The sequence below is a fragment of the Alexandromys fortis genome, unplaced genomic scaffold, assembly GCF_014885135.2.
Source record: "Alexandromys fortis isolate MF-2015 unplaced genomic scaffold, M_Fortis_MF-2015_v1.1 scaffold_5, whole genome shotgun sequence".
NCBI classification, from domain to species: Eukaryota; Metazoa; Chordata; class Mammalia; order Rodentia; family Cricetidae; genus Alexandromys; species Alexandromys fortis.
Window position 1 is genome coordinate 10,578,042 of NW_026067924.1, and position 144,179 is coordinate 10,722,220.

At 41.5% G+C, this 144,179-nt stretch overlaps 1 protein-coding gene across 5 annotated transcripts; it reads right to left on the minus strand.

Annotated features, from left to right (window-relative positions):
* Positions 1–59,904: 59,904 nt before the first annotated feature.
* On the minus strand, positions 59,905–112,257 carry LOC126501581 (type-1 angiotensin II receptor A). 5 transcript variants are annotated; one of them, XM_050142330.1, is made up of 4 exons: positions 112,087–112,255; positions 103,652–103,735; positions 96,071–96,204; positions 59,905–66,067 (listed from the first exon to the last, which is right to left on the minus strand). In XM_050142330.1, exon 4 carries the CDS (start codon positions 66,018–66,020, stop codon positions 64,941–64,943), a length of 1,080 nt encoding a protein of 359 aa, XP_049998287.1. In that variant the 5' UTR covers positions 66,021–66,067; positions 96,071–96,204; positions 103,652–103,735; positions 112,087–112,255; the 3' UTR covers positions 59,905–64,940. The 5 variants fall into 5 exon arrangements, 4 of the variants coding, with proteins under 4 accessions (XP_049998287.1, XP_049998286.1, XP_049998284.1 ...); XM_050142329.1 differs by lacking the exon at positions 96,071–96,204 and adding an exon at positions 108,507–108,614; XM_050142327.1 differs by lacking the exon at positions 96,071–96,204.
* Between the last annotated feature and the right edge of the window lie 31,922 nt (positions 112,258–144,179).

Below are 144,179 nucleotides of genomic sequence, written 5' to 3' on the forward strand. Positions count from 1 at the left end.
ATAAGTCAGATTGCCTGGTGTTGTGACCTCTGGGGCTTCAGGCTGTGGTGGATGAGTTGATTTCCAGGAAAGTGCTTGGATTTCCTGTAATCTTGGGCTTGTTTTATACTCCTTTTTTTTTTTTATTTGAGGGGAGGGGTCCTTCAGGGATGCTGTGTGTGTGTGTGTGTGTGTGTGTGTGTGTTCACTCTCAGGAGTCTTTCCTAAACGCTTTGTGTCTTATTTGAGACAGTGTCTCTCACTAAACCTGAATCTGGCTGACTGGACTAGATGGGCTGTGGGGGTGGGGGGGGCAGGGTTCTGCCTGCCTACGCCCACCTCTACCAACACTGGGGTTATAAACACACTTGGCTACACTTCCTTTTATGGAGGTGCTAAAGACCCACACTCAGGTTGTCTCTCCAACACAGACAGCACAGTGTCGGCTTAGCCATCTACCTGGTCCAGCCAGGGGAGTTGAAAGCAGGACTCTCAGACTCACTTCTATCTGATTATTGCGGGGATCACTAACTTGGTACAATGTAGACTCCTGGTGTCAGTAAAGTATTTAGCGAAAGCTCTGCGTTGACTTCTTTCTTTATAAGCTAATAGGTGGCATGGTGATAGGTCGAGGCAACGCCTCGCTAACTTTGGACATAAGTCAATGTAGCCTAAGGGGAGTAGGTTAGTGGATCACTTTCAGGATTTTACACCATGGATGGTATATGGGGTATTGAGTAATGGTTTTATTTCTGTTGCTTTGGCAAAAACTCTCCACCAAAAGAAATTTCGGGAGAAGCGGTTAATTTCATTTCAAAGTTCCAGGTTACAGTGCATTGTCTCGGGAAAGTCAAGAACTCTAGCCAACTACTCACATCATTTCCATAAACAAGATCAGATAGAAATGATTGCATAAATGCTTTCTGCTCAGCTAGCTGTCTCTATGCTTATACCGTTCAGGGCCAGACTTGGAAATGGCTGCCTGGAAATACAGACTTCAGCCTGGGTCTTCCCACATCAATTAAGGCAATCAGGAGACTCCTCCATAGACAGGTGCACAGGTAGTCCTCCATAGACGTGTGTACAGGTAGTCCTCCATAGACATGTGTACAGGTAGTCTTTCACTGAAGGAAGCCAGAACAGGAACTCAAACAGGGCAGGGACCTGGAGACAGTAGCTGATGCAGAGGCCATGGAGGGGTGCTGCTTACTGGCTTGCTCCACAAGACTTGTTCACTCTGCTTTCTTATAGAATCCAGGATCACCACCCAAGGGATGGCCCTACCCACAGTGGACTGAGCGTTCCTGCACCAATCACTAGTTAAGAAAATGTTCTACAGGCTAGGCCAAAGACCCATCTTTTAGAAGCATTTTCTCAATTGAGGCTTCCTACTCTTAGAATATGGTTTGTGTCAAGTTAGCCAGCTAGCCAGCACACACAGATTGGAGGGAGATCCTTTCAATTTGTCTAATGTGACATGGAATTAAGATTAATAACTATAGGACTTCAAGTGACGCAATGCAAGGGCTCATCTGCAGTAGTGACCTCTGCCCTTCTTCCCAGGCTGCTGGATCCAACAGGCAAAACTAATTACATGAATCATTAGTGTACGCCTTTGACGGGAGTTTTCTTCCTAAATTTCAGGATTGACTGCTCCACTCCCTTCATGGAAATCATCTGGGTGCAGCATGATCTTTTGTCTCAGATTCTCTCCCAGCCTGTAAGAAGTAAGTCTATGGAAATGCTGAGTTCTAGACTAACCCTCTGCAAAAAGTCAGAACTTAATGTCTGCTGGAGCTGAAACATTCAGCGCATTTTGTGTGTGCCAATGATAACGGACACAGAGCAGTCTGGTCTTGAACTCATAGAATACAGCCTGCCTCTCCCTCCTGAATGCTGGCATTAAAGGCATTCACCCCCATCCCCAGGCTTGTTGTTTCTTGGTATTCTACTCACAACTTTCAAGGAAGGAAATCTGTTAAATGTCTTCCTGAATGTAAAGATGAAAGTTGAACGTTTAGGCAGCTCATCAGCAAGTTTGCCTCTTTTGTGGCTATTATTAATTACTTTCTTTTCCACATACCCTTACAATGTTTTGTTTTTAGCTGTGCATGTTGTTTATTTATTTTTGTATTGTGGTTGAATATTTGTGGATTTCTTCTTTTGATTGGGATTGCAAGATCCTTCCTAAACTGTGTCTTACCCCTTTTCACTTGTTGAGCCCCAGGTACTGAGTCGCTTTTGATATTGTCACAATATCAGATGCTTAGAGCTGCTGCACTAGGGTTGAGGATTCCTGGAAGAGAGGTCAGCATCTGAATAAAGATCGGGTGATTCAGGGCTGGAAAGATGGCTTAGCAGGTAAGAGCACTGGCTGCTCTTCCAAATGACTCAGGCTTGATTCCCAGCACCCACATGACCTTTCACAAGTATCTGAGGCTCCAGTTCCAGGGAATCCAATGGCCTCTTGTGCTCTCCAAGGGCACCAGGCATGATATTACATAGACGTGAATGCAAGCAAAACACCCTTGTATGTAAGACAAGTCATAATAAAATTAAAAGTATCTAGTAGCTGCAATAAGAAACAGTTTTTTTTTAAAGAACTAATTATTCTGCCCACCCCTTTAATATGGTTTAGGGTGAGCCCACCTCCTGGGAGTGGTCGCTTAGCCAAAGTGATCCAACCAGTCCAACTGGAATGTTAGATTCCTACCCAGACCGGAGAGAAACTGTATTCTCTTGGCAAATAGGTTTTTAGTCTCAAACGATTATTATCTAATGGTGTCTTCATAGGGTGTCTTGATTGTTCAAGTCAAGGTCTCATGTTGAAGTCCAGACTGGCTTTGGACTCCTGATACCTGCCTCGGTGTCTGCAGTGCTGGGATTATGGGCATGAGTGGCTACACTCACTCACATTCTTCTGTGTTCCGCATTACAGGTGGATTTAAGTCTGGAAGGCAGTGACCGGCACTGCCAGGTTCTTAGCCTCTTTGCAGTGAATTATACAAAGATAGTTGCATAGGTAACTGCAGAAAAAATAGCTTATTAAAACTGAAATACAGGCCGGGCAGTGGTGGTGCACACCCTTAATCCCAGCACTCCGGAGACAGAGGCAGGTGAATCCCTGTGAGTTTGTGGCTAGCCTGGTCTACAAGAGCTAGTTCCAGGACAGCTAGGTTTGTAACACAGGGAAACCCTGTCTTGAAAAAAACAAAATAAACAAAAAACAATCCTGAAATACAGACCAGCTAGAAACTGTGCCAGACCTTGCCTGTGACCTGGCTCCAAGAACGCAAAGGGTGTGTGTATGTATGTGTCAGGGGTTATATGACCCTTTATGGGTCATTTTCATACTACCCGCCTCTCGCAAGCTTGTATAACAGCTTTTTGGAGTCTGCTCCCTAGGCTGAATGAAGTCCAGGAGGCTAAGGGCTTCCAATATTTCCACTGCAGCCTTCTGTATGCTAATGTCGGCCTTCACCCTATTCCCTATTCAGCTTCAACCAGGGCCCGCAACACCAGTAAATCATGTCATTTGCTGATTTTTCGTGGCTTTTTTCCCTAAATTATCCTAACCCACATGTGTGCTCCAAACACACATTTGTCCTGCTACAGAGTCTTCCAGAATCTGACCTCATTGCTCCTCGTTCTGTTGCTATTTGTTTATTTTCACCTCCATAGTGACCTCGCCTTTGGATTTAGCCCTTTTGAAAGTCTCCCAGCCCCACCCCTTGCAATCTATCAGTGCTGATTTGGGATTTTCCTTCACTTCCCTCAATTCTCTCTCAGTTGCATTGAAAAAAAAAAAACTTTGCTCCTGAGAGAAATTGCTTTTCACATAGCTGGAAAGTTTAGCAATCGTTCTGGCTTCACAGGCTAACTTAGCAATGTCTCTTAAGCCTGAGTTTCTTTCTCTTTCTGGTGAGCCCTTTCACATCAGGATGGCCACTAACAGGAAGTTTTGCGTACCAAAAGATTCATTACTCATTTTGAAAGATAATAATATTTGTGAATTGCTGAGATTTCCTGGAAAGTCTGCAGAGACTGATGGATGGATTACAGCTGCAATGGTGTGGGAGGGTTGGAATGCTGCAGATGGATCCAGAGCCTACCTTGTCTTGGACTAGTCAGTAACCATGCCTTGCCGACCTTCATGTCAAAACTAATATCCTTGTGTTAGGATTCAGGCATTATGCTGGCCTCTGTCACCTGGCAGGATGCACCTAGGCAGTACCCTGGCCAGCCCAGGGCCTATGGTTGCTACATCACTATGTATGTACGCAGGTGCAAAAGGGCCCCTTTTTTTTTAAAAAAAAAATACCAACAAACAAACATATTTTGTATTAATTTTTATTGAGCTCTACATTCTTCTCTGCTCCCCTCCCTGCCTCTCCCTTCTTCTTCTACCCTCTCCCATGGTCCCCATGCTCCCATTTTCAGGAGATCTTGTCTTTTTCTACTTCCCATGTAGATTAGATCCATGTATGTCTCTCTTAGGTCCTCATTGTTGTCTAGGTTCTCTGGGATTGTCATTTGTAGGCTGGTTTTCTTTGCTTTATGTTTAAAAACCACTTATGAGTGAGTACATGTGATAATTGTCTGTCTGGGTCTGGGTTATCTCACTCAATTTGATGTTTTAGATCTATTCACTTGTTTGCAAATTCAAAATGTCATTATTTTTTCTGCTGTGTAGTACTCCATTGTGTAAATGTACCACATTTTCCTTATCCATTATTTGGTAGAGGGGCTTTTAGGTTGTTTCCAGGTTCTGGCTATAACAAACAATGCTGCTATGAACATATCTGAGTACATGTCCCTGTGGCACAATTGAGAATCTTCTGGATGTATACCCAAAAGTGGTATTGCTGGGTCTTGGGGAAGATTGTTTCCTAATTTTCTGAGAAATTGCCATACTGATATCCAAAGGGGTTGTACCAGCTTGCACTTCCAACAGCAATGAAGGAGTGTTCCCTTTACCCCACAACCTTTCCAGCATAAGTTGTCATTAGTATTTTTGATCTTGGCCATTCTTACAGAGTTGTTTTTGTAAGATGGAATCTCAGAGTTGTTTTTGATTTGCATTTCTCTGATGACTAAGGATGTTGAACATTTCCTTAAGTATCCTTCAGCCATTTTAGATTCCTCTGTTGAGAGTTCTCTGTTTAGGTCTGTACTCCATTTTTTATTGCATTATTTGTTCTTTTGATGATCAATTTCTTGAGTTTTTTGTATATTTTGGAGATCAGACCTCTGTCTGATGTGAGGTTGGTGAAGATCTTTTCCCATTCTGTAGGTTGCCATTTTGCCTTGTTGACTGTGTCCTTTGCTTTACAGAAGATTTTCAGTTTTAGGAGGTCCCATTTATTAATTGTTTCTTGTTGAAATAGGAGCGGCGGCGGGGCTGCGTCCCCAACACCCGGGCTGCTTGTCTAGCTCATGCCCGAAATAACAACACACAAACTGTATTCATTTAAGAACTGCTTGGCCCCTGAACTCTAGCCCTTACAGGCTAATTCTTGCACCTGGACTAGCCCATTTCTAATGATGTGTGTAAGCACCCCAAGGTGCGCTTACCGGGAAGAGTCTAGCCTCCGTCCATCATGGTGTCTCTGCTCCAGAGTGCAGAGCTGTTGAGTCTCCGGGAGCAGAGCAGAGTCTGACCTCACTTCCTCTTCTGCCCAGAATTCTATTCTGTTTACTCCTCCCATCTATGTTCTAAGCTATGAGGCCAAGCAGTTGGTTTATTATAATTAACCAATGACCTTCCTCCATCAGTTTCTCTCAGTGTCTGTGCTACTAGGGTCATATTTAGGAAGTGGTCTCCTGTGCCAATGCATTCAAGTGTACTTCCCACTTTCTCTTCTATGAGGTTCAGTGTGGCTGGCTTTGTGTTGATGTCTTTGATCCATTTGGACTTGAGTGCAAAAGGTCCCTTTAAGAGACAAACTCCATTCACTCCTGCTCTCTCTTTTCCAGCTGCTCTTCTGAAGAGTCAGGCTGGTCTTTGCCTCTCCTTAGTCTTCCTCTTTCTCTCTATATTTCTCTTTCCCTCCCTCACTCCATTTATCTCAATGAAACTCCCACATAGGCTCTACCTGCATGACATTTCTGTCCTTCACCCACCATGGGCTCTCAGCTGCCACATGGCCCCTTGGCCTGCCAATATCTCTCGCACCATTTTACAACACTGTAACTAAAAAAAAAATATTTGGACTCTATTAAGGTAATAGGTGATTAACTTCCACCAATATAAAAGCTGAGAATATCATCATAAAGCATTTGGGGCCTATAGGAGAAATTCTCCCATCTTTCCTTGTGTTTGTAATCATCTCTGATGTACCCACTAATATATTTTAAAGTTATCTTGATTTGTAACTTTCTTTACTACTATAAAACCTCATGAAGCTGCTTCCTTGTGGGAACATGGGACTTGGGGTAAACCAAATCCAGTTCTCAGGCCTTCGTCACTCAAATGGTTGAGAATAAGACCTTTACCACAGTTTAAAGCCAAATTTGAAGCAAGCTTTAATTAAATACTGGCCAGGTTCATACCAAGGTTCCTGGGAAATGGACCCAAATCACGGTTTGCAGCAACTTAAGAAGGAAAACCCCATAATTCATTGCATTTCCCATCAGGTCCATTCAGGAGCAAGCAGGCATCTTGATGGCCCTCCAGCCTGTGACCCTCCCGCCCACGTGTGATCAAGCACAGCTGGTGCAGATAGGTCAAACAAACTCCTTTAGGGAGTGGAAAATGCGGCTTGTTATTTCCCATAAGCAATGGTCTTGAGTGTTTCAGGATCTATCTGTCCTTGGTGTTTTTGTTACCTGGATCTCTTAGGCATAGTAATTGAAGCTTAAAATATAGCTTTGACTCTCACAGTAGTACTCAGCGAATGTTTAATTTTTATTAATTCAGAGAAAGCCACTCTGACAACTTGGAGAGATACAAGTACTTTGTAGACACATTCGTGTCTACCAGATATTGAATAGAAAAACCTTGTGTAAAATTATTCCTCCGTGGGCAGTGAGATGGCTCCGTGGGTAAGGGTGTGTGCTGCCAAGTCTGGCATCCAGAGTTTGGTTCCTGGAGCCCATGTGCTGCAAGAAGAGAACTGACTCCTGCAAGCTGTCCTCTGACTTCTGACATTTTAGGTGAATGTCATATCTACGTGCGTGCATGTAAGGAGAGGCAAGAATGCATTTGTGCAGCCAGGTCTCTCTTTTCATCTTTATGTGGGTTTGGGGGAGTCATACTCAAGTTATCAGGCTTGCAAAGGAAGTGCCTTGGTTGATGTGTTCTGCCTTTTGAGACAATATTCCTGTATTTCAAGTTGGCCTCAAGTAGCTATGCAACCAAAGATGACACTGGACTCCTCATCCTCCTGCCGGTTTTCCAAGCCCTGAGATTGTAGGTCTGTGTCACCATGCCTGTGGCATCACGCCTGTCTTAATCTGTCTTTGGTTACAGAACTTCATCTCACTCAGGAAACGGGGAGGAAATATTCTTCTCTCCCCACAGGATCAGCTTCTCTCAGTTCCCAGTTATGACTACGATAGAGCAATTTATTTGGATTCTATGTAATAGAGAAGGGCAGTATGTAAATGAGGGGTTATTTCAGAAAAGACTTGTGCTGTCCTTGTTTGCATTTAGTTACGATAACTAATTGCTCCAGTCTGTTGTGCTCTTAGCTTTTTTTCTTAACTGAACTATTGAATCTGTGAGGAAAAATATAATTTGATAGATAAAATAAGTTCATGGCCCAATATTCCTTCAGCTAAGTTAAAAACAACCTGAACAGAACATGTTATATGGCTGCACTTATTGTCTGTTAACTTTATGTAATTGTATTTAATATTCAAAACAACTAAATTATTGTATATATAAAGAAGAAATCTAATAAACATTTTCTTGGCTTGTTTTTTTTTTCTCTGACATCTGCTAATACTGGTGTGTGTGTGTGTGTGTGTGTGTGTGTGTGTGTGTGTGTGTAAGATAATCATTATCATGAGTGGGCAAAGTCTACATATCTCTGGTAGGAATGGTATTTGTTACTGAATCGCAGGAGGATAGTTTGGAAAGCTGGAGGATGTACAAAACTACTTCATCCCATAAATCTTCCCACCTGAGTCATCAGTTTGAGTTTTCTCACTGGAACAGAGAAAACATCTTTAATCATACAAATATTTGAAAACTGCAAGTTTGTCTTTATTTGGTATTTGGAAGATAATTAAAATGGACATGTTGTGATTGATTAATATATGAATAATAGGTTAGTCAAAAGATAGATGGTTTTTGTCCTGTCTTTATATCAACACTCCATCAACAGGAATTAAGAAAACAGTGTACCTAAGCTACAGCTCCCACACAAAGGCAATTAGCTAGCATAAAAGAGTGTGAGCTAAGGTGAACTGATACCAAATAAATCCACCTGATTCTTTCCCTGCATTCATCATTGGTGATTGTCATAAGTCATTTTTATTATTTTGTTCTTTGATTTGTATTAGATCTGGGTGTTTGAATGAGAAATGTCTCCTATAGGCTCAGGTGTTTGAACAATTGGTTTCCAGTTGGGGATGCTATTTGGGGAAGTTTAGGTAGTGTGACCTCACTGGAGTAAGTATGTCACTGGAGGTCGGTTTTGACATTAAAAACTTCTTGCCACTTCCAGTTTGTACTCTTTCTCGTGCTCATGGAAGAGAAGTGAGGTGTCAGCTTCCTGCCTGTATTTTCAGGCCTGCTGCCTGCTGCCATGTCTCCCCACTACTGTGGTCTCGTATCCCTCTGGAACAGTAAGTATAAATAATCCCTTCCATTTTATGTTGCCCTAGGCAGTGTTTAATCACAGCAGCAGAAAGCAACTAATATACCAGGTGATGGATTTGGAAGGCTGATCCCAAGCACACAGGTAAGACAGCTGATACTGTCATTTAGTAATCTGGTTCTCATCACCAAATTGATCATTTTCTTCACACTCCTAAGAGCCTAAGTCATCGCGACTCTCATGATTGTTTTTTCCATTAAGCTATATGACCATCAAGTCATTTTGTAGACTAGTCTTGTGGTGACCATACTGGCTGACACAAAGAGATTGACCTTAGATTCTCCTGGAGGAGCAATGTTATTCAGCAGGACGGTCAGTATAGTCAACACTAGGACTTGGGGTTCTAGCTCTTGTGAAGAAAATATGTTGAAAAGTTTCACCAGACATATAAATATTAAAAGGTTTGTGTTGCATTCTTATGTGTACTGTTCAGTTTCTGTCAACTTGACACAAGCGTAGGCACACTCAGGAAGAAGGAATCTCAAGTGAAAAACTGTTGGCATGAAACTGATCTATGGCCATGTCCTATGGAGGATTCTCCTGATAGCTCATTAATATAGGAGGACTTAGCCCACAGTGAGCAGTGCCGTCCTTGGCAGGTGGACCTGGGGTGTGGAAGAAAGGTATCCACGCAGGGCTGGGAAGCAGCTGGGAAGCAGCATGCCTTCTGCTTCAAGCTGCTACCTTGAGTTCCTGCCTTGACTTCTCTTGATGAGAGACCATAAAGTGGAAGATGAAGTAACCTCACCCCAAGTTGGTTGGGGGCAGTGTTTCAACACAGTAACAACTAGCAAAGGAGGACAGAAATTGGTACCATACAAATGAAGTGTTGCCGTGACAGATCTGACCATGTTGTTTGGGGAGGATTGGGTAAATGTTTGGAACTTTGGATTGGAAAAAGAATTGTGTTCTCAGAACTTTAGTGGGCTTTTCTGTGGGCATTTGGAAGATTAAAAAGTGTGTGTGTGTGTGGTGTGTGTGTGTGTGTGAGAGAGAGAGAGAGAGAGAGAGGGGGGGGAGGAAGAGAGAGAGAAAGAGAGGCAATGGAAGCCTGACTTGTGAAGATACAGAGGGTAGTTGGAGGACCCCTCAAAGACTCTATTGGCTGTTTATATTATATGTTTTAATTAAGAAACTGTAAAACTAAACCTTTGCTTTACTGAAATAATGGATTTTGATCAGTTGGCGCTTAAAAGTTACCTGTGATTAATAAAAGCATTTGAAGGTGAAAACTTTTGGAAAGTATTTCCTCGGGGTCAGCACACAAAAACTGTGGTCCAGAGAGACTCAAAAGTTCATTTCAAGCTGGCAATGAATTTGGTAATGTGTATGACACTCCAACACAGTACTTGTTTTCAAACCATGGACAGAAACAAAGACTTGGCACCATATGGTAGTGTTGGAGTCCCTGGAGTCCCCTGGTGAGATGAGGAAGCCATTGGTGAAAGTGTTGCTTCAGTTTCAGTAGAGAAGCACACAGCCCCATGATTAGTGGAAATACTAGAGCCTGGAGATGACATTTGAGGATAACAGTCAGTATGCCCTGGAGGCAGCATGCACCTATTCGACAAGCTGTGTGTATGCTGTGAATGGCAGAGTTAGAGAAATGGGGCAATCAAGTCCTTTGGCACCCAGAAGTCCATGAGTGAGCCCCAGATGTCAAACATTGAGCTAGTTTACACTTTTGTGGGCTTTTTGTTTATTTGTTTTGTTCCTGGGTTTTTTGTTTATTTATTTTGGGTTTTTGTTTTGTTTGGTTTTTGGTGGGGTTTTTTGCTGTTATTGTTTGTTATGGGTTTTTTTTTGGTGGGTTGTTATTGTTCCAATTGTAATTATACCTTGTTCTATTTTTTTTTTTAAAAAGAAAGTTTATTTTGGATTTTACATGAGCCCAGTTAAGTGACTTTGGATTTTTTTAAGAAAGAGAACTTAAGCCTGGAGGTAGTGACTCATGCCTTTAATATAAGCATTCTGGTGGAAGAGATGGGCAGATTTCTGTGCATTTGAAGACAGCCTGGACTACAGAGTAAGTTCCAGGACAGGCTTCAAAGGTACAGAGAAAACCTGTCTTGGAGAGAGAAACAGAGAGAGAGAGAGAGAGAGAGAGAGAGAGAGAGAGAGAGAGAGAGAGAGAGAGAATTTGTTCTTTTAATCTTTTAACTCCTTGAGATTTTTAAAAGACTGTAGAAGTTTTAAAAGTTTTTCTGTACTTTATAGTGTGATATGAACATGGGGTCTTGGGGACAAAAATAGGAATGGTTATGGTTTAACAGTAGAACGTTTATGTCAGGTTGACAAGTGATGGATTGGGCTGGTTGGTTTGGGTCAACATAGCACAGACCTAGAGTCACCTGGGAAGAGAGAATATCTGTTGAGGAACTGCCTTCATCAGATTGACCTACTCACTGTGGGGCATTTTCTTGATGTGGAAGAGCCTATCCCAGTGTGGGTGGTGGCATCTCTGGGAAGGTGGGAAAAGGCTGTAGAGAACAGTAACTGAGCTGGGCAGTGGTGACTCAGGCCCTTAATTCCAGCAATCAGGAGGCCTAGGAGGACTGATCTCTGTGGGATCGAGCCTGGTCCACCGACTGAGTTCCAAGACAGCTGTAACTGTTACACAGAGAAGCCCTATCTACCCTGTCAGAAAAAAAAGAAAAAGAAAAAAAGAAAAGATGGTAGCTGTGGTAGCTGATGGAGTCAGAGAAAGCAAGCAAGTTAGCTCTGCTACTCTATGGTTTCTACCTCAAGTGCCTGTCTTCACTTCCTGTCTTGGTGCCCCTCTGCCCCTCTGCCCCTCATTTATGAATGATAGCTTTTAAGATGAACTAAACTCGTTCCCTCACGTTGATTTCATACAGTGCTTTATCACAGCAACAGAAGGCAAACTAGGACACCTTGCTCCAAAATAAATCTTTCCAAAATACGCGGCGAATTAAATTGTTGAATTAACATCTTGTCTGGGGCTGAAAAGCTAAACATTACCTTTTACATCACCCAAAACACAACGATAGGGAGCTTGCTTCACAATTAGTGACCAAATTCTACGTGTCACTCCTCCGCACCGGCTGACTCAGAAACAAGTCTGTGAGACGGGGTATCAGCAGGAGTTACTTAGCAACTGCAGAAGCAGTCTTAAGACATGTTCCTTTTAGAACACCGTGGTCCAGAACTTCAGTGATGCTAATCACATATACTCCGCACCACACAACAGAAGAACACACAAGGAAAGGTGAACACTCAAGCGAAAATATAAATATAAATTCTTAGGGAAGGTGTAGACTAAAAGCTGAAACATGACCTCTCTAGTTACAAATTAGAGCAACAAAGCCGAAGCCAAATTCCTCCTTTTGATGGTATCTGGTGTTGCTCTCCTGCCATGTGTAGTGAAATCACACACAATGTCATCCAATACAGGCTGTTAGCTACTGACAAGAGCCACTTACTCAGAGGCTAGCGTCGTTGTGGATGGGGCCTGACGTTCATTCTCTAGATGGATGGTTCTGCATCAGGTTACATGATAAACCTCCTCGAAGCATGGGTTTGTGTTTCCTAACAGCATTAGACAAACATTCAGAGTGGTAACACAAGGATAAATCAAATAGTAAATTAAATTTAGGTATGCCATCTGCTGCCTTTAATGACAGTCCACGGGACACTGGCTGGGCACGAATGTACAAACCATTTTCTTTTATTGCTGGGCTTATGGCAAATGTTAGCCGAATGCTCATTCGTGGTGCCCTTCTTCTGGGGGAAAATAGAATTCAACCAAAGTCTATCTTTCAGTTGTGAGGGTTTTGCTTTAATAAAAATAATCCACAGCAGAAGAAAAGCCAGCCTGTCCTCATTTCTCCAAGTTCAATATCTCTACCGTTAACGTCTCCAGGTGTTAAAATTTCATCCACAGAGGGGTAAATTGGTTAATGTGTAATGTAAGCAGAAATATAAAAGGCCGTGTTAGCCTTATATGATTTGTTTTTATCTCCATCTGATAAAATATCTCCTGACAAACACTGGTTAAGCCTCTTGCAACTTTTTCAAAGGATGATCTTGATTTCTTCTAAGAGTAACTCTTAAAGTCAAGTCTTTTCTTCACAGTGGGTTCTTAAAGAAATTATGTTTTCAGGGGCTGAGAAGATGGCTCAGTGGTAAGAACACTGCAGAGGACCTAAGTTCAGTTGCCAGTACCCATAGCCAGCAATTAACAGTCTTTCTTAACTTCAGCTCCAGGGCATCTGGCACCTTCTGGCTTCTGCAGGCCTTCACACACACATCCACAAACCCACACAGACATCAACATATACAAAATGAAACATAAATCAGTCTTGAGCTGGAAAGAGATTGCTCAGTGGTTAAGGACATGGTCTGCTCTCCCAGAAAACAGGATGGGGAGGTCTGTTCCCCACATCCACATGGTGGTCCACAACCATCTGTAACTCCAGGTCCAGGGGATCTGATACCTTCTGGCTTCCATAGGCACCTACACACATGGCAGACACACATAAATGAAATAAAAACTTATAAAGAGATTATGTTTTGCACGTAGTTGTGAGAATTTTTCTTCCCTGCTTACTTTTAACTTACAGAAGATAATTATATGTATGTGTGGGTATATGTTTTTATGGTATACAACAAGATATTTTGATAGAAGTACTTTGCAAAATGACTAAAGTTATTTAATCTATGCATTATGTCAAGTAGTGTTTCTTTGTGGTGAGAAATGCCTTATATTAGAAATATTTATGTATAAACTATACTGTTAACTTCCTGGTTGCCACCACAATATCCCCTAATGCTATTGAATTTATTCTTCCTGCCTAACTGAAACACTGTCTCAGTTGATACTCATTTTAAAATAGCAGATAGCAATAAATATCATAAGAAAATGTCAAGATCTGTATTTTTGTAATGTTTGTTTTGGGGAGGAACAATAGCTCCATTCATATTCAAGTATGAGTTTTCAAAAATAATACAATTTGGTGCTATCATTTGTATTTTGGTCTTGATGCCAACCTCGTTCTTCAGCATTTGCTCCCATGCAGTGGTTACCAGGGGTGCTAGACTGCTTCCAAGGAATTTTGTAGGTTTTTAGTCCGCAGTATAAACTCAGTTCTCTATTTCTAAGACTAATAAAAGTTTTAATGGTATATGCATCCAACAGATGGGCAGAGGGCTGTCATGGAAGCAGGCAGTTGCAATCAGCCTCCTGTTGTTTATATGAGGTTCTTACTACAGTCAGTAAAAGGTCATTTTCACACACGATTTAGTTCAGCATATAACAGGCTGTAAGGAGTAGCTACTCTGTGTCTAATAGGCATAAGGGTAAAAAGTGTACTGTGATAGCAAATTCAATGTGACAGCTTAGCCAGGGGAAATTCAGGAGTGAGCCACAAACTGTGGACAAAGGTGGGGTTTCAGAAGCAGAGCGAAGGGCGGAGCTGAAGGTACCAGCAACATCTGTAGCAGAAATGTAGATTTAAAAAAAAATCCCCATATCTGTTTGTCTCTTGCTGCTTTTCATTCCTAGCCACCGTCTCATTGACCTGAGACACTGTACCCATTTTATAAAATAATTTGTTTGTTCATGTTTCATCTTAGCACTTTGTCTTCAAAGGTCATCAACTAAAATATTCACAAAATGGCTACTATAGGAACATTTTTGAAAATGCCAGAAATAGCTGGGTTATATAGTTCTTTCTGGCCTTTAGAGTTGGGTACACGGGTAAAGTCCTGAGATACAGAAGAGGGATGCCCTTCGTTCCCCTTGGTCACAGAGCAGGGCACTGTGTGCAATGCTGATGAGGTGGAAAGGGGCCTCAGAAGTAACAGAAGAGTAGAGCAGGCTCCTGAAAAAGGTAGGAGCAAAAGCTGGAAGTTTACACTTCCCTGCGCTCACTAAATGAACTGTTGGTGATTTACATATAGTCACGTACACACATTTGGAGACTTGCACATACAATGAGCTAGCAGTGTTTTGACATGCAATATTGCATGCGATGCTGGGGACTCTGAATGGGGTTGGACCAGATACATAGCAAAGTTCACACTCGGATTCTTTTTACTGGTACATTCCCAAGGCAAGAGCTGCTACTCTATGCACTACGAATATGTAACAAATTCCCCTGTGGGACAATGGTCTTTTGTCTTGTCACTTGTATTATTTTTAATAAAATGCTGATTGGCCAGTAGTCAGGCAGGAAGTATAGGTGGAGCCACCACGCAGGAAGTAACGACAGAGCGATGAGAACAGGAGAATTCTGGGAAGAGGAAAGGTCATTTTGCAGTCATCACCCAGACAGAGAGGAAGCAAGATGAGAATGCCTCACTGATGAAAGGTACCAAGCCACATGGCTAATGTAGACAGGAATGATGGGCTAATTTTAGATGTAAGAATTAGTTAATAAGAAGCCTAAGCTAATAGGCCAACCAGTTTATAATTAATGTAGACCTCTGTGTGTTTCTTTGGGACTGAATGGCTGTGTGACCGGGCAAGATAGAAATTCTCCTCCCTTCCATGTAACGTGTACGCTGTCACCTTCTCCCACTCCACCAACCCCTAGAGTTTTCTAGGTCTTTCCCTTGGTTGTTACTTCTGAAAACTTACCATTTCTTTTTGGCCGTGCTGTAAAACTGGAATTCAAAGACTTCTCTTGGGAATAACTTATTCCCTCGACTTCTCCCAGGCACATATAAAATGTGCACATCAGTAAACCTCGGTTTTCCTTGTTTATATCTTGTCCAAATTGTCTGTCTCAACAAAGACGCTGTAAGATTAGTCTTCCTTCTAGGTTTAATTTAATTTAATTGCTCTAATATTTTTGATTAAGGACTGACTTTGTCTTTCTAAATTCCACAGTTACTCACACAGACCAGGAATTTTTATATATCTATGACCCAGACCATGCTCTGTCAACTGCTCAAAACACTGTTATCAAGTCCAGTCAGTGAAATCCTTCATTACTTGAATGTCAAATACATTGTTGTTGTTTTGCTTCTATAGAAAAGCAATTCACAGATTCAATTCACTCTCCATCAAAATTCCAACACAGTTCATAGATCTTGAAAGGGCCATCTTCAGCTTCATATGGAAATACACAAATAGAGGATTGCTGAAGCAATAATTATTATTAAATAGTATTATTATCCTGAATAAGAATAAAAGAACTGTTGGGGGATCACTATCCCTAATTCCAAATTTCTCTGCTGAACTATGATAATAAAAACAGTATGGTATTGCCACACAAAAAAATGACACATCAATTAATAGGATTGGATTGAAGATCAAGGCATAAATTCACACACTATGGGCATCCAAGTTTTGATTAAAAAATAACCAGAAAAACACAGTAGAGAAAAGAAAGTATTTTCAGCAAATAGTGCTGGTCAAACTGTATGGTTTCTGCTGTGTGACATTTTGATCATGTTCTGACAAATGAAGCTTGCTCAGAGTCAGAGGGCAGGGTTAGCCACTAATAGGCCAAAATTACCCAGAGAGGTTTTGGATCACTGAGGACAGATAGGACAGGAAATAGAAAGGCAGGACTGAGAGGGATCTGGTTCTCTGTTTGAAGGAAGGAACGGAGCAGGTAGGGAGGGCTGGTAGCTTCTCTGTTTCTCTGGATCGTTCAGGCTCTTACCCCAATATCTGACTCCTAAATCCTTATTGGTAAAGAAAATTAGAATAATGCTTCAGGCTTCATGTATAAGAATCCACACAGATCCATACCACCCTGCCCAAAATTCAACCACAAATGGATCAATGAAGTCAACATAAAACCAGATACACTAAATCTAATAGAAAAGAAGGTGGGGAACAGCCTTGAACTCATTGGCACAGGAAAAAAAAAACCTTTCTGAACAGAACACTGTTATCACAGTTACTAAGATCAGCAAATAATAAATGGGACCTCATGAAACTGAGAGGCTTCTGCATGGCAAAGAACACCATCATTCAGACAAAACGACAGTCTTAAAAATAAGAAAAGATTTTTACAAACCCCACATCTGATAAAGCACTAATATTCAAAATATATAAAACACTCAAGAAACCAAATTTTTAGAAAACAAATAATCCAGTTTAAACATGGGGTATAGATCTAAACAGAATTCTCAAAAGAGAAAACTCAAATGGCAGAGAAACAATTGAGGAAATGTTCAACATCCTTAGACAACAGGGACGTGCAAATAAAAACTATAAGATTTCATCTAATTCCTGTCAGAATAGCCAAGACCAATAAAACAAGTGATCGTTCATGCTGGTAAGGTCGTGGATGGAGTGAAAGGAACACTCCCCCATTGCTGGTGGGAGTTCAAAGCTGTGCAGCCACCATGGAAATCAGTGTGGCGGTTCCTCACAAAGATGGGAATCAATCTACCTCGAGATCCAGCTATACCACTTCAGCATGTACCCAAAGGATGCTTCATCCAAGCATAGAAACATTTGCTCAATTATGTTCATTGCTGCTCTATTTCTAATAGCCAGAAACTGGAAAAAGACTAGATGTTCCCCAATAGATAAAAAAAAAATATGGCACATTTACACCTGGAGTATTACCTACCCATTTTTTTTTAGAAAATGAAATTTACAGGTAAATAAGCTTAGGGAAGTCTGCAGTAGAGGAGGCAGAAAGAGTTTAAGAGCCACAGGTGATGGAGGACACCAAGAAAATAAGAACCTCTAAATCAAAATGATTAAAGCTTGTATGAACCACAAAGACTGAGGCAGCACGCACAGGCCTTGCGTGGGTTGCACCAGGTCCTCTGTGTATATATTACAGCTTCCAGTTTCATGTTTTTATGGCTTCCTCTACCCTAGGACCATCCCATCTGTCTAGACATAGCAAAAAGGAAACAGTCGCATTCGCCTAGATAACGAGCATTGGCACGTCTATCATACAGAATCGATTTTAAATTGTGACTCCTCTGTCTTAAAACACAAAGCACATTGACTTAGCTAAAAGTTTTCCAAAACAAAATTTAAAGTAATGATCTCTTTAGAAAGTAGAAATGCCTAAAGATCGACCTTTGCATTCATTCCATTCAAATTTAACATCTATAAAGCTTTGTGCTGATGTAATAATTTCATTAGTTTCTCCTCTCCCTGCTCTTTTCTCTTTTGATCTTTTCACGTATTCATTTCCCATTAATTATAAAACTGAAATGAAAAGGAAGTGAATTTTCTAGTCACTTCCCATGTTAATTTCTCCTAAGTGCACTATGGTGATGTTTAATTTGTATCTAGGGCTAACACCCTGTCACACATTTGCTTATGCCTCCAGATAGAAGCAATTAGCTAGGCCAGCCAAACCCTCCACCTGGCCTCCATCAGTACACGCAAGAGCATGGGAGGAAACAGGAAACTGGGTATTCTCTGAGGTCTGATTGGGATTCAAAGCCTCTGCTTTCCCCAGTAGGGTAGTGAGAAGGTACTTAAACCCCATTACCTCTGATTCTAGCAGAACATGTACGTTTTGATGTTTGACTAGCAAGCAGATACCTTTCAATGTAAAAGCCTTTACACCGACAAACAAGCACTCTAAAGTGGCATTGGTTGGAACCAGAACTCGAAGCTTTGTTAAATAATAAGAGAAAAGTCTAGAAAGAAACCAAATTAATCTTGAAGCAAGCCAACTTGTCTTGTGGATATTCATTACATTTTGGAAAATGAGCTGTATGGACAGCAAAACTTCCTGTGGGAATGGTTCACAGTGCTGGCTTGAAGTATTTACACTCTTGATCCCTGGGGCCAAAGTCCTCAAGGCTGTGATCTCAAATAGCTTCATTGACATAAACATGAACTTCACACATGCCGAGCTGAGAATTCTTGGGAATGATGTTCTAAGACCTGAGCTCCATTACTAGTGATTTCTCCTCTTAGCGTTGGGATTCCAAAGACATTACACATTTCAAATTTTCATTATTTCTTTTGATTCCAGTGAAGAAATGAACTTATAACAATGGTTCTCAACCTGGGGATCATGACTCCTTTGTAGATCACATAACAGATATCTTATATATCAAATATTTACATTATGATTCATAACTAGCAAAATCGCAGGAATGAAATAGCAATAAAATAATTGTATGTTTGAGGGTCATCACCACATAAGGAACTGTATTAAAGGCACAGCATCAGGAAGGTTGAGAAGCACTAACTTAGAAGAATAAGAATATTAATGACTATTTTTAAGACTCCCTCTTGGAGGGAGAACAAGATCCTTTACTAGTCAGAGAAATTGAGTGTCCAGTAGCCATTCTTTCTGGCACACATGTTTTTCCTAAGAAATTCACCACTAGGCCAGGCATTTGGTGGTACACACCTTTAATCCCAGTAATTGGAAGATAGAGGCAGGTGGATCTCTGTGAGTTCGAGGCCAGCCTAGTCTCAAAGCTAGTTCCAGGCCAGCCAGGGCTACACAGAGAAACCCTGTCTCAAAAAAAAAAAAAAAAAGAAAGAAAGAAAAGGACAAAGGAAAAGCCCTGCTGCTGAGTCACAAGATGTCCCTCCATTTGGGCACAATCAGAATGGCCTTGGTCATTTCAACACTGACCTGTCCTATAGAGTCGTTAATTCATTAAATTTCATCTAACAGAGCATAACATTGTCCTTAGCTGATTTCTAAATGTATTCTCCTCATTCTCTCTTTCCTCCTTTCCTGTAGATGTGAGATCAGATTTTAATAAACCCAGAAGTGTATGCATTTGATAATCCCTGGGCTAAAAGTCCTTACAGGCCAGTTTCTCACCAATGCTTGCACAGAAAGTTTATGATTTACTTTAATTTTGGTGTGTGTGTGTGTGTGTGTGTGAGAGAGAGAGAGAGAGAGAGAGAGAGAGAGAGAGAGAGAGAGAGAGAGAGATCATGCATGCTGTGCACACGTGAAGTGAGAGGAAGACTTTTGGGAGCCAGCTTTCTCCTTCCACCAAGTGTCCCAGGGATCAGGTCGCCATACTTGTAGAGCAAGGGCTTTTACCTATGGAACCATTTCACTGGTCCCTAAATTAATTTTTAATGCCATTATTCTTGGTTGGATTAATGACTATTTTTAAGACTCTGCATATCTTCTTTGATTCCTTTACTTGGCATCTGAGTTCAAAACTTGGAGAAGAGTTTCTGAAGAAAATGAAATTCTTATTCCTTTAAATGGTGCAGAACTTCAGTGACTTGATAATCACATCGAAAGTAGGTTTCCTCTTTCTGTTCTAAGTGGATGTTTACAAGGGATAGCTTGATGACCATGTGCTCAGCTGTTCCACACTTCAGGGATGGAGATCAAAAAACTTTCCCCCTTACATTGTATTCTGGGCATTTAGTAATTGTGAGTCCATGTTGATTAATTTAACATATTATAATGTATGAAAGTTAATAAACAGTAAAACTTCAAGGTACTCCTATGGCCTACAAACTTTTACTCATTCTCCAAGGAATTTCTCCATCAGGAAAGATGGCTCCACACATATTTGTTTGCCTAATTATGATATATTTCCTTTAAGTGATTCACACACAATAACTGGCCAAAAAAAATTCTGCTTAACAGGCTCCTGGAGCAATTCATTAGCTGCTAAAGACACTGTGAGTGGAATTGGAGCTGCAGCTCAGTGCAGATGGCCACAAAAGTGAGTTGATTTATCAAAGTAAATTATCTTGGCAGTTTCCACTCTGGAAAACACAATTAGGATCTGGTATTGTGCATACAGAAAGAGCAAAGCAATGTTGGCTCATTTTTCCAGGATCAGTATGGAGTTACACCATGGATGGATAGAAAATCCAAGAAATATCCAGCATAAAAATAGCCACGCATTTAAATAATCCATAAGTGTACTAAGACATTTCATGCTTTCTCTTTCTCCTCTGAAAAATAATGAGTTCAATGCTTCTTAAACCTGAACCTTATCCTTAATTACAAAACGCAGTCCAGTCTCGGTAGTAAAATAGCGCATGTAGCATGTCAAGCAAATGAAGTTAAGGCTAACTTTGTAAAATGCCCCCATCAGTAAAACAGAGCATGGCTCTGAGGCTGCACAGCATTGTACATTGGGAAAACCCTCCATCGATCCAGGCATGTCATCCTTATTTATATATAACCATCTATCATAGCCCTGTCCACAAGCATAAATTCAAAACCTCTATGTTGGTTTAACCATCCCTTCTGCCTTAGGAACCATGGCTTGAATCCTTTGGCCTAGTAGCTACCTCTATGCATATGCCTGCCAGATACACAGATTACAGCAATAAGTGGCCATCTGTGTTCTGCAGCCATTCAAACCAGCTCCAAATCTTCCCGGCCTCCCTTTCCAAACTCTCAGCAGGCTATTTATCCTCAGGTGCTGGGAGGGAGTCAAAGATGCCAAGAAGTCCAGGTCGCACACAAAGAAGCTGAGATCCCTGACTCCATGAAAGCAGCCTGTGTAGAAGGGTGATTTGTTTGTTTTCTTTCGTGCAGAAAGAAACCGCAATACTTCAGACGTATTTTCACAGCACCTGCCTTGTTTTGCTTAGGAGGAACCCGGTTCCTGGGCCAGTGCTGTTTGCTGCTGTCGTTCTACTCTTAAAGTCCAGAGCAGACTTCTGCTTTCCTTTGCCAAGAATGCTCAGCTGAACGTATTAGCTGTTTCCAACATTTCCTCATTCTGGAAATTTTATGGTTCGCCTGTAGCACTGTGGGTGCCAGGTCTGTCCTCCAGGGACCAAGTAGGGGCCATAGTAGAAAGTCAATGAACTCTATCGCATGCAAGGAACAACATGGTCTCAGGGTTACGGGAAGCCCCAAGCCCCACAGTGAAAAACATCTTGGCTTAGATGCTAAATACAGCAGTTGAGGGACTGTCCTTAACTTGTGCTTAGAAGACAGTGTGACTGAAAAATATTTTGAAGGTGGGAATCAGTTCAGAAGCTTGGGGTCAACCCTGGAACTCGTTCCACTCTAGTTCGATGAACTTCACAGAGCGGCCAAATTTTTATGCTCAGCGTGTTCCCGAAGAGGGTAAAGGTAACTGGATCAGATAGAAAACTGACGACGAGCTGCTTGGTAGCTATTACAGCCTCTCCCATGTGCAGAAGAAAGGGTGCTTCAAGAACTGAATAGAAGGACCAAGGCCGGGCTTGATACCATGGCTGACCCCCAGAGAGAATCTAGGTTTCAAGCCTTTGCCTTGCCCATGCGCTCCTGTGGGAGGTGGGACTGGTGATTACTGAACAATAATGACCTCCCTTGGAGTCCTTCAGACTGGGCGCTTAGGAACTTCCAGCATCCAGCATCTGCCCCACAGTCTCTTCAGTCCGTGAGCCGTTCTCACGGTTAATAGAGTCCTCTACCCAAGACTCCCACCCAATTACCTCTCCCTAGGGGGTGTTTTCTCCTTGCTTATTCTCACCAGTAGTGCCCTTTGGATGGAGAATGGCCAGGATGACAGACACACATGACTTAGGATGAAAGAATGCTGAGCTTGGAGCCAAGTCCCCGGTGCACCTACATGGTCCTGGAGCCATTTAGCTTTGCTCAGAGATCACGTATGTGACATTCAGAAAAATCAAACAGTGTCTGTCACCCATGTTAGGACTCCATTAGTCTTTGTAAACGTAAAGGTTACTATATTATCATCAGCATGATATAAATATAAACAACATGATAGCAGTGAATATCTAAGGCTCTGTGGGAAAAACTTACAGTGATCTTGACAGTGGAGTTTCATCTTTCTGTGGATTAGCATCCAAACTGCAAAGCAGCAAGGCATGGTGGCTCATGCCTTTGACCCAGCACTTGGAAGGCTGAGGCAGAAAGATCTCTGAGTTCCAGGTCAGCCAGGACTGTGTGAGGAGACCCTGTCTCAAACAGATGAACAAACTTTGCAAAGTAGCTATGGCAGGTGTTGCTCCCTTTCCACACCTGGGGGCTGCGACTAGGAAGAGAGATTATACAACATTTTGTCAACCCCAGGCCTCCAGATTTATCCTTGGTCACCTGCTCGGGCTTAAATGCCAGCACAAGACCTTCAAATGCAGTTCCTATTGAAAATGGAAAACTTCATCCCTACGAAGTTAAGGTTCACAGGAAAGCTGGGATTTGTAGGGTGGCTATAAGATTTACCAGTGTAGAGAGCAAGGGCTTTTTACTGTGGTTGAGACAAGATGATGAACACACCATGTGTGTCCCCTTTCAGCTGCTGACTGACCTATTCAGATATTTTAAAGGTTTTTGTAATTAATCAATCAACTAATTATTTTTGTACTCATTTGCTCTTCGGTATATGCTTACTGCTTACTCTCACCCATAGCCTGTCTTAACTTTCTCCCTGTCTATCTCAATCCCTACTTTCCTACAAACACCCTTTTCACATTCCTGGCTCTATGTGTATTGCTCTGTGACTCAGTTTAACCAGGGTCATCTGTGGAGCCATGGGTTTGCGGCTATCTACTGGAGCTTGGTGAGTTCAGCAGGAGATACACACCTGAAGACAATGACTCTCCTTTCCCCATAATCTATCAGAAGCCAGTACTCCAGGACTAAGGAGTAGGGCCTTTCTCCCAATCTGCAACTAATTGTTGACAGGGCTGCTTTATGCAAGCCCCGTGCCAATAGCCACAGCCTCTGTGATTTCAAGATTATAATTGCTGTCTCATGTCTTCAAGATGGTGATGCACAGCCTGTCTGCCTATTCCAGCTCTTACCTTCTGCATTCCCACCAACAGTAAGTAAGACTCCCTTCTACGCCAACATTTGTTGTTATTTATATTCTTGATGATGGCCATTCTGGCTCAAGTAAGATGAAATTTTAAAGTAGTTTTATTCTGCATTTTCACTGAGAGATAAAGGTGTTTATTCTTTTTAAAAATTCTTTTTAAAAGAATTTTGTTGATTAATACGAAATATATTTCCTGAGCTTTGTTTAATAAGTATTATTCTAAAAGACTTAATTTGAAAACATAAAGATTAAAATAGTAATATCCAAGTTAGAAGATGTGTATCCAAATGCCTTTCTATCACTCCTAAGGTATAAAGTGAGGCACAATTGACTCAGAGCAGTGCCTAAATCTGTAGTTAAAGCAGCACACAGAGAGCGATAAAACCAGAGACCTCCCTAGATTATTGCTTTCCGTCGTTCTTGTGTACCCAAACTTGTCCTTGTGAGGAACAATGGATGTTCTCCTGCCAGCCTTGTTAACATTATCTAGAATGGGTGACTCTGGACAGCAAATAGCCCTTGTTTCAATGGACAGTATTGGGTCTACACAGTGATTGGGAATTAGATATTGTGAAAACAGATGCATCATGAAGATCTTTGGACAGTTTGAATACAATCACTCCGTAAAATTCTGATGCCATACTTCCTAGAAGTAGAAAAGCAATCGTAACTTTAGCACAAACGTATAAAATACCCAGGATAGCATAAGAACACCACATATGAGGTCAATGCTTTATGGGCATTGTAACATGTACAGCCTACAACTGGAACTAAGCAGCTTGCAGGAAAATGAATCTGAGTTTGGAAATGCATGCAGTTAAGTCTTTAGGGATTTTAGGCAGGTACCAAAAATGTACCTCGGCTTACACATGACCTCTTCCTCAAATCGTGCTGGGAAACCTGGTTATCCACATGTACAGAAAGAATCTTGATTCTATCTGGATTGTTGAAGCATATCTTTAGTCCCAGCACTCTTGAGGCAGGCACACAGGAAGAGGCAGAGGAAGAAGCAGAAGAAAAAGCAGAGGTAGACAGGTCTTTTTGAGTTCAAGGCTAACTTTATCTGCATAGTTAGTCCCAGGACATGCAGGGCAATGGAGAGACACCCTGTCTCAAAAAACTAAAAGTAAGTTAATAAATCTATTAATTCTGTTTCCTATGAGTCACCCTCTAAATAGTTAGTGCCAAATGCTGTGGAGGACAAAGTGCAACGAACTCTGAAACTAATAGACCACGAGTAGAACAAAGAGTTGAAAGTTTGAACACTTCTTAAAGAGCTTACTAGCCATTTATTTCTTCCCTTGAGAACTCTGCTTACTTCCAAAGTCTATTTTTATATTGGGCTGCTTGTTTTCTTGATATTCGAGTTTTCTGAGTTCTTTGTATATACCGGGTATTAATCTTCTGTTACATATATTACTGGAACAGTTCTTTTTCCCCTGTTCTGTGAGCTCAGTATAACTCCATTTGTGTTTTGCTGTGCTGTACAAAACCTATTTAGGTTCATGAAATCTCATATGTACACTGTCTTAGCATTTTATTGCTCTGAGGAGACACCATGACCACGGCAACTCTTATAAAGGAAAACATTTAATTGGGGCTGGCTTACAGTTCAGAAGTTTAGTCCATTATTGTATGGCAAAAGGCATGGCCACATGCAGGCAGACGCAGTGCTGGAGAGCTGCATCTTTCTACGCAGGCAGCAGGAAGAGGCTGAGGTACACTAGACCTACCTTGAGCTTCTGAGATCTCAAAGCCACCCCCACGTGACACACCCCCTCTAACAATTCCACACCTACTCCAACAAGGTCACGTCTCCCAGTAGTGCCAGACTCTATGGGCCTAATTTAATTCAATTTACTTATTTATTTTATTTATTTATTTATTTATTTATTTAATTCATTTTAATTCAAGCTCCCAAATACACTGTTGCTACTATTCACCATACTCCCAGGGTCTATTCTCAAACTCTCTGACTGTGCCTCAGTTCTTTTTCCAATGTCTAATTTTGTCATCCTTTTCCAAAGTCAGGTACCTGTAGTGATATAGACTTATGCTTCATTTGTTGTTTCATTTGTCATTCAGTTCCAGGAAATTTTATTTTCTTCTTAATTACTTTTATGACTCATTAACTGTTCAACAGTATGTTGGTTAATCTGCAGAACTTTCTTTTGCTGTTGATATCTGGCATTATTCCGTTGCGGTCAGGTCAAATAGAGAATTGCTCTCAGTTTTCTTATAGTCTTGGGTCCTTCCTTGCTTCATAACATGTGGTCTATTTTGGAGAAAGTTCTATGAGCTGCTAAGAAGAATGTGAATTTTTAGTGTTTGAATTAAATGTTCTGTAAATGTCTGCTAAATGAACCTGACATATTATTTAACTCCAACATTTCTCTGCTTTTTCCAGATGACCTGTCTATTATGAGTGTGGAGTAGGGCAATCACCCACGGATGCTATGCTGAGTTCAATCTGTGGCTTCAACTCTAGCTGTATTTGTTTGTGAAGTTGGGTGTAATACATTTGAAATTGAAATATTCTCTTCTTTTTCACTGAAATAGTATTAAGTGATCCTCTTTATTATCTTCTGATAAGTTTGGGGTTTAAGTCATTTCTTTTTTTGGCCAGGTATTTGAATAACCATACCAATGCCTTCTCAGAATTTCCTTTTCTGTTCTTTTATCCTGAGATGGTATCTCTCTTTGAGGTGTGTTCCTTGGAGGTTCCAGAAATTCTTCTTTATCTTCTCAGCCCACAGTTTATAGATTGGGTGCTTTCACTGTGTCCCTCTGTTAATGAGTTTTAAATGTTTTTATTTTTAGTTTTGTTTATTGACCACCCAGTTTCTCTGCCTTGTATTCAAGCCCTAATATTCTGTCGTCTGTGCGATACATTCTGTGGTGAGGGTTTCCACTGGGCATTTTTATTAGACTTATTGAGTTTTTCATTTCCTGATACATTTGTTTGGCTTTTCCTCAGTACTTTAATCTCTTCATTGAATTTGGTTCTCATTTCCTGAATTGCCCTTATTGTTTTAGTCTCCCTTGTATTCCTTGGAATCCATCTGTCTATTCCTCACCTCTCTACGTCCATTCACTGTTTGTGTCCTCTTTGAATCCTTCGAACTTGTTTGCCATGCTTATCATTGTTCTTTTGAATCCTGTGGATTGAACCGCATCTAAGTTGTTCTCCCTGGGGACCTTTACTATGGGACTGGTGCTTTGGAGAAGAAACATGTGGAAACTCTTATTGAGCACATGAGAATCACATTGCTGCTCTTTTCTGAAGGGACCTGCGCATCTGAAGTCAGGAGTCAGGATGTGGGTTATCTTTGAATATGGGTTTTTAATTCACTGAACTGGGATCCCAAGCTGAGTCAGCAGGCTGGCCAATTTGAAGAAATCTTGAGGTGAACAGAGAAGATTAGGTCTCCTGCCTGGTTTAGGGTATAGTGATCATATGAAATGGCTGAAACTCATGGATTCAGGGACTGAGGGGACTGGGAGAGGAGGGAAATACAGGGGCAAGGTCTCTTACTGAGTAGAGGCCAGTGCCACAAAATAACCTTGTAAAGTGGTTGGAACACAGGAGTCTTGGAGTTAAGCAGCCTGGGGTAGGAGATATTCAAGGGAGCTAGAGTCTCTTGTCAGATCTGCAGTGGCTGAGTGAAATAGACTTTGTATATGGATTTTGTCTTAGTGGGGAGGCCTAGGAGGCATCAAAATGTACTTTTTTAGTATATGGCCTTCCTCTAGCTTCAGGTTGCTCTTTAATTCACTATGTAGATCAGACCAACCTTCAGTTCATGACCTTCCTGCTCAACCTCCCTAATGCTGAGATTACAGGTATGTAACACCATAGCCTGGGGCTTTATTTTTAAAGAAGAAAACACACATGATGTAAGCTATAAGACAGCTTCAGTGAGCCTCTCCTGTGTATAAAGACACTGACAATCAACCTCATGAGGTTGGTGTAATGTGCAGCTGTAACTTAAAAATTACTAGCAGTACTTAAAATGGATAAAGATGTCATTTCCCATTTTATTGCATGTTCTATGAACCCTTAGAAGCTCAATGTATAAAAGAAAAAAGTTAGCTGCAGTGACAAAGGAGAAAGGCTGTTCAGTACTGGGTGACATAGGAGGGGGACACCAAAACCCTTCTGCTTTGAGAGAAAGCAGGAGCAAGTTTTTCTGCACATGGCTTCATTAGGGGGAGATGACCTCCTGGAGATGTGGCAGTTGTGGGACAAAACTAGGGGAGTTATGAAACAGAGAGTTAACAGAAAGATCAACATTTGCAAAGACAACATCGAGCAGGAAGAAGGCTGTTATGCTATGGAGGCAGGTGGGCAATAGTGCGGTCAGAGCATAGCCCAACGGGTAAAACATAGCAAAGAGCGGTATTTGAAAGATGTGGTTAAAATCTCTTAAATAAAAAAAAAATACTTGTGAAGCAAACCCTTAATTTATGTGTTAGTGAACTAGGAATATTTTATGACTATGTATTAGTCAGTTTTTTTTTCTCTGTAATAAAACAGCATGACCCAAAGAGATTGAGTGAAGAGTTTATTTTGGCCCGTGGGTCCAGAGGGACAGTCAGCAATGATGAGGGTGGCGTGGCAGCAGGCAGACAAAGCAAGGAGCCGAGAGACCAAATCTCCGTCCACACACAGGAAGCAGAAAGAGTAAATCCCAAAGTAGAGAGAGACTGTACACTCTCAAAGCCCTCCTCAATGGGATTGCTGGGTCTTGAGAAAGGTTGGTCTCCTGAGTAAATTGGGAGCATGGGGACCATGGGAAGGAGTTGAAGGGGAGGACAGAAGAAGGGAATAGAGCAGAGAAAAAATGTATAGCTCAATAAAATCAATAAAAATAAAAATAAAAAAGAGTAAATGACTGATGCATGTCTGAAATAGTCACATGTACTGTTCTTCCAAACAGTATGTTCTCCTGCCTTTACATCAGGAAATCAGTTTTGGCATGACTGTCATCTAGTCAGGCTTTAAGTCTGATCAGTTGTCTCAATAACATCTTTTATAGAAAGGGATCATTGAGAAAAATCGTTCATGACATGTAGCTATGTAGCTATGTCTCTTTGTCTCCTTTCAACTTCTATGTTGAAATTCACTGCTGTTGGAAGTGATACCATTGGATTGTACTAGGCAGCAAGTGGGGTCGATTTGTTCCATTGTGGTCACCACAGACAGTGGTGATTCACTTGATATCTGTCAAGGTTTTCTACTGTCAAGTTACTCCTTATCCTGTTGTAATTAGAAAGGACTTATAAAAGGTCCCCATTCTTTATTAAATATTACCCAGCTAGCTATAGTAACAATTAATGTTTCATGGCTGGGTCTGTAATATTTATGCCAGTCAATTCGTGATTCTTTAATTGTTTCATCCCATCTGTATTTACTCACTGGCAATGGTACATTGCAAGGAAAAGTTTTCTTTACACTTATATACTCACTTATGAATTTACATCAGCACAAAGTCATAAGTTCCCACTTGATCTGATAGATGTAGTCACTGTTCCAATTATTTACTTCAGTGCTCACTTGTCCCTCGTTTGGCTAGACATCTCCTTATATGAGTGAAATGCTCCCACTGTTTTTGAGTGCTTTTCTTTCCCAGATGTGTTCTAAGTTGATGTTATGCTTTCCCTCCCTCAGCCTTGGCAGCACCCTTGTCCCAAGAAAAGTTTCCCTTTTTAGTGAAGACCATTTACGGTTCTGGAATTTTTAGGGTAAACACTTGACCTCCAGAAGACTCTAATTGACTGCTCTTCCCTCCATTATGCCCATTAAAAAGACAAATAACAGTGAGAAAGGGGATTTATTTAATATGTTAGAAAGAACAAATAAAGGCCAAGTGATGCCCAGATCTCTCTTGAGTACTGATATAAGGTGTAGGTTTACGAAAAAGACAAAATGTATGCATAACAAAGAGTCCGGGTCAGATTGGCACCCAGCCCATCGCTGTGTCCACTACTATCTATCTTGTCTGTCCTACAGCATGATTCCACAAATTCTCAAGATTGCATGAAGACTCTTCCTGGGAGGCAAGTTCCTCCTCTGGCTTGAACCAGGATTTAGCCTTTCCCCTTCCTCCACCATGGGATTCCTGGGGGAAACTCATCTGTGGGGATCCATTTCCTTTTCTAATTGTGTAATAGGACATCATGGCCAAGACAACTTATAGAAGAAAGATTTTATTGAGGGCTTATGGTTTCAGAAGACTGGAGTCCATGACCACAGTGTTCAGGAGCGCAGCAGCAGCAGGCAGCAGGCCTGCTCCCAGTGGCACACCTTCTCCAACAAGTCCACATCACCTAATCTTTCCCAAACAGTTTCAGCAACTGGGAACCAAATATTCAGATATATCAGCCTTCAGGGTCAATTCCCTTTCAAACACTGCAGGGTCTGTTGTTTCAGTAGTTAGATAAACCCAAGGGAAGGATACAGTATTCTCTCTTTAGAGTAGCTCCTCTCTTGCTAGGGCAGTTGCAAGATATTACAAAATACTGAGAGTCAAGTCTTGGATCTAGAACTACCATAGCTCCTAGGCCTACCTAACTATCTGTCTGTCTGTCTGTCTATCCATCCATTTATCCATCGATCATTTATTTTCTACATATTTACTGTTTCTATATTTATTTCAAAATCTGCTTCTATTGACACCAATGGATTTCACTGATGACTCCAATTCCAACATCCTTCTGTTTGCTGCTCTTTTCTCCAGCAGAGGGGAACCTGGTAGGTTGGCTGCACCATCAATCTTAGCTTTGCATATCCTGGAAGCTGTCATTGATGCTACAGATTTCACTCCTTAGCCTTGAAGAGCCACACATTTTATTCAGCCTTACCTAAAGGCTTTCAAACTGAAAGAGGTAAGTACGTTTTATTTTTTATTTTATTTTATTTTATTTTATTTTATTTTATTTTATTTTATTTTATTTTATGTTTTTGCTTTTTCGAGACAGAGTTTCTCTGTGGTTTTGGAGCCTGTCCTGGAACTAGCTCTTGTAGACCAGGCTGGCCTGGAACTCACAGAGATCCGCCTGCCTCTGCCTCCCAAGTGCTGGGATTAAAGGTGTGTGCCACCACCACCCAGCGGTAAATCCGTTTTAAAATTGCGTTGATGACAAAATTTTATTTCCTTAAATCTCTCTTTCCTTGATACTGCATTTCTAGTTCCTTCCTCTCCATCTTGAACTATTTAAAACTTTCATATCTGTTGTTACATTTCCTTTGCTCTACTTTTCTGACGATCCTGTTAGATGACCTAGTCACTCTGCTTCAGCGTGACTCATTTCTACACAAGGGCTTAGAATTTTTTCCTGAGTAATTTTTCAGTGAGGCTTGTTTACCATGGACGAGCCAGTATCCTGGGTTTGGAATTGTCCCTGAGGAGTCGTTCCTAGGGAATGACTTTGTATTGGCCTTTTCCAAGGGTTTTGAGCTTTACTGATTTAGACAAACGAGTCCACTAATTTCTTATGTTAGAATTTCCACACCCAAAGAAAATATCTTTATGTCCCTGAGTGACAGGGGACCTTAAATATTAAGCTTTGGTACAAATTATTTTATTTCCAATATTTACCTTATGTTCACAGCCAACATATTCCCGTGCTGCCCAACACAGCTCATAGATTAGAATGAGAAGCCCTCCGTGTAGATCTTTAATGAACTCAGTTTATTTCTGATTTTCTTGGGTGTGACATTTACCCATCTCCTAACTTCTTACCCTTAAGCTTCCAGCTTCCAAACCCTTAGTCTATACTGATTCTAATAGGCCTGTTAAAAGGAAGATCTTTTAATTCATTTTCTCAAGACTTTTAGGTTTCCTTATGTTTCTGGAACCTGAGAATTTCCCTGATTAGTTTTGCATTTGGCTATAAATTTATTATTTTTTATTTATTATTATTATTATTATTATTTTGGTTTTTCGAGACAGGGTTTCTCTGTGGTTTTGGAGCCTGTCCTGGAACTAGCTCTTGTAGACCAGGCTGGTCTCGAACTCACAGAGATCCGCCTGCCTCTGCCTCCCAAGTGCTGGGATTAAAGGCGTGCGCCACCACCGCCCGGCTTATTTTTTATTTTTAAATTATATTTCCTTAAACAATTTAGTTTTAATAAGGGAAATTTGTATTGTTTCTCATGATGAAAATGTAGGTAACTTAAATGTTTTTATACTTGAATGTTGAGATAAATTCACACATAGCTAATAGGAAATAATTTGCAACTGTCATATCGTGTGGCTGAAATATATGAAATAAGATGGCTGGAGTATAATAAAGAAGAAGGAGACATACTAATAATAGACTATTAGGTTTGAAAGCATGAAGCCTAATTATAGGATGCTGTGGAAAAAAATCAAAAATGTATACAGAAGTGTGAGTGTGTTAGATATTAAGAATTCTTCTCTTTGATTTGTAGATTTTTTTATTGAGTTGATTTACGTTCTATAGAGATATAAGAAAATGAACTTTGATAGACATTCCTGTATCATAGAAATCCTCAAATAATAATAGTGCCAATGGGGGTTTATATCTCCAGGAACTGAGGAAACCCAATCAATTAAAATTGTGGTTCGAGAATAACCAACTTTTGACTTTTTTTTTTTTTTTTTTTTGATTTCTTTGACAGATTTTACTGGCCAGCAGGAAAAGAAGCTCTCCAGGGAATCCCGTAAACACCTCGTCTGCCTTCATATAAGTTTCCCATTTATTTTAATCCCTAAATATAGTTATATTTCATACTTCATTTTAAAAAGTTTTCTCTATAGATTTGATTTTTCAGTACACTCAGTTTTCTCTATAGATTTGATTTTTTTTTCTCCAGTATACTCAGTCATGCACTGAGATCATCTCTTTGTAGGTATTGTGTTTGGCACTCCTAGAACAAGGTTATCTAACCCATTCTTGACTTCAGACAATACCAGTGAGCTGCTTAAGGGATGTAAACTCTAGAAGTTTGAAATACATGGTTGTCTTATTTCCTCTCCTGCGTCCATCCATTGTTCTATTTTCTTTTTTTTTTTGTTTTTTTTTCTTTCTTTCTTTATTAAATATTTCTGTCTCTTCCCCACCTCCGCCTCCCCTTTCCCTCCCCCTCCCCCAATCCATTCCCCCTCCCTCGTCAGCCCAAAGAGCAATCAGGGCTCTCCGTCCCGTGGGAAGTCCAAGGAAAACCCTCCTCCGTCCAGGTCTCGTAAGGTGAGCATCCAAACATCCTAGGCTCCCACAAAGCCACTACATGCAGTAGGATCAAAAACCCATTGCCATTGTTCTTGATGTCTCAGTAGTCCTCATTGTCCGCTATGTTCAGTGAGACCGGTTTTAACCCAGGCTTTTTCAGACCCAGGTCAGCTGGCCTTGGTGAGTTCCCGATAGAGCATCTCCATTGTCTCAGTGTGTGGGTGCACCCCTCGCGGTCCTGAGTTCCTTGCTCATGTTCGCTCTCCTTCTGCTCCTGATTTGGACCTTGAGATTTCAGTCCGGTGCTCCAATGTGGGTCTCTGTCTCTGTCTCCTTTCATCGCCTGATGAAGGTTAATATTCAGGAGGATGCCTATATGTTTTTCTTTGGGTTCTCCTTCTTCTTTAGCTTCTCTAAGAACCCGAATTGTAGGCTCAATGTCCTTTATTTATGGCTAGAAACCAAATATGAGTGAGAACATCCCATGTTCCTCTTTTTGGGTCTGGCTTACCTCACTCAGGATAGTGTTTTCTATTTCCATCCATTTGCCTGCAAACTTCAAGAAGTCCTTGTTTTTTACTGCTGAGTAGTACTCTAATATGTATATATTCCATACTTTCTTCATCCATTCTTCAATTGAAGGGCATCTAGGTTGTTTCCAGGTTCCAACTTTTGACTTTTAACTTTTGTATTGGTTTCCTCACATTAAATGAAAGAAATACAGACTGGTCAAGTACTAGACAACTCCATATGCTCCCACCTTCGCTAGACTGCAAAAGTAAAACCAGTTTCTATGAGGCTGAATTGGGAAGGGCTCCTCTGTTCATAAGACTGAATCAAATATTCTAATAAGGGAGAGAGTAATTTGACTTCAGACCTGTTACAAGCAACCTCAAAGGGATTTTAACAACTGAATTTTGATATTAGTAAGAAATTAAGTCAAAATAAAAATTTTGAAAACACTTAGGCAAGTTTTTGTTTTTTGATGCTTTTCTGTTTTTATTTTCAATTTTATTATTATTTTTTGCTTTGTTTTGTATTGTTGAGAAAGAGTCTCTCTACATAGCTCTTACTGTCCTAGAGCTCACTAAGTAGACCAGGCTGGCATCAAACTCACAGAGATCTGTTTACCTCTGCCCTCCTGAGGGCTGGGGTTAAGGGTGTGTACTGACATGCCCTAAGTTAAATTTTTATTCTTATTGTAATGCAAAAGTTATCAGTACCTGAATTAACGTGTGTGTGTGTGTGTGTGTAGTAACCAATTTAAAAAAAGAAAACATTTAAATTCTGTTTGTATGTTGGACATCATACTGATAAATGTCTGTATCCCAGCTGTTCTGGAAGTTGAGACAAGAGGAGCACAAGTTGAAGGCCTCCCTGGGCTACATGTCAAGTTAAAGGCTAGCCTAGGCATTTTAGGGAGACCTTGATCAAATGGAAAAGTGGTGAGGCTGGCATAGAACTGGTGGAACACTTCCCTAGCTTTATGAGACCTAGATTCAATCCCTAAGCCCCCAAAGTAAAGAGGTCTGTATAACTGAGAGCTAAAGAGCTGTGTTTAATCTGAGAGAACACAGGGGGAAGGGGGGGGGACAATTCTGAGAGATACCCTTTATGAAAAGAAACACATCAAGACGTGTGTGTGTGTGTGTGTGTTTGCAGTTATGTGTGTGATGCACTCTCAAATGTGTGTGCAAGTAAGCACCCAAGCACACTGGCACAGAGCCAAAGGAGGACCCTGGTTTGCACCTTTTACCGCTCTCTGCCTCCTTATTCCTAACTGAGCTTAGAGCTAGACTGGCTGCCTACAAGCCCTGCTGATCCTCTGTCTTGAACCCCACAGCGCTGGGGCTAAGGCGTGTGCTTGGTTGCACCTGGCTTCTGTGTGCATTCTGAGAACTGATCTGGGGTCCTCACGCTTGTGTGGCAAGAGTTCTTATTGAGCATCTGCCTGGTGCCAGTTCCTTTCTTGTGCATGAATCCAGAAGCAGATTTTATAAGCCACTCAAACTCCTAGCACTTCACTATCACTTGAGCACCCGGTCAGTTTGTTTGCCTATTTAACTGTTAAGCCTGCCATCTTCCCAGAAAGTGTTCACGACTACAGCTGATGCTTCTTATATTGAGTTCTTCTAAATTGACTGCACTTCTCGAAGGATTTGCAACAGTAAGTTCAATGATTTTCTGCTCCTTTCAAGTTATCCGTGTCCACACTCTGTCTAGCTTCATTACGGTTTACTTTCGAACCTTTCATCTTATGTTTTACAAGGAGAAAATATTAAATTTACATGGGAGGTAATGAGACACAGAAGGGAATGGGATCCGGATGAGAGGGGAGGGGAGGAGCGACTGGAGGAGCCCCAGGTGTGCGATCCAGATTGCAGCCTCTCTCTTACACGACCGCTGGTTGGCACAGCATGCCCGTGGAAAGCCTGGAATTATTCTCTTTTATCTTTCATTATATTTGACAGTAGAATCACAACATTTCCATAGGCTTTGGTGACTTTTGCACTTCCTAAAACTTTAGTTGACCAGTGCCTTAAATTTGTAAAACTGCTTAAACAGTCAAATTCTCAGATTTGTTACAGCTCTCAAAACCAGCTGGTATGTAGCCTACCCTTCTTACGAGGAGTTTGTTTCTCCAGTAGGACTTCCTGGAGGAGCCTAAACTTTCATTTGCAAGTGGTCATCAACTGGAAATTGCTTCTGGGTTGAGAAAGGGTGTGTGTGCCCACTGTTCCCGTCATCTCTAGGGTCCCATCTGGGGCAGAACCCTGCAGGCCCCATGCATGCTGCGTCAGTCTCTGTGAGTTCAAACGTGCATCAATCCTGTGGGTTTAGAAGGCCTGGTTGCCCTGTTGTCCTCCATCCCCTCTGCCTTTCACACTCTTTCTGCCTCCATTTCAGAAAAGCTCCCTGAGCCCTGAGGGAAAGGTTTTGACAGACACGTGCCTTTTAGGGCTGAGTGTTCCAAGCTCTCTCAGTCCTTCGGATCATCCCGTTGTGAGTCTTTGTATTAGTTCCATTCTCTTGTAGGAAGAAGTTTCTCTGATGGTGGCTGAGCAACACACTGATCTATGGTATAGCAGAATGTCGTTCAGAATCATTATTCCTTCTTTTTGCCCTAGGTTTTTTTTTTCTTTTCTTTTTTTCTTTTTTTGAGTATTAGTATTGGTTTTGCCCTAGGTCCCTGAGCTATCTAGTTTCGGTTTTATTCAAGCAGTATTGGGTATGGAGTCCATCTCATGAAGTGGGCCTCCTTGAGTCAAATCAGATATTTATATGAAGTTGAAGATGGCCCTTTCAAGATTTGGAAAGAATTGTGTTGGAATTTTGATGGGGAAAGCACTGAATTGGTAGATTGCTTTTGGTAGGATGTCCATTTTTAGAACATTAACTCTTACTGATCCACAAACATGGGGGATCTTTCTATCTTCTGATATCGTCTTCAATTTCTTCCTTCAATGTCTTAAAATTTTTATTATGCTTTCTTGCTTCGAGTTACTCCAGGTTATTTTATATTGATTGAGGTTATTGTGGAAGGTTTTGTTTCCATGATTTCTTTCTCAGTCTGTTTGTCGTTTGTACATAGGAGAGCTACTAATGTTTGTGAGTTAATTTTCTAGCCAGCTACTTTGCTGAAAGTGTTTATCAGCTGTAGGAGTTCCCTGGCGGAATTTTAGGGTAATTTGTGTATACTACCATATCATCTGCAAATAAAGATACTTTAACTTCTTCCTTTCTGATTTGTGTTCCCTTGATCTCCTTCAGTTGTCTTATTGCTCTAGCTAAGACTTCAAATGCTGTATTGAATAGATGTGGAGAGAGTGGACAGCCTTGTCTTGTTTCTGATGTGTGTGTAATTGTTTTGAATATTTCTCTCCATTTAAATAGATGTTGATTATGGGCTTGTTGTAAACTGTCTTTATTATGTTTAGGTATGTCCTTATATCCCTAATCTCTCCAAGACTTTTATCATGAAGGGTTGCTGGGATGAAGCCTCCTTGATTATTCTTATTGTTCTTGAGCTTTCGAGTATGCTGTTCAGTTGCTAGTATGAGCTCAACCAATTATTATGTAGACTCGTAGTGCTATGAACTTGTCCCTTACACCTTCCATGTTGCTTTGAGCAGATGTTACTGTCCAATCTGGAATTGTGTGAAAGGTAAAAATGTCCTTCAAGGGGAAAGGAGAAGAGAATGCTTGCCAGGGAGATGCTTCGTGCTTTACTATAGATATTCATTGTGTCCCTTAAGTTTGGGTATATTGTGTATTCATTTTCATTGAAGGATTCTTTTTTAAATGCTTATAAGCATGCACACACGTTAAATCTTGATTTGTTGCCTAGCAGTGGTGGCACATGCCTTTAGTGGATCTCTGTGAGTTCGAGGCCAGCCTGGTCTGCAAAATGAGTTCCAGGACAGCTAGGACTGTTACACAGAGAAACGCTGTCTCGGGGGGAAAAAAAAAGAGTTGATTTGTATGATTATGTTTCTCTTTTCATTTCCTCTCCCCACCCATTTTCCTTTTCTTTTATTATTGGTTCAGATTTTTTAAAAAGAAATTTAAAGATTTTTTAAAAGTTATCATTTATTTTGTGATATTTTCCCTGCTGGGGTTGTTTTGAATAAAGAGGGAAGTGGACCTACAAACAGCTCCCAGGAGACTCAGTTTCAAAACTGTTGCTTTGAGCAGATGTTACTGTCCAATCTGGAACTGTGTGAAAGGTAAAAATGTCCTTCATGGGGAAAGGAGAAGAGAATGCTTGCCAGGGAGATGCTTCGTGCTTTACTATAGATATTAGTTACTAATATTCTTATGCAATGTGAGATAAATTACATTCAGATAACTGTTTCCATTTTTGTTTTCATTGCTAAGGAACCACGAATGGAACCGATGACCATAAGCTCTAGTTTGCTAACTGAAAGGTCTCTTTCTTTCGTTTTTCAGTTCTTTCTATATTTTTCTGAATGTTTCAGCCTATCTGCCTTTGTATTGTATGTCCCTTCAAGACTTTTTTTTCTATTTACTTTTTTATCCCTTCAAGACTTTTTATATGAGCAAATAAACTTGAATAAATAAAAAGAGAATTGGGACAGATGGTCTCAAAGGCACCTTTGAATAAAGAAGTCTAATATTTAATATAGTGAGAGTATCAAAAGTTATCAGTCAGTCATTCAAGATTTTTTTTTCTCTCCCAGTTTTCAGAGTGTGACTGGTGGCTTATGTTTTTATCAAAATACTCACCAAATTTGCATTTCCTGTCAGACTTCACTTTAGGATATAAAATCACCTCTCAGGGTTTAGAAAGTTAGTCTTCTCGTGTGTGAATATTCACATGTCTAAACAGCTGACCCCCAGACAGTGGCACTGTTTTTATAGGGTGTCAGACTGCTAGGAAATGGGCCTTAGGCAGAGGAAGGTGAGTGGTTGCGAGTGGGCCTCTGGACCTGACTGGATCTCTCCCTAAAAGGCCTGGTCTTGCTGCTGGTGCAGGCTCTCCCTCAGACCTTTCTCCACCGTGCTGGACTGTATTTCCTCAAGCTGTGAGCCAAAATAAATCCTTCTCTTAAGTTATTTGCCTAGAATCTGTCCACAGTGGTGAGAAAAACAGTTAACACAACACTTAACTCAAGCTTATGGCTCTTAACATTTCACTGAAATAAAAAATATAATAATTCGTAACAAAGTATGTTAAATTTAATTTGATAAGAAAGGAAAATTATAGAAAAGATAATAACTCTTAGAATGTCTTTGCTCCATTCCAAACCCTTTGTGAAAATCCTAGTCATGAAAAAAATATCTTAGAAAAAGATCTCTTTTTTTAGTAAAATCAAGAAATTATGGCTGGGCAGTGGTGGTGCACAACTTTCAAACCAGTAGTAGGGAGGCAGAAACAGGAAGATCTCTGTGAGTTCAAGGTCAACCTGGTCTACAAAGAGAGTTCCAGGACAGCCAGGGCTGTTACACAGAAAAACTCCATCTGGAAAAGAAAAATAACTAAGTTATATCATTTTAGAGAGCCTAACAGACCACAAGAGACTCATAAGAGTAGTCTGAGGTGCTTAAACTTTGAAAGATGCAACTGCAAATCTGGAAGTTTCCATTTGTTGGCTGTTTAGCCTTAGGTAACTTGGTCATTGTTGGTCTATAACAGGGAGCTTGTGACACTGAAGTAGCTGGAGTTTCTCTGTGGTGTCTGATATCTAACTCACTACCTCGTAGTTGATCAGTTTGAATAGGTACTGTTCACCACTGTATCAGAAGAGCCTGGAGTTCAGTTCTTGCTTCTGTGTGACCTTGAGACTCACTTCAAAAAGCCAGTCCGTAATTCTTGGCCTTCCCTGTCTAGAGAGAATGTTATGAGGTGAGTTCAGCTTGAGAATCATTGTTTGATTTTTTTATATATATCCATACCATGTAATAACTAAGAACATCAGGCTACTGTCCATAGTTTAATCAGAAGCTAACACGCCCTAGTCAGGGACTCATAGCTGAAGATAATGGCTGCTTCTCTTGTATCCCATCTGTAGACAACATTTAAGTAGGGCGTATAAGGCCTGATGAGCCCCTCCCCAATCCAGGATTGCCCAGCAGTGGGCCAAGTCTTGTTCAAGACCATGGTGGGCTGCTTCAGCTGTTGTGAGATTATGCTTGCACTGACAGCGTCGTGTGCACAAGATAGTATTTCACAGCCCTCTGTCCATTGCTCTTCTTTCCTCCCACCCAGCCATCACTAACTGTCAGGGCTTTGAATAGCTGTGTGGCTCTGCCTTCATAAGCATTCATTGCAGAGATGGTTCTCTGATTAAGGCTGAGATGGCATTTGTCTATGAGTGTGAACACAAACTTTTAGCTAAACAACTGCAGTGGTCTCCTCCTAGGACCTCCTCAACTGCCGAGTTTTGACCAGGTTTACAGTACCAGGCACGAACTCTTCTTTGGGAAGCAGGCCTCAAATCCAATCCAGGGGTGGTTGGTCAACCGTATAACAGTTTTTCCACAGCTGCACCACTGAGCAATTATAATTTGCACAGCCGGTGGATAAGACCATTGATGCTTTTCATCCCCAACAGCCTGCATAGCTGGTACTGAAAGGCAGCCAGCAGGTCTGAAGCTTTAACCCAGCTCCCACCTGATCTCTATCTCACAGCCAAGGTGTGTGCTGTCTTTGACAATAGGGCCTTATCAGCTAGTTCCAGTGAGCAACCAAGAGCAATGACAAGAGTCTGGGTTGCTAAGGCCACCTCTGGGCCTCCCTGACCAACAACTCATAAGGAGAAACCTAGTGCTGACCCTGGAGCTTTTGTTTAATAACTCATGGATTTTAGAAACTGTATTGTCTAGTCCTGTAGAATGTTTCATTCCTAAGCTTTTTTTTTTCCTTAAAAAAAAAAGCTCTCTTTTTTTTGTAAGTACATCATTTGTATTGTATTAAGATGATAGCCTTCTATTGGAATTCATTATAACCAACTTCATTTACAGTGATCCTATTTCCAAATAAGGTAATTTTGAGGTACTAGAAGTTGGGATTTTGACATATTTCTTCAGACACAATTCACCCATAAGACTCACCAACCTTATAGATTTCCTAGGGTATCTAAACCACACTGCCACATATATATGGTCCTTTACATATCAAGTAACTGCTGGAATGAACTTGAGGCAGTAGAAAACATCCCTTTTTCAGGCACAGTTCTGTAACATGAATTCTTACTGGTCTTAATAAATAAAGCCCAGAGTCAGATATTAGGGGGTGAAAACTGAAGGATCAGAGAAGCAGTGTGGCCAACTACTAGAGAGACCTTTTTCTTCTAGCAACGCTCAGACCGAAGGGGTGATCCTGCCCTCAGACTGTTGCCTCAGACTGCAACTGTTTCTACCAAACCTCAGACCGCAATGAGTTTCTGTCTCCTCCTGCCTTATATTCCTCTCTCCACCCAGTCATATCACTCCTGTCTGCACCTCCCTAGTGCTGGGATTAAAGGCGGGCACCACCACTCCCTGGCCTCTAGTGGTTTAGCTCTGCACTCTGATCTTTGGGCAAGCTTTATTTGTTAAAACACAAACATATACATTTAACATTGCTACGTTTATTGATGGATCAACTTATATAGTATCATTATCCATTGATATGGGATGCTCTTCTATATATGTGTTGCTTTTATTAGTTGATGAGTAAAGCTGTTTTGACCAATGGCTTAACAGAGTAAAGCCCGGCAGGAAATCCAAGCAGAGAGAGAGAGAGAGAGAGAGAGAGAGAGAGAGAGAGAGAGAGAGCAGAGTCAAAGAGACACCCTATAACTGCCTAAGGAGAAAGATGCCAGAACATTACCTACAGTAAGCCACAGCCTTGTGGTGATACATAGATTAATAGAAATGGGTTAATTTAAGATGTAAAAGCTAGTTAGGAGTATGTTTGAGCCATTGGATAAAAAGTGTTGCAATTAATATAGTTTATGTGTGATTATTTGGGTCTGAGAGACTGGGAAACAAAAGGGTAATCTCGGTCTACACTCCATCATTAGTAATTTTGTTTTCTGTAAATTCTATCATATGATAATAACATACTCACTCTTACTATTTATAAATATTCATATGATGTATTACTTTCCTGTCCTTTTACTTTCAACTTACCCCTGTCAAATTTGAAATTATAATATTTTCCACAAAGACAAAACAAACCACAAACATTGTATACAATATTTCCAGACTGATTTCCTAGACAGCTTGGTTTCTAATACCTTATCACTGAACAGATTCTTTCTCTATTAGCAATTGGCTGAGGACTCCTTTGCTGACTTCATGAATTTTGGCTTGATGAATGTAGATATATAATATGAAAATACACAATGTTAAGTAGATCTTTGGGAAGCAGTAAAATTTATAAGAAATAATATGATCTTCAGACAGCTGTAGTGCATGCCTTTAATCCCAGTAGTTTACAAAGTGAGTTCCAAGACAGCCAGGCCCACAGAAAACTTATCCCAAAAAAACAAAATGATAATAATAAAATAATATCAATGTAGTTATTCCCTACTTTACGCAGGTTTCTTTTAATCTATGCCTTTCCTTAAATACTATATTTGCAATTCAATTCAGCACTGCAATGCGCTGCCACCACCATTACAAAGATACAGTCAACTGACTTACTATATTCTTTATAACTAGGAAACATAATGACTTCTTCTGTTCTCTATAATCATATTCAAATGATTTGTTTTCAAAAATCTTGATTATTAGGTCTTAACAGGGGAAAGGCTGCATATTTCATTTAGTGAGTATAAAAATTTGAGTTTTTATTTGCATTTAAACCTACAGGGAGTTATTTCCCTGTATGGTAATTTTTTTTCCTCTGATTCCCAGGCCTCCATTAACTCTGGCTGACTCTGCAAGCTTGAGGACTGTGTGTCTCCAGAATTAAAAATAGACACCATGGACTCAGGCCTATTTTCCTTTTTATAGCACTGTATTGAAAGCCATGTTCTAGTCTTTGATGAGATTTGAGGGAAGCCTCTATTTCTAATAGAAATTCCTGCCCCACCCTTTCACTAAGTCCCACTGTTCTCCTGTACAAACCCTGCAACACTGCATGGGGGTGAGCGGCTCTCCTGTACGAATCCTCTAACACTGTGTGGTGTTGATGATAGACAGCCTCTGTCACAGCTTGTTTAAAAGAGAAAGCACTTCCATGCCCTGCTGTGAGGAACACACAGTGACGGCAGGTCTCTACTTATAAGCACACATGTAAGAGCCCAGGTCCCCTCTCCCACCCTCACGTCTTTACGTCAGACAATTTGTGTGTTCAACATCATTAACAGAAAAGGAGGAGCCTCCAGCATGCTAACATTCATTAAAAATAAAATGTTCTTAAAGCATATCAAAAAAGCATGATTGTTCTATTCCTCTGAAAATGAATGAGACAAAAAAGTAATTTGTAACTTACCCTGTAGCTGTTCAACAGGCTGGATTCTCCCAACTCTGGCTAAACAGACCTTACTCCTAATTTAGGGAACTATACACATGCTTGTTTTTTCCAACAGATTCAAAATTTTTCTACTTGTTAATTTGGGCCAGAAAATTAAATAAACGTGCATTATATTCATGTAATAAAGTATGCAAAGCCTATCAGCAAAGTGAGCTAACTTGATAAACTCTAATCTACTTGTGACTCTGACAACCGACTAGTTGATACTTTTGATATTGAAACTCATGCACTAATTCATCAATAAGGCACAACAGCTTCAGAATGGCTATTACAACTGCACAGATGTTCGATGAAATGTATACATTTGGGGAGTTACTAATCTCATGTGCATGTTGTTTATATTTGCATGTTTTTTTACAGTAATATTTTGATTATTTTTTTAAAAAGAAGTTACTGGCTTCCCGTGGTTTTCTCATACACCAAGAGTTTTGGTTCTCTATCCCTCACCTTCTCCTCTACTTCTCCCACTTCCTGCTTGACTCCTTCCACTGCATTCCCCCCACCCTACTTTCACACCACAGGTGTTTTACTATTCTCCTCTTCCTTAGGGCCTCTTTTCTCCCTCTCCAGCCAATGGTTTCCTGCTATCTTCCTGGTCTCTGATGTGGGATTCCCCTCTGTATGCTGTGAATACCTTAGGTGAATAAAAAAAAAAAACTACCTTTGCCTGTTGATTGAGTACAGCAGAAGTAGCGGGGGGGGGGGGGGGATTAACTGAATGCTGGGGAAAAAAGAAAGGTGGAGTCAGAGAGAAGCCATGTAGCACCGCTGGAGACAGATGCCTGAAATTTACCTGGTAAGCCACTGCCACGTGGTGATACACAGATTAATGGAGATGAGTTAAATTGATATGTAAGAGCTAGCAAATAAGAAGCTAGAGCTAATGGTCCAAGTGGTGATTTAAATAATATAGTATCTGTGTGATTATTTTGGGGCTGAGCAGCCAGGATAAATAAGTGGCCTCTTTACAATAGGTTTCCACAGGCACTTCAAGTTAAACACACAATTCTAAGAATTCATAGCTAGGATCTCTATATAAGAGACAATACATGTCATTGTCTTCCTGGATCTGGGTTGATCCTCCCAAATGCCATGGGATAGTAACTGAAAAAAAAATCCAGTTCCAAACATGGGATACCTTCCTACAAGTTGTTAGTCAGGGACACTACAGAAGATCATTCTCAAACAATAGAGATTTTTGACACTGTTCTTGGTGACACCAGAACTTAATAGTTAGACCCTATTGCTGAAGACACCAACCATACAGTTCAGATATAAAACACCAAGAGATCAATCTGGAATGGAGATGGAAGCTTTTTCCCTGTTGGCTAGCTTTTGGGATGCTACAAAGTGGGAGGCAGGCTGTTGAGGGAGAAGATCTATCGGCAGTCTTACCCAGCCACCTACCCTTCTAGCTAAAGTACCAACATGCCAGTCAAGATGTGCCCACCCATGCAACACTGGCATGATTGTGGTAATCAACCACTCCACAGGAGGTAACTCAGGCTTAGCACCATAAACATGGGCAAAAGCCTATGACTAAGGAGATCATAAGGCCCAGGTGGGAGCCCACTACTCTTGTTTGGCTAATGGGTTGCTCAGATTAGTATGGATTTCAACCTTCCTCAAAGACGACTCTTATTGCTGCAGGTGGTGATTAATGCGGAGACACACTGGTCAAAGTGTTACATTCTTCAACTAAGAAACTGCCCATGCTCCAGTAAATAACCTCCCATGCCTGCTCAAGCAATCATCCCTAATTAAACCCAATGAGTCACACAAAAGAAAGGGCATGGAAGTAAGAGGGACCCTAGTTGGCAGGAAGGGCCTCAGCAGAAGAGGGAAGTCGGCAAAAGAGGGTAGTGGGAGTAAACATGACTGAAATTCGTTATAAACATGTGTGAAACTTTGAAAGAATAAATAAAGGAAGGAAATTATTGGAGCCTGCTGGGTTGGGAGTCCTGCAATCTCAGCACTTCAGAGAATAAGGCAGAAGAATTGCTATGAGTCCAAGAACAACTGGGATACCTAGTGAGACTTTGTCTCAATAAATAAAAAAAATAAAAAATGTCCTTCAGGAATTTCATTTTTTAAATTTTTATTTTAGGGAATTTGTATTTTTTAAAAATTCTGCTGCCCTGGGAACCCATAGGCCAGGCCAGCCAGGGGCAGGTAGGCTAACAGCAGATATTCACCTCTCCTTCATCTCCTCGAAATCCAATCCCCCAGCTCTGTAGCTGACCCTCTGCTAAGGACTCTCCTCACACTCTGCCCCATTCACAGGGAGCTAAGCAGATCCTGCTGAAGCATCCTTCTTTCCTCCTCCCTGTGGACCCCCTAGTCCCACCCCCACCACTGTAACCCACCCCCACTCCCAAGTGTCAGCTCTCAATACCTAGAAACACATTCTACCCAGAGATCACAGTGGCCACACCTGGTAGGATCCCAGAAAAATTCCCTAATAGGCAACACACAGCCACCACACCCTCTTAAGAACAAGAGAGGGCATCAGAAATCAAGGAACAAAACACCCATGCAAAAGACCAGCTATCAGCACCTAGAATTAGAATCATTCCAACCCCAGATGCCTAGACACCAGTGTGAAAACGCAATAGCAGCCAGGAGAATATGTCTCCACCAGAGCTTGGCAACCCTATCACAGTAGGCCCTGAGTATTCCAACATTTCTGGGGAAACGACCTTAAAACAACCTTTATGAATATGGCAGACGTCCCTAAAGTGGAAATTAATTTTTAAAAACCCTTAATGAAAGCAGAAACAGTGGATGGAAATGAATAAAATGGGTCAAGAACCGAAGGTGGAAATCAATAAAGAAAACCCAAACTGAGGGAAGTCTGGATATGAGAGGTTTGGGAACTGGAACAAGAACCTCAGAGACAAGCCTCACCAACAGAATCCAAGAGTTGGAAGAGAGAATCTCAGGCACTGAAGACATGATAAAAAAAAAGTGAATACCCCAGTCAAAGAAAATATTCACTTAAAAAATTCCTGCCACAAAACATCCAGAAAATCTGGAATATTATTAAAAGATTAAACCTAAGAATATTAGAAATAAAGGACAGAGAAGAAACCCAGATCAAAGACACAGAAGATATTTTCAACAAAATCATAGGAGAAAATTTCCCTAATCTAAAGAAGCAGGTGCCCATCAAAGTACAAAGACCATAGAGAACACCAATAGCCTGGGCCATGAAAGAAAATCACTGTTATGCACAATCAAAACACTAAACACACAGGGCAGAGAAAGAATATTCAGAGTTGCAAGAGGGGAAAAACCATGATACGTATAAAGACAGACCTATTAGAATAACACCTGGCTTCTCAATGGAGACTCTAAAAGCCAGAAGAGCCTAGACAAGTGTTCTACAAACTCTAAGAAACCACAGATGCCCACCCCGATTACTATACCCAGCAAAACTTTCAATTACCATAGGTGAAGAAAATAAGACTTTCCATGATAAATCCAAAATTGAGCAACATCTACCCACAAATACAGGCCTACAGAAGGCACTAGAAGGAAAACTCCAACCTAAAGAGGTTACAATATCAAGAAAACACAGGGAATGATTAACCACAGACCAACAAATCAAAAGAGAGGAAACACACACACACACAACATCATCATCAACAACAACAACGAAATAACAGGACCCAGCAAACACTGCTCATTGATATCTCTGAACATCAGTGGTTTCAATTCCACAATAAAAAGATACACATGAGCAGAACACATGTGCAAACATTATCCTTTCTTCTGCTGCATTCAAGAAATACATCTTAGCATCCAGGATTGATATAACCTCAGAGTCAGAAGACTGGAAAAGATACTCCAAGCAAATGGACCTAAGAAGCAAGCTAATGTAGTCATCTTCATATCTGACAAAAGAGACTACAAAACAAAACTGATCAGAAGAGATAGGAAAGAATACTACATACTCATCAAAGGTAAAATCCACCAAGATGATATTTCAATTTTTTGTTTGTTTTTTTTTAAGACAGGGTTTCTTTTGAAACCATCCTTCAGTCCTGGCTATCCTGGAACTCACTTTGTAGGCCATGCTGGCCTCAAACTCATTAAGATCCACCTGCCTTTGCCTCCCAAGTGCTGGGATTAAAGGCGTGTACCACCACTGCCCAGCTTGATATTGTAATTCTCAACATGTGTGTACCAAACACAAAAGCACCAATGTCCATAAAAGAAATACTATACCTTAAATAACATATTACCCTCACACACTGATAGTAGGTAACTTCAATACCCCGCTTGTGTTAGTTAGGGTTTCTACTGCTGTGAAGAGACACCATAACTACAGCAACTCTTATAAAGGAGAACATTTAATTTGGACTGGCTTACAATTTCAGAAGTTTAGTCCATTACTTAATGTTGCCATACAGGCAGATGTGGTGCTGGAGAAGGAGCTGAGAGTTCTACAGCTTGATCTGCAGGCAACAGGAAATGAACTGTGTTCTATATTTGGCATAACTTGAGCATGGAGAGCCCAACGCCCACCCCCACAGTGACACACTTCCTCCAACAAGGCCACACCTCCTAATAGTCTCACTCCCATGGGTGCCTTTTCTTTCAAACCACCATACCACTCTTGCCAAAAGACAGGTTTGTCATCCAGACAAACACTAAAGAGAAAATACTGATGCTAACTGACTTCGTAAGTCAAATGGATTTACAGTACATTTCACTCAAACACAAAAGATTATACCTTTTCCTCAACAATTCAAGGAACTTTCTCCAAAACCCCACACACTTGGACACAAGGCAAGACTCAACAGATACAAGAAAATTGAAATAACTCCCTGTGTCCTATCTAACCACCACATATTAAAGCCAGATAGCAACAACAACAGAAATAGTAGAAAGTTTACAAACTCATGGAAGCTGAACAAATCACTACTGAATGAAAAGTAGGTCAAGACAGAAATTGAAGATTTCCTAAAATTGAATGAAAATTAATACACAATATGCCCAAACTTAAGGGACATAGTGACGGCAATTCTAAGAGGCAAGTTCATAGCACTGTGACTACATTAAAAAAAAAAAAAAAAACTGGGTAGATCTCATACTGTTAACATCACACCTGAAAGCTCTAGAACAAAAAGAAGAAATCACAGCCAATCAGGGCAAATGATGGGAAATAATCAAGGTCGGTTCTGAAAACAACAAAATAGAGACAACAACAACAAAGACATTACAAAGAATCAATGAAACAAATAGTCTTTATCCCCACATTCTAGCATCTTTGTTAGTGCTATCGAAGGAGAAATGTAAACACCATCCCAGCCCCAAACCCTTTGATCTACAATGGTGTACTGCCTGCAGGATTTGCTAGAGCAATGGTGGTATAAAGCTTGTGTAAGCTACCAACTGATATCCAATTTGACTTATGGCCCACTCTACAAGAGATGAAACCCATACCTGACACACTGCCTCGGTGACCAAGAACCCTAGACTAGATAGCCTAGGAACCTAAGGCAAAACAAACAGACCCCTAATAACATTCTGCTGTACTTAAATGGCCTCATTCAACCATTATCAGAGAAGTTTTCTCCTGCAGCAGATAGGAACAAACTCAGAGACCCACAGTCAGAGAGATCTTGGACCACTCATCCCTAACAGGATGTCTCTATTAAATCCCTCCCCTCAGTGCTCAGAGAATCCTGCTGAAGAGGAGACAGAAAGAGTGCAAGAGCCATAGGGGGTGGAAGACAAAAAGAAAACAATACATTCTAACCACAACAGCAACAATGCACATACGAACTTCCTGAGTCTGAGATAGCATTCACAGGGCCTACAGGGGTCTGTATTGATGGGGTCCTGCAGATGAATGGAGAAGTAGACACATGCCCCTATTCCTACTCCAGAAGCAATCTCCAATGGATAACTATGTGCAAATAGAAATTTAATTTTCTCCAAAGAGATCTCACTGGGGAAACAAGCTACTCCTAAGGGTAGGCTGCGTGCCCAGCAATAGATGATCAACAGAAAATAAATTCAACAATGTAATTTGGAGGGGTTTTGTTTGTTGGTTGGTTGGTTTGGTTTGCTTTTGGTTTTGTCTCATAATGCTGTGTCAAGGCTCTCCCACTCACCCTGCCCCTCCCCCCTCCTTTTTTTTACAGTTCTTTCACACACACACACACACACACACACACACACACACACGGCGCCCAGTTTTGTGTTTTCATGGGATTCCTGAGTATGTGAATGAGTGGGTCTCTGAGTCTCTATTTGTTTCTTGTGAATTTCTTTGGTTCTTTTACTTCTGTGTGTTTTGTCCTAGTATGATGTGTTTGTTTTGTTAATCTGTGTGTATTGTGGAGGTCAGAGGGAAACTTCAGGGCAGTAATTCTCCCCCTCTACTCCGTGGGCAGACATTATGAGGCTCACAGAAAGTAAACTAGAATTTGCTGGGTGTTCTCCAGGAAGCTCAGGCACAGATTTACAGAAATGCAAGTCCAAGTGGACAAGTCTATGTTTTGCAGCATGTTGTTTTATGCCTATTAGCTCTGTTAGCAGCTTTTGTCGAAGCCAGAGCTAGAAAAATGGCAAGGTTATGAAAGGCCGAGCATTTATTTCTCAGTTTTCTTGAACTCTCCACGCTGGTGAATCTACTGTAGAAATATGTTTGCAGAGAAAAAGAACTATCAAAGTCACTGCTGGTGACACACTCATTCATTTGTGTGTGTGTGTGTGTGTGTGTGTGTGTGTGTGTGTGTGTATCAGGGTATGATAAATTATTCCCACAACCTGTTTTGTTAGGAACCTGTCAGGGTGTTATTGATTAATTAGTTATCTTGTATACAATATGAATACAATTTCTTCTGGGTGCTTCAACAAAAAGTATTTATTTTTACTTCAATAACTTTAAACATTGGCACTGTTTTGTGATGGCCCCTTACCTCTATGAATGGGTACCTACCTGGATTGGAGCTCTTTTGTGCTGGCCCCTTACCTCTATGAATGGGTACCTACCTGGATTGGAGCTCTTTTGTGATGGCCCCTTACCTCGAGGAATAGGTACCAGGTTTATGTACATAGAGAAAGTAGCATACTACTGTATAGCAAAATGGGGTGACCCTGTGGAACAACACGGCTCTGCATCCTTCAAAATGTTTTCTGACCATAAAGAAATGGAAAAAATAAGCAAATACATATGTTTATGCTGAATTAAATATTGTATAATATATACATATGTTGAAACATGTAGCACAAATAATAAAAATCCAGAGACAGATATTGGTGTTAAAGCTGAAGATCAGAAAAGCAAAGCAGCCAACCACGAGAGAGACCTTTTACTTCTACCAAATCTTCAGACCTGAAGGCGAGATCCTGTCTCCACGAATCCTCAGACTCCACACTCCACTGAGTTCCTGCTTCTTCCCCTTTATATTCCTCTCTCTGCCCAGCCATATCGCTCCTGTCTTTACCTCCATAGTCCTGGGATTAAAAGTGTATGACTCCCAGCAATGGAATTAAAGATGTGAACCTGGATCTGCTTCCAGATGAATCTTATGTAGTTCAGGGTAGCCTTGAACTCAGAGAGATCCGTTTGACTCTGTCTCCCAAGTCCTGGGATTAAAGGTGTGTGGCACCACTTCCTGGGCTGTATGACTATTTAGTATGACTGCTCTGCCCTCTGATCTTCAGGCAAGCTTTATTTATTAGAATACAATAATAAACCACTGTAGAAAAATATTATTCTATGATTATCTAAAATTTGATCTTTGATAAACCCATTAAAAAAACTTAGTTCTTAAAAGAGATATTTGCTCCTTGACATATTTGTTATGACAAATACAAATGTCCTTCCGGCTTTTGGTTTTCATCTTCAAAATGTTCTTTCCTGGATGATTTGGGCCATTTCTGGATGACATTTCTGTCTTTATGTTACACGATAGGAAGGCTGCCCTCTAGTCTTTGCCTGGTTCACCCGGAGCTGGTTTTGGTTAACACAGTTGATTAGATTATAAATTACTGCATGATGCTCCCATTCTTTGTTGGAAGCTGTAGCTGGAAGTGGCTAATTGCAGGCCCATTCTGCCTTTTCAGTATCACTGGTCCCAGAAAAATTTGATGTTTCCTCCTTAAAATGGACAGCTTTGGAACTGTCAGAAATAGCAATGTCTCCTGAAGGCTAACCATTGGCAGGCCGTGTATGGTGGCTTCTGCATCCAGCATGAGCTGTGTCAAGAATTCTGCATCTATCAAGGAAGAATGTGCTAAAGCACCTGTGAAAGTTTCTACGCTGATGTAAACGATTGCAATGTACGGCTTTCTACAGATTAGTGAGTTACTAGACAACACTGATTTGCTGTTTGTTCAAGTTATTCCTTCATTCTTGGCATTGCTACAAATTCTAGACTTAAAACACATTAAAAATTTGTAGAGTTAAATTTTTATGACAAAAGTTTAACAATAGTTGTGATGATGAGAAAGATATCAGTATTTTATTTCATTTCTTGTATGTTTTGTGAGTGTGTGTGTGTGTGAGTGAGTGTGTAAGAAGGAAGGCCAGACTTGGGTGTCCAGATCTCACTACCTCGTTCTTGTGGGTCAGGGTCTCTCACTGTACCTAGTATTAGGCTGGCAGTCATCAAGCTCCAGGACCTCCTGTCTCTGTCCCTCCTTCTTTTTACTGAGCTGGAAAGCAATAAAAAAAATGATCACACAAGAAGTTGGAAGGGAAACTGGCTGGAGATCGGGATAAGAGATTAACTGACAAGAAACAAATGGGCGTAGATTTGATCCAAACACATTATATGCATGTATGAATATTAAATAAAATATTTTTGAGCCCAACATGGTGGCACACGCCTTTAATCCCAGCATGTGGGAAGCAGATGCAGGTCAATCTCTGAATTTAAGGCCAGCCTGGTCTACAAAGTGAGTTCCAGGACAGTTGGGGTTACACAGAGAAACCCTGTCTCAAAAAAATGTAAAAATTAATAAAGTCTTTTACTTTCACGTATTTAAAAAGAATAGTTAGAGCGCAGCTGTCTGTATGTACCAGTGATCCAGTGCATCTCATGATAATGTATTTCCCTGTTAAGTGAGTTGGGTTTAGGGCACTTACACAACAGTGTTTGTGATGTTTTGGAGTGGGGCACACTACTGGGTATTCAGTGACCAGAGGAGTTGCCGTTTCTGCTTGCTTGCTTGCTGCACATATATGTGCCCTTCAAGGAAGACAGACCCATGGGGGAACAACCGTGCTCCCGCCATCCTTCCACGTGGTCTGTCTGAGTTTGTGCGTGGCTGTAACTATGAGATCTTACAATTGATGCTGAGGAGAAATCGCAACTTGTTCCTCAAAGCAGTGCCGACTTTCGTGGCATGGACAGAGCTGTGGGTCCTTCAGGAATGTGCTAAGACTCAGTCTCACAGAAGCCCCCAAGACTGTGCTAACATCACTCAGGAGTCTCGGTTTGTGGTTTGAGCGTGCCTTCTTCTCTGGATGCTTTTAGGGCTATGAATTTCTGTTATTATTCTCAAACAGCTTAAATACTATTTTAAAAATAGTTACCATGCCAAAAGTAACAAACATCTTTCAAGAGGAAGTTCCCCAAGTTGTATTTGATTCTCCACGCTACCCAGAGTGTGGCCCACCCTGGAGGGTCAAATGGATTCTCTGGGAGTTTGTCAAGACACACAGATGCTTAGAATCTGACGCCCACCCAACACATTAGGAACTGCAGTGTGCCGTGGACTCCAGGCGAAGTGATCCAAAGTTGTGAAGCTTTTGGCAAGGAATCTCCAGCAGTGGGGTGAGGGGTGAGGGTGGGGGCTCTAACAAGGGACCGGACTTCTTGCCGCTGGGATTTGCCATTCAGCTGAGGGAATGAATAAGAGTTGTCATTGGGAAGAATGAAAGAAGACAAATGCTCCTTATGGGGCCCATGCCCCCCACCCTCCAACCCCCCATCCTGTCCAGCAGTTTACACATGAAATAAATTCCAGACTTCTTTCTAATCCTCTGAAAATCAGTCTTCCCTTTCTCCCCTTTTCAGATCCCCAGGGTCCGATCCTTCTTTCCTTCTCATTTCCTTTTCCGGATCTTAAGGCTGACATTTGGTGTGATTTTAAGAACCCTAGGATCCTCTGTTCCAAAGCTGCATTCCCTCTGGGATTGCGCCTCCAACATTACATTCCTGGTGCGGCTTTGTCCTTTGTTGAAGCACGGATCCCGCCATGCAATCTGTAAGACAGGAGTTAAGGAAGACTGAAGCCAAGAACTTTTCCTTCCCCGAATGGTATAAAAGGAAACTCTGTGTGTGTGTGTGTGTGTGTGTGTGTGTGTGTGTGTGCGCGCGCGCGCGTGTAGGCAGAGAGACAGAGAGGAGAAGAGAAAGTGTTTTATGCATGTGGGCACACATGGTGGCCATGCCTGTGCACGTGAGTGTAGATGCCAGGGTATCTTGCTCTATCATCCTCCATTTTATTCCTTTGAAATGGAGGGGTGTGTCTGTTATCAAGTTAGGAGTGCACCTAACTTGCTGTGTGTTTGTTGTTGCTTTGCTAGGCTGACAGGCTAGCAGGTCTCTGCAATCCTTCTGTTTCTGTCTCTGCTCCCCGGGGCTGGAGTCACAGGTGCATGCTGCCGCATCCAGCTTTTATGTGGGTTTGAGGAATCCAAAGGCAGTCCTAATGCCTGTACCGCAAGTGCTCTTACCTACTGAGTCATGTCTCCAGGATACACAGGAAGCTTTATTAAAGCCCTTCTGACAGAACTGAAATATGACTTAAAAACGGGAAGGGAAAGGCCATGTAACAAGAAGTTACATGGAACATAAGAGGTTTGCCCACAGCTACCATTTTGGTCCAAGAAGAGAATTGGCAATGTGGCCCCAGGGGCTGCAGGGAGGAAGCCCTGGGAGAGACCTGCACATAGGATTGACCGTGAACACACCACCAGCAACCATAGTGACTTCACAGTTGGGCCCGGAACACGGTCTGCTCACTAGCATTCTCTCCTTGTCTTTTGCGTCTCAGTAATAAATGGTTTTATTTTTATAGAGTTCATTTGTTATTTTCTGGCTCCCCAGCAACTGAACATAGATTTCATTTTGCAAGCATGCCAGAAGGTGGGGGGTGGAATTCTTTCTGGGGTTCTCATCCATTCTCCGCCTCAGAGTCTCCATGATGGCAGTGGGGCCAGAGGCTGGTGTCAAGAAAGAAATACATATACGGGCGTATGGTTTGCACAGAACCAGCGTATGAGTTCCCCAGTGGCAGAAGCAGCGTCCTTGGAAGACTTTTCATTGGGGAGGGGCGTCCTCATTCTCATATCTTTTCTTCTCTGTTTTCAAGGGTGGTTTTGGACAAGTTGAGTGTAAGATGACAGGCGCACATCTCTAGATCCCACTGCCCTGAAGGCAGTTAGAAAATATATCAGGATGAAATGATGTTATTTAAATTTAGCAAATGACTAAAAATAAGCCCAATGATAGATGTATATTAAGGAACTGATAAATTGATATAAGTGGGGGAGTAAGAAAGTAGTTCAGCTTAAACATCTACTGCATAAATAAATCCCTTAAGCAGATGCTTACACACAGCAGAGACCATTGGACATATAGAAAACGCTGGATAGTCTCAGGCAAGGAAGACATCAGAAAGTGACGTATCTGATTGGTAGGAAGACATGAGAATTGATGGAGGATAAATTCTGAATAAATCAAACCACGTAGCTGCTCCTTTCATAAGAAATTTTTCTGCTTATCAGTACTGGGATCTACTTTTTAATAACCACTGGATGGCCAGCGACAGTGCAAACAATGTCTCCATCCTCGTGTGGGGCAGGATTTCCCTAAGGACAGATCCTGACAGTCTTGTTGGGAACAATGAATTCCCATCTGAAGGAATGGCTGACATTGAGTAAGTAGCTAATGAGATAAACATCTAAACTGTTTCCTGTGAGAAACTAGATATGGGCTTTGTTTCCCCAAGGGAGATGGTAAGAGAGAGAGAGAGAGAGAGAGAGAGAGAGAGAGAGAGAGAGAGAGAGAGAGGAGAGAGAGAGAGAGAGAAACAGATACATAGAGACAGAGAGGAAGGAAGGGAGGAAAAAAGGAAGGGAGGGAGGGAGGGAGGGAGGGAGGGAGGGAGGGAGGGAGGGAGGGAGGGAGGGAGGGAGGGAGGGAGGGGGGGGGGGGGGGGGGGAGGGAGGGAAAGTGGATGTGTGAGAAGAGACCGAAATTTGGTCTTGGGTGATGTATAGAAGAGAAACACCCAGAGGGAACGGAGGACTTTTTGAATCAGTGTTGTCACCCTAATAACAGAGAATGTCAATGTGCTGTGTCTTCTGTGTTCCCTCTTTAGACTGGAACTTTTTTGCGCCTGTATCACATGGACAGAAGCATTCTAAAGTATGTCTAGGATAGTAAAATGAATGGTAAGCTGAATTAGGGAGGGAAATGATTAGGAGTTTAAGAGACCACAGAAATGCAAAACTCTCTAGGATTCTGCAGACATTTCTGGAGACTTGGTACTCTCCCTGGCAATGTGAGCTGATTTCATCTAAGGTTTCAATGGACTTAGACATTCCCACTGACGCCAGAATGCCCTCATTAGTCTATTAAATACACCATTGGCTAGGTCCATATCTCATCCCCATTTCACCAACGCTCATTAAATTGGTGTCGTGTTCTTGGAATTTTATTTTGACAAGATCTTGGTCTATACCCCTGACTGGCCTGGGATGTACCGTGTAGATCAAGCTGGTCTAGAATTTGCCTTCTGAGTGCTAGAATGCCAGGCATTTGCCATCATACCTAGCTCTTGCTTTTGCTTTTGTAGAAGAACATTGCAAAAGAACCATATTTGAATCAGACAATAAAACAGGATGTGTTTCTTTAAAATCGTTCACTGGGCCAGCGAAAAGGCTGAGTGCAAAGACACTTGCAGCCTGAGGTAGAGCCCTTGACCCCACATGGTGGAAGGAGAGTACTGACTCCTTCAAATTGTCCTCTGACCACACATGCAGCCTCTGCATGCACACACACATGTGTACACACACACATAAAGAAATAAGTGTACTAAAATAAGACCACCCATTATATTGAGTGTCTCATCCACCCATTACGCCACATGAGCAGTTGCCTTGGGAATTTGATATCAAGGCAGTCGCTCCACTTAAGGGCCTTTTCTACTCTTGTGTTGAGGAAAGGAGCCAGGGACGTAGTGATGTCACTCATTCACCCAGGCACAAGAAGATCTGAGCCCAGTGTTTTTCTCAGATAACAGCATCAATAATTTTGTTTCTGTCTGTGTGTGGCTCTCCTCTCTGGCTTCCTATTACTATTATTTTGTTCTAATGTATTCTTTATTGAAAGCTACTCAATTCCTCTATGAAAATATTTAAAGTAAAAAAAATACATGTTTGGATTTGTCCGATAATGGCTTTTATCAGAATCTCTTCAAATGCTGACACTGGTCTGGCCCTCCGAGCCGCCAGTAGCGTCTCATGTACCTGCACTGTCTTCTCTGAGGATTAGCGGCTTGGTGGGACCGTGCGTTTTTGTCTCTCTGTGGAAGCATTTTTAAGGTTGAACAATTTCAGGTGTCATCGTATTGCCTACTCCACCCGCCTTTGTCTCCAGCGTTTCTCAGTGACGTTAAAACACACTGCATTGGGGGCCATCTCAGTAGACTTAGTAGCTCACTAGACCTGGGAACTGGCAGTTCCTTTCAGGGCAAGTTTCCCATAAAGTCGGCTTCCGCAGCTGAAGCTCATTCACACGCAATGCGATTTGAGACATTGCATGGGAGAATGGGAAAACTAGGGCGGAGAAGCACAGTGTAAGTTGTAAAAACCAGGATGCTCACACGTTATTTCCCACAAGGCTTTGCAGCTAATCTATAGACTTTAACTGTGGCTCCTTCCTTAATCTCCTACAGTAGGGATTGTCAAATTTGTCTTTCCCTCAACTTGAGGCTAAATGGCTTCATTTTTAAGTATTTCACGAGAAAATTCTCCCTTTCTGCCTGTGGTAGCTGCAGGAATACACGGCAAGCAGAAATAAGTCTGTCTGTCACGTTGGCGTGATCCTGATCTGAACGGTATTCTTTTGGGGTGGTTTTCAGTGACAGATTCACACCTGGGATCTTCTTGTCCCCTGGTTTTCTGTGTACAATTGAAATAAATCAACAAGTTGGGCTTTTCTTACTCTGGGTTAATTCTTCACCTAAATCCATTGCCAAGTCTGAACTGTATATGACTTCACAGGAACTCTTCTTCAGAATATATATAGTCTCTCCTCAGTAATTCCCAAAATGCATCATTTTATTAGGTGTAAAAGGTAAAACTTTGCTCTAAAAACTAATTTGGGAACTTAGCAAATACTCTCTAAAGCCTTAGTGACACAAAGCACCAGAGCATTCGTCACCGAGGCAGTTAACAGTTGTAGCCCGCTTGTTTATTGGATGAAATACATGCGCAGCCCAAATCAAATTAAAATAAACATAAAAGTCAGTGTTCTACTATAAGATCAGCCAGTCTTTCCCATCAGTGAGCCCACTTTTCAACAAGTTCTAGATGAAGTTCAGTAAATATGGCCAAAGACAAAATAAGGTATTTTACTGATTTTGAATAAGTGGTCATAGGAAATTATTTTTAGAAGTGCCTACGAGATTCAGATGAGCCTTTAGAAGTGAGGCGTGGGGGAAAAGCAGCCTCGATGCGCGTTCTAGAGTGAACTTGCGCAGGTTCACGTTCCAGGGCCAGCATTGGCAAGGAGTGCTGCAGCCTTGGTTACGCAGGCCTCCTGAGCTTCTTTGTGTCCCATTGGATAACAAAGGCACTGACACGACTGGCTGTTATGTGTAGGGCACAGGAGCCGAGTATTCTCCATCAGTAAGAACTGCATGGTGGTTACAACGGTTTCACAGAGAGTTGGGGTTTAGTGTGTAATTTTCTCTATCCCCAACTGGCTGGAGAAAAAAAAAAAAAACAAAAAAAAAAACAAAAACCAACCAGAAATCTGAAGGGTGGTACTACCTCCTGGAAATTCTCAAATGACGTCCTAAAGATGTTTTTCCAGTCTTTCATTTGTTGCCAATATACTTAATCTTTCTGTACATGTTCCTGGAAATTCCCACATCTCCCTTGGAAGGAATAGCACTTCAGGTTCCCTTAGATTTTGTGTAATGGGGAGAACATTTTGCTTTGGTAGCGTCTCCTGGGAAAATCCAGCAATCTGTTCTGATTGGGTAACACTGAGATTGTATACCCATGCCTCCTGAGCCAGGGGAAGAGAATGGACCAGTTTACTTAAGGTTGGTGGGGTGGGGGTGGGGAGAGCTCTATCCAGAGTCTGCTCTCACTGGGTAATCTAATGGGATGCAAGAGATTGAGTCTTTGGGAGTTCAAGGAATAGCTATACAGGTAACTTCAGTAGGAAGGTCTCTTTTCCCATCATCCACTTAGTATCTGAGTGAAGGGGAATAGCAGCTGCTTGTCTGGAGAACTGACTGTTGCCTCCGGGATAACAAACTGCTTTACGTGAAGTCAACACTGCTTGGAAATGTCCCTGTAGTGTCCATCCGGGAGAAGGCCACCACGAGAATAATAGGTCCACACTGGGGCCTCTAGTGTCACATACACGGTGCTGGCTAAGGTGCGGCACATCTGTCCGGGCACATCTGTCTGGGCACATCTCTCTGGCATCTCTCTCCTCTCTACTGAACCTTGGCAGAGTTTCTTGCTGCAGGCTAATGCTAGTCTGCTTTTCTATCTGCTGCTCGGAGGCTGGAAGCCTATTGGCTTATTTCTGGAAAATTATCCTTTGGTAACTCTATGTACCCATATGACCCAACAGAACTTCAATGTTCTTGGAAAAGTATTTCTATGAGCTCTAAGCCAATTCACAAGCAGGTCTACTCAGAATCTCTATTTTTCGCATCCTGTTTAGTATTTTAAAGAAACTTTACAGACATGGAAAGAATCAGGAACTAGGCCCGGGGGAATAACTGACTCACTGACACGAGGATTCTTGAAACTAAGTCACTGTGGTAAAGCCTCCTTTAAATAGTCTCACAGTTCACATCACTTAGCATTTAAATTTATATCTCACACTAATAGATAAAAATCTCTTATCATGCTGATGAAGGGTAAATCTGAGGGGTTTTCAACTCACAGAAACTTACCTATCCAAAGATATACTGTGTGTGAATGACATAATTAAATATTGCTAAAGCCACACAAGCTCATTCTAAATGATCAATTCTGGCTCTTTCTGACCATGGAAATTCACTGTTTAGCCTCACTATATGATTTTTCAAGCAGGATGAGTTAGCGTGGTAAAGATATTTTCTACGGACTTGAGCCAGGTGGAATGTTTGCTCTTCCTATGGGACCAAGAGGACTAAAGGGCTACTGGGTCTGGATGGGAGGCCTAACAGCAAGAAGACCATCTCTTTGGGCTGTCAGATGGCCTGGTTGTTCATTTTCTGCCTTATGATTCTATGCTTCAAATTAGATTTATTATAGTCAATCTTTTGCCACTGTGCCATGTCAGGAGACAGGTTTTAGCCACAATAATATATAATAGCAGGTACTGCCATATCCTCAGTCCCATGCAGGTCTTCCCTTTAACACACACACTCTTGTATATCTGGACCCCCACCATCCCACAAGCTGACAGAGGTGACTAACATAGGTTAGTCTGCATCACCTTCACTTGAATATAAACCAAGGGGTTGTAGAACTTGGATGATAGAACCCGTATTAAATGGCCTGATGGATGATGTGCTCGGCACCGGAAAAGGGGAACTCTTATCAATCACAACCGCACTTGTAGACCTTAGTCATGGTCCCTTGGATCTGGGACTCATGAGACAATGCACTGGATAAAAGTGCTTGCTACCACACCCAAGGACCTGAGTTCAAAACCCAGGCACCTATATGGTTGAAGGAGATAGCTGATTCTTCCAAATTATCCTCTGACCTCCACAATGCACTGTGGCAAAAAAAAAAAAAAAAAAAACAAGCATGTATAACTGCACATATTCACATAGTAAGTAAAAGATGCAATTTTAAAAAGAAACATGAATGTTGGCTGTATCATTTACCATCCATAAAGACACAGGTGGTGTTGGGGACCCATCTTTGACAAGGATACTACTTACCAAAGTAGAGGCATGAGAATTAGAAAAATAAATAAAGAGAACAAAGATGTGAGTGAAATAATAAAACAGCAAACATAGAATAGTACTGGGAGGAAGTTCCAGTGAATACTGAAATCCCCTGAATTTATTTTTCCATACAGTTTTATACCCCCAATACAACAGGGGGAAGAAGACAAAAGACTGTTTTAATATGATACAAAGGACTTGGACAGTTATTTGCTTCAACACTTTGAGACATCAAGTCATTAGCATTCTGTTGTTTAGGCAGTGAACCCACCCCAAACCAAGTAACCTGAAGACAGCCACTCCCAAAGTCAATCCTCCTATTTCAAAAGAAAGAGCAGAAGTATGCTTGAATATCCTGACCTTTGGTCAGGGTGGAGAGGATCTACCTGTGTGGGTCATCTTGTCAAAGAGACCAAGTAACCACACTCTAGTTCAGAATATGTGGCCACACTTTGAAACAACTTTGATCAAGCTAAAACTCTCTGACCTTCAGACAAGGTGGAAATGGGTCCACATTTTTGGGCCTCCACAGGTGGGAATCAGATGTATATAGAATCAAGAACTCCACTGTGACCTTAGCTCCCATCATCTCTGTTAACATTACTCTCATGAATGGGAAACATTGTCCAAAGTTGCATCTCACAAATGCAAACGTTTTTCTGTTTTCCTAATGTACGATCTATTCCATTTGACAATTTGTAAAATATTTTGAAAGATTGAAAACTTATCAACAAGTCGCACAAAGCAAATGAGACTTAATAAATGATATCATCTCCAGAGCTCTTCAGTTCCTTCAAATTTGTAGATCAAAGCATTAAAGTATGATTTTGAAATAAACACAACTAGTCCTAAATACATACCTGTGTTTTGAGCAAGACTCAGACTTCTACAAGAAACTGATGAAGAGCCAGGTTTGAACTGTTGTTCTTCTTCAACAGATACTTTCATAATTGTTACATCTCATCTGAGAATTTGTCAGGAAGAAGTCAATGAGAAAAATATGCCACATGTGTGTAAACCTTGGTTCAACTGCCTTGCTTAGGCTTAACTTCTGCAGGATCCATCATCTACCATAATTAATATTATTTAAGTAGATATACTTACTGTATATGGGTATATCAACTCCTGTTAATACATTCAGGTCACCGGAAACTATCTAGACAGCATGTTGTATTTATTCTATAAGCATGGATGTTTCACTAAATAATGTATATGGTTTCTTTGAGTGTATGTTCAGGCTGCAGAAGGATGAGCCTCAGTGGATTCTGCTCTACCTTATCTTAATAAAACTGTTAATGAAACATGTCAAACCTACACCCATTTTTGTGGCCTAGAAATGGAGTTAGGGAGGAACATGGCTTGTTCTAAAGTAGTCTTGTCCTCAGATGACATGAAAAATTTCCATTCAAATAGGACAGGGCACTACAGGTAATCCCACAGAATTCTATTACACAAATATACAAAAGTGGATACAATTATAGATACTGATTTTACTATCATGAAAGAAACAGAGGCCTTATGCCTGCTATCCAAACACTCTACCACTAGGCTAGACCTCTCATTAGCAAACACATATTGGACCTGACTCAGTAAGAAATTTAAATTTTGAAAATCCAACCCTCTGCTCCTTGGCTGGAATATCCTACCACCCTTATCATTTCCTTATTCCCTTGGCACTTATTCTGTAATCTCCTTGGTGCCTTCTGCATTCAAGGGATGCTTTCCTATTATACAACATAACCTAAATTATGTAAAATCTGTACAACTGTGTCGTGGCCATACCATTGTTTATAGCTTGCGTCTCTCCCTGACATTTTAGCTTCCTCTTCCTCCTGTTGGTCTAGGCCTAAATCTAATACAATTTCAGGTCCCAGACATCTGTGTGTGGTCCTCCTATGACATCTGTCCCATGATCTGAAGCAGTATATGCCTGTCTCCAGCCTCTACCTCATCCTGTCTTTCTCCCGGTTTACTTTGTTCTCCACTTTCAAGGATCTTATCCATCATACGCATATCTGGAATTCCCTGGGCTTGTTTTCTTTTACTTCTGTTTTGACCTACTTGATACTGCTTTCTCTTTTCTTGATTCTCAGGTGGTTGTGGACTATTAGGGGAAAATGCAGTGGTGCATAAAGTTATGAAACCGAAACTACATTGCATAAAAACTCTTAGCTTTACCATGGCTTGTCAACCCAGCTGCCTCTTACTTGCCTACCTTACAAACTATGGAGAGGCCTATTATGCACTATAAGCTAGGAGTTACATAACTCTCTAGCCCCAACACAGGCTAGGTAAACATAAAATATTTACTGAATTGATGAACAAATGAATCTTCAACTGAAAAATAGATTTGTTCATGGAGAAATAAGGCAGTATATGTAGCTCCTGCATTTCATGGGCACCTGGAATCTTTATGGAATATTTACCCTTGGATGTTGTATATTTAAAAGATATTCCAAAAGCAAGTAGTGCACTTACTTTAAATATGTTCATGAAAAAACTAAATCATGGTATCTCATTTGAGATGAAGTAGAATTTAATATTTGGGGGAAAATCGGTATTAGTTACTCTTCTATTGCTATGATATGGTGTGGGAGGTCCTTCTGTCTATGTGTTGCTTTTATTGGTTAATGAGTAAAGAACTGCTTTGAGCCTATGGCAAGGGCAAAACACTATAACCAAAACAAGGGTTTATTTGGGAGCTTACAGGATCAGAATCCATAACCATCTTACTGAGGAGCATGATAGCAGGCAGGCAGGTTTCTTGAGCAGCAGCTGAGAGCTCACATCTTCATCCATAAACAGGAAGCAGAGAGAGTGACTTGAAATGGCTCCAGTCTTCTGAAACTCAGAGCCCACCCCTGGTGACATACTTGTTTCAGCAAGGCCACACCTCTTAATCCCTCCACCCCTCCACCTTACCTCCTGCCCAGACAGCCACTAGCTGGGGACCAGGAATTCAAATACCTGAGACTTATAGGGGATAGTTCATTGAAATTACTACACAATCCTTTTGAAAACAAATGAAAATTGAAATAAGTGGCCAGCAATGTATTGATGAAATTTAAAATAAGACAAGAAAAAAATTGATATGAAGCACATGTAACCACATTTATTTCCAAGAATACGACTGAGATGATTTGATGCTGGAGGTTCTGCCCTGTCCACCAATGTCTCTGAACAACCTCCTTGCCCATAACATCTCTCAACCATTCTAATTATTATATTACCAACAACTATTCTAAATCTTGCCCAATCCTTTGCACATTTTACTGGACCAGAATGGACACCCCGGCATGCCTGGGGTAGGGACAATGGATGTTTCCAGGGTAAAGAACAAGCTAGCTGCCCCATGGGAGCATTCTGGCCTAGTTTGCTCCCTGCCCTTGTATAAAGTACCTGGATTCTTCCAGCAAGTAAACTCCTTTATGCTAAGGCTGTCATGAGCTATAGCCAAACATAGCAGGTGGCAGATAAATTGTGTTATGTTTCCTGGAAAATATTTAGCCACATACATTGGAATATGAAAAATGTTTACAACTGTATCATTGGTTCTACTGCTTCTTGGAGAGGGGTTCACCAGATTCATATACTTGAATGACCAGCACAGTGCAATTTTTGATACCAACAAATTTTAAAATAATGGTAAATGTTCCAAATTTGGTGATTTCCTAATTATATAAGGTATGTTTATTTTATAACAGTATTAAAATGTTTGAGCAAGTATATCTAATGGGATAGTAGCTACTATGCAATGTCACTGAGGAGAGACAAAATTGTGTATAAAATTGCTTATACATTATGACTCCAACATCATAATTTACATATGTATGTATATATGATGAGTACAAAAATAGTATACCTACAATACTGATATGAACATGTTTTTGTATTGAAGAACTAATATGACTAGTATCTTGTGCTTTCTAGAGTTTCTAAATTTCCTGCAACACCACACAAATAACTAGAGGCATTTGATTATTTAAAATCTTATGAGTAAAACAATGTATTAATTTAATGTTATGAGCACTGAAAATATTTTTGTTTTTGTATGAAAAACTTCAAAAACTTAAAAATGGTGAAATCTGTCCCATGTTGTTCAGCAGAAAAATCTAGTTGCTTCCTGATCTTTCCTGGGCTAGAAAACCTATCTAACCATATTAAACCATCAAGCAGACCAAACAAAGTAAAAATATACTTGTACTTACATCCATGTCATTGTAAAAATAGACGAGCTTCTATTTTAAGTAATGATTAGATACATTACAATAAAATTACTTTATTTTGAGGTAAACATAACATCGCCAGATTTTCACCAAATGACTGTAGTTGTACGTATATGTAGAGAATATATACTTTTTTTAGAGAGCAAGGCAGATTTTATGATCTATAGTCTATTCACCACCAACGGTATACAATTCTTACATGTGAAGTAAAGCTGAAGGACCTAGGAAGTCACAGTTATTACAAGCAGTTTGACTTTGATGTGTGACTTTGGTAACACTGCTACATAAATACACCACTAGCTGGCATTGGTTGGGGGCGCTGGACATTACTAAGACACTGCCTGAATTTTACAAAGGGATTTTGAACCATGATAACTAAAGCTCAGCAAATCTTTGCCTAATATGTGTAGTAACAGGGACGAGTAGGCTGCCATTACTAATGACTAAAGGGATCAAAAAAGGTTCCTTGCCCTCCGGACATTGAGCAGAGCAAATAATCTTGACCTCCTGCCTCTTGTTTCTAAACATTTAACAAGCTCTACATACCTTCTTGTGGAAACCAAAAGGAACATAGCAAGAGGGGACTGAGGAGATTGCATTTCTGCCAGCAAACGTTTTCCAAACCCACAAATCCATCCGGTTCCCGACGCTTCCTTTTGGGCAGTTATCATCTATTAATGCAAGATGCGGCAAGGAGCGGCTTTGCTTGGTTTCTTGTCAAAGTTTCCTTTCAGAGTTTTTAGAAAACATCTTCAGTCCATTGAATGCATGTTCTCTGCTTAGATCTGAGGCAGGGGTGAATGTTCCTTTGGTGCTGTGCCATCTAACTGGATGCGGCCCTGGCTTCTGTCACAGCTTCACCAGCAGACTCTGGGCCTGTCACTCCACCTCAAAACAAGATGCAGGCTTTTTGGCTGATGAGCTCATGTTATCCGAAGGGCGATAGGAAAGCGTGCTCATTTTTGTCGACAGGCTTGAGTGGGACTTGGCCTTCGGGGGAATGTATTTCAGAAGCTGGAGGAAATATTTCTTAAATTTTTTCCCCAGGAAGCCATAAAACAGGGGGTTCAGGCAGTTGTTAAAATACGCTATGCAGATGGTGATAGGCATGGCGGTGTCCACGATGTCAGAGATTTTACAGTTGCGGATGACGCCCAGCTGGATCAGGACATCCAGAAAAGTGAATATTTGGTGGGGAACCCAGGAGAAGAAAAAGAAGAGCACAATCGCCATAATTATCCTAAAGATGTCGTCGTTTCTCGGCTTGTTCTTCTGAATGTCGTAAGCCTTCTTTAGGGCTTTCCAGATCAGGGTATAGCTGGTGAGAATGATCAGAAAAGGGAACAGGAAGCCCAGAATGTTCTTGGTCAGGCCCAGCCCTATGGGGAGGGTTGAGTTCTGAGACTCATAGTGGAAAGCGCAGACTGTGATGTTGGTGTTCTCGATGAAATACACATTCCGGTGGATAATAGCTGGCAAACTGGCCAAGCCAGCCAGCATCCAGATGATGATGCAGGTGATTTTGGCCACCAGCATGGTGCGGCGCAGGCGAGACTTCATCGGGTGGACAATGGCCAGGTAGCGGTCGATGCTGAGACAGGTGAGCAGGAACACGCTGGCGTAGAGGTTGAAACTGACGCTGGCTGATGCGATCTTACACAGGTGATTGCCGAAGGGCCAGCGGTACTCCATAGCGGTATAGACAGCCCACAGTGGCAAGGTCAGCAAAAAGCATAAGTCGGCCAGGGCGAGATTCAGAAGGAAAACACTGGCCACAGTCTTCAGCTTCATGTAAAAGTAAATGACAATCACCACCAAGCTGTTTCCAAGGATTCCCACCACGAAGATGATGCTGTAGAGAGTTGGAATCATGACAAATATGTAGTTGTGCCTGCCAGCCTTGGGGCAGTCATCTTGGATTCTCTTAATACCATCCTCAGTAGAAGAGTTGAGGATCATTTTTGCTTTTCTGGGTTGATTAGTCTCAGACACTATTCAAAATGCACCTGGAGGAAACAAAAATCCAAAGAAGATAAAAAGTTAAAAGTTTAAGTTCCAGTTGTAAATGAGCAATTTACATGCTCAGCTACAAATCTAGTAATGAAACTTTACTCTTTGACAAAGAGATTGGGTCGTATTTTCTGAAGAAATCTCATAAGCTGATAAAGTCTATGATATCCCCCTTAATTTCTAGAGCATATGCTTAGGCAGTGTTAAGTGGCCAGTTAAACAGAAAGCTTGAAGGTCATAGAATGAGGGACCCCTTCTTCACAACCATAATCATAATTGACCCTTTGATTCTTACGACAGATTGTCAACTTGACAGAATGTAGACTCACTGAAATGACAAGCCTTTGGGTGTGTTAAAGGTGCCACCCCAACTGTCCGGGCACTGTTCCATCAATTGGTATCCTGGACCACATAAAAGAGAGAGCTTGTCGAACACCAGCATCCACTGACTGCGGATCCAGTGTAAGTAGCTTCCTCGTGTTCCCTCATGATAGTATCCTGTGCTCTAAGTACGAGCCGAAACATCCCCTTCCTTCCTTAAGTGACTTGTCAGGTCTTCTGTCAAAGTAACAAGTCCGGTAACTAATACAGATCCTACCTCCTCAGAATATGCTAATCTTAAGGAAGGAAACACTATCACACTCCAGCTGCCTCTCCTGAAGTTTGTAACAGCATATGGGAAGGAGGAAGGTGGGATGCAGGCTCTGCCTGAGGTCTTTTAAGAAAACTCTATTGGCTCCTGAGAAAGCATGGCTATCGTAGACTTGTAATCTTTTGTTTGTTTGCTTGGGACAGGGTTTCTCTGTAGCTTTGGAGCCAGTCATGGAACTCTCTTGTAGACCAGGCTGTCCTTAAACTCGCAAGGATCTACCTGCCTCTGCTTTTCGAGTGCTGGGATTATAAAGGCATGAGTCACCACTGCCTGGCTGTATTTTTTTCCTTAGGTCCTTTATAATATATTATTTCTTTTGTCAAAAGACGAGGAGCTGAGTCACACACCCTAGATAGACATATGACTTTAGAAACCATCCAAAACACTGTTGTCCCTATAGACCAAGATCATCCAAATGGGGGCTGCAGTATAGCTCAGTTGCTAAAAAGTACTTCCTATGCAAACAAGACACTTTGAGTGTGGATCCTCAGAACCCATGTAAAAAGTTGGGTGCAATAAGATGCGCATTGTTTCCCAGTGATGGCAAGATGGGAGGTAAAGTCATGTGGGTCCTGGGATCTCAAGGGCCCACCTAGACCAGCTAGTCTGGTCTAGGTAGCAAAATTCCGAGACAGTGGGAGATCCGGAGATCCTGTCTCAAGAGGTGGATAAACCAATGCCCCAGATTGTCCTCTGACATTCACATATTACTCTGCAGGCACACACCCCCTCCTCCCCCCCCCCCTCCCTCCCCCCCTCCCTCCCTCCCTCTCTCTCTCTCTCTCTCTCTCTCTCTCTCTCTCTCTCTCTCTCTCTCTCACACACACACACACACACACACACACACACATTAATCCAAAGGGGTCAATTTGTTACCTGGATAGGAAACCACCCACCCCTCAAAAAACTGTATATCCCTGGAACTTAAAGAATCATCAACTTTTGTCTGATTTTGTGTGTTAACTTGGCACACGCTAGAGTCATCAGAGAGGAAGGAGTCTCAGTTGAGAAAAAGCCTCCATGAGATCCACCTGCAGGGCGTTTTCTCAATTAGTTAACAGTAGGGGAGGACCCAGCCTATGGTGGGCGGGGCCATCCCTGGGCTGGTGGTTCTGGGTTCCATAAGAGAGCAGGCTGAGCAAGCCAGGGGAAGCAAGTCAGTAAGGAGGTTTCCTCAATCTGTATCAGCTCCGGCCTCCACCACATTCCTGCTCTGTTTGAGTTCCTGTCCTGACTTCCTTCAGTGCTGTGGAAGTGTAAGCTGAATAAATCCTTTCTTCCCTGACTTGCTTTGTGGTCATGGTGTTTCATCTCAGCAATAGAAACCCTAACTAAGACAATAACACACATACTTGGAAGGCATGTTAAGATGGGAGAGACAGCTATCTCATTGAAATATGCACATTCACAAGTCCCTCTTAGATGTAGTCACTGGGACCCTCGCTTTCTGAGTTCCAAGTCGTAACATTTCCTCTTTGCTTTTTTTTCTCCCCTTTCAGATACTGTCCAGCGTCTGTAGGCCATTTGTCCTGACACTCTATGTTCATTCTTTGTGAAGTCCCCCAGAGTTTGGGGCTGTTTCTAGAGTTTCTTCATGCTGTTTCTTCATGCCTGAACCTGTCTGCTTCTTTGTCTCTACCTTTAAAATTCTTGACTTTCTTTCTTAGCTAGGTCCTTCCTCCCGGAAGCTTCCATGACCTCCAGCTTGTCTGCCCAGTTGTTTTCTCAGACTTTAATGAAACTCTCCCCATTTCCTTCTGAATCCATTTTCAGTTTCTCTTATATATGCATTGTGGGGTATTTGTTCTCACTGACACCCAAAACTGACAATAAAGTGCACCTTGAGGAGGAGTCAGCAATTAGCTGACCAGAATTAGCCAAAGAGACTTTCAAGGACCAAGATAGGGGGCACAGGAATGTATAAGGAGGGGCTTGAGAGACTCTTGGTCTTTTAGATCTAACAAATGTGGGGAGTTAGGATCAACTGATCGTTCCTCCAACACTCTTTGGGTCGATCAGGCTTTCACCCCAATATCTGACTCCAAAGATTTTATTAATAGAAAAATAAGTAAATAAGTAAAGGCTTCATCTGGCATCCAACACATGGCAGCTGCTGTTGCAGCTTTTAAAGCGCCACTTCACTGAGCCACCATAGCACTCCCAGGACCAATAGGACCAATACTCCCTGACCACAACCACAGTTGCCACCACTAGCTCTGTCATTCGGTCCCCCCACTCCAACCCTCACTCCTTGTCCTCCGTCCAGGTTGCGTGTGAACAGCTTCAGGTGCCTGAGGCCCAGCCTGTGCAGCACAGCGGTTAGCCTGTCTGTTTGGACACCACACAGGGGCTGCCCTCCTCAGTGGCCCACCCTAAGTAGCCCTGCGTGTCTCAGGTCTCAGAGAAGAGATGAATGGACTTAGACCATCTGGGTCCATCCCGCCGCTGCTCCCCACCCCACCCCACACAGTTGAGTACTGCTGCTGTAGCTGGCTGTCCCCACAGAGTTCTACCATGGCTGCTGTAGAAAACCTAAGAAGTCCATAGATCTGGTGAGGCACCTGCTAATTGCTAAGGGGGAATTAGGTTTTGTTAAAAAAAAATCTTTCACACCCTAAGAATGGGGAATATTATGGTGCAGGGAGCTAAAACTCTGTACAGTTCCACAACAGTTGGATTGAAAATGAAAACAAAACAAATGAAGGAATAACCGACTTAGCGGACTGGCATAATGTTGATTATAATTATTAATAGTTTGGTAACTCATGTTTTATCCTTTAAAAGGTGGTTTGATATTGGTGCCAAACATGAAAAATTGATTGATAAGATACAAGCCTTAGAAAGGCCTACCAATGAAATGAAGAAAAGTCTTCACACACCGACAGAGGAATTTAGATCAGAGCCTGCTACACCATGGTATAATAAAAATGAAGAGGAGTGGCCCAAGGTTATTAGAGAACCAACATTAGTTTACCGAGTTACCATATAACAACATTCACCCAAGGTTGTGTAAAAGTTAACTGCAATCCTGTAGGAATGTTAGATTTGAGGAGATTTAAGGAAGATGTCATTTCATATGGTATGTATTCACCGTATGTGAAGCAGATGTTAAATTCATGGGCAACTTGAAATAGAATTATCCCCCAGGACTTAGATTTAGCTACAGCAATATTGAAAGTAACAATGGAAAACGTGGTGGGAACAGGAAGCTAGGGTCATAAAACAATGAAATAAAACTAGAGGTGTTGATATTTCCCAAGACCAGCTTCTTGGTGAAGGTCAGTATGCTGATCCGCAAAGACAGATTAGATTTTTAGACCTTTGCTCTATGTCATATGGCGGTGTTTAATGCTTGGGACATGTTTGAAGAATCAGGAAAGAGGACTGAGTCACTTACTAAAACTATACAAGGTCCAAGAGAAGCCTTCATTGATTTTTCTTTGCAAAGATTGACTTCAGCTATAAGTAGAATAATATAAGATCTATAAGTTAAACAAATATTAATTTACCTCTGGTTTTGAAAATGCTAATTCAGAATACAAAAGAGTGATTAAACTTTTAAAGGCAATATCAGCACCTAGATAGATGATCGGATCTGATATACAGCTGATAGTGAGTCTTACCCTCATGATGATACTTAGATAGGAGAAGCGATTTCTAAATCGTTAAGAAAAATCAAAAAATCAGATATTTTCCTTGGGGTAAATAAGGTCACCTGAAAAGGGATTGTAGACAAGGCATCCCTAGAAACTGTTTTTTTCTAGAGATAATCCAAACAGAATATCCCAGCTTTCTGGATGGAGAAGGTATGGCAAAGGCATAATGAATGCTCTACAGTTAATGAATGTAGATCAACAAGGGACAGTTAAGGTAACCCTTTGCCATCAGCATGCACCCTGTGGGGCCTCTTGCAAACCCCATTATCAAATTAGGTTCAGCTGTTCCTATCAGCATTGGGGAAATGCATCCTCTGAGCAATTAAAAGACTTAATGTCTGTTGTTAAAAACCATACTGCTCTGGATAACAGAAAAGCTTCAGTAGATAAAAGAAAATTTTAAGGAGAGCCCATACAACAAGTATTTTGGCAAATTTCTATAAACGATGAAAAGACCAAAGCTTAAAATATAAATAAATGGCATTGCAGTTGAAGGTTTGGTTGACACAAGTGTGAATGTAATCATTTCACCATAATCTTGGTATCCCAGAGTAGCCTTTTCAGGAGCTAAATATTTAACTTCTAGGGACTGGAACTTTATCTCAGGTGAAACCAACTACAAGGTGGTTCGAAGGCCAGATAGGAAAGTTAAATCCATATGTGGCCAACAGAGCAATGAGTTTATGGGGACATGACTTGTTACAGCAATGGAAAACATAGATTAACATTCCTTCAATCAAAGTATAAAACTAGTATAAAATAAAGAATGCTTCTAAGAGAAATAGTAAAAGGTATTAATTATCGAGAACAATCTCCAATCATTTAGGTTGTGTCTAAGTAAGGCACAACAGCTGTTGACTTTTCAAAGGACCAACAGTCCCACCTTTAAAACAGTTACCTGACAAACCCGTCTGGGTGGGGCAATGGCCTTCGACATGGAAAATCGGCAGGCACTAAAACAGCTGGTACAGAAACAGCTAAACGCTCAACATATTGAAGAATCGACCAATCTTTGGAATTCTGTTATATTTGTCACTAAAAGGAAATCTAGGGAAATGGAGAATGGTACGAGCTATAAATAAGGTGATCCAGCCAATGGGTGGTTTGCAGCCTAGGATTCCCTTGCCTTCCTTTACTTAAAGGGTGGTCTACTACAGTGATTGCTTTTTTATTATCACTTTACAAGAACAGGATAGAGAAAAATTTCTAGTACCTACTTAGAATAATTACCAGTCAATTAAAAGATACCATTGGAAGATTCTCCCAGAAAGAATGTTAAACAACCCTACTTCGTATCAGTATTTTGTACAACAGCCATTGGAAATAATTTGTAAACAGTTTCCTCAATCTATAATTTACCACTACATGGATGATATCTTACTAGCTGATTCAGATTCGGATACCTTAGAAAAAATGTTTGAAGTAGTAAAGAAATTTTTTCCCTTTTGGAAAGTATAAGTTGCTCCTGAAAAATACAAAGAGGAGATTCTGTTAATTACCTAGGATATAAGATAGATTTACCAAAATTCAACCACAGAAAGTACAAATCAGGCAAGATCAATCACAAACTCTTACTGATTTTCAAAAATGGCTGGGAGATATTAACCAGCTATGGCCCACAACTGGATTAACTACTCAAAGGCTAAGTATTTTATTTCAAGCTTTACAAGGTGAGAAGGACTTAAATAGTCCAAGAAAGTATCAGTTGAGGCTGAGAGAGAATTGGCCTTGTTAGACAAGGAATTACAGGTTGAGAACTATTGTACTAGAGTGTCTGAAGGGTATCTGTGACTTATTACAATAGTAAAATGCATACCCCTGATGGAGACAAAGCTAAGCAGACTGTTTTGAAGTTGTGTGTAGAGCTACATGTTCCAGAGGGAATGGGAGCGAAAACTCAAGCTATGCCCATGGACCAAAATGCTCTTGAAATCTGATATAGCAGGCCCCGTCTTCTATACAGCATGAGTACTGAGTTTCTAAACTCTGTCCCTGAAGCTGCTCACTTGTTCCTTTGGAAATACAACCTCCCAATAGTGTCTCTCACTTAGTTTACTACTATTCATATCCAGTCAGGGACACACAAACTTGAACCCATATAGAAGTGGCATCCATATCCCAGTGTCCCCTGAGGTCACTGGGGACAATGTTCTTTCCATGGCTCGTCACCATATACAGGGTAAAACTATTTATTCCTTAACTTGCAACTGTCTGGGTGTTTATTTCCCCTAGGTCATTCAGGGCTTACCTGTAAACTGACCATTTGTGCAGTAAGAATGTCAAATGCAGAAAGTGGGCAAGATTTACCAACAAGACATGTCGTCACAGAGTGCGGGAGCTAGAAGTGATTCTTAGGAATTTCAGGAATAAGCAGTTGCTTGGGAAGGAATTCTGTAAAGATTCCTGCAAATATTCCATGCTAGGTTTTACATAATCAAACTGTTCACTTATATAAGTCTGAAAATGTATACTTTTTTCTTAGGAGCACATCAAAAAACATGTGGGAGAGAGAGAGGGGGGGAGAACATGAATATGAGGCAGGAGAAATTCCTACTGCACTGTGGCTTTTTCCTTGATGCATGAAGCAGACATCTCATAATCGCCTCAGCACAGAGAGAACCTTCACCCCAGTAACCATGGCAATGAACCAAGCAGGACAATCCAGTGATGCAGTGATGGGTAAGACTACATCATAGCAATGGTGTTAGTAGTCTATGGTAGAAAAAGAGAAGGATCCCAGGACCCTAACCTGGAACTGCAGCCACTGCCTTCTCCTGCCTATCATACTGCAAGAGGTTGTGCAAGGGCCCTGAGTATAACCAGAAATGAGGCTGCGTGATGCGTCTTCCATGACATCCTCATGCAGGTAGCAATGATGCAGCTGTTTTGGGGCCACCACTGGTGCTCCTGTCAGTAACCCATCACCCATACTCCTGTAAGTGAGCGCAGTAAGATCGCTGGTTCACCATATTGAACTTGATCTGTTATTGATGCCCGATTAGCATGAGTAGATAGATATCTCTTCCCCTTTCTCCAGGAAAAATCAAAGGCAGATTTCTAAGCAGCCCCTTTGCCTTCCTCAGTAGGTAGAGTGACTGTTCCTATCTGACCTATCTGAGGGGTTAGTTTCCATTCTTATTGTTAGCAGTAGTAACCTTGATTAGAACCCTGTGGAGGCCAGTTAGGGTAAGTGATTCTTCTTTCCTGGTAGAGAGAGGCCTTGCATTCCAAGCTATCTCAAAACAAAAAAATTAGGCAGGTCAGCCTGGTTAAATCAATAAAGCAGGACCACCTCTGGGAATGCAGCTCCACCAGAAGCCATAGACACAGGAGGAACTTTTATCCCTTTAATGAGACGATGTGTTTTCTTCCCAGAATTCCTGACCCTTGGGGCCCCTGGAGAGTCCTGGGGTTCTGTTAGGTCTGCCTATCTCTCTGAGCCCTGATTCCCTTTGAGAGACAGAACTTTGCTTTTTCCTGCTCTTCTGTCTTTCTTGTGGGTGCTAGCCAGAACCCACGTAAACTCTACCTAGTGCTCTGGGCTTCCTTACTCCCGCTTTTACTACAGAGCTACTGCCATGTGGCTGACCTCCATATTCATTCAAATAGCATGCCCTCTCCTCCTTCCTTGGCTCCCAGAGGAACTGGCCTACCTAGAGGGAATGAACACCTTCCAATGAGATGTTGTATGCTTCCTTCTTTGGCTATCAGACTATTGCAAAAATGAAGTTGAAGAAATGACAGTTGCCCTCAGGAATCTTCCTATTGTAAGAGGAAATAGCTGAAGCCCTGGAGGCAGCCTAAGTCCTAGAGAAAGATGGCTGGTCAGGGCCCTCACAAGAGAGACCAGGAGCTGAGACACTGGTGGCCATGGAACCACGCCTTGACAAAAACATATCTTTTTTCCTATTAAATTCTCCCCTCCAGTCAGGACGGTGAAGAAGGGTTCTAGAAGGGTCACTGGATCTCCTTGCCCCTGTGGCCAGATTGAATGAATCTCCTTTTCTGCTTGACTTTTAATTTAGCTTCTTAAATTGATTTACTGACGATAAACAGCTGAACTTGGATCGCTGGGTCACAGGCTGTGACCCCTAAGTCCAGTAAAGACTTGTGAGAAACGCGAGCTCTTTGTTTTGTGTCTTCTATTAAAGACGGCTGGCTCACCAAGGGCTCCTAGTCTCTATCCACCTCTCCGGTCTTGAGAAACTTTTGTGTATTTGTCTGTTTGCCCAAGCCCTGGATGCCAGGCATTCCTGGGACTTGACTCTATCCCACCCTTCCCCTTTGCCCCAATTCTGAGTTATCCAATTGTGTCAGTTTATTAGGTCAGGCTCCCACTGAGGGAGTGACACAGAGTCACTACCCGGTGATAAATGCTAAGTGATCTTCACCCCACCTCTGTGTGCTGGATCCCTTGGTTTGGGTGGTTAAGAACATTTTTCAGAAGTCGTTTGTCTTGCCAAGTTGCTTTTGCTTCATTCCCGAGTCTCTTTGTCCAATCCAAAGGGCTATAGGAATGCATACTCTGTTCCAACAGACCCCCTCCTGTGAATCTGAACTCTCTAAAATTCACCCTGTGCCATCTGGGATTTCATTCTCCCAAGCCACAGAACAGGAACCCAAAAGTCACTGGTTCAGGGCGACATTTGGTGGCCATCAAAGTCCAGGACGCTAGCTTCCAAGAAAGACTCCTTTGTCCTATAAGATGCCCCAGCTTTCCCATTTCACCTCCCTGTCCCTTTCACCCAGCTTGTATGCTCTACACCCTTTCCCTTCACTGCAGTCATTAGTATCCACACACAAACACTGTCTGCTCCACGTGCCGCATTCTGTGATGCAGTCCCAACCTCTCTAGTAGCTTTGGAACTTTGGATACAGATCTTGGCACTTTAATCATCTTGACATATTTGTTTTCCCCACTGGTCTGCCAGCTGCTCGAGGAGAGTCCTGTCCCGAATCATCTTGTTTACTACTGTAAGCCCTGCAGTATTCCAGGGGGCAGATGATAAATGTCTCCTAAAAGATGGAGTGCCTTATCAGGGAACACAGAGTCCCCTCTCAAGGTCCTTATTCTCAAATTTAAAAACAGACTCAAAAGGAACCTAAAGGGCAAATTTATTAGGATGTGAGCAAAAAAAACAAGAGCACAGACAAGTTAGGGACCTTGGAAGCTTCTGGAAGAGGGAACCTAGAAAGACGAGGCTAGAAAGTCATTTGTTGAGTTGGAGTCAAAGAAGCAGGCAGGACCAGCATGGAAATCTGGGAGAGTGTCCTGGAGTGGAGGCATCAGAAAAAGAGAATACAGAACAGAACAGCCAGGCAAGCATCTTAGGATTGTAACCAGTGCCTGAAATGGGAGCCAGAAAGAGGAAAATGGAAAGCCTAGGAGTTCGGGGTTAGACCTCGGGGAGTGGCTGGGTTTAGCAGGGGGAGTCTGCACTCACAATGGAGGGCTGCAGACCTCATTACTGGGGGAATTTCTCCATTCATCTGAGCAAGTCTTCCAGCATATTGTTTTCTTTGAGATTCTGGAACACACAGGCTTTTCTTTTCTGGTCCAGTCGATTTGGTCTTCTGCTTGCTTCTTGTGCCTTGATAGGCATCTCCTTCTTTAGGGCAGTTTTCTTCTATGATTTTGTTGAAAATACTTTCTGTGTCTTTGTCCCTGGTTTTCTCACATTTCTCCATTCCTATTATTCTAGATTTGATCTCTTCATAGTGTCTCAGATGTCCTGGATGTTTCTTTGACTAAGGCACCCATTTCTTCTACCTTGTCTTCAGTGCCTGAAATTCTCTCTTCTTTGTCGTGTGCTCTGTTGGGGAGGCTTACCTATGAGGTTGCTGTTTGACTTCCCACATTTTTCATTTCCAGTTTTACCTCCATTTGGGTGTCTTTAGAGAGTCTATTTTTATGTTCAAGTCTTGAACTGTTTCTTTTTCCCTTTTGCTTGATTGTTTTTGTTCTTATAGATTTCATTAAGAGAATTATTAATGTCTTTTAAGATCATTGTACATTTTTATAGTTGCTATTTTGAAGTCCTTTTGCCTCAGCTATGACACATTTCTTGGCACAGTGGGGTTGCTAGGTACTGGTGGAGACATTATAGTCTTGGGTATTCATGATTCTGGTTTTAAGGTTGATGTTTAGGCATGTAGGGTTGGGATGATTGAGGTGATTTGGGGTTCTGCTATCTGGGCTTGTCTTTATTGGGTGGGGTTTGGTTCCTTGGTTTCTGTTGCCCTCTCTGGATCTTAAGAAAGTGTGGCTATGAGTCCATGACAGGTATGGCCAGTGGGAGTCCTAAGTAGATGGTGTTTCTAGGCACCCCTGGCTGACACAAAAAAAATGTGGCTGACCTAGGAGGGGGACTGGGAGGGTTCACAGAAGTAGGAAATCTGGGCCCATGCAAGGTTGGCAGAGTCTCAAACACGGATAGAGAGGGCGGACAGGTCCCTGAATGTGGTCTGCTGTAGGGCTCAGGATGACTGGGGAATTTGCAGTGGAAGAGAGGAAGGGAAGGGAAGGGAAGGGAAGGGAAGGGAAGGGAAGGGAAGGGAAGGGAAGGGAAGGGAAGGGAAGGGAAGGGAAGGGAAGGGAAAGGAAGGGAAGATCACCTAACGTTTCTAGACCAGTGTGGCTACTGAGTTTCCAGGGAGACAGTGTTTTAGCTATGGGTGGCTGACACAGAGGAGCCAGAATGGTCTAGAAGGGGGGAACTGAGAGGGTCAAGAGGCGGGAGTAAAGCTAAGTCAGTCACCAGGTTTGGTGATGTTCCCAGGAAATAGGGGTACGGGGGCAGGCCCAGCAAGTGGTCTGCTATATGACTAGGGATGAGATGGAGGAATTTGCAGTGCAGGGTAAGGGAAGGAGAGTGTGGATTGCCTACTTAATTCCTGGCCAGCCAGTTCACAGGTAAATATAGTGATATTTTGTTTATGTTTGAGCAAATAAAGCTTGCCTGAAGATCAGAGTGCAGAACTAAGGCACTAGAAGCCAGGGAGTGGTGGCATACACCTTTAATCCCAGGACAGGAAGAGTGGGGGCAGAGGGATCTCTGTTAGTTCAAGGCTACCCTTGGCTACACAGACTGAATCTGTCTAAAAGAGAAACAGAACTCACACAAAGGTAATCCCAGCTCTAGGGAAGTGGAGACAAAGTGATATGGCTGGGTGGAGAGAGGAATATAAGGCGGAAGGGAACAGGAGCTCAGTGCAGTCTGAGGTTTGGTGGAGACAATTGCAGTCTGCGGATCATCCCTGCATCTGAGGATGAAGTCTGAGGAGACAGTCTGAGGACAAGACAGCCCCTTTTGTTTGAGCACTGGTAGAGGTTGGTAAAAGGTCTCTCTATTGGGTGGCCTCTCTGCTTCTCTGATCTTTGGCATGAAGCCTTATATCTGACTCTGGGTTTTTATTATTAAAACCTACTAGAATTCATCACAGGTAAAGGATGCCACCAGGCACTGGCAGCTGGCACAGGGGAATGGGAATGGGCTGGAAGGGGACACTGAGAGGGTCCACAGGAAGCAGGAAAGCTGGAGGTCAGCCGTTTGGTTGGGCAGAGTCCCCAGAGTCCCCAGGGAGTGGAATACTGGAACAGACAGATGTTTGAGGGATGTGTTCCTGTCCAGATAATTAGGCCCATTTTGTTTGCTCATGGGAGGGGTGATATTGTGTCTTTGTTCTGTCGTTGGGACAGCTTAGAAAGGCCTGCCTTCCTGCCCAGAGATACAACCTGAATCCATTCTTGAGACCAAGCTACACTGTGTATTATGAAGAATTAAAAAAAAAAAACTTTAAAAACTAAATCTATCGAATAGTTATGCTTACTATGAGGAAATAGCTTTGACCCAATGGGCTTCCATGAACCCACTGCCTCTGCTTTCCCGCTGCTCATCCGCCATTTTAAATCTGCAGGACAGGCAGCTGTGCTGCCGCCTCCCCGCATGACGTTTCAGATTCTAAGAGCGGTCAGTTGTGATGCTGTCCCCATCCTCTACGCCAGTGTGGTACAGAGAGAAGGAAAGCAGGCCCCGCAGCGGGTTATAAAGATGTCCATCCTACATCGTGGCTTGGTGATGTCTTCCCAGCTACCCAATGGGTGGATAGTGAGTGGGTGGGTGGATGAGTCTAAGGCACACACACCGATTTCTGTCAGGCTCGTGGAATCAGTTCTCTCTACTCTTCACTCACAGAAGAACACCAGGGGCAAACCCAGCTTTTGGACAAGAAAGCAAAGCAGGCAGAAAGCCTCTAGAAACAGGCTTAGAGGACAATGGAAAGTTAAAGGATCCATGTGTACAACCTAGGGCGCAGCTTTGGGGGAGGGCTATTGCTTTTTTTTTAATTTTTATTTATTTATTTATTTTTGTCTTAGAAGGACTTCCTTAAGTTTTATTGACTTTTCCACTAATCTTATTATACTTTTTGAACTTAGGCCTGCATAGCAGTATAATTTCTAGATAATTCTTTATGAAAGTTAATTACTGCATACGATTGTTTTGGTTAGCAGTCATTCATATCGTAACAAGGACTAATCAGTTTACCTCTCTGCTCTGCTTCTTGCACGATGGTGCTGCATCATAATCCTAGCTGCACTCAGGAGGTGGACGCTGGAAGATAAAGGGTTCAAGACCTACTTCAGAATCTCTGGAGGCCAGCCTGGGGTACATGAGAGTGTCTTTAAAAAACAAAAAGACACTAAAAAACAGCAGGAAGGAATTGATTTAATGCATGCAAATCTCTGGAGAGCCCTAGCTGCCAGGGCTAGGAGGAAATGGTCCTCCCCTCCCTCCTTGCTCTCTTGACCCTACTTTGACATTACACAAATCAGTTGGTTCCATTAATCCCATGTTTGGCGTATCTAAAATTGTACTGACTTGCCTGAAACCATCAACAGCATTCACAGCAAAATGAGCCGGGAACAAGTTTGCATTCTAGAGGATCGATTTCCAAGATTTTTCAAATCCAACGTCTTTGCGAGCTGAGGTCAGCCTCTCCTTCAGCTCCACCAGTTCACACTGACTAATATCAAACATGTGAAAGATCATTCAGGGAAGCCAAGGGAGCGTCCTTGGAAACAATAGTGATATATTGATAAAAGACTCAACACAGCCTTGACGTTGCTCATTAGAAGTGCGTCTTCCAAAAGCATTGGTACAATAATTTAGACCAGCCAAAGTCTGAGCCAGTAAACCCAATCCAGTATGTCTCTAGAAAAGAGCACAACTTGAAAAGTGAACCTCTGAATTGGGTTTAAAAACGCCCACATCTAGTAAGGGAAACTCATCCATTGCTGGTGGGAATGCAAACTTGTGCAACCACTTTGGAAATCAGTGTGGTGGTTTCTCAGGAAACTGGGAGTCAACCTACCTCAGGATCTGGCAATTCCACTCTTGGGAATATACCCAAGAGATGCCCAATCATACTACAAAAGCATGTGTTCAACTATGTTCATAGCAGCATTGTTTTTAATAGTCAGAACCTGGAAACAACCTAGGTGCCCCTCAATGGAAGAATGGATAAAGTAGGTGTGGCACATATACACTTTAGAGTTCTACTCAGCAGTAAAAAACAATGACATCTTGAGTTTTGCATGCAAATGGATGGAAATAGAAAACACTTTACTGAGTGAGATATCCCAGACCCAAAAAGATGAATGGGTTCATCCGGCGATGGATGGAGATAGAGAGAGACCCACACTGGAGCACTGGACTGAGCTCCCAAGGTCCAGATGAAGAGCAGAAGGAGGGAGAAGATGAGCAAGGAAGTCAGGACCATGAGGGGTTCATCCACCCACGGAGATGGTGGGACTGATCTAATGGGAGCTCACCAAGGCTAGCTGGACTGGGACTGAATGAGCATGTGATCAAACCAGACCCTCTGAATGTGGCTGACAATGGGGGATGACTGAGAAGTCATTGATAATGGAACTGGGATTTGGTTCTACTGCATGTACTGGCTTTTTGGGATCCTAGTCTGTTTGGATGCACACCTTCCTAGACCTGAATGGAGAGGGGAGGGCCTTGGACTTCCCACAGGGCAGGGCATGCTGACTTCTCTTGGGACTGGAGAGGAGGGGGAGTGAAAGGAGTGGGAGGGAAATGGGAGGAGGTGGAAATTTTTAATAAATAAATAAATATAAATAAATAAATAAAATAAAAACTCCCACATCCAATGAGCATTCTATGCCCCAACAGAAGTTCACATTCAGATATCAAAGCCTCCAAAGGATGTTCCCCTTCATGGGGCTGAGCTGAAAACATTACAAAAATCTAGCAAATTCCAAGAAAGAACAGATAAAACTTCTATTTGAGGACCTGCAAAGCAGGGCACAATTCAGTGGGGATTTTTTCCCCCAAACATTCAGAGTGCTTAAGGAAATGAGGGAAAAGCAGAGTCCATAAAATAGAATGATAAGAAACAAGTACAAGGTGATCTTGAATAGAAACTGTAAACTTCTTAATGCTTATTTCTCTAAGCCACTGCATTCCTTGTGGATATTCAGCAAGAGTTGTTCCCTGAAGCATTGAGAGGGTGGAGGGACACACGGGAAGATAATTGCTTTCCAAAGTCAGAATTACAGAATAAAAGGGGCTGGAGTGATGACTCAGGAGTCGGGAGCTGCTGGCTGCTCTGCCCAGAGTCCTGAGCTCAGTTCCAAGCACCCAGGCCAGACACTTCAAACTGCCTGCAAACTTGAACTCCAGGGATACAGCACTCTGTCTGGCCTCTGTGAACACCTGCACACATGTGGCATAAGCTCACATGGGTGTATGCATAAATGAAAACATAATTCTTTTTTAAAAGAGTTATAAGAGTTATATGTACTAAAGAGAATAGTTTATTTGCACTGCATGATTTATTGAGTTGTACCAAACTGTGAACTTACAAACACTGGCCTGCTCATTTGAAATATGAAGAAAATCCTTGAAAATGTAATGGCTTGGTCCATTTATTGTCCATTAGGATACTATGGACTCTTTTTTCTTTAGATTGCGAGTCAATTTATCCAGCAGCTTGTATTGGACAATTTAATTAGATTGACTTGGTGGTACCTAATGTTCTAGTGATGTTTTGGTTGTGTGTCTAGCCTTGAATGGATGAGCAGTCTCTCCGACCCAATCAAAATACTCCAGCCAAAGCAGAGTGTAATAGAAAGAGCTGCTTTCTGGGATTCATCGTCTGTTTTTCTAGCATCTCATCTCCCTCATTCAGCTTTTCACCAAAGCAGCCTCCTTTCAGCTTCAAAGAGTGTGCCGGATAGATTGATGGCACCTTGATACAAATTGCAGACATCTAAGAGGAGGGAGCCTCAAATGAAAAGATGCCTCCATAAGATCAGGCTGTGGGCCAGGTGGTGGCAGTGCGTGCATTTAATCCCAGCACTCGGGAGGCAGAGGGGGATCTCTGTGAGTTCAGGGCCAGACTGGTCTACACAGTGTCCAGGACAACCAGGACTGTTTCACAGAGAAACTCTGTCTTGAAAAACAAGCAAACAAAAAGAGCAGGCTGTGGGCAAGCTTGTAGAACATTTTCTTAATTAGTGATTGATGGGGGAGGGCCCAAACCAATGGTACCACTCCTGGACTGGTGCTGGTTTCTATAAGAAAGCAAATTGAACAAACCATGTGGAGCAAGCCAGTAAACAGCACCCCTCCATGGCCTCTGCATCAGGTTCCTGCCTCCAGGTCCCTGCCCTGTTTGAGTTCCTGTCCAGACTCCTTTACTAATGAACAGTGACATGGAAGGTAAGTCAAATAAATCCTTCCTACCACAATTTGGTTTCTGGCCGTGGTGTTCATCACAGCAATAGAATTAAGACAAGGGCAGAAATTCTATTCTTTGGTCACAAAGGGGCCAGATTTTCTAGTTCCTGACCTTAACTAACAAGGAAACACAATTCCTATTGTCTTCAGTGTGTGAGTGTCTAGTGACCCTGGTTTCCAGACAGATGAGGTCACTAAAACTTCACCTCAACCTATTATCCACTGTCAGTCCTTTGTTGACCACACTGTTACCCCTTGATTGAGTTGTTACCTAGGAGACTTTCCAGACCGTTGCCTGCATCCTCCCTACAAGTTATAGACATACTAACACTTTGAGTGATAAGCATGCCTTCTGATAAATCATCCAGGCCTTTCCAGCCTTCACTTCCATGCTGGTAATCTTGGCAGCCATGACTACAGGAATGTGATAGAGGACCTGACACTAATGGGCAGGTATCTAGAGTTGACTTTTAAGACAGACACACATGGGAGGGGGAGGGTGCTGCGTTCTTGGATGGAGTCCTCATGTAACTTCTTCCTTGGCGATAATCTTGTTTACTCTTACACTTGCAATTCCTAAGTGAGTATTTCTCTAAGTAAAAAAGAAATATTTTTCTTTCAATATTGGTGCACATAAAGTAAGTATTTAAGAAACACTCTCTGCTAGATAAAGACTGACGGTACGGTATGTCCAAGTGAGTCCAATGGTTTACAATCCTTTTCCCATCAGCATCAATCTACTGTGGTCTGACCTTACAGAAATGATCACAAGATAAGCCGAATCCTCAATCCTGCATATCAGTTATATGGGGACATCTAACTGTGGGGACAGCAGCTAAATGTGCTGCCATTACTAATTAGCCTCGCCCCTTGCTTCACTTAAAATAATGCCAGACCCAAATGAGGATCACGAGAGGAAATTTGGATATTCCTCTCAATCTTAAATGATATCAGTTAAGTGCCCCCCCAATTCCTCTGTTTCTCAGGAGTTATTCAAGGTAAGAACCTACTGATGTGAGCCTAAGCTACAATTAAAATTTTATCCTCTCTAAGAATTCCTACTTAATAACCATGGCTTCAAGAGCTCAGCTGTGTATGTATATGTGTGTGGTGCATGAACGTGTGCATGTGTCTGCTGGTGAGCTTGCCACGCAGGTACATGTGTGAAGGCCTAGACACTGGGATGTTAGTTTTTGAGACAGCATCTATCCATAACCCAGAAGTCACCATTTTAACTCAGCCGGCTGGCTATCACCCTGTCCCAGTTCTGTCTGTCTCCTCCCTCCAGTGTTGAAGCCTCAGGCGTGTGGCCACAAACTCAGGTTTTACATGGGTTCTGGGGATCCAAACTTGGGTCCTCAAGCTTGTACAGAACTTTACCCTCTGAGCCATCTCCCCAGCCTTCTAATTCAGTCTTGATAAGTGTTCCTAAGCTCTACCTCTTCGCCCACAATCCCAAACTCTTGACTGTTCATGCTATTGTCTCTCTTTTTCAAAGAGTGTAGAAAAGTTGAGATGAAACATATGTGATCAAGGCTAGTCAACACACTTTGAAAATCTTCTCTGGCCATGCTGGTGTTTAGCAGGAAACGGTCTTATCACTTTACATATGAAGCACCATTGGAGAGTTCCAGAGGGCAGGAAGACCAATGTGATAGGAAGCCGGTGTGAGCATGCGCCCATCCTCCTCCATTCATGGACTCCTCGCTACAGAACCATGTTTCATCAGTCCAGGATTATACAAGAAACTGGGAAGAGCCCATGATGAGAACCAAAAGACATGGATGCAGTTTCCGGTACCTGATCTGGCAAACGTGACTTAATGCTGATCTGGCTAACAACCAAAGTCCAAAGAGATGCCACACTGTCCACTGTCCAGTGCTTCATTTGGCCTTTATCAGTCATCAGAAATGGAAGTCCAGTAAACTACTGAAGCCAGATGAAGAATTGCTTATGAAATTCTGTGTGTCTCTCCTACATTCAGGACTGGGGTGAACCACCTGGCTCGTTGCTATCGCCTAAAACACTTCTTCCATCTGCTCATGAGTGTCTGAACTTTATCTGATTTGTGTAGACTGGGCTGTCCTCTTCTGTGACACCTTTGGAACCAGCTACTGCCTAGAACAGGTGGTTCCACCTAATAGCACAGAGATAGGAGAGTGCAGGTCAAGGAGTGGGAAACAAGAGAGATGGGTACAACCGACATAAAATTTACATTTTTGAGTGGGAGAGGCTCTTGTTCTGTAGCCCAGGCTAGCCTCAAAATCATGTAGCACAGACCGGCTCAGCCTCCCTCACCAGTGCTGGGATTAAAGATATGATTTACTTCTTCAAAGTTCAGGAGTTGGGATTTTCACCTAATGCATGCTTCATTTTCTTCATTTGGAAAATGATGAGAGTACTGTTTGTCATGGATGATGCTGACATGGAAGCCATGTCTACTGTGACACTACACGCCACTACACGCCACTACATGCCACTGGCAACAGAAAGGCAGGTGCTATGGGGTCCTAGCAGGCCTGTCCAACCTGTGAGGCTTGTGATCCGCATGAGGATAGCTATGAACGTAGTCAAATACAAAACTGTAAACTAACTTAAACCGTGAGGCTATTTTAAGAACCCAATCATGTGGCTCTGAAGAATGAACTCTGTTATGTAGTGCCATGAAGTCAAAAGTCAGACAGGCCTATTTCAGGACTTTTGTTGGTGTTCTTAGATTTATACTCTGATGCAGATAACTAATTACTTTCACTGCAAGCAAACCGTAACAGAGAGATTGGAGGCTGTACACAGTACTCAAAACAAAAGAAACTACAGCACAAGCAAGGACTAGACCTGGGAGCAAGGAGCTGAAAGACAGCAATGAAAACATGCGTGGACTGCACAATGTTGTCAGCCCCGATAATTCCGTTTGAATTGTATGTGATTTTTAAAACGTAGATACTACACCATTGGCTGTAGTCTGTTCCACCTGCTGCTATCTGTCACTCCGTTCCTTTTGACACTGGGTGTTTTACACTTTCTAATAAATAGCCTATGATAAGAGGCAAGAGAGGTTGGGATAAAAGGCACGACACTCTGCCACTCAAAAATTAAAATGAGCTCGTTGCTGTTGGTGACTTTAGCTTCCTGTGACAATCTCATTTGCAATTAATGAGTAACCAGATGTCAGACATCGACTTGAAATGAAAATCCATTTCTAGTATACAGTACAGGAACCCTTTTCAAGAGCAAGACCTACGTGACTGCAGCATTTGGCCGTCTGAGAGTTCTTTCCTCTTCTAAGTGTGACTAACACTCCTCTCCTGGTTTGGACAAAGTTTGAAAGAGTGTGTCTGTCTAGAAGGACTGTGTCAGTGAGGTGGCAGGTGACACACGGTGTACCAGCTGCTCAGGACATTCATTGCCACGCCACAGCCATCACCTTCTCTGTTCACTCTCCTCTTGTGGTTTCTGCCTTTCTCGTCCTTCCATTCACCAAGCGATTTCTGCTTTTATTTCCCACCAACAAAGCTCGCCAAACCAGTCTCTCTCACCACCAGCTCCACACTGCCCGAACTCCACTATAGCAACACACATACAGACCTTCCCTGTCTCCATCAGATAGCGAGAAATCCCTTGCTCTTCCAGATAGCTCAGCCCATTGGGGGAGCCCAACAGAAAAAACAGAAAAGCATAATTTCCCTTGAATCAGAAGAAACCAGTAAGCTGGGTTGATAGAAATAAATAAAGCTTTCTAGTTTTTAAATTTTTAAACTTATTTTTGCCAGAGACACACATGCCATACCTAAGTATACATGTAGAAGCCAGAGGACAACATGGAGGGATCTGTTCTCTCCTCCCACCCTTGGGCCTCAAGGACAGGACTCAGGCCATCAGGACTGATGACAAATGTCACTCCCACTGAACCACTGAAACAGCCTTACTTTCTAAGGGTTTTGTTTGTTCGTTTGTTGTGAGACTGGTCTTTAATGGCTGAGCCATCTCTCCAGCCCCAACTTCCTAATTTTTACAAACGAATGTTTCTGACTAAGGCCCCAATGCTCTAATTTCCCCGCAGGAAGCAGTCCCAGCTGAATGTAATGGCCATTTGGGAGCATTTGTTTATTTTTTTTCTCCCCAGTTAATTTTGATGCTTATCTCCTATACACTGAGTGAAACTTACAAATCAAACTAAGAGAGTAAAAGTGGATTTGAGCAGTGTGGACAAGGACCTCTACCTGGAGCAGAAGTCAACAGTGCTGCAAATGATGAGTGCTTGACTGTGCCTTCTTTTCCGTCTTCTCCCTTCCCCTCCCTGCTCTCTCCTTTCCTTTTGCTTCATTTCCTTTTCTCTTCATTACTTCTTTTCTTTAACTTTGGTAATTTATTGTTTTTACCTTTAACAGCACTAAGTTAACTATATGCCGCATTTATGTACTCATAGGTTTCACAAGAGACACAGTTCTCTTGAGTAACCCTTCAAAAGACCAAGTTAGTGTTGGGGGCACGTTGGCTCAGTATTGAGAACTGCCTAAACATCTGCTCATGAGATCACTCTAGAAAATAGTCTCTGTGAGTTCGAGACCAGCCTGGTCTACAGAGCTAGTGCCAGGACAGGCTCCAAAGCCACAGAGAAACCCTGTCTCGAAAAACCAAAAGAGAAAAAAGAAAATAGTCTCCCTAAGCATTTTTTAGGACTCAAGGATTTGAAGAGGCAGTCCAGGAATTCAAGACAACTGAGGCCTGTTGAAGTGGCCCACAAATCTCCACTAGAGGGCAGAAGTCACCCAATCTGGAAATCAAAGTCTGCCCTCTGGTGGCATTCTGTCCATAGACACTGGATGGACTTGAGGGCCACTGAGTAGTAAATACATTGTGCACCCTTCAGGGTATAAAATGACTTGGCAATATTTGCATTTAAATTCAGCCTTCGGTTCACTCTAAGTTCTCCCCTGGGGAACAGCACGTTAGATGGAAAAGCAATGAAGCACTCGAGAGAATTAAAGCACTAGAGAAGTCAGGGAGAGAGGAGACACACAGCTGGGAAGAAGTGACACACAATGGGGACAGTGAGTGTCACTGCTCAGCTCGACTTTCCTGCTACAAAGTTGCTTTTTTAGTCCACCAGGACATAGAGTAATTGTTTTCACAGCTAATGAATATTTCTGAGAAAAAAAAATAAAACCTTTCTAAATAGCAGTTATCAATAGACTTCTGTAAACAAAATTCCGCGGCCACAATTTTAATAGTTCATTGCCCTCAAACGTTTCCTTCAAGCTTCTCGTAGACTAGTTTAAGAAGAAAAGCGCCAGGAAGTTTGAAAGAGCAGTTAAATCAGAGGCAGTTTTACCCTCCCCCCACCCTATTAAGAGCTCTGTTTTCTCACTATGGAAACACCAAGCAACTGCCTATCACCTATCACAGATGTCTCTTCTGTATGCTGAGGCTGAATAGGTAACATTTTGGTGAGGCATTTGAGGTCAGGCTATGCAGTTCCTGAGAGATAAACACTACCAATTGCAAAGTGTTTGCATCAAATATCAAAACAACCTCACTTCAACAAAGGAAAAAACAGAAATGGAGGAGAAGCCCATGAAGTACAGAAATGAACAGGAAGGCAGAAACAGAGATACGCCCAAAATTAATAATAAAGAGGTATGCTGACTGTTACATGTTTTGTTGTTGTTGTTTTCTTTTGTTTTGTTTTGTTTTTCTAGACAGGGTTTCTCTGTAGCTTTGGAGCCTGTCCTGGAACTAGCTCTTGTAGACCAGGCTGGTCTCATACTCACAGAGATCCGCCTGCCTCTGCCTCCCCAGTGCTGGATTTAAAGGGTGTGCCACCCACCGCCTGGCTTGCTGCTGCATCTTCATATATGAAACCAGAATGACTGAGTAAAATTCAGCCTAACATGTGTACATACATGTTCCGTGTAGACAGACTAGATCAAAATAAATACATGACAGGAATGGAAAGCCCATCTACAGGCTAGGATCTATGTGCAGCATGTAGCAATGTTGACTTAGTCATAGTTAGTCTATTGACTGGACACCCCAAAACTTTGGACAGGATTAAAATTCTCACTACATCTCAGAGTAATCGTGTAATTGGGTAGTTTACTTCTCCTCTCTATGCTTCCAGAGACTTCTATCAAAAACGAAATTCAAATCAACCATAAACTCTTAACATGAAGGTTAAATCAAATGAAGGGGGAAATAGTTGTAATATTACATACTCAACAAGTGCTAGTTTTTAAGTACAGATTTACTTATTCTATTTTATGCTTCTGAGTGTTTGGCCTGTGCACCACTAGAATGTCTGATGCCTGCAGTTAATAAAAGAGGGCATCAGAGCCATTGGAACTAGAGTTACAGATGACTGTGAGCCACCACCATGTGATGAGAACCAAAGCAATAAGTGCTTTTTAAGCACTGAGCCATTTCTCCAGCTACCATCAAATGTTACCTATCATTATTATCATTATATATATAATCATCATAATGATATATGATTATATCATTATTTCCAACTCCTTGTACCTATACTAAATTATTCAGTAAAACTTTACATTTCATAATCAGTTCATCACATTCTTAATTAAGCCTAGAAGTTGAAATGGTGCTAGAAACTCTTTTAACCTAATATTACATGATTATATGATGTTTCTCACCCAATAAAGCCAGGTTAAAGGCTGTTTACAAAAACAAAATAACAACGAACATTTGAAGAACAAGTGATTACAAGATTATATTGAGGAGACAAAACCATCTCACTAAGCATCAGATACACCTCTGGCTGGCAGATTATAACTGGGCTAATTAAATAACAAAAACACCCTTAAAGGTCTACACAAGTCCAACCCCAGCCAGGTTCCAGTGCTGAGATGGGGAAGGACACAGGGTCTCACCAATAACCAAGAAGTCTCCTGCAGTTTGTACCCACTTTCAAAGGAAATAACACTTCCTGCTGGTGGAGTCTCACTGGGCATGTTAACCACACCTCAGGGGAGGCCCCGGTGCCGGGAGTGGTTGGCCAAGGCCATACAAGCTCAATGGTGGTTTCATAGGCTTTTTGTCTCGTATGTTTGTGCTTGTTGTTTTTGTTGTTTGTTTTATTGGTCTTTTGCTTGCATATTTTGTTTCCTGATTTTATGTTTTTGTGGGTCGTTGTGTTTCTTATTTTTGCTTTATTATTTATTTGTTGGTTTTTGTTTGAGTGAGAAAGAAGGGCATGGAATCGAGTGAGCAGGGAGGTGAGGAAGAGCTGGGAGGAAACGCAGAAGGGGGAAGTGTGCTCAGAATATGTCATATAAAATACGTTTTTAAAAAAAGGCCTTAAAAATACAGCGTTCAGAGTCCAGAACTGTTTGCTTACTGCTCCTTTTATATTCATGTGACTTCTCCCTTGGGTTACCTGGCTTAACATCTGCAATTGTTCCCTAACCTGAGTTCACGGTTTCACCTTTTAATAATTACACAATACTCTACCGGTTGTGATAGTAACATTTTCAGTATTACTTTATTACTGTATAAAATAGTGGAAAGACAAATAACTCTGCATCTTTCATTCTGCTCATCCAAGGGCAGGCAGACTTATGAATTTCATGAGAATTTTGTAAGGATGTCAGAATTACTAAGAGTTTTGGAAACCCTGGTAGGAAGAGGGTCTCCTTTACAGAAACCATATTTTCGAAGCTAGCCTATTCCAGCAGCCCCAGTCATACCCACAAGGAACATTCCACTTTCACTTCACTCTCGGTAAATAGTCTGGCTTCATGTCGTAACCAAACCAAAGATGTTCTGTTTGTGTAGTCTAACTCTCCAACTGTCGATCGAGGCTTGGAGAGCAGCTTTGTTTGTTTGGATGTGGCATTAAAAGTCACAGAATCTTCTGCAAAAGCAGGAAATTTGTAATTCAAATCTACTCCTTTTTCATCGAAATACACATAGATATATGTAATATATATATATACATATATATATATATGCCTTCTGTTTCTGTAAACAAACGCAATACTATGGTAATCATCAGAGGTGGTTGATTGTCATATTATCTAACCAAAAAGTATATTTTAAGCCTTTAGTGTATTTGAATCATTCTTCACAGTCTTTTGCTTCCCTTAAAACAATTTAAATCAGAAATTCCTGCCGTTTTATTTCTGGAATAATCCCTAGAAATCGTGAACACCGTGTTTCTTGTCCTCACACACTCTAGGGCCAGGAGGCAGCAAGCAAGCCACGGCCCACCTCTGCCTTACAGGAAAACGGGGTTATTTTTCAGCCAACTGTGGCAATTGAGGGTGGGAGGGGGATTTTTAAAGATAGGCTGGGAATTTCACATCTTATGGGAGACACCTTAGTCGGAAATATTTTCACTGGAGCACATGAAGAAACAACACGGTGGAACTGGACAGAGGTCTGTTAGCGAGCAGACCTGGTCCCACGGCTGCCAGCTGACTGCGCCAACCGCCTCATTTGACAACTGAGAAAACAGCCGCGGAGCCCTGGCAGGATGCTACGGACACCGATCCAAGGTTTCTACACAGTGTTAAACACTTGCAGCAAAAATACCCAAGGCTGCTAGACGGTTCACTCTCATTTCTGCGTTCAACAAAATCCATGGCCCAGAACACGGAGACGGCTGGAGGCACGCAGAGGAACGGTGTGACGGAGGACTGTCCACTGTGGCTCTCAGACCGCCCGGCTGCCCTGTCGCCACGTGTCTGACACAAGCCTGGCTCAGGCTGAGAACCGCCCCCGATGGCAGCCTGGGCCCCACTCCGCTGCCGTCTCTCTTACTGTTCCACACAGACACTTATCTTCCTCCTTCCATTTTCTGCCCTATTAAAAGAGACTGGTGCGTGGCTGTCCAGTGATGCAGCACCTTCGTGTGTAGGAATACAGCATGGAATCTATGGGATTGGGGGATTTGTGCCTCTTCTAACATCTGTGAAACTAATATCATCCAACACCCGAAGTCTGAACAGGCTGATGCCGTACTGATTTAATTGCCCCCTGCTATATAACTGATAAGAAAAGATTACAGTTGAAATATCTTACTGAATGCCAGAAATATTTGGCTTGGGATGTTTTTCTTGATTGTTTGTTTTTTCGAGTGTTTCTAAGGTGCACTTTGCAGGCAGGAAATTTCCTAGACATTCATGGGACAAGGGCACATTGTGGTTTCAAAGCCAGCTTATTTCCTAAGTTCATTCTATTGATTACGTCGATTTGAGTGAAGAGTTCCATGAGGCTTACCTTCCCAACTGGACGAGCAATCACACTAGTCAAGCTGGCTTATGTTAAACATATTAACATTGTGTTAACATTAGCATATCAGCGTTTTTTTCTGCTTTATTAGAAACATATAGCTTAACTCAGGAGCAAGTTTTTTTTTTTTGGGGGGGGGGGTTCAAGACAGGGTTTCTCTGTGGCTTTGGAGCCTGAACTGGAACTAGCTCTGTAGACCAGGCTGGTCTCGAACTCACAGAGATCCGCCTGCCTCTGCCTCCCGAGTGTTGGGATTAAAGGCGTGCGCCACCACCGCCCAGCTAGGAGCAACCTTTAAATTCCATTGAAGAATAACATGTATATGCAGGTTAGCTGCTTGGAAGCTAGAAGAATGAGGATCAAGGTTTTATGCGTGGTCTCTCGGACAGGAATGGTTGGACCCTGCCAAAGTGCTGACTTCTAGGAAGATTGTATTCTATAATAAAGAGCAGGTGTTTTCATCTCTATCCAAACAGAGTTTTCCTAGCAAAATAGACAACCTAGGTGCAAAAGTGGTACTCTGGGGATGTACACTAACTGTCTTGCAGCTGACTCAGAAGGTACCATGTTGAAAATGGTTGATGGGCCGGGCATTGGTGGTGCACGCCTTTAATCCCAGCACTCGGGAGGCAGAGGCAAGTGGATCTCTGTGCGTTCAAGACCAGCCTGGTCTACAGAGTGAGTTCTGGGACAGTCAGGACTGTTATATAGAGACCTTGTCTTGGAAAAACAACAACAACAACAACAAAGGATTGGTCGTTTTTGAAATACAAACAGACAGCAAACTTGGGCTGATTTATTAACTTTTTATTTGCTTCTTGGGGATTCCTCAGGATTATGGTTCTCTGTCACTGTCTTGAAAACCACAGTTTTACCTGTGTGTCCAGCTGTTACCTTGTTTCTGCTATGGCTATAACTCTGGTCTCTGTTGCTCCACTTCATATGGAAGAAAATGTCTAAGAGTGAGTCCTAGCCCTGTTATGTGGTCTGGGAAGAACCTTAAGCCGTGTATTCATTTCCCTCCCTTGCAGGGAAATACTGCAATGATTTGCCAGTGCAAGTGTATATGGAAAGAAGGAAATAATAGTGAATCTTTTTTCAGAAAGGACTATGGAGCTGGAAGAGGGCTCATTTACCACAGAGACTGTTATTTGTAGTGGATTGAGGAACATAGTCTCAGATATTTGAACACATGGTCCCCAGTTGGTGGCTCTGTTTCAGGAGGCTTAGGTGGTAAAGCTTGCTGGAGGAAGTTCACCACTGGAGCAGGCTACAAGATTAAAAGGCCCCCCGACTTCAGTGTGCTCTCTCTACTTCACGCTTGCATTTGAATGTGCAAGCCCCCAGTTTCCTGTTCCTATAGCCGTGCCTGCTGATTGTTTCCATGCCTTGCCATCATGATGAACTCTTAACTCTAAAACCATAAGCCAAAATAAAGTCTCTTCCTAAAACTGCCATTGGTCCTGGTGTGTGATCACAGCGACAGCGAAGAGACCAATACATCACACAAGGACAAGTGTGTGGACCCAAAGCAGCCGTGTGGAAGCTGGTGGGGTGGTGGACTTCTCTATCCCCAGCACTGGGAGGATGAGGACCCATGGAGCTCACTGGCCATCCCGGCTAGCCAAGTTGCTGATCTCCAGAATCAGTGAAAGACCCTTTCTCGAAAAACTCCAGTGGAGAAGCTACGAAAGATGTCGGACCTCCACCTGCACACGCACACACATAACAATGTGCACACACACCCACATCCACACACAAAGAACTACGTTCATGGACTCTTTTTTTTCTCCTTGGCAGAATCACGAGGCCTTTTCTCCTGCCCAAGCAGATCCAATTGCTCTGGTTTTGCCCTCTTGCCAATAGATCACCTCGTTATTCACAAGGACACCTGCTGCTGCAGGGATGACAGGTCAGTCAACAACTTGCCTCCACCAAGAACCCACAGGCCATTAAATTTATGTGAAATATCTCAGAGAGGGCACAGCAACACAGGATATGGTGCAAACAGGAGAGTCCATGTAGTTTTTCAGCAATAAGAAATATTTTTTCTCATTTATACCTCAGTTTAAGCAGATGATTTTCAATAATCTATGAAGTAAAAAGTATTCATAGACCCGAGAATGCTAACCCAAAGGGTGGTTAGCAACTGGCTCTAACTTCAACTGTAGGGTGTCTGTCACCCTCTTCTGGCTTCCAGAGACACATGCACTCATGTCGGAGGGATGGGGACATGGATAGGTATGGGGGGGGATGTCGGCGGTATAAACAGACATAAACATAATTAAAAATAAAATATTTTCAAAGTGTCCTCCATATATCATCAAACAACTTGCCTAATGTTTCATATAGAACTCTAAGCTAGAATTCAAGAATAATTTTAGCAATTTCTACATATCCCAAATGACCAGATATACAGCCAAAAGAAACTGAGTCATAGTGCAATAATTTATCCTATAGAATACATTATTCAAAGTAGCTAAGTGTTCCTTTGTTTTCTTTTGCATTCGGGCCTATGTTTGGTGGCATATAAGTTAATAATTTTCCACACTGAAATGTGACATAGTATCTGTTTTACACTAGAACAAATATACCTTCTGGAGCCTCTCACTCTACCATCAAATAATGTTAGTGAATACGTAAACATGGTATTGGTAGAAACTGTAATTAGATACTGTTATAATGTTTACTTATATGAAGATAACACTACCAACAGTAGCAATTAGAAATATCAGCTAGATCTTAGATACTGCATATTTAGTGGTTTGTGACTTGGGAGAGAAATGATTGGAAGCAAGCTATTCAACTATCTTTGAATGTAATTGCCCCCATGAACTCACAGGGAGTAGCACTATTGGGAGGTGTGGCCTGGCTGGAGTGGGTGTGGCCTTGTTGAAGGAAGTGTGTCACTGTAGGGGTGGGCTTTGAGATATCCTTTGCCCGAGCTATGCCCAGTAACACAGTTCACTTCCTGTTTGTTGCCTGTGAATCAAGATATAGAACTCTCAGCTCCTTCTCCAGTACCATATCTGCCTGTATGCTGCCATGTCCTGCCATGATGAAAATGGACTAAAAACTGGAACCGTGAGCCACTCCAATGAAATATTTTCCTTTATAAGAGTTGCTGTGGTCATGGTGTCTCTTCACAGCATTAGGAACCTGAACTAAGACACAAGCTATTGGAGTAAATCCCAGATCTGGGTCCTGGCTCTGTCCTTGTTTAACAATGTATACAACAGCAGCTGCTGTCAAAAAGTAGATACGGTAAGAGAAATCAGACTATACATTTTAAAAACTGTGGTTTGATCTTTAAAAAAAAAAAGTGAAGAGATGGACACATTACCTGGTTATCAGAGAGTGTCCTCTTAATAATGTTCACTGCTATTTTCTGATTCTTCCTGTTTTAATTTATAAAGTGGCAATATAACACATTGTCAATAACATGGTGACCTCAAAGTATGGTGAGTGGCAGACAAGATCACTCCTCGGTGCCAGCTGCTCGCCCAACTATTACTCTCCTACCATCTCCACCTTCAAACCTGGATTACAAAAGTTGAGAGAATTCTAAAGATGAATCATTCCTGGGCTGAGAATATTTTAATCTTGGGTTTTTATTCTTAGGTGAGAAGACTGTAGTTCTTTCTAATATCACTTTTTTTCTGAATTGGATGATTGCTTAATTTGTGACTCTACCAGATAAAACAGTAGATAGAAATTGAGAGTCAGCTGGAGAGAAGGTTCATGGGTTAAGAGCACTGACTGCTCATCCAGAGAAGCCAGGTTCAGTTCCCAGTATCCACATGGCAGGCCACAGCTGTCTGCAACTCCAGTTCAGGGGATCTGACTCCCTCACACAGACATACATGCAGACAAAGCATCAATGCACATAAAACAAAGATAAATCATTTTTCAAAGAGAAGTAAGAATCGACTAGACACAAGCCATTTTTGGAACAGCTGGCAGAGTAAAGTGGTTAAAAATCTATCTGAATTCAATGAACCAAAAGAAAGAAACTATTAGCATTTTCTCAGGCGTTGTTTTAACCCTTTCACTAGTCCGTGGGTTGCCACTGAGAGTTGTAATTCTCTCAAATGCTGGGATTTTTTTTTCCTGTTGTTGTTGTTGTTTGGGGGATTCGGGGTGTTATTTTTCTAGACAAAGAAACCCATGGGATGGAATCTAAAGCTTCTTATTTTGAGTGGAACAGCGGTTTAATTCCAGGCACCCTCTTAGCTTATCTGCTCATCCCTGTGTTGCTGGAACTCACAACTAGAACTGACTTATTTTGCCATGAGCATTGAGGAGAAGACCATGACCAGACACTGACATTTAACAAAAAAAAAAAAAAAAAAAAACTTAATTCGGAGGAGAAGGGCTAAACTTTGGCAGTTTTATGAGCAGTTTCGAAGGACACACTGGAGTTACAAAAGAGGCGTGTGTCTCCTGAAGTCAGGACCCAGGCCCTGGCAGAGAATTTCAGAACAATCGGAACAACCTTTTCATGTTTTTGTTTGGGAAAGGAAGACCTTGTGTGAAGTTACGTATTGTGCATTCCCAAGCGTGTTGCTTCCGAACATGGCTGCCTTTTGTGTTCTCACTAACAGGAGTGATATCGATATCGGCAAGCAAATCTGTGCTTACTTATCAGTGATGGACTGAGATTTGAGTACTTACTAGCCTGGGATTCTGCCACAAATATTCTTCTGGGTTCATACTTCAGTTTAGAAGCCACACACCAGCAGGACAGCTGAATTCCCATATCTCTTTGCCACTTCAGCACAAGCTCATCTCTAGAGCAGTGTAAAGTTCTGTAAGACCAATTAATTAAGCTTGATTCCACTGGGGGATTCTGAGAGAAGGCAGAGGGCACTAATGAGTGAGAGTAGAACCAGGACTGGGGGTGGAAAGCTGGGCAAAGAAGCATGGACCCGTCTGAACGCCGTTCTTCCCTTTCCCCAGCTTAATGTAGGTAAGCTGGTCTGAGCACAATTTGGTTCAATTTACTGCAACAGTACGTTTATATGACACAGCCACTGCTGATCTATGATCCAGTGTACAAGGTGACCCAGCTTGTAGGAAAGTTCTGAGCTCTGGGAATATGGTACATACCCATAATCCCTGCAGGAGGGCAGAGTTCTAAGTCAGCCTGAGCTGTGTAACAAGGCTGTGTCTTTAAAGTAAAATAATAAAAGTTATGAATATGCTGATATTAGTTGCTTGAAAGTCGTCCAAATAACTTTCCAAGACACAGATATGTATTCACACCAGATGAAACAAGTCATCATTTATAAGGGACCAGCAAAGGCTTAGTTTTTTATTAAATACCATTTTAGCAGGAAAAATATATATTATGAAATAAGCTTTTTAGAAGGCATAATTTTCTATTAACACATTTCCTAATTATATTGAATTGTTGGCTTAGAACTGTTTAAAAGGTAATTACTTGACAGAAGCATTAAGGAAAGAATTCTTTGAAGAGTAATACTAACAGAATTAGTTTTCTTATTTTTTTATCAGAATTTGCACTGCTTTGAACATCTCTTAGCCCACGGAACACCCAACCCTTGAGCTGTTATCACTTCTTTGAATGAAGGGAGTTTCCTTTTTCTTATAACTTCCTACTATTGAGGAATTCTCCAGCCCAAGCCTGTACGTCAGCAGGCTCTCAGGAGAGGCCTGGCACCGCACCTGTGTTTTCTCCTCGGGCCCATTTGCTGGAAATAGCAACAGAGACCTTGACTTAAGCTGTAGAGAATCAGATTAACAAGGATGATACTGTTAATCTTCATGTTCTCGTTTCCATCCCTGAAACGCAGGTTGCTAAATACATTTGCTCCCTGGCCCTCATTAGAAGTCCTGAGTGGGAGCAGAGCCGGGGAAGGCACGAAGAGCATGGAAAACAACACCAATTAAAAAACAAACAACGTCAGAATTGTTTGTTCTCACTCAAGTCATCCGTATAATTGCAGAGTGAGTAGATTTGATTTTTTTTTCCATTAAATAATTTTATTCCCTCTTATATGGTTGATGGATGGGCACACTTACAATGTGAATTGTGTAGTTTGAATCTTCCTATTGAGCTTGGAGATAAAATCATTTAAATGAAATAAAAAGCCCATGAGAATATTTTGAACTTGGTGATGTCCCAGGACTTAAGAACAGTGTGTCTGAGACTCCAAGTATTTCGTTAAATGTGATCTACTGACAAGACCTTCACTCTCTGGTATTTGAAGAACTGTATTTTCATCCCCAGAAACAAGACTAAAGGTCACAACTGTAAGCAAAGTATAAATGAAGTTATACAAAAGCACAAACACGGACGTTGATTTCCGGAAGGAGCAGATTTTTAAGCAGATGGGTTTCTAAAGTTACAGTCACTATCAGAGGCCACGTTAGTAAGGACAGAGTTGTGGGCCTGCTTTCTACTTAAAATCCTTAATTGGGGTAATGATTCATTGTGTATAAAAATATTTTAACTTTTACAACCATTTAAATTTAAAATTCTGTCAGTCGCCTTTCCTAGGTCCATTCTAAACATGTCTCCAGTTTCTGTCAGTTCACATCATACAGTGTTACACGTCACTTGTCAGACCCCACGCCTCTGACATTCCTAAGACTATACATGTTCCCTCATGGTTTCAGAGCCTCTGCCTGGAGCCATCTTCCTCCAAACATCCACATAGTTCTTTTCTGGTCAAAAGTTTCTCTGAACATCACTTTAGACCTGAAGCAACCTCTGCCCACTGCTCCCACAAACTTCTCATTCTCTGTGCTCTTCAACACCTAAGGCATTTTACTCAATTGATTTTTCTCTCCATCCACTGCACTTGGTATGAGGACATTTTTAAATTTCCTTTTCGTTTGTATGTACTCATGTGTAGTATAGGTTTATGTGTGCATGTGTGTGTGTGTGTGTGTGTGTGTGTGTGTGTGTGTAGGTCAGAGGTCAACTTTGGGTGTCTTCCTCCTTCACTCCTCCATCCTGATTTTGGAGACAGGATGTCTCAGGGAACCTGGAGCTCACCATTTCAGTTGGGCAGACTGGCCCATGAGCCCCAGTAATTCTCCTGTCCCTCCCTACCACCACACTCAGCTTTTCTGTGGGCTCTGGGGACCCAAAGTCAGGTCCTCATGCTTACACAGAAGGTACTTTCCCAAATGAGCCATCATCCTAGACCTGGGTCCTGGAACTTTGATCTTTGTTCACACCTATGTGCTCGCGCTACCTAGCGCTCAGGTGTTCACAAGTACCAATTGAATGAACGGCAGAATCTACTGCCAAATGCATGCCTGAATCAGGGCACCATGTTGTGTGCTTTCATCTTTGTTGAGGACTCACTACGCCATAACACTTACTTGATATTCCCAATTTGTAGTCGGAGGAAAGAAACTTAACAGGCACCTCATACTTGACAGTTGAAAACTGATGGAGATAGAGACAGAGACCCACACTGGAGCACTGGACTGAGCTCCCAATGTCCCAAGGAGGAGCAGAAGGAGGGAAAATATGAGCAAAGAAGTCAGGACCACGAGGGGTGCACCCACCCACGGAGACAGTGGGGCTGATCTATTGTGAGCTCACCAAGGCCAGGTGGACTACGACTGAAAAACCATGGGATAAAACCGGACTCTCTGAATATGGCGGACAATGAGGGCTGCTGAGAAGCCAAGGACAATGCCACTGGGTTTTGATCCTACTTCATGTTCTGGCTTTGTGGGAGCCTAGCCAGTTTGGATGTCCACCTTCCTAGACCAAGATGGAGCGGGGAGGACTTTGGACTTTCCACAGGGCAGGGAACCCTGACTGCCCCTCAGACTGGAGAGGGAGGGGGAGAGGAGTGGGGGGGAGGGGGAGAGGAGAGGGAGGAGGGGGGAAAAGGGAGACGGGGAGGGAAATGGGAGGCGGGGAGGAGGCGGAAATCTTTTTTTTTTTTCAATAAAAAAATTATATTAAAAAAGAAAACTGAAACACCAGGGCATTAGACAGTTAAGTAACCATGTGGAGTGTGGACACCAAGGACAGTGGGCTCAGTGACAAGTAGGAGTATGAACAGACCGTCCCGCTGTAACCGCCCCACTCTAAAGGAATTCAGTATCGACAGAAGGATTTATAGCAGCCCTCTTTAAATGAAGCCTGACTATTTTCAGCCATGGATGGTCAGTGCTCGCAAGACGACACTGTTTTCCTTACCTCTTCTCGGTATACACCCAGGCTTAAGTACATGCGTGTTTCTGAGTCAAGACCATAACACTCAACTGCTCAAATCTGATCATGTTTGTTTTCCAACTAAATGGCCTCTTCTTCTAAGAGGTAAGGTACAGCCCCTCTTGGATCTTCAGCATCAGGTAAATCTGACTTGCAACCTTTCATTAATGAAGTTAATGAAAACTAATTGCGTATACTGAATAAAAGTTTCCCATGAAGTCAATTTTTCCTTTTAACTTAAGAATTTTAATTGTTAGAATAAATTACTTACAAAGATTGCAGAAATACTTTCTCTTGAATATATATATATACATATATATTGTATTATATTATAGTATTTTAATTATATTATATTGATGGTAACATCACAGAACCAAAGAAGAAGAAAAATGATGAAATGCAAAAGTTTAAGATGTTATAGCATCTTTCTTAACCAGTGTAAAGTAGCATGTTCATGGGCAGAGTTCCACTAGCCATGCTAGTCAACAAAGGAATCAAGTTACCATCGATAAACTGCAAACATTACATAATTTCCCCTATAAACCAAATTACACATTAGTTTCCTTAAACACACACACACACACACACACACACTGGCTAACATTTCCCCATTGGAAACATTTTGGGATTTGTTCCTAAAAGTCTAAGGTGGCTCCAGGCCACCTCATGCTGTGGTTGAAAAGTGACGCTCTAAGTGTGTAATTGGAAGACGGGAAGATATGACATGCATTTCTGAGAGATAGGCTGACAGCTGCCTTCAAATCCTGTGCTTCAACAGGAAAGGCAAATTTGTTTTCAGTGTTTGGTCTTGTGCAACTGTGTTATTCCGAGAAATAAATGTAACTGCATCGCTAGAGATAATGACTGGAATGTGTTTGAGAATGACATTTCGTTAATGGAACAGGGGGAAACAGAAGGAGTAAGAACTTTAGAACATTACACCGGGGATTTGTTGTATTCATTACAAATAAAACCAAATTACTACTATATGTAATATGTGTACATCAAATAAAGCTAGAGCGTTTAGCAAAAGTGTTGAGCAACTGATTTTGTTTGACTCACCAAGTTCTTTATAAAAAAATCAATAAGATGTATTTAAGTTAAAACAAATGAAACATACCTCCTTACAAAATTGAGACCTTACAAAAAGAAGGGTGACAAGGATGTAGGTAAATAAGCCAGCTGTTCGCATCCACATGTTAGTCCTCAGCTCGAGAGGTGACATAGGAACCTATGTACAACTCTTAAAGAGATCATGAATATAAAACTAGACTAATTTACTAAAGATTCAAGTAGAAAAACTAATAGGAAACACATAAAGAAGCCTTGATAGCTGTAGCCCAGGCAATGGGAACTAAGAAAATTTGAATATCAAAATACTTTGAAATTTCCAAGTTAAAAAAGAGTATAAAACTTTCCTTTAACTGGTCATGAATGTCCACTGCAGCGTTTAAAACTGTGTTTATCACAGCCTGTGAAATGGGACCGTCTGTGCGAACGGGAACGTTCTACGTCTGTGTCATACATCAACTACGTGTCTACGAAACACTTGAGATGTTCTTTCGGAGCCGAGAAACTGAATTTCTACCTTCTGGAGTCAGATTAATTTATATTTAAATTTCAGTACCCACATGTGACCAATGGCTGTTAACATGTCCACAGATTCTTACGTCACTAACCCCAGTTCTTTATTCTTTTAAATGTACAAGTAGGCAGGCTTCCCTACTCATAAAATTCATTTTAACATAAACACTTTGGACCTGTAAAGCAAACTCTAAAATGCTGTTTACACATTTCAATCAATAAGAGATCAGAGTTTTTTAGTTGTAAGTTGGCAGAAATTTTAAAGGGGCATTACCGAGTTCACAAGGTTCTTCGGTAAACAAACGCCTTCTGTATTTTAGCAGAGCGCCTACAGCTGGAAATGGGGCCTTTGGGACGAGTTGGCAGGAAACCAGGGCAATGTTGCTAGTTAGGAGGATTGGTAGACCATCAGCTCTTTAGAAACAACAAAAAATGGCTCCTTACAATGACGAATGCGGCTTGTGGTAGCCTTAAACGAAATGTTTGAAAAAAGAAATGTACAATGTATCCTCTGTGTTTACTATTCTTAAACAAGGTGTCGGTTATTTGAAAAGTTTCTTGCTAATGTGAATGCCGGGAATGGGATGTCTTTGGACACGTTGGGAAGGGGTTCAGGCCCAAGACTAGAACCTCTTCTGGAAGGAACATTCTGGATTAGCTGCTTGGCTTCTTCCACCTGGGGCTGATGGGAAATAACACGGAATGAGATCCTTCCTCTTCAGAGCTGTCTTAGTCAGGGTTTCTATTGCTGTGCTGATATACCACAGCCAAAAGCAACTTCAGGAAGAAAGGGTTTCTTTCATCTTACAGTTTGTAGCCAGTCCTTCATCCTGGAGAGTCAAGGTAGGGACTCAAGGCAGGGACCTGGAGGCAGGAACTGATGTATCGGCCATGGAAGAGTGCTGCTGACTGGCTTGCTCCTCATGACTTGCTCAACCTGCTTTCTTATAGAACCTAGGACCACCAGTCCAGGACACCGACCACAATGGAATGGACCGTGCATCCCACAATCACTAATTAAGAAAATGCCCTACAGACTGGCCAATGTTATGGAGGCATTTTCTCAATTAGTAGTTCCTCTTCCCAGCTTTAAGTCTAGATTTAAGTCAAATGAACAAATAAAACAAAAACAAAACAAACAAACAAAAATAAAAAAACAACCAGCACAAGAACTCCTAAAAATATACCACATCAGCTGGGCCTGGGGGTTGCTGTCCTCTAAGCCTCAGTACTTGGGAGGTTAGCTGATGTAGCAGAATCACAAACACAAAGTTTGCCTGGGTAATTAGTAATACTCGGAATCAAAAGAAAAGTCTTTTATTATTATTTTTTTTACAGCTGGGACGTGACTCAGCAGCATATTATGGATAAGGTCTTGGGTTCAAACCCCAGTACTGAAAAAAAAACTTACATCTTGTCTTACTGTCTTACAAACTAGAAAAGTATTTGATATAATTTATTGCACGTGTTTCCAAAGCTGACTTTTTAAATTTCATGACGTACACTGTCCAGACTCTTAAGCTTATCTACACACACACACACACACACACACACACACACACACCAAACACAAACGCCAAAGATACACGGCAACAACTCTGTAGAATGTGACTATTTTAATCCTCAAGATTAAAGTAGCCCTAAATAGTTTGCTCACACCACTACCCTGGGGTGCCGTCCAGAAAGATTCTCCTACGTGCCAGTGAGAAAAAGAGCAAAGCCACTTGTAACATTTCTGTGCCCACCTAGCACCCATCTAGAGTCTCCCTCAGCAAAACAGAATCACGGTGTGTCCCAAGGGGCACACACGGCTTTTAAATTCCTCTAAATAGAACAGGGAAGCTGCTGAAGGTTCCTTTCCCTACTTGTTGAGTTCAAGGGACTCCCTTCATGAAAAACATCAGGTCTACTACAGAAGAGGATCTCCAAAACAGTCTCAGACTGCTGTGTTGTTACTCTCCAAGGCACCAGTGTGCTATCCTGTGACTCCGTGTCTCTCACAGAGCTTACAGGACCTCCCTCCCTGACTGATATCACCCTGCATCATCACTAAAGCAGGGGAGAGGTTTGCAAGCAGAGACTCTGAGACACGCTGGCATTCTGAAAGCAAGCAGGTCTAATGCTAAGGTCTCGGTCTTCAGATTTTCGATATTGAGTGAACGCATACCCGACCTGAAGCTGATTAAGGCCACAACTATTTCGTGGCTAGCCTTTTCACCCTGTGCACCGCGAGAATGCAGCACAGGGCAACCATCAGGTGCTGAAGGGCCCTTTGCCAAAGGTTTTCAGTTATCTGGCATGGTTTGCCGTTGGTTCATGAATGAATGGTTACTATGATAGCGTTTATATTTAAAGTTACAGGAAACACATTCCTAAGCCGTGTATCAAGAAAACAGAGTAAAGGTGAAATGTTATTCTTCCCTGCTTGAATAACTATTAGAGAAAACGACTTATGAGACCCTTACCTGCTGATGACTTCCAGGGATGACTGTGGTGATTTATCTGGAGAAAGTGCCAGCCATGGTATACCAATTGATCATATATTAAATCTGGAAGAGCAAAATATTAAAGGGACTCACAAATGTGGTCAGATTTTAATTTTTTTCTATTAAATACTTGCTAATACTGCATATTAAGACTGTTTGAGGAGAGAAAGAAGCCACATGTTTCGCACTGCGAACACATTTTCCCTAATATGGAGCTAGGCTGCTCCCTCCTAACGATGTTTAACAACCCTTCCCGGTGTCTTGCAGCAAAGGGGACCAGACTTGGTGAAACTGACCCTAAAGATGCGAACTATGACAGTGGATTGGGCTTTTACTTAAGGAACCGCAGTTAAACTTTGCTACACAGTCTCTTTCTTATGAGGTTTACGCAAGTATTATTAAACTATATTTTGAGAATTCTATTACAAAAGATTTTTTTTCTGTTTGTCTTTCTTATATAAGACCTGCACGTCATATAAAGGTTGCTACATAATAATGTAAACGTCTGACTCTAATTTTGTAAGTTTGCCTCCCAGAGATACTCTCCTTCCTTACCCCTCTAGAACTCCAAGTATATATACATGTACATGTGTGTACATTCATGGTCTCTTAACTAAGGTTTTACTTCTCTGTTCGTTGCTGACATTAATCTGTTGGTTTTATTTAGCCTTATAACTACACAGAACGTTCTTTGTCGGCCACAGAAAGCAGATTCATTCATTGATAATTTGCTTAGCCGGCCTGTTCTTAAGGCCTTAAATCTCTTTTTTTTTTCCCCAGCTTTCCAGTTGGCTGTTACAAAACGTTTCAATGCTCATATTCATACATAGACATTTTATACTTACTGAACATTTTCGATAGCACAGGTCCAAAACAGAATTATTGAACTAAACTGTTCTTTAACATTTTGATGGATAGTGATAAAATTCTATTCATAAAGTTTGTGATAAAAATCTGATGCCCAAAATCTAGATTTTTTTTTCAAAAATCTTCTTTATGTGTCGTTTGACTTGGCATTTCAGTGCCTGTGGATGAAACTGAGTGTCTCATCTTCTGATGTTCTTCAGGAGTTTTTCTGCTCCTGTTTTACATGGCCATTACCTTTGCTTCCTTTTTCAATTAGGCCTTGCATAGTTTCTCATATGAAAAGGTGAATGTTAGTTAGAGAAGCTAATATTTTACATGTCATGTGTGGCAAGCAGCTTCCAAAGGTTTGCAGACTTATCTCTCGAATTTGTATATCATGCTGCTTATTATCTAGCCATTTGTTTGTTTAATTATTTGTTTATTTTTAGGTAGCTAAATTCATCAATAGTTTCTATTGTGGATTTGGGAGAGTCTATGAAGGTTGTTTTAACCTGTTCAGTTACTTAAAGGGACTGTGAACAGGTGACACAGAAAGCCTGTACACTAACAGAAGTATAGTATCAAAACAGAAATATAGTATCCTAACAGAAATAGAGTATCAGAACAGAAATATAGTATCAAAACAGAAATAGAGTATCAGAACAGAAGGATTTGGGGCATTATTACCATTGTAAATAGAGTATCAGAACAGAAGGATTTGGGGCATTATTACCATTGTCAAAGACATTTTCATAAGAAGATTCTCCACTTAAAATACTAATATGATATAAAAGTCATGAGTTTTCGGTAAGACTACATTTTTGGAAAAAAATAAGGAAATCATCAATTTTACAGTGCCCCTCTTCAGAGTGTTAGCTGTGGCCGGCTGAGACAAGTTTCTAACCCACCAGAGTGGGTTAGAGGGAGAGTACCAGAAGGTCCAAGGCGAACACGAAGTGGAAATGTTAGAGACTCACTAAGGAAATTTAGAAAACATACAAAAAATGATAGGAAGAATGAACCTTGAATGACGAGCCCTTTAGGGCTTCTCAGATCTGTTGTATATTTTTATTGATCTTTCTGTTGTGGTGATTTTGCTATACAAATTTTATGACATTAATAAAAGTAAAAAAAAATATTTTACTCACAAATCAGTGATTAAAAAAAAACTAAATTACTTTCATTAGACCATCAAGAACCTAATTCCGGCCTTAATAGTATTTTGATAAGAATCAACAAAGCCGTAATGCGCACAGAATGGTACTTGTGATTTATGTTTTATATGTTGCTAATGAATTACATTGCCATTACGTGTTATTAAAATATAAGATACATACATGATGACTCTATACTTCTCAATTATATTGTGACTGCCTGGTCCAAACCTCTTCTCTCAGCGGGTCAAACTTCAAGAAGTATTTAAGAACTATCAACATGTAGAAAACACTCCAGTCCTCTCCTATTACGGCTAAAGTAACAACAATGAACCATGGGCAGCGAATGGCTGGGAAACATCACGGTGCAGTGTGTTTTATTCATGGCACAATGTGTTTTATCTGAAGTGACATCCTCTGAATGGAAAGACAGTCATGAAACCCGGCTTAATGGAGCATTCTTATTCAAGAAGAATTACACATATTTAGAATCATGAAGAAATGTAATCGAATTAAATACCAAGAAAAATGTGGGTCAAAGAGTAGAGGGAATTCTGCTGATAAAATTGTAAGCGTATGGCATTTGTTGGAGGAAGAGCTACAGATTGTTTTTAATCCGTTTGGAAGAAGAAGGAAACCTAATAGAAGTTGTCTGCGCTTACAGGCGGGGCCTGGCAAAGCCGGTGAGGATGGCCATTGATACTGCCTCGCTTGTGAGCACTGAGGAAGTCTGCCTGCTGCATGAACATCTCCTATGCGCTGCACTAGCTCTCCCACGCTCGCTGCATGGCATGCTGGTGTCTCGGAGTTGAGCCGTGCCCCCAGTCTTTCCCATAAATGTTAAATTCTGTACTGGTAAATCTGCCTGGATGCTAACATCCTAGTTCCAAGCAGCGGGTAAAATTCATTCACTGAGAAAACCGTGCCAACTGTCCTGGTGGCAGGCCATGATTCTTAGACACATCCCAGGGAACCTAGGCTTGGCTCGGTCTTTTAGCCAACTTCAATGATCTTCTGGCAAAACAAGAAGCATTTGGCTGGGTCTATCTAACAACTGTCAGAAGTCTGCTTACCTAGGGAGGAACCCTACAGGAACTAAGGCATTTGGAGAGTCACTGACTTCAAAGAATTTGCCACTTACGTGGAGCCTGACCACTTTACAGCTAGACTCTACTACAGAGTTTTTAAACCATAGGGTAGGTAAATAAGAGCCTAAACTAAAAGGTAATATGTGATCTAAGCTGGCATGAACCACCATGCTCAGCTCACACGATCCTGGGGAAGAAACCCAAGTTACACTCCCAGTTCCCCGAAAGTTTATTTTAAAAAGCCCTACTACCCTTTTTATTTTACACCTTTTAATATCTTTGTATATTTTCCAGACTGTTCTTGAACTCCTGATTCAATGGGACCTCCTGCCTCAGTTTCCCCAGCAGTTCTGACTCCAGATTGTACTGTATCCAGTTCCATTTTTAGAAAGCTTGAGCGCGGTGTGAGTGTTACCCCGGCTCCTCCTGCCACATGCACATCGGATGACAGACTGCCGCACTTCCAGTTCTCAATCGATAGCAGAAATTTCTAGATTTCTTCTCAGTGCCTCTTAAATCAAATACTAGAAGCAAAACAATTGTTCCTGGTGTTCTTCTGGAGACAAATGGGTCTTGATTTCAAATTACAACTTGAAATAAATTCTTAAGCCATTAGCGTTCATCAAAAAGAAAGTTGCCCAGTGTGCAACAGACAATGTGGCAAAGTACATGGCTTTTAGGATTTAAGTAAATCTAAAATGTTACCACATTTGTGTATTTTTTTGTAATCTATCTCCATTATTTCTTTATTGGAATAATTATTTCATTATTCTGGCAGGTAACATGAAGATACATAGAGACTATGTCATAGTTTTATGAAGGTTAAATGAAGGACATTTACAGAATGAATACTATGCGCCATGTGTTATATGATGAATACATTTTAGCTTTATTAAAAATTTATTTTCTGCTGGAGGGAAGGGGTTTATTTGCGTCGCGCTGGCTGTTCTGGAACTAGTTCTACAGACCAGGCTGACCTGGAACCCAGAAATCCCCTGCCTCTCTTCCTGAATGCTGGGACTAAAGGCGTGTGCTACCACCACCCAGTTTTAAAACATTATCTTCTACAAAGGCCAAGAAAATAACACCCAAGATAATCATTTTAAGGAAGGCACGAATACCAAGGCTTTTCTGTCTTTAATGTGCTTGAACCACACAGAAGTCCTTTGAGAATGCAGATTCTTACTCAAGGAGTGTGAGATTTTACATTTTCATAAATTCTCAGATGATTCTCAAGAAACTGCTCTATGGACTGCAGCATCTGGGGAGACTGGATGGCACCTGGGGTGACTGGACGGCATCTGGGGAGACTGGACAGCACCTGGGGAGACTGGACGGCATCTGGGGAGACTGGATGGCATCTGGGGAGACTGGATGGCACCTGGGGTGACTGGATGGCACCTGGGGTGACCGGACGGCATCTGGGGGACTGGACGGCACCTGGGGTGACTGGACAGCACCTGGGGGACTGGATGGCACCTGGGGTGACTGGACAGCACCTGGAGGACTGGATGGCACCTGGGGTGACTGGACGGCATCTGGGGAGACTGGACAGCACCTGGGGAGACTGGACGGCACCTGCGGAGACTGGATGCTTGTTTCGGGTTTGAAATGTGGTGAGTCTGAACAGGGGACAGAGCTTGACTGGCCTCAACACATTCAAAACCACTGGTTTGAGGCTGCCTTTCATCATCTTTGATTCTGTTTTTTTTTTTTTTATTTTCATCCTTTTCACTCTTTCCTTACCAGTAGTTCTTTAGATTGAAGACGACATTAGTGTCTATTCCCGACGAGACCAATTGTTGGAGAATTGCAGGAACTGAACAGTGCAGCCACGCCAGACACCCATCTCATCTGAACACCAGAACACAGGAGGAGTGGCTTTTAAATGTCTTCTCTTTCTCAACATCCCTGCAGCTAACTCTGCAGGGCAAAGACCGTTTTCACGCTTTGACGTGTCCTCAAAGGCTGAATGTCACCCTGCTCCATACAGATGCCTTTGCAAGAGCCTACTACTGCTGATTCAGATTTCACAGACAATCCTTCATTTTCCAAAGCAGTGTATGATCTCTGGTTCATATAAAATGAGCGGATATCTAAGCCACTCAGAGAGTGAATTAGCTAGCAGAGTGTCTCTTTATCGGCAAGTACGAAGCAACATGCTTGTGTTTCCAATATTCTTCCTCTGAAGTTAAGACAAAGAGTTAAAGTCATTGGCCTGAGCCGAGACTTTTATCACTCAGTGAAGATCAAGGTGTCTTCTGTGTAAACAAAGTGAGTAAGAAACCAGTTGCTCCAAACCTAAGGATCGTTAGTCATATGACTTAAAATTCATAACTCATCCAGAAGGCTGCCACTAGAAGAAGCGTGGACTCCCTGTTCACCTGTTTCCCAAACTTTTCAATGCCGTAAATGTAATTAAACGTGAAACTCTTGAAAAGACTCTTGGGTATGGGAGTTGTAACCATAGCTAGCAGATTCTAGATTCTAGTCTCCACTTAAGACCTTTAGAGGAAGCACAAAAACAAAACCTAAAGCCAGTGCTTCTAAACAGACCTGTAAGAGTGAAGTAGAACAAAGCAACCACACAACATTCAAACCATGCAACAAACTCTTTTCTATTAAAGAAATTTGAATCATAATTTTAGTTTTCATATGCAAAGGAACTTTTCTGAATATCTGCTATGAAAAGAATTAAAGATCTGCAAATATTTCCTGGTAATACAGCTGTACAAAACAGCAATACCAAGTTGTCATTTCTATGAATATCCTAAATATATATTTTGCTTTGTATTCCCATCTGGTGTTAAAGTAATAACTCTCGCGAAACTTCTGGCAAATTTATACCCCTTTACATTTCTTTCCTGAGAGGCAAACACTATATTTTAGAGCATTTAATAGGCTAATAGCGGTCGCTCGCCAAATCATTTGTGCATTACCTTCTGCCACTGAGTAAAACTGGTTAAAAGTAACTGTAGCCATAAAATCATTTAAAAAGCGGATTGCTAGAACCTACTATTCAGGGAAAGGAAGGACCAGGCACAGTAATCAACAAAAGGCTAAGGGACAGGAGTCTGTTCTGGGCAGTAAAAGCATACAAATGGAACAGGAACTCCATCTCTGTCCCTATAACAGATTTGAAAGCAAAATACTGCAGCTCTCAGCTATCTGCCTGGGAAGAGCATCACGAGAGAGGCTGCGGCCATCGTTCAAACTGTGCTTCAAAGTCCTTCGCAGCTAAGTACTTCACTGGGGTTTGGAGTGAGTATAAGATTAAGCTTTTGGTTCCTTGGAATAAGCAAAATTCGTTGCCACTGTTAATTAGTAACACAATATCCACAGTCATAAGTTGCAGCAGCCAAAGGCAGCAAAAATAAGCTCTAAGGTATCAGGGAACATTCTTCCTCCAAACTAGACCGGAGAGGAAGCTGAATGGTTCATAGGTGTGTCCTCACAATGACCCAAGTTAAGACAGAAGGCACACTGGTGCTCAGTACGCCTGCCTCAGACACTGTGATGGTCGGACATTTTGTAAGCGTCAGAATGACAGGTCTTCCCCTGGGAGGAAACCCACTCTCCTGAGGTGGTGGGCACTGAGGTCGGCTCGACTAACACCAAGGAAGAGCAGAACTAGAAGCCAAGGCCTTATCAAGGGGAAAATAAACCAACATCAACAACAAAAACATGAACAAACAAAAACCAAGAAATCCAGGAAGAGGAGGAATCTGAAAATGTAGTAAATATTAAGACCTTGCAACTTGAGGCCACTCCCTAAACCTCAGCAATATCTATTATACATTACAGGAATTGCCACCTATGATTTGGGGATGGACCTATGGAGCTATTAGGATACTTAATGTCTGTTCTGAGGAGACTAAAGGAAAGACAGACAGTTTTGAAGACTCTGTTACCCGGGCTAACAGGGTAAACATTTTAGACTTTGGTCAGCAATCACCAAGAAGCAGAAAGAATCAAGGGTTTTAGTAACTGGAGGAGACCTTCTGGGCAGTGACCTGAGACTCAGACTTGTTAAACAAATAAAAACACTCTTAATACCATGCAGCTAATTTGGTGGGAGGACAAGGAGGGCATTAGCAAGAAAATTATTCTAGGTCACACCAGTAAAGTGATTGTCCAAGTAGGGCCGTTAGAAGGCAAACAAAATAGGTAGTGTTTGCTTGTGGTTGAACCAAGAAAATGAAACGCTAAAATAAGCCTCTTGGGTTCCTTTTGGTTGTTTTTTTTTTTTTTTAATAGAATATTTTAAGGAGTGTTAATGCTTTTGCTAAGGGCAATAAATACGGGGGGCCCGGAACCCTACTGTAGTAACTATCACAAAAGAAAAAAAATCACTTTGGGAGTGAAGTACCCTGAAGAAGACAATTACTGACTGAAGAGAACAGAAGGGGGTAAGGATGCTTGACGCAGCCTCTTTTCCTGGAATGACACAGGAAATTAGAGCAGTCTACTTCCAAACGTGACCTCAGGGCACACAGTGCCTAAACTTTCCTGCGAAAAAAGTCTCCTGGGAATCGGTAGTGGGTTTTTATGCTTAGTGTGGACATTAGAAAACACGGGGACACAGGTAGCCAATTACTCTATACTTAACCAAAGAGAAGGAGGGGACAGACAGGACGGCTTGAGTTTTCTGGAGACCGCCACAGATTGGGGTTGCAGAGGCCCTGGGCTAAAGGAACTGGGAACGGGGTAGAGGAGTGGAGGGCCATGCTCTATGTTCGGTACTGAACCACTGGAATCCTGCAGTCACTACAGGCCAAGTGGGCCTGCTAAGGTTCAGCAACCTGCTTCTCCCCGCCCTAGAGTGAGAAATCAAAGAGCCGCTGGGAACACCAGCGGTGATGGAGTTTGGCCCACCTACCGGCTGTGTCTGACGACAGTGACCCGCTGATAGGGGGTCACTGGCAAACAAAGTGGGGGGACTCTCTTAAACTCAAAGTAGCGCAACGTCTAATGGCTGGCTTCGCAGTCACACAGGCCACAGTTAAAACACAACAGTTATTTAAAAGCACGGAGGAAAGTTGCTTTGCTTGCCTCCCATTTCTGTGGCTGTTCAGCCTGTACTCGAAAGAGTTTGGTCAAAACATTACGACTCTTTGGAGCACGCTGCAAGTGAGCGCAGTTTCCTCCCACCTGATCTGGAAAAGGGCGGCTAGCTCCAGTCTGCCCGCTGGCCGGGAAAGTGCTTGCTCTCCAGGATCCTCCGAGTCCTCCTCGCCCAGTACTCCTGGTTCAAACGCGGTGACAAGGAACCGGCCCCTCCCGCCCCTGATCACGACGCCGGCGGGACGCCTCGGCTAGGACTCACCGCACCCGGGAGAGCGCCAGAGCTGGAGAAGCCGCTGAGCTGGTACTGGCCTCGGTCACCCGAGCCACCCGTGGAGCAGGACTCACGCCGCCGTGTGTCCTCTCCCCTCTCCGGACACACAGCATCACCCAGTCCCTCGCAGCTGCCTGGCGATCAGCAGCGAAGCACCTCAATATTTATAGCCTAGGGGGCGTTGCTGCTCCACAGGTTCCAACCCCTAGGCTCTGTTTTGCACTCCTCCCTCGCCCCGCCCCGCCCCAGACCCTCCGTCCAACCCTCTCCCTCTAGGGATTCTGATGGCTTCTTCTAAGCTAGGAGTCACTCCCTGGCTGTCACTTCCCAGATCCACGCTCAGCTGGTCCTGTGTTGAAGATAGAGGGAGGCTGGGGTAAGGCCACATGGACTGACTACTAGATAAATGCTCCATTTAGAAGACGGTGAGAGGGGGAAGCTTGAGAAACTTTTAAGGATGAATTAGGGAACTCCCTTGTCCTTGCTGCGGCTAACTAAAAATTTGGCGCCCTTGTCATAGATCACAGATGGTATGAATTAACTTCAGAGTTGTAAAATGAAAACCGATTAGCAGTTCCTCCCAGTTTACACGTGGCTCGCCCTGCACTTATTTGAAAATAAAAACATTTTCAAAAAAAAAAAAAGACTGCCAAAAATAAAGGGAATAGCACAAAATATTTGAGAACAAAAATGAACTCAATTTTTTTTTCAAAAAAGAAAATACTTTCCCCAGTGCATCGTGAGGCCAGAATGACTCCGATACCAAACCTAGGCAATGCATTACAAGAAGACTTCAGACTAACGACGTCTGTGAATGGAAATGCAATTCCTCAATGAAGTGTTCGCAGTTCAAATCCAGTGAAAAGAAAAGATATTGAGATCAGAATGTGCTCTGCTTTGAGTTACTCCACACTGCAAAGCAATGGCTCTTCAGACTGCAGCAGGTTCTGTTTTACACTGCTCTGACTCCATTTTGAGAAAAAAAAAATTCAGAAGAGTTCACACCTAGATGGGCAAGTAAACACCATCTGTCTGGCACCAACCACTAGGCACAGACAGATTAACAACTTATTCCTCAAAGCAAAATGGGGCCCACTATTTAAAAAAAAAAAAGCCATCAAAGTAAATGGGAGCTACAACCACACGCTGATGTTAAGATCAAACCAGGGGAAACAGGCGTGATAACACACTGGACTCACAAGGCTGGGGACGGGTGCAGCTCCCTCCCCGGAACCGCAGGAAGAGGAGACCTGGTGCTTCAGTGGACAGAAGACCTTATCTTACCACCCTGTGTGCAGCAGAGAACTCCCAGCAGTCCTGCGGCTTTGGATGGGCTGTCCCTGCTGCTGTGGCTGTTCTACTCGAAGTGCCATTGGTACCTTTGTCCACTTGTCTGTCTCAACCGGCCATGTAACTGTCTTCTGGGCTGAGTCTTGCACGTGGCCTCTCCAGCCTCTGCCTTTGACTAAGTGCAAACTTTGACTTGGTAGGAGCAGACCTCCAGCAGGGGTTTATCTTATTGACATAGAGACTCTTTAGGATCCCGTTAGCTGCCCTGTCTGCCTCTCAGGCATCTTTACAATTCCTTGAGCTCCCCTTCAGCTTCTTCAATCCTATGTGGTCAATCTATAAACTACATATATGCATACATATTGTGTGTAGTGTAATGCACAATCTGAAAGTTAATATTCATAGGTAAGATTAGAATAAAAGAATCTGTGCTCCTGTATTTGCCTTGTCAGGTTATCAACAGACTATTGGGAACATTGATACTTACGAAGTCAATATACCTTGTGAATCTATTGTTAGTTCTATAAATTCCAACATTGTGAAAATACAGAGTTGAATCTTTGTAAACATAAAAACTCAGTTTAAAGAAATGTAGGTGGTCCTTTTAGTGTGAAACCTGAAACAGTAGAACTGCTGAAGAAAACACAAGCAGTGTTCTACAAGACACATGTAGGTCATAACGTTCTCTATAGGATTCCATTTGCTCAGAAATTAAAGCCAGCAATTGACAAATGAGACTTCATAAAACTGAAAATCTTCTACAGAACAAAAGAAACAGAAACAGTCGGCTGAGTGAAGTGGAAGCCCACAGAGCAGAAGAGAGATTTTTTGCCAGCTGTGCATCTGAGAGAGGCTTAATATCCAGAATATAGAAAGAACTCAAAAAATAAAGTCATGAAAACATAAGGTCCAATTTTAAAATGCCCTCTGAATCTGAACAGAAAATTTTCTAAAGAAGCAATAAAAATGGTTAAGAAATATATCATAAAATGTTAGCAATCAGAGAAGTGAAAATTAAACTCCTCTGAGAGTCCATTTCCCCAGTTAGGTTGGTGAAGAGCAAGCAAACAGCGACAAGGACCGTGGAGGATGCAGGGAGAGGGGACCCTTGTTCACTCTTGGTCAGACTGTAAACTGGTGCAGCGAATATGGATATCAGTGTGGAAAATTCTCAAAAAGCTAAAGGTCAGTCTGCCATGTGACCCGGCTACAACACTCTTAGTCATAAGCCCAAAGGACTTGACATCTTACCCCATGACACTTGCTCGTCCGTGTTCACAGCCACTCCGTTCACAATGGCTAGGAGACAGAAACAACCCAAATGCCCTTCAGCTAATGGACAATGATGAAAATGTGGTTCATGCACACCATGGAATACCATTCAGCTCTAAAAGAAATAAAGTCATGACATTTATAGGTAAATGGATGGAACTAGAAAACATTACACTGAGTGAGGTAACCCAGATGTAACCTGAAGTAGACTAGGAAGCCAGGGAAACAGAAAGAAACCACGTGAGGAGGGGAGGAGAAGCTCTAGAAAGGGGGTAACAGGAGACTTGGACTACAAAGAGGGTGATAGAAAAGGGGGAGACCTATACTAGAGAGTAAGGATGAAGGGGAATATGCAGGAAGGGGAAGGAGAAAGAGCTAACAGTAAGAATGGTTGAAAAGATCATAGGGCAACATATTATTCAATAAGCTTACATTTTTAGAATGTACACACACACGGTCTGAGTGATGCCACACAGTGTGACAATGACGTTCATGAGAGCCATGCACTACCTTGCCATCATTGCAATATTAAGCATGGGAAAGCTTTTGAGTTGTTGGTCGGGAGATAACAAGAGTTTTCTAAAATAACATGGGCTATTGTTGGTGCTCTGGGGTCGCCTCCCAGAACTTGCGGGTAAGACCTTCTTTCTGAATACACCACACACTTTGTTTTTGTTTTTGTTTTTAATATTTATTTATTATGTATACAATATTCTGTCTGCATGTATGCCTGTAGTCCTGAAGAGGGCACCAGACCTCATTACAGATGTCTGTGAGCCACCATGTGGTTGCTGGGAATTGAACTCAGGACCTTGGAAGAGCAGGCAATGCTCTTAACCACTGAGCTATCTCTCCAGCCCTACACCACACACTTTGGACACAGGAGTTGGAGGAATCACGCTGGAATTGACCTGCACGCTCAGAGACTTGCTCTGGGCATCAGAAGGTGATAGGTAAGTTGCCAAGGAAGAGGAGCTAGGGATGGTCCTACCTGGCTATAAAGCCTGTGAACCAAAATGGCCAGCTCGATAGCCCCAACGGAGCCACAGTGGCACTGTCTGATTCAAGTGAAGGCCCATGCAATAGGAATTTGTGTGTGGGCCTGGAGCTCCTTTCCCTCACCTGGGCTTCCCATCTATGGAGGAAGACTGTTGAGATAGGAGCAGCAGGGCTGTGTCCCCTGCACCCGGCCACCCACATGGCTAGCTTATGCCCGAAATAATTACACGGAAACTGTATTCTATTAAACACTGCCTGGCCCGGCTAGTTCCAGCATCTTATTGGCTAGCTCTTAAATATTGTTCTAACCCATTTCTAATATTCTGTGTAGCCCACGAGCTGGCTTACCAGGGAGGATCTTAACCTGCGTCTGTCTGGAGTGGGAGAATCATGGCGACTCCCTGACTAAGCTTCTTTCTCCCGGAATTCTGTTCTGTGTACTCCACCCACCTAAGGGTTGGCCTATCAAGGGGCCTAGGCAGTTTCTTTATTAGTAAGAAATCACTCCCACATCAGAAGATGTCAACCAACTCTGAATGTTCGATTGTCATATTTAAAGTCTCTTTACATCTGTGCCTCCCTATAAGATGTAAGTGCTCACATGGCTTTCATTTAACTTCTTATAACATACCAAGAACTTATTTTATAAAGAGATGTTGGTGTTTCCAAAGGGGTGGGTCTTACTACAGCCAAAATTTTGGTTAATTTTGAAAGGTTATTAGTGTCGTCTAAGAGCTCTAATTGTATGAAGAGATTTGAATTGTATCATTAAAATAACTTCTCCAGTCACCATATAACTCACCAGAAATGCTCCCAATATAAATATAGTTTCACAAAACTTCTTCCACTGTGCAGAGCACCCAGCGAGTGAATATTTTATTCAATAAGAAAACATAAGCTTAGTGATTAGAGAGATAGGTTAAAGGCCTCATTTAGCAAAAGAATGTAATAAAATTTTTGTCCTTCTAAGCCAAGTTTTGGTAAACATCGCTAAGAATAGATCAATATAGAGGAAAGCCTGATTTTTGTGAATGAAGAATTGAGCTTCAGTTTTACCTCCGGGTATTGAATTTCGACTTTAACAGTTTTAATGACTTTTGTATTACAACTAACTTAGTTATAGCCATGTCCACTTTCTGTACATTCGGCACTCTCAGCCTTCAGTTTTGTCCTTTCCCATCTTTCCATCCTCAAATGCTTTTCTACTTCAGGACAAAGCTCTCTGTACAAAAACCATCCCTATGTAAAAGAATTTCCTTACTCTTTAACACTATCAAAAAATTCTTTACATCTATAAACCTCACATCTTTCTTATTAGCATGATTCCTGCTAATTCCTGAATTATTATTGCTATTATTATTATGAAGTTTATAAAGGTTTTGATAAAAATTATAAGATAGAATTTCTTTCTTCGTAAGCTAATTATATGTAAATAAAAGTCAGGACGCTGTATCTAAACACAGACAAAGCCATGAATCAGAAGCCCTGGGCCTCTGCTGTGGGAGATTTGAGTCCTGTCTAACACGCATGTAGAAAGCACCTCTATTCAAAGGTTTTTATCTCTTATTTGGGCTCATAAGGCACCCAAAGAAGGATAAAGTTTATTCCCTGTCTACTTCCTTTCCCTTGAGCTAACTGTTTCTCTATAGATAAGCCTGTTAATCATTTAACAGTATTTTACCTAAATTACTTTCTCTTTCTGTAAAGCTAAAAGCGTAGAGATGAGTTATCATCCCAAGTACATTGCAAAATGGAAAATACAATTACCATGAAACACAAGATTATTATTAAACCTCAAAATGTATCTGGAAGTCTCTACGTAGGTTTTCAGAGTACCTTTAAAAAAAAAAAAAAACGGCCCAAGTTTGCACACTCCTGTCTTACCTCTGCTTGGCTGAGATAAGGAACTTTAAAAACCTGTTTTTTAAAAAGAGGTACAAGAATATGTTATCTTTTCAAATAAATTTATTTTTCTTAATTTCCTATGAGTATATATAATGTGCTCTGGTCATGCTAATGCCTCCCGTCGCCTGTCATCCTTTTTCCCATAGCCCTCCTCTTGCCACCAAGTGACCATTGTAGCTTCAGGACTTTTTCTTTTGTTTGTTTTTGTCTGTTTGCTTTGCTTTGCTTTGTGACCCACTGGCAGCAGCCAAGGCCACTGTGTGGCATGGGTGCGAAGCTATTTGCTGGAGTATGAGTAACTCACCAGTGGCTACAGCACCGGAGATAATGACTTCTTCCTTACAGCCTTTGGTTCCCGCTAGCTCGGCTGGGCAGGGCAAGGCCCTACTATCCCCCTCCTCTGTCTGTGACTAAATGTTTGCGGGCTCAGTCTGGTGAAGACCCTGTCAGGAAATCACAGCTTTCCACAGCATTTCGTGAGCCTTCTCTCCACTGTCCTGCTCTTGCATTATTTCAGGAAGGGAATTTTATGGGTGTCTCATTTAAGGCTGAGTATCCAAAAATCACTTGTTCTCAGAATTTTGACCAGCTATAGTATCTAAATTAGCTGCTTGATCAAGGCTGAAAGCATCACTAGTCTAGGTGTATAAACATAAATATTTATGTGGCAGTTTGACAACATCTCACTTTAGCCAAACAAAAGCAATAGGCTTATTTTAGTATCTTCCACCACCCCATTCTTGCGCCTTAACTTCCTTGTATAGAGTAAGCCTCAGACTGAATCAGAAATCAGTCGGCTACCTAGGTAGCAATAATGCCACTATCCCACCAGTACGCTTCTCTTGTCTGGCAAGTTGGCAGTGTAGCATGCCAGGTCCAATGCTAGGGAAGAGCCTTGCTGACTCTCAGCCCTCACAGGCTTCATTTTGTTTCGTTTTCTCTTACTCTTTCCTGTCTCTACACATTCTCCCACCTTTCCATGCCAATCTTTATCCTGCGTGACCCGTTGTTTCGACTGCCCTACCATCCAACCCTTGCTACTTGAAGACTTGCCTATCCTCAAAAATTGAAATCAAATGCCAGTTTTTAAATTTCTTTTCATATCTACTAGGAGTTACTACTTTCTCCCTTTATGTCTGTTTTTGGTTTCTCTGAGACAAAGCTTCTCTGTGTAACAGCTCTGGTTATCGTGGAACTTGCTTTGTAGACCAGGCTGGCCTTGAACTCACAGGACTCACCTGCCTCTGCCTCCTGAGTGCTGGGATTACCAGCATGAGCCACCACTGCCCAGCATGCCTGTTTTTGAAAATACAAAGACAGCATAATTTTGTGGAGAAAAGTGTTAACTAGGAGACCAGAGACCTGACATTCATTTAAAGAGGCGCCTTTGGAGCTTGGCTAAGCCAGCTGACAGCAGATGTTTCCTGGCACTTGGTTGTAAGACAGACTTTTCCTAGACAGACATGAACAATATCCACTTACCCCAGATACTTACCCAATGATAGACCAAAGAACAGATACCACCAAACTCCAACTTGGTGAGCCAATGAGTTTTCTTAGGATTACTTTCAGGAATATAGGTGAAAGGTAACGTGAGGTTACAACAGGTGCAAACATGATTCAAAGACAGCTGCATCATAAGCCCACCCCAGGATAGGTGACAGTTCACCAAGCTGGGAACCCGAAGCCCACTGCACAACCTCACTAGATTGTAGAGTGCTGTTTCCAGGCTGGCCTTCCAGTGGGCCTGAGCCTCTCTCGGGCAGCTCAAGTGGTCTTTTTTGTTTTCTTCTAGGAAGCTTGACTGGTCTACGTTCAAGCTTCTTGGCTGGTATTTGTTTACTCCAGGAAGCTGGGCTTGTCTGGTCTGAGTGACAGTGTTCTTCACTTATATACTCTTGAGAAGAGAGGCTTAGTAAATTTGATCAGTTTCAAAGACTTCCCAAAACTATTTTAAGTTCTTTACTTTCTGTCTTAAAGGGGCTTTGCTGCACTATGGAGGGTCTCAATGTGAACAAGGATCAAATGAATTAACATTTTATTAACAAATAGCTTATTGTGACTGCAATTAAGATCAATAAATGTTGGCTATTTTTATTAGCTCAAATCTTCCTTTATTTCTTCCTTCCGCCCTCCCCCTCTCTGTCTATTTATTTATTTTTCCTGATGGTGCTGGGAATTGCACTTAGTGCCTTGCACATGTTGGGTAAATGCTCCACCATTTAGTTATATTCTCAGCCCCCGTGCAAATTATTCTATTCATGGATATTGCCCACAGCTCAAACACACCAACTATGAATCCTCTGGACAACACAGGAACCTATCTTCTTCAGTATGCTTTGCCAAATTTCATGTCCTTCATTCTAGTGATTTCATAAGAACATAGAGACAAATATAAAAATGACAAACACAGCATTGCTCAATGCTTGGGTGGGTATGCATGTCTTTTTTTTTTCTGAGTTTTACCATTTGAGTTCTGGTGATTTATTTTCTGGATCTATTGCTACTATCTGTGTAGTGCACTGCCAGATGTTACATGTGGCAAATAAACAGCTGCTTTATCCATTTTATTTTCTACCTTTGCAATGTAACTGCTTAAATTTATTTGCTTATTTATGCATTCATTGATTTATTTATTAAGGGCTGGAGATGTGGAATCCCCAAAAATATGAGCCTATTTCCACCTTGGAGGGTCAGAGAGTTTTAGCTGGTTCAGAATTGTTGACAAGTGTGGCCTAGGGTGTGGTTACTTCTCATTTTGATATTAGGACGGCCCACACAGGTAGATCCTCTGTCCCACCCACCCCCACCAATGGTCAGAGAATTCAAGCAGATTTCTACTACTTCTTTTGAATTAAGAGGTTTGATGTAGGGAGTGGCTGCCTTCAGGATCCTTGGTCTAGGGTGGATTCACTGCCTAAACAACAGAAATCTTTTCTCATGGATTAATTTTCTAATGGCTCAAAATATTGAAACAGGTCACTGTTCAAGCTGTCCTTTGTAACTTGTTAAAGCAGTCTTCCGTCTTCTTCCCTTTGTTGTACTGGGTATAAAAGTGTGAACTTCAGTATTCACTAGAACTCCCTCTCAATACTATCCTATGCTTCTCTTTTATTATTTTCACTCGCGTCTTCATACTCTCCACTTATTTTTCTAATCCCCACGCCCTACCCTGGTAAGTGGTGTCCTTGTCGAAGCACGGTCTCCAACATGAAGAGAGATCACTCCGTGCTTGCTACTTTTGCAGAGGACGCAACGTCAGTTCCCAGAACCCATGTGGTGGCTCACAACTGTAACCGCAGGTGCAGGGGGTCTGTTGACATCTTCTGGCCTCCATGCAAAACAGACATGCAGGAGATACACATACATGCAGGTAATAATCATATACATAAAAAAATAAATGAATATTTCAAAAAGTACTTAATTTGAATTTTTAAATTTAAATTACCTATCAAGTAGCAGTTTCAATGTGTACTTTGTTTTGATTGCCGCTCCCACTCTTCTCTCTCATATCCCTTTCCCCTACCCCTGCTTATGCCAATCCACTTTCATATTACGTAATACGTGCCCAAGCATGGCAAATAATAGGTGAGAGGAAACAATTTTTAAAAAGCTACAAAATTCCCACCTGCAAAATGTTTTGTGTGTTCTAAATCTAACAGCTTTTCACTGATGATCATTGAATAAACATGGCATGCACTACCCAAACAAAGCCTTTGCACTCACGATAGTTGCTTAGACATTAACTTTAAAAACGAAAGTCTTGCATGTTCAATGAAATGAGGGATCAAGTAAGAATGAGGCAGACATTTAAGATGGAAGTATACATAATTTCACCCGGGTAAAGAAATCAACACACACTTTTAGATTTAAATTTTCAGAAAATGGAGTGACATCTACAAAATCCTATTTGAGTATAACTGAGTAAGGAAAATGGAAGTGCCAGTTTTAGTGACATTTCCATTATGACTTCCACCATACAACTCGAGCATTTCCTGCCATGTTTCTTACTTTGGCTCAGCTTTGGAGCGTGGCCCTTGCTTTCCTGTAAAGCAGTTCAGTCACGCCGTCACGGTTGCGGTCATGTATCCATCAGAGAGGTCGTCCGCGTGGCGTAAGCTTCTTTGACATCTGGCCACCGTGAAAATACCTCTGTTGGCCACAGCACACCCTATTCCTGCTAACTCAAGCTGCATGATTTGTGAGGCACACATGATTTGTGTGTGTGTGTGTGTGTGTGTGTGTGTGTGTGTGTATGAGCAATAATAAAGAAGAAAATGTCATGAATGTGAGAGAGAGTGGCAGGAACACACAGGAGGGATTAGAACAGGATCTAGGTAGGCTGTAAACAATATAAAAGCAGTACTCATGTGTGAAATTCTCCAAAAAATAAAATAAAATTAGCCAAGCAGTGGTGGCACACGCCTTTAATCCCAGCTTCAATAAGCAGCAGCAGGCAGATCTCTGAGTTCGAGGCCAGCCTGGTCTACAGAACAAGTTCCAGGAAAGTCAGGGCTACACGGAGAAACCTTGTCTCAAAAAAAAAAAAAAATCACAGCCAGCTTTAAATATATAACAAATAAAATAAATATGAAATAAAGTCAAATTTAATATGTCTGCCTAAGGGCCTTGGATTGCTAAAAGCTTTCATCTTTTCGGTGCTTAATGTCTGTTAGTTTTCAGCCTTGGGTTACTGATGAAGCCTTCACAGCTGCCCATGTTGGCTGGCATGGCTACTGCTTATTAATCAGCTTTGACCATGTTAGTGGGTGGTGGGCTAATACCCTAACACTCATTATGTGCTGCGTGGCAGTGGTGGAAGCATTGATTGGGTTGAAACTGTCTTCTAAGCAGCAAGATTTTCCAAAGGACGGCATTTTCCACTCCAAAGCTCATTTTCTTTTTATTCTCATAAGATCACCTTAATTTATACTTTTCACAGAATTACTCTTATAGCAGAAAATTGCCACATTAGGGTTCCTTTGGCTCCAGCCACTTAGATTCGTATTTTCCGATTGGTTTGTGTTCCACAACCTTTCTGTACAAATTCACGCTGCTTCTTGCTCATTAAATTGTTCTTGCCTAAGTACTTCTTGATCGATCCTGTCATTACTTGTTCTTTTTCTTCCCTGGTATTGATGCTAACTAGCAGGTAATTTCCTGAGTCTCCCCTTTGGCACATTTCGTAGATTCAAAATAGCTGTTGCTATAATTATATTTTTAACTCTTTGTGCAGACTGTGTATCATCGCCAATTTTCTGCATGGTCTATGACTTGAATATCTGTAAGATTAAAAAAAAAACAAACTCATAAAAGTGTGAGGTCCTGAATGGCAAATAGTTTATCTAGGCACAGCTTTTCATCTCAGGCCATTTGTGTGACTTTGGCAAGAAGGGCCTCTGGATTCTAGGGCTAGCCTGAGCAACAGAGCAAGACCCATATCAAGAAGGGCTTCTGGACTCTAGGGCTAGCCTGAGTAACAGAGCAAGACCCATATCAAGAAGGGCCTCTGGACTCTAGGGCTAGCCTGAGAAACAAAGAAAGACCCATATCAAAACACATGGGAAAGCTAGGTGTTGGAGGACCTGCCTTTACTCACAGCACTTGGGAGGCATGGGCAGGTGAACCTCATTGAGGCTGAGGATGGTCTTATCTACATAGCAAGTCCGAGACCAGCCAGGGCTGCACAGTAAGGCCTTGCTAATAGATAGATAGGTAGACAGACAGAAAGTTTTTCTCCTGGAAATATTATTAAATGACATCAGAACTAACATTATTGTTAAATCATTAAGACATAAAAGATGTCCCAAACGTCTAAAATAAGCTCCACCGGCATCAGAAGCCCCACAAAGAACCAGAGTACGTGCTGGCATGTTCTGCCTGAGTTTGCATCAAGGGTTCACGAAGCCATGTGAATCTGAGGGGTGTGGATGAGGGTTATCGTGGCTGCACCCACGTCTGAGCAGGTATGCTAGTGATGAGTAGTGAGAACACATGTCACTGGGTGTGCTGAGGGATGACCCAGTCACACCTCTTAGCAGGTATGCCAGTGATGAGTAGTGAGAACACATGTCACTGGGTGTGCTGAGGGATGACCCGGTCATGCTGTGCTTGCCAAGCACATGCAGCACCTGTTCTTTTATACTAGAAGGTTCCTACAGATGACCTGGATATCATATCCATGCTCATAAATCTATTTTTTAAATAAAAGCAATCATGAAGAAATTGCAATGAATTCATAGTGCCTTATTGAGCACTGTCGGTGAAATGGAACTCTTTTTGAGACTCAGTTTTGAAATATAGGCCAGGCTGTCTTTGAATTTCTGTTGTTCTGGGCTGTTGTCATATTTAGGACCAGCATGCGTCAGACTCTTGAGAACTTGGGTTAAAGACATGGTCATCCATGCACACATGTATTTCTTTAATAAATGAAGATTTCCAGTAAAATTTCTCAATTTCTATACAATATAAATTTGGGGAAGAAAATTTCAATTAATGTAATTTGCATGTCAATTTCCAAATCAAATCGTTTAATATGGTATTGAAAATTCAAGTATTCAACTATATACTAACAAATAAACAGTAATATTTTCAGTCAGAAAAAATATTCATAGAAAATATACATTTTATTGTGAGATTAATTCTCAATATTTATCTGCAAAGATATTTTATATGTACTAAAACATAGTAAAATGCAAACCAAATTTAATAGTACAAAATTGAGCATCAGTAGATAATATGCCTTTTTTTGACAAACCACTTGACTTTTCTTGAATAAAAATTATAAAAATCATATTATTAGAAGTGATAGATTAATATTGCAAATGAAGTCCCCTTTCTTCACAGCCCTTGTTCAGAAGCAAAAATGTTATCCTTTGAATAATTTTTTGGGTTTATTTTTATAAATTTTAAATGTTTCCTTTACAAATTTTATTTTTGAAGTATTGCTTTTCACTCTGACATACATATGTGGCAATTTGTGGACTTTAGTCACCAAAAGACATGACTAATCAATAATCAAAGCAGCTTCATACAAACTGTCATAATTCTTAGTTAGTCGTTACAGCATTGTAAGGAAGATGAAAGCTGATTCTGGTGGAAATAGAGGACAAGGACCCAAATAGAAAGTGACTTCTGACGCAGAGCTGGGTCAAATTGTGTTTGTTTGTTTGTTTGTTTGTTTGTGACAGGGTCTCACTGTGGCAGTCTTGGAACACACTATGTAGATAGAACAGGTTGGCCTTAAACTCAGAGATCACCTGTCTCTGACTCCTGAGAGCTGGGATTAAAGGTGTGCGCTATTACACCTTGAATAGGATTAGATACTCCTAAGGGAATGCTGAGGACTGAGGGTAATGGCTGTGTGGATGGTGGGATCTGCGATGCAGTGGGGCCTGAGCGGTTTGTTGACTGTGTGGTTGTGAAGGATGAAAATGAAGCACAAGAGAGACGTGTTCATTTGATGCTACAGTGGGTGGCTGTGCCGTTCCTAGAGATTAAGAATGCACATAAGGAACAAGTTTTAGAGAAGGAAGGAGTTTAATTTTGGATATGCTAAGCTTGTTTTACTAGAGAAAATCCAAACGTAAGCAGAATCTGAGCTGGGATATGTCTCTCGGGGCAATGGCTATCACCAAGAATATGTCTGAGGCTTGTATTAGATATGTTTCTCATTGCTGTGTCAAAAGATCTAACAAGAAAATATGGAAGGGCAAAGGATTTATTTTGGCTTGCAGTTTGAGGGCATGCATTTCATCGCAGCAGGGAAGGTGTAGGTGTAGTACCAGGGTCACAGGAGAGGGAGGCCAAGGGGTTGCCTTGTATCTGCTGTGAGGAAGAAGGAAGTGAGATCAGAGAGCAGTGAGGGCCGGTGCTCCGCTTGCTTTCTCTTGCTTATTCAGTCTGGGATTGAGCCCAGAAAGTGGTGCCACCCAAGTTTAAGATGGCTCTTTCCACTTCAACTAATTTAGATTACCCCTTACAGATATGCCCAGGGGCTCGCTTCTTCCATGATTCTAGATCCCGTCAAGTGGACAATAACTATCAACCATCACAGAGGCTATAAGAGGGAAATGAGGTTGGAGGATAAACAGTAGATGAATAGGTTCACGTGGAACCTCAGAAATGGGCAAAGGCAGAGAAGCCAACACAGGGAGGAATGAACACGGACTCAATTGGTAACAGTGAGAAAACATCTGTGTTATGTGCATCTTGTCTGATCTTCACAGAAACGAAAGAGAAACAGAAGTTACGCATCCTGTCTTCTCCGAGGGAAAAACTCCATCAAAGACATAGACAATTTAACAGAAGTTTAGTTAGCCAAGCAAAAGTTAAAGAGAGATTGCCACAGACTGGCTAGGATGGGCGGTGGTGTTATTAGCTCATCGCGCTCAGCACTGGAGATTTTAAAGATGCTGTAATGAATATTTATGACCTGAGGAACATATCTGTAGGAGTAAAGCAGCACTACTTCCAAATCATAGTAAGTAGTAAGTCCTGTCTCCCTTGTAGTGGGCTTTGTGCTATGATCCTCTTAAAAGGTGCATAAGTTGTGTGTGTGTGGGGGGGGTCTTTTTTAAATATTTATTTATTATGTATACAGTATTCTTAGTATTCTGCATGTATGCCTGCAAGCCAGAAGAGGGCACCAGATCTCATTACAGATGGTTGTGATCTACCATGTGGTTGCTGGGAATTGAACTCAGGACCTTTGGAAAAGCAAGCAGTGTGCTCTTAACCACTGAGCTATCTCTCCAGCTCATGTGTGGTCTTTTAAGTAAGCAGAGGAGTTGTGTGGAAGAGAAGATATCAGAAAGAGGCACGGTGGTGTGGAAAGCAGAAGTGTGTTGGCCTCTGTTCACAGCCCATTGCCTTTCCTCTGATTTACCCTTTGAGGCTCGGGCAAAGGAAATTATTCTTTCCCATGGCCCCTACTGTAAATGTTTCTAAAGAAGATTCTAAGATGGCTGAAGGGAATTCATTTTCATTCTAAAATAATCTTGCCTTACAGACGAGTTCAATTGAAAATTTCATTATAGCCCTTAGCTACATCAATTTGTTTAGGTAATTCCTACTTAGGAGAACAAGCAAGGACCTGCCTTAATGATGTCATTTTAAAGACAATGATGTATGCATGGCCATCTCTTCTAACCATTAGCTGCTCTGGAAAGGGGAATATCATTGGGGAACAGGACGACAAACTTGCCTAAATCTTAGGGGTGGTTGTCAGTGGTTGAAATAAAGTATTTTTCATCTGTCCTAAAGAAATGTTCAGGTTAACTGTCTCAAAAGTACCTTGCTGGCTGTGGCAACACATGCCAATAAACACTACACTCAGCAAATCTAGGGAGTAATAGTGAAACCTTGCTTCAAACCCAAAACAAAACAAGTTCCACCTTCTATTTTTCTATTTCATCTACTTTCAAAACAATTGAAGATTGTTAAGAGGAGATGCAATGCAAAAATAACAAAGAAGTTCTTTCTGCCTTCTCTTCTCCTGTGGTTGCTGAGCCTTGGCAGGGGTGTGTGAGGGGTGTGTGAGGGGTGTTGGTAAAGATGTTCTATGTAGGTCTGAGTACCCAACCCACAGTTGCTTATTAGAAATATTTTGACCAGTTATGAATCTCTGCACTGACTTATGCCTGCTGAAATAGAAGCATCTGTGGCCAGCATCAAGAGCAGCCCAGGTCTGAGTCTCAAAACATATATTCAGAAGAAAATTTGACAACAGGACAATTTAGCACAAAAGCAATAGTAGGTTGTATCATGTGTCACCCTATGACCTCCCCAGGCATGGGATTTTGCTGTATCAGTTCTGAATTCCACCCTGTGGAGCAGGTCTCAAGTCTATTCCGAGTATTTTTAAGAGCTTCCAGACAGATTTCAGAAGTGGTTGCACTAGTTCACACTCCCATCAAGAGTGTACAGCAGTTGACAGATCCCTGCCGTCATTTTTAGTCACGTGCATTCTTGATGACGGCTATTTTGACTGGGGCATGATGAAGTCTTTTATTAAGATTTATTTTTATTGTACTGTTTGTGTTTTGCCTGCCTGTATGTCTGAGATGCATGTTCATGCATTGCCGGTAAAGCCAGAAGAGGGATCAGACCCACCCTGGACCTAGAGATGCAGAAGGTGGTGAGTTACTATGTGGGTGCTGGGAATCAAACCCAAGTCTCTGAAAGGGCTTCTGGGGCTCTTAGTCATTGGGCCATCTCTCCAGCTCCTTGTCTTTCTTAATGCTGGGTGGAAAACTAAGTTTTATTGCTAATAAAATGAGCCTGTAGTCTCCACACTTGACTAAGGCAGGATGAGCGGGGACTCTTTTGTAAAATACAACAGTGGGGCTTGGGAAATGGCTCAATGGGTAAACGTACTTGCTGTGCAAATGTGGGGACCTGAATTCAGATTCTTAGAACCCGTGTAAAGTCAGAGGCAACAGCATACATCTGTAGTCTCAGAGTTCCTGAGACAAGATGTGAGGCGAAGATGGCGATTCCCTGAAGGATCACGGACTCACCCGGAATGTGAGGCAGCAAAGAGCAAGTTCTTTTTTTCTCAGATAAGATGGAAGGTAAGGATCAATGCCTGAGGTTTTCCAATTGGTACTTAGTAAGTTGAGCCATTGGAGAATATTAAATTAATTACATCACTTTTCCTGGGCATCTACAGAGCATACTCATAATTTTGTCTAAGTAAAATGACTGAAAGTCTAGTAAATGAATTTGAGTGCACTGTCAGATCTTACTTTGCTACTCAAATGAAGGATGGTTCATAAACAATAGACTGAGAACCACAAGTTGTTTGTTTCCACTTTTACACTCCAGTGAATGGAAACATTTCGCACTTCGTAGGAGGCAGATTTCTCTTTAGGCAAGGCTTGATGACTGTGTTTTTAATTTCATCTTCAAGAAAAGAGTCCTTTTTTTTCAGCTGTAATCATTTTGGCTCGGAAACCTAGACATATTTTTCTTGCAAAGAACTCATGATTCATCATAAAAAAAATCAAGCACTGTCCAAAATAAACATTGCAGAAGTTCCTTAGGGAAGAGCGCTCCGTAACTAATTGATTTTCCAGTCAGTGTTCTATAAGTTAATTGTGTCCTTTCAATCATCTCACTCCAAATTAAAAAAAAAAAAATTAAACACAAGGCAGAGGAACCCAGAGTCTTTCATTGGGGACATTTTGTCTGTGATAGATTTGTCTACATCATACTAGACTTCCAGTGTTCGGAACACTTATAAATTAGGACTAAAAGGACATACACGCCACGGCCACATTGTATTACCTCGATTGTATCAGCTTCGAAAGGTAAGTAATCTCATGATTACTGCAGCACTCAGACTCGCTAGGTTCAGGAGACAGTCAGCTTCTAAGAACCACATAAAGCAAAATTATGAGTTGACTACGAAGTCCCAATTTCAGTTTTAACTAAAGACTTAAGTGGGGGCACCTGTGGCTCATGAATTAAGGTTTCTAAACTTCCTTGACCTCTTTTTTTTTAAAAAGCAGAGAAAACCCAAGTGGAGCTTCAAGAAATTGTAAAGTGAACTCATACCTAGAGTGTATGTTAAATGGATGATGTAAAGATTACTAGTAGCTGGTTTTTTTTTTTTTTTAAATCATTGTCAGGCATTATCCTAAGAGTGTAAATGGCAAAGAGCTCACGTAGGGTCACAGCTACTTCTCAGTTTCTGTGACGGAACACCATGACCCAAAGCAGCTATTGGAAGGAAGTGTTTATTCTGTTTACTGTAGGGAGAGTTCATGATGGTGGGGGACACATGGCAGTAGGCAGCCAGCACAAAAAGCTGACAGAGCATATTTTCAGCCACATGCAAAAAGGAGAGAGAGAGAGAGAGAGAGAGAGAGAGAGAGAGAGAGAGAGAGAGAGAACTGAACTGAAAGTGGAGAGAGGCTATAATCTCTCTAAGCAAACCCTCAGTAACTAACATACTTCCTACAACAAGGCCGCACCTTCTGTCTAAGTCACTCTTCGATTCTGTGAGGAGACACATGACCAAGGCAACTCTTACAAAAGGAAGCATTTAATACAGTTCCAGAGGGTTAGTCCATCATCATCATGGTGGGGAACATGGCAGCATGCATTATGATGGAGCACCAGCTGAGAGTTAACAGCCTGATGTACAAGCAGAGAGAGACTGGGCCTAGCCCGGGCACATTTCCTCCAGCCAGACCACATCTACTCCAACAAGGTCGAACTTCCTAATCCTTCTGAAACAGTCCTGTTCCCTGGTGACTTAAGCATTCAAATATATGAGTCTGTAGGGCTGTTTTTATTCAGACCACCTCCCCAAATAGTACCATCAAATGAGGACCAGGTGCTGAGATTCCTGAGTCTGTGGGGGATGTTCCTCATTCAACCCATCACAAATGGAATTTTTCTTTTTCTTGTAATCACTATATAAAACGCACTTTTCTCAACAAGTCTAAACTTCTGTCTCTAAATTGTAACCTTTGTCATTGTAAATTACTCCTAACATTTACTTCATATATGTATATATAAATACCCTGTAATTGGAAAACATGAATAGTATCAGAGAGTACAAAAATTTAAATTTAAAAATCAGAAAGCTAGGGAATTAAGTGCCTTCTAGAGAAGTTATATATTTTGTAGCTTCCTGCAACTTATTTTTCAAAAAAAGAAAATAAAAATTCCTTCAAAATGTCTCTCATTTTCCTGTCCTCTGGAGAGAAGAATGATCTATAAAACAATATGGCACTCGATTACTAAAGAAAAGAGATTTAAGCCCCCCTTTTTTCAATCCTTTTTCATGCAGGGAGGTCTTGAAAGATTTATTTTAATGGGTGTTTTTAAACATTCTGATAGCTCTTTGGTAGTGTAGCCCCAGTAGTTTATAGAAGTGATGAATGGATATTTTAGGATCATCTGACAGCCAGGGGCACTGAACTCAATTACCTTTCCTCCTAACGGATCCCCTACCTCTCTCTTCCTTTGGATGCTGATTAAAACAGCAAGAGGTGGATGAAAAATATACGGTATTGACACGGGGATGAAGCAATAACGGAAGCGGGCCACTGGAGCCCTATTGACAGAAGGATCAGACTCTGCCTTCTCTGAGAACTGACAGGTCCATTAGTCCTGGGGGCTTCTACCACATATCCTGGCTGAGAGGATGTGTTTTCACACTCCATAAGCCCTCTGTCACTTAATGCTAGTGTGTGAAAACCCAAAGAAGGTGGTAAGGTATCTCTGCATTTGTTATAAAGGACAAGCATTTGGTCTGGCTGCTTTCTTCACCTGGTCCATGCCCCCCTCCCTTTTTTTGAAGGGTGCTGTTTCTCTTAGGTAAAGCAGGTAACATGGTGGTACATGCTTCCAAAGCAAGAAAATTAATATAACTGTATCAAAATGGATGTATCTTTTCAATAGTATGAAATAGTCTAGAAAATATGAAGCATACACAGCACGGCAGTTTTACACATGTGCACAGAGTACAATCACTTCTTCTGTAGTTTACGGCCCCTCTTCTGTCTCTTGGCTTCAGTGCAGCGGTCATGCTCATATCCAGAGGTCAGGTCGGGAGAGCACCATGAACAGAGCTGAGCTTGAAGCGGTGAGGAGTGGGAACACCTGTAATGCAGCCATCATTACCACTAAGAAACCAGTTCATCCAGGATTCTGTCGAGTCAAGCAGCTTGATTGCAATGGCCACCGACTTATTTGATGTGGAGGAGGGAAGGGATACAATTATAAGTTAAATTCAGGCATCTTAGGTGAAGGAAGATCAATTACACTTGAAGTAGAAGAGAGGAGGTTACAGGATTTCTTACCTTTTTTTTTTACACTTTTGTGTGTGTGCGTGCGCGCGCGCACCCGCGCATACATGTATGCTTGTATATACTTGTGCATGTGTGCCACGACGTGTGAGTGAGGAAGGCAGACGGCAGACGACAACTGACTGGAGTGTCTCTCCTTCCCCTTGCACACACGTGTGCTTTCATCGGAGGTTCTTTATTCTTAGTCAAGGTCACAACCATTGTGGCTTTTCTGGTTTCCTGCTCAAAGAGGATTAACAAACAAAAACAAACTAGAATGGAGGTGAGAAATTAGGAGCAAGGCAACTGGCCGTGAGAAGTGGACAGCTGCTAGACAAGGGGGAAGGAGAAATGAAGACTCCGGCTCTAGACCCTGTGCTTTACAGAGCGAGGCAGCCACGGTGATGCATAAGATGACACGGTCACCAAAATGGCCAGCGTGTGGCCAGCAGTCGACATTTTCAGAACACTTAACATAGTTTACAATGTGTCATACGCTGTTATAAAAACACTCGAGGAAGCCAACAGTAAGTTGAGTTAACCAGATGAAATGTCTCTTTTCCAAAGCTGTGTCTTTATATAGTTATACTAATTTCATAACAAAGGTTCAGAAATACGTAATGGAGCCTAGCTTTAAACACTGAAGCCATCTGTGATCACACACAAAATACACAGGCTGATGACTGGCTCTGTAACACACAAAAGGAAGTTGTATAATTACTATTGTTGTGGTTGGTATGCAGATTTATGGTGATGGCTGTTCTATCGACGGGCACAGCAAGAAATTCTTACAACTATCTCAGTCTGTGTGTCCCAGTGAAGTAACTTCATCCCTTGACTCCAGAACAGCCAAGTGACCCAAACCTGAGCACTTGCCATCTTTTAGAGCAGAATGTTTAGCTCAAAGATGGACTTTTGATCAAAGATGACCCAATAAAATCTAATTCCAGGCCTACTGTAGCTATTCACACATGGAGAAAATTATGTACAGGTTGAACCTTGATAATATTGTTGCAAATGCTCAGTTTTGGGTCACTTGGCTTGGGAGAGAGAAGACAAAGGATATAGAAAATTGGAAAAGAATTAATTTTTTTTAAAAAAAGCCACATAAACATGGGATATACACAGAGATTCAGAATTATGTATGTTATTGTGTCGCCTTAGAATTTTTTGACAGTGAAGGAGCTAAGTACAAAGAGACATTTCATTATATGGACTGCTAAGATATATATATATATATACATATATATACATATATATATGTATATATATATATATGATACCTTGACTTAAATTTTGAGTCTATGGATATATTATATATTGCTTTGGAAAAGAGGTTCTTTTTTTTTTCCACAGAGGATGAGAACATGTGGATTCATTCCAGGCTAATGTGGTTTGATGGACCAAGATCCCCTGAAAGGTTGCTTTGAAAACCCCTCAAAAAATTACTTCACCCAACAAAAAGCAGGAAGCAGTTTAGAGAAGAACTATGCCCATATTCCCAAATATTGTTTATAAATTTTTGTTTGCATTTAAAGGGGGATATGCTATAGAGATTTGCATTGGTATGGATCTTGGTTTATTGATACAAATTTAAGGTCAATTTTGTTATACTCTGTGTGTGTGTTCCTGCTCTTGGTTAAGGTATTGTGTTTGTGCAGCTCATTTAAAAATGTAATATATAATTAAGAGTCATCTTAGTTGGGTTTTCTAGATGTACAGATATATATTTCAGATGAATAGGTCTTCTTCAAAACTTTCAAAGACTACAGAATATGGCATTTAAAATGTTTAAGAACTTTTCATGACAGTGAAACACATCTGCTCCTGACAGCACCAATCTACTTCAAGAGGAAGATGGGCATCAAAGAGGTTCCTTATTGAGTTTGTTAGCCATTTGGGCAAGAAACTGCTCTTGCCTAGACTTCTTGATGGTATGTTCGGTGAACTGGACATGCAGGAGCCACAAAAAAAAATGATTGCTAACTTGCCTAAAGTAGAGATGGTCCTTTGAGGTTCCTACTTCATGAAAGAGTCTATGAGAAATTCTGCAGGATACAGAAAAAAAGTGACTGACAACTGCCAATATAGGTGGAACTGTCTTTAAAACTTCCTGTTTCATGGAAAAGTCTGCTGGATACCATGGGACTGTAGGCTGAAGTTAGATGCCCCAATGATACAGAAGAACTTTGGGTGACTATCCAGGCAGTGAGATGTCTCTGTCAATTCTAGAGTTTTTGAAGTTGCTTACAATGCACTTCCTGTTTATTTAGGTAATATATACTTCTGGAGTCTTTGATGGAGTTGAAAAATAGATATTTATAACTCTAGTTTTCCTTAATTATGATAAAAGATAAAGTAGACATAAACATTCTAACTGTAAATCTTGCTTGATAACTGTTTTCTTATAAGTAATTTTTCTGTGTTAAAGTTAAAACCTTCATTTTTATTTAAACAGAAAAGGGAAGGTTATATAGGATTCCCCTCTGTATGCTGTGATTACCATTGGTTAATAAAGAAGCAGTTTTAGGCCTGTGATAGGGTAAAGCAGAGTAGGCTGAGAAGACTAAACTGAATGTTGGGAAGGCAGAGTGAGAGAGAAGCCATGTAGCCCCATTAGAGACAGATGCACCAGAACTTTGCCAGTAGACCACAAGCCTTGTGGTAAATATAAATGAACAGAAATGGGTTAAATTAAGATGTAAGAGGTAGCCAATAAGAAGCTAGAGATAATGGGACAAGCAATGAGCTAATTAATACAGTTTCAGTGTAATTATTTCGGGACTAAACAGCCGGGAATGAACAGGTAGGATCTTCTTACAACAAATATTTCTCTACCAGTTCTTATACATCTAGATGTATGCTTTTATTTCCATTGAGAAAACACCCAGTGGTAAGTTTGTTGGTTCACAAAGTCAAACCAAATACTTAGGCCTAGGCTCCATTTCATGTTGTTTCACCTCCATGCTAACCATTGAAAACATCATCTTGTAATCTAGCCATTTGCCATACTGTATGGTAGCATCAGATTTTTTCTTTTATTTTTTAGAGACGGGACTCCCCTCCCCCATACCATGTACCCTAGGCTGGTCTTGGAACTCTGTACGTAGCTAAAATAAGTGTAAAACGCTTATCTTCTGACAATTACTTTTGGAACTCTGGCAATGTGGGTGTGTGCTACATTCCCCAATTTCTGTGGTGCTGAAGAGCTCAGACTCAGGGCTTCATGAAGGCTGGGCAAGCATGCTACCAGCTGAGTTACATCCTTAGCCCAAACTGGGGACTTCAAATTTGTTTTGCTGATGATTCATTTTAGGCTCATTTATACACAAATTTGCCAAATTTCTATTTGATTTGATTTCATGCTATGTGGTTGTAAGAGTTCACTGTGGGTCAGATACTTACCCCAGAGAATACCACTCTCACACAACTGTACTTTGAGAGTACTCTTGCCACATCATCTTATATTTTGTATTCAGTCTTTTATTCCTATAGATCAAATTAGTTTTTCTGAAAGGAATAGGCTAGAGCACATGAAATATAAGTCTATTCTTGGTGAAACAGTCACTCACATGCAAACACACACACAGACACACACACATACACAGAGAGAGAGAGAGAGAGAGAGAGAGAGAGAGAGAGAGAGAGAGAGAGAGAGAGAGACTGAGATGTACAGAGTATTATCTCATGTAATACATTGTTATAAATATAAATGCTGGTCATTCATCAGATATATGTGTTGTGAATATTTTCCATCAGTTTAACTTATCTTTTAATAGAAGACTAGACAATTTTAATATTAGGGAAGCCAAATTAGTCAGTTTTTCTTCTTTCCTCCTCGACCCTTCTTTACTCTCTCCTTCCTTTCCTTTCTCTCTTCTATTTTCTTTCTAGGGCTAGCAGTGAAACCCAGAACCTGTGCATGCTAGGCCAGTTCCCTACCACTGAGCAGCATTCCCAGTCCTTGGTGTTTAAACATAAACTCTCATTATTGGAGCTCAGGCAGGCCATAACTTCAGTCCTGCCTCAGTTTGCCCAGTGTTTGAATTACCTGTGTATGATATTACACTCAGCTGTCTTTTTCTTTTGTAGCTTTTACTTTGGCCGTAAAGCATCGCCATTTATCTCAAACAAAAGAAGATTTTTCGCTTGTGTATTTATAGCAGTTTTATGGATTTATGTTTTAAAATATTTACAATCTAATTTAAGTTTTGTATAGATCATGAGGTGATCATGATATTTTCCTCATTCATATCCAGTTTTTTCCATCAATAGTTGTTAAGCAATCATTTTCCACTGGTCTCTGGAACCATTGTTCAATCAATAATATATGCATATGTCACTTTTGTGTTGTCTTCTGATTTATTGAACTTTCATTCTGGTAATGCCAGGCTTCCTTGACTACTTGAAATTTATCTCCATTTCTTTAAGTTGCAAAGACACAGATTTCTACTTCTATATCCTAATAAAACATCAGCCAGTTAAAAATTCCAACATGGATCAACTGGGGCTGAGCACCACAGGGTCGCTTGTTCTCTGTTTTGATTTGTTGTGGTTTTTCTGTAATAACCTCGATCTGCTGCAAGCAGAAGTTTCTTTGCTGAAGGGTGAGAGCTATACTTATTTGTAGGCATAAACATACATATTTAGACTGCTGTTAGGAATGTGCTCATTTAGCAAAGTGATGGCTGTAGGTTCTCCAAAATCCATGAGGTCACTGGCCCCAGGCTGGGTTTTCTGTGCCAGACTTAATTTCCCTCTTGTTAAATAGGTCTTACTTCAATTAGAGAACAAGATGTGGGTGCCACCATTGTACCCTTAAGCTTTATTGTGGAATGGTAGTTGCTGTAGTTCATGGGCATCATAGCTGAGTAGGACTGTTGGTTGCTCTCCTCTCTTGGAACCTTGCATGGCACTTTCTGGCACCACGAAAGCTCACCCACATGAAGGATGCTTTTAGGTCAGATACAGCTCATGTCCTCCAGGTTCTGTATCTGAAGCACAGGTGTCTTCAGTGATAGGGACTTATATTCAACCTCTGGGAGGCACCAAGGGTAACAGCAATAACCTGTAGTATTCTGAGACTTTCTTGGAGTTCCATAACCAATAACATATAAGGGGTGTCTTAAGGCTGGTGTTAGATAGTCTATGACTTTTAAGGGAAGCATTGCCAGACCAGGTAGAATTGCACTAACCTACTGATTCTTCTTCTATAATGCAACTACTCCACCTAATGTTTAGGGATCATGGCAAAAGAGGAGTCAGAAAGATTTATGAACCAAAGCAACAGGATATCTGCTGTGAGATTGCATCTCCTAGAAACATCAGGCAAACTACACCCATGAAATCTCAACAACATGGCTACCTAAGCAAGACCTGAGTAAGGGTGACACCCACAGACAAAATAATAATGAAGGGGGGAAATATAAACCCTGGATGAAGACCCACAGGCAACTAAGGAATATTGAGAATGGAGGAAAATGGTATTCCCAAGGGAAGAGTACCACAAATGGTTATCCAATACCAAATGACAAGCCCTGAAAACATACGCATACAAGTAACATTACATGGACTAAGAAGACTGGACTTACATATTCAGGAATACACACATGTGCACTTGAGTACACACACATATGGGTATATGTGAGGGGTTGGAGGAAGTAAAGAGAAAGGGGAAAATAATGTAATTATATTTTAATTTCAAAAATTAAATTAAACTAATTCCAGGGTGGATGGAAAGGTGCTATCAAACATTTTGATGATTTATTAAAAACACTAATAAATACATACTGCCTTGCATAGTTGCATACTCTAAACTTCTTCAAAGTATTAAAATGATATTTTTGGGTCTATTAAGTGTTTAATAAAACCTTAAAATGCTATTTTTTTGCATAAAACAGTATTCACTGGATTCATAAGATAAAGGCTTCATTAATATATGAACTAAAGTTTGATTTCACTTATGTAATAATCATGGTTAACATAAAAAGCATATGACTTTCTTTTTTCATAAATATTCTTAGTATAAAACCATTAAATATGAGGTATAGAAAAATATTTTGTTTTATCTTTTTACTAAGACATTTAAAACCTATGGTTAGATTTTGCTTTTATGTTTTACAGTTTTTCTCATTGGGCAAACTCTTTGATTTGTTAAATAGTTAGTATATTAATTGCGGGGAAAATTCCTCTTTAAGGAACAATTCCTAGTTGAGTCGTTCCTACTAAAATTACATAATGATTGTGAAACTCACTTTTGTCGACGATTCTGAAATCTGTTTATAAAATGTGATCTATTAGACAAACAATAATGTTAATGAACTGTCCAAATGAACTAAGGTTGAAGACTGATCTAAAGATTTTGGCACCCAGTGGGGAGCCCCAGGGATTATATACTTTTACTGGAAGTATCACGTGGATTGGTATTTGGTATGAGCCTGGCCCTTTGTGCCTCATCCCTCAACATCACCTTCCCGGTGGAAATTGGTGAGTTCTTTCCAAGGCTCAGTCTTCTCTTGGTTCAGTCAACAGTCTATTAGTTTATTCAGAGCTGGCTGTTCGGACCCGGTTTTGTCTGTTTCAAACACTCAGTTTGAGATATCCATTTTTTTCCTCCAGAGCACTCAGCTTTCAGAGCACTCTGAAAATGTTGATTGGCTAGCATTTGGTCTTTCCCTCCTGCCACTCCTTCAGTTTCAGTTCCACGTTTTCTGTGACCTTTTCTGCTTATTGCATTCCTGTGGCAGTCAGTTTATGATGTCCTTGAGCACCTGACCATAAAGATGTTGAAGATAGAGGGACTTGTGGCCTCAAGCCCAACTGCGTGGAGACAGAATTGCCTCTCAGGGGTGCTCAAGGAAGCACACTCTCTCCCGGGTGGAGGAACTTTGTTGACTCAGGCAGGAAGACACACATAGGTTGGTCACTCAGTGTCTTGTGCCTCCTTGTGTTCTCCTAAGGTACAGAACAAGCTTGAGGCACAATGTGAGTAACTGAGTTTGGACGGCTGAGGGAATTACTCCCCCAAAGCAGTGTGTAGATCTAATCCAAACGCAGACCCTGGCTACCATGAAGAAGCTTGTTATTTTTAGGAGAAAATGGAAAGAGATTCAATGAAGGAAATGTTCAGGAAATACTTCTATTGATACTCCAGTTGGTGTAATATTTAATATTTGTGTTAATTCAACTTAAAAGAACTTGGAAAATGGGAAAATCAAATTAAAGATAAATAGAGTTTTATGTTATCCTCAGTGGGGAGCATTTGATATTCCAATTTTTTCCCACACTAAACTGTAAGTCCCCATCAATAGAACAACCTAATTTATTTGGAATATAAAAAAAAGCATCTAAAAATTTACAAAACTACTAGTATACAAAAGATTAATGAAGCTTTAGAAATTACATTGAATTTTTAAAGGTATACTAAAAATAAACAGAAATTTAAGTTTTAAATCATACACGTCATAACTAAATAGTAATTCTGAAGACTCTAACTTTTCTCAACTCCTGTCAGCTAAGCTTGCCTGGCATTGACTCTTCCTTCACTATCTCCAAGCAGATCAAGAGTCACTGTTCAAAGAAGACATCTATGTTCTTTTTAGGATAAAACTTCCTGTATTTAAAGGGGGTGGGGGTGGCTAGGAGCTGGAGCGATAGCTCAGTGGTACTGAGCTGCTCTTCCAGAGGAAGCCCTATGTGGTGGCTCATACAATCCATAACTCAAATTTTGGGTGATCCAACACTAACTTCCTGAGGCAATAGGCACACATGTGGTGCACAGACATACATAAAGCAAACATTCATTCATACACAGTAAAATACATTAAATGAAAATAAAATGTCTTCGAAAAGGCCAGGGGTGGGGTGGGAGGTGCTAAAACTTTCACTGTGGTGTTTCCTGCAAGGTAGTGCACCTTCTGGGATGTGGCTATGATCTTCAATCCTATAGCCTGGCAGGTAAGTGAGAAGATGGTACACATGGTCAGATTTACTAACGAGTCCTAGGATTCCTTGGACATTGATGCTCATATCAGCTCTTCTAATTCCTAATTAGCAATTAGTCATCCTAATTACCATTTTTGGAAAACATTTAAATATCACTTTACACAATAGTCACTGGGCATCCTATAAGAATTAAAGTGTCTTATGAGCCACCTCCCGCTCAAGAAAGAAATTACTCACTACCACAGGAGGCTTTCGAACATGGTAAGTTAAAATTCAGAACTGTGTGGTCTTTCTTCAGATAGCTCCGAGAAGTCTGAAAGAAGCGGAGCTGGAGAGAGGTAATTTGTCTGCATTGGAAGGCAAGCTCAGCTAAAGTTCTCTTTCAGATAAAAGGACGACCAGGTACTTCTCACCACCCACTGTGTCGCAGAAGGTCAAGACATGAACGGTTTTAACTTACCCCACATCTATGCCAGTCTCTTCTGGGAACACATCTTCATAGGTTTCAGAAAAGCTGGGTGAGGTCCATCTTCAGCCACATTGGAACTGGTACCAATAAATAGAACTCAGTATCTCAAACAACTTTTCTGCTAAGTCTTACATTTTTATGTTTCTTAAACCCTTTCATATTTGGATTTTTGTTGGGTGTCATTTTGTTTGTGTCATGACAAATAAAGCTTGTCTGGATATCAGAGGGTGGAGCTAGATACTGGTTAACCATAGAGGTCTGGAGGTCTGTACAGACAGGAGACAGGAAGTTATGAGGCTGGGCAGAGAGAGGAAGTGATAAGGAGGGGGTGGAAACAGAATCTCGACCCTTTCAGTGTGAGGATTCGGAGAGGCAAGAGGTTTGTTTCTCTTGGTTGCTCCTCTGCTTCTCTGATCTTGCAGGCTTTTACCTCAATATCTGATTCCTGGTTTTTACTGATTAAGACTAATTAGAATCACACTTCAGATTTTCACAACCATCTGAGATATTTGGATTTTCACTGAGATATGCTTAACTGATAGAAATAATGCCAGTCAGCTCAATGAAGCTATAAATGAGGACAATAGTGTATCCCTTCATTTATCATGTTCATCTGTGGGTGTGAGTGTACATGTGTGCCTACTATCCCCTTATTTTTTGATATAAGGTCTCTCACAGTGTCCGGGACTCATGGATTTGGCAGCCTAGCTGTTCAGTAAGCCTCAGGAATCCTTTACACCTGGCCTTTAATGCAGGTTCTGGGGATCAAACTTGGATCCCGTGCTTCCATAGTAAACACTTTGCAAGCAGAGTTGTCCCCCTAGCCCATAATTCATAATGGTTTTGTTGTGGCTGTTCTCTTACCTGGACCTGCAACCTTCCTTGAACCAAGGTTTCCTTGAAAGCCAATATTTTTAAGAGATTAAAAATATTCAAGTATTTTCACTGTTCCTGAGAAAGAATATTCTCATTATTCAGTGTAATTCAGACCTTTAAAAGTCTCATTAAACTTACAGAGATTTAAATATTTGAGGGAGAACTCAATTTTGAGGTGCCTCTGTTTTAAATTCAAACTCTTGGAGCCTAAGCAAAATTCTACTACTGAGAATGAGGAAAGATTATTAACTTGCCTTTATTGATAGTAAACATTAGGAAGAGGGGTGGCTGGGGAAATAATTCAGTCAATAAAGTGTTTACCGAGAATGCTAAAGTACCTGAATTTTATTCAGAACCCAAATAAAAATTCCAAGTGTGGTAGTGTGTTCTTGTAATCCTAGCACTGGGGAGGCAAAGACATGAAAGTACGTGAAGCAGGTTAGCCAGCTAGCCACATCTGCTCAAGCCCAATTAAGGCCAACGAGAGAAGGGTTACTGTTCCATACGAGGTAACTCCATTTATACTCTCATATATATGTGCATATTATATGAGTATATATGAGAGAGTATATATCATCAACACACATAAAATGAAAAGAAAGGATGATTACTAAAACAGTAATGGACAAAAACCAATCTCTGCCCCTTGGAGCTCCTCAGAAGGAAACGCAGGCCCCTTCAGTTTTGCATTCCCTTTTAAATTCATTGTGCACTAAAAATCATGACTGGAGTGATATTTTTTAATGTGTGTGAGTGTTTGTGTGTATGACTGTGGCTAGGGTCTTTTTAGACTTATAAAAGCAACTGCTTCTGTGTCTTTTTATGTTATTAACACTGACTGACTGCTCTTGCCGAAGTCTTGTGTTGGATTTCAGCACCCGCATGGTGGCTGATAACCATTCCTAACTCCTGAACCTCTGCTGGCCTCTGCAGGCACCACATGCACAAAGGGCACGGATGTGCATAAGCACTCAGAAATAAATACATCTTAGAAAAGAATCAGAATTCAGAAATTTTAAATTTAAGACAAAAGGGAATGTTTTATTTCTGACCTATATCTCTGGCAGGCTTATGTAAACACTAATTGAATTGAGAGAGGATTTATTGGTTGGTGGGTTTTTGTTGTTGTTGTGGTTTTGTTTTTCAGTTTTTAACCATTATTTTAAGCTTACTCAAAATGATTAGGATCTGGTGCCTTCATATGTTAATTATGGAAATTAAGGTTGAAAGAAAATTTAATTACAGAATTAAGAGTAATAACAAAAAATTGCTTGAAATATTTTTTATTAAGTGCTCAAAAAATATCTAAACTGCTTTTACTGGTCACACTTAAAATAATTAGTTTCAGGGATGACCTGTATACAGAAATACTTTTGCCTTGGTACATTTTAAATGTACATCACTTTGACAATGTTAAGATGGTCTATCTGTTGTTTTGAAATAGTTGCTGGAGTGATATGCAGTGTTATAAATAATGTACTTTAATATCTATGTTACGATCCCTTTCACTACTCCTTAGTCTCATTAGTGTAAAAATTTGAATATAGGGATCAGAAGGAAACTTGAGGACAACAGGACAAACAGGAGTAATGAATATAAGAGATAGTTTGATTCAAGTCCAGGCTTGGGAAGATGAGGTGGGGCCATATGCCTCACAGATCTCCCTTGAAGTATCATGAAGGGTTCAGAGTTACTCTTTCAGATCATGGAATTCCTGTATCCCTATTAAGATAACAACAGGTAAAGAAAAGATGTCTCCTGAAACTTACAGCACCAAGTACGGATAATGTGATGTTGGAGTCAATGGATGAGCCTGGCAGGGCTTTGCTTACTTTGCATAGCAATTCTTAGCTTCTGACAACATCCATCTCCTTCTTTATACACTTACTTTTATCTCCAATAATGTTAGAATGCTATGTTTCAATAAAAAGATTTAAAATCCAGACCGGCATTAAGATTCGCATGAGTATCCAAAATCAACAAAAATATCTTGATTTTTTTTTCTCTTTAAGTTAGAACTCAAAAGTCACACAAGCTTAACCAGAATGATCTGCTGAACAACTACTTTCATAGAGGGAAGGTTTGTTATATCACACTTCTTGAGACAGATTGGATTACCATGTCACCAACCTAGCAACAGATATAAAACTCAGATCATAGCACTTCTCCGTGGATGTTACTTAGAAAAAAATGGAGATGGGGTTAAAAACAAAGCAAAACAAAACAGAAAGTGGTTAATTTTTGCCAGCTACATGATCATAAACACCTAACGAGAAACATAACCAAAGATTAAAGTTAATTAGTATAATTTTTAACACTCCAAGGGACCACACTCCCCAGACTTTGGAATTCAGTCTGTAGATGTTTAGACAACTGTTCCTCACTAATGATTTTCTTCTTGATAAGAAAACTGCTTTTAGACCTCATCTCAATCCAATAATGATGATATCGTTATCATTAATGATAACACGGCACCTACCCACTGTCAAAAAAATACTTAAATTTCTTCTCTCTCCCTCTCTGGAAGCCATCTGGGTACCACCTCACACTGTAACTCTAGTAGCTACTCCAACAGTTACTAAAATACCAAAACAGATCCTGGGTTCTTCACTCTCAAGACTAGCCTTGGAGGTCTAGAAAAAAATTTTAAAAAAATCAAGGAGGAGTCAAATGGATGGATGACCTTGTGAACCAATCAAGAAATTATAGTGGACTTTATCTTGAACATTTTAAAAATATCCTCTGTTCTAACTTCTCCCAATTCCCTATTTAGGACTATAATGCTAATCATTCTTACCTTTACTTCAGATCTTTTTTCAAGTCAGACCAACTAGAATGAATCTTCTGGCCTTGCAGAACAATAGAAAACAAAACATGAGTTAACCAGAGATGTCTTCAGAGAATATTATTCAGAGACAAGGGTTGGGGGAGTGGACAGAATTAAAATAAAGCCATGCTGGGTATGGTTATGCTCACCTGTAATCCCACCCAGCACTTGGGAAGCCAAAACAGGAGGATTATAAATTTGAGGACCGGCTGGACTTTGATGATGAGACCTTGTCTCAAGCCAACTAGCTGGAGTTACTTATGTCTGCTCTCCAAAAAGTAACTAAAGCCAAGATGTTATGAAGAATGGCTGCCTGGCACTAACTAAATGTCTGCTCATCTTGCTCACTGCTTCCATTCTGTTGATTAGATTTGTTGCAAACACAGAGAGTCCACCCTAAGATTGAAGCGTTAAAACAAAAAAGTGGGAATTTTAACTGGCCTGATAGAAATGAAGATGTTCTAAAGAGACATTTGTGTCCCACAAGCTATCAGATTCCTGGCATTAAAGGACCCTGAAAGAAATGGAAATTCCCCAGGAACCTCATGCACAGAGAAGGAAATAGTGCCAGGCAGAGGGGAACATGTCTCTGGGAAAGAGATTTCACACACTTCTTACAGGTGGCTGGGATGAGAATGAAGCCAGGAGAATGGTGGCCAGTGCTGGGAGGAACAATGCCTTAACTGGGACTGCTTAG

What these genes read in the sequence shown, in the direction of transcription:
- LOC126501581 (XM_050142327.1), bottom strand. Translation starts at nt 66,020, where the DNA reads ATGATCCTCAACTCTTCTACTGAGGATGGTATTAAGAGAATCCAAGAT.